Consider the following 142,511-nt stretch of genomic DNA (forward strand, 5'->3'; position numbering starts at 1 on the left):
GATCTTTATCACAGTTCAGCTGTTAATGCCACTGACATTAAAATAAAAAAAATATTTGACTAATCAAGATATGTTTCTTTGAAGTAACACCGATGGTCTTTCCAATACCAAAATAGCTGTCACAGAAGACTGTTATATGAGAGACAAATTGTAAAAGTAAATTCAGAAAAAATAATGACTAGTCCCTTTCCCATTTCAGAAAACATCCTCGCGTTGTAATTATGGTTCCAAATGCAAAAAGAAACACATATGTTTGGAAAATTGTTTGTTTCTTTTGTTAATTGACGTTACTTAAAAAACGCCGAGACAAAATACTCGCAAATATTTACCTTTTCAACTTGATTTTCTTGGAATATTTTGTCTTGAACTTAACATCACAGGTTTATCACTCTCAACCAGAAGTTGTTAAGGAGTATGACAGGGAGTTCCAATTTCACAGGATGAGAGATCATTAATTATTCCGTCCTTTTATGGAACTGTTACAGGAAAGACATTTTTCTCGTATACAAGAGAAAAAGGTTGTTTTTTACTTTAAAATTCAGTTTGAAACTCATAAACCTCTACCAGGAATGGGAAAAAGGTCTATTCTTTTCAACTATTCGAGAAACAATATCTTCTTAAATGAAATGTAGTGAACAGCAGACACCTGATGTTAAGTTTTTGCACTCGGATACATGAAAAAATGCACATCCCTTGTTACGTAAAGGAATAAAATATAAAGTATTTTGCCCTTTTGTTTGTAATAAGCTAGTTCCCAAGCTAGATTAGATATTGCCATTGAAGGAGATATCAGACTTTTAACACATTGATAAAATTTGAAGTTTATACTGAAGTTTCATCCTGATACGTGAAACAGCTGAGAAGGACTCATATACCGGTAGATCGGTTATATCGCGCAACCCTAATATATATTTTACTATTTTCACATGCATTGGCATTGGCTAGTGATACGCTCGCAAAATGGTATATTCCCTGTTTTTTTTATTGGTATATATAACCCTGATATACACTCGATGTCTGAACGTTTTTCTATACATCCAGATAATGTACACACAATTGTGAAATGGTGTCACTGAATACAGTTGTATCAGTTTTCAAGTTTTGAAGATGGAAACAAAATCTTTAGTCAGTTATCCACACACACTCGTTACGGTTTTTTTTCCTATTGGGATAGACGTAATACGTGACTTGAATGTCGGATGACGCAGAGAGATGTTGCGAGCGGATACTTTTACGAAAGGGGCACAATGTCCCTCTACACCGTTCCATTGTGACCACATCCAAGCTTGTGGTAAGTTGTGCAATCATTTTCTGTTGAGAAATATTTCTGCTTCTGCAAATTGTTCTAATAATCTCTGTTTGCGGCAACTTGTCACCAACATGAAACCAAATTTAACATATGCTAGCTGGTACTTACAGACTAACGCTTATAAAATGTCGCCGAAATGTATATACTTTTGATAGTAACGAATAAACCCATTTAAATTGAAAGAGAGTCCCAGTGAGATGGGAGATTCAGAATCAGGGTAGATGTAGACTTGCTGCATTTAGAGCTTAAGCATTGTAGAAAGGGCTTGGAAGAAAATAATGTGCTTCGGAGATTGACATAGATTACTGCACTCACTGCAATTTACAGATTTTGAAATCAGCCGGAATTGGGTTGTAAAATCCGTATGCTGTAATGCAGACATGCGATGGTCGTAACACGTGGCTTGAATATCGGCTGATTACTGTCTCACAGATCATCGAAGGATTTGTAGTCGTGGACGTGAACAACGTATCCCGCCCCCACATAAAAGGTGTTGGATATTATCAGCAGAGGGACACACTGACCTGTTACACCGCTTCATCGTGTGAACACATTCGAACAAAGCCGGCGGTGAGTGTAGCTGTTGCTTTCTTCTGTCAAAGGTTAAACTTTCAATTTCTGCAAACTATTTTGTTAATCTTTTCGTAATTCACATTGTCTGCAATGTGAGTTCTATTTTTTTCTATTTCAGACAATATTAAGTGTTCATCGGCATATTATGCATTTTTCGTTGCAGGTGTTTAAAATTTGTGTGTGTACACAGACGGGTTGTAATCTAGAGCGAGTCCTAACTGATAAGATTGGGAAGGTTCGGGTTTAACGTTTCTTCGCTTGTGCAAACAATTATCAGTGCTTTTTTTTATGTGCGTTAGATGTGTCACGATATCCTCGTCCCTTTGTTGAGGCCTGTGGGGTAGCCAAGTGGTTAAAGCCTTCGCTCGTCACGCCGAGGACCTGGGTTCGATTCCGCACATGAGCACAATGCATGAAGCGTATTTTCTGGTGTATCCCCGTGATATTGCTGGAATATTTGTTAAAGCGCGTAAAACTTTTAAATACATTCAGTTCAATTCAACTTAATCCAACTCACTCACCATCCCGTTCTCTCTCTCTCTCTCTCTCTCTCTCTCTCTCTCTCTCTCTCTCTCTCTCTCTCTCTCTGCCTTATCAGCCTGTCTCAATTTTGCATTCAGCGTATACAGTGGAGAGACAAGTTATGCGCTATACCTCTCACGATACTGTTTCAGTGTAAGTAAATAAATATACTACAATCTAAACATTCAGGTAATCCTGAGCGTATCATTTCAATGAGGGTTAGAAATGTTTACGGTTTCGTCTGTTCCTCTTTATTCCATACTCGTGGAGATCCTGGGTGAACTGGTCTTCAGTAAACCATGCTTGTCGCGGGTCTCTTGTCGTAAGAGACAACAAAATGCATCGGGTGTATATTAACATGCTGCAGGCTTGTCGCGGGTCGCTTGTCGTAAGGGACAACAAAATGCATCGGGTGTATATTAACATGCTGCAGGCTTGTCGCGGGTCGCTTGTCGTAAGGGACAACAAAATGCATCGGGTGTATATTAACATGCTGCGTACCACTCCATAAATACCATCTTTACCAGGCCCCGATTTCTCGAAACAATCTTAGGTTTTCACTTAAATCTCAAACTCAGTTTCACAATTTCAAACACCTGAATTTTTAACTCACCTGCACGTTTTTGACTAAAAAAAAGTCCAAACCACTAAAGAAATCTGTCCATCAAACTCAGAATGTCTACTAAGTTTGCGTTTGATACCGAATTCCGTTCATTCAGTCAAAACTCAGACTTCAGTCTGTTTCGAGAAATCGGTGTCTCATTCCTTTAGGTGCCTCTTTCGGCAAACGTGTGTTGCCGAAAATCAATGCTAACTCGGGACTTCATGAGTAAATCGTATGGTCACGATACCAGGCCCCGATTTCTCGAATCAATCTTAAGTATGAGTTTTGACTTACGTTTGAGTTTTTACTCAAATTTGAGAAAGCGCATTTCACAGAATGAACTGAAATCGACATAAAACTCAAACCATAGGGGACAATTTGAGTTCGGTGGATAGATTACTTAAGTTTTTTCAGCTTTTATGTTTCATAAATGCAGCTGAGTTACAATTCAGCTGTTTCAAATTGTGAAACTCAACTTGAGATTTGAGTAAAAACTTAAGTTTGTTTCTAGAAATCGGGGCCAGGTGCTCACGAGACCGTGAACGTGTTCCACCCCAGCGGTGGCACCCGTCAAAGAAGAGTCAAATTTGCCCATTGGAACGTTGAAATGCCCCATGTTGTCCTACAGCCTTGTGGACAGTTTTTGTCACTTTCAGGCGCCTAACAAACCATAGTTCATGTAATCCCGATAGGTTACAAAGCTTCATCTTTAGATAATATTTAGGGCTTGACCAATCATTTTAGTAACAATCATGTGGAATGTTGATTTTTTTTATGATGGTAGCTCCTTCCCTGGCCCCGAATCTTTATCCATAGTTGTAAAAGAGAGCCAGGTGAGGCAGTCTCTCCTTAATGTCGAGTTTAACACGGTCGTTTCAAAGTTCTTTGAAGTCTTGAGAGCCACATGATGTTAATTTTGCTTGTCTCAAATACTTTCTGATATATAGACCTTTATGGGTGGTATTACGGATTATGGATATTTTAGACATTGGTAAGATGGTACATATGCTTGACCCAGCAATATATCAGGAGCTTATAAATCCAGAACGATGAGGAATGAGAATGTCTTCAGAGTGAAGCCACACGTTGTCTGCAACCATCAATGGTTTGGGCAGATGTCTTCCTCACTTAAAATACTGATCGTATACGTGCTATTATTTGATATGTCAAGTTCCCCCGGTGAAAACGTTAATGTAATGATGTTTGCATATAATAGCTATGATACCTGAGATCTAGTCAGTGGAAACAATTACAAACGTTTCATGCATGGAAATGAGACTACGGATGACAGCTGGCTGGAACATGATGGGTCAACTCCAATTCTTGTGCTTTCCGACATTAACACCATTCACATTATCTACCCATAAATACATTCTACATGTTCCTCCTCTGTTTGGGGCCAGGATTTGTCATTCGACAGCATCCAAAATGATTTTTTTAAAAATAAGTGCACGTATACATGGGCTAAACTACATTCAGTAGGTGTAAATGCTATTAGCGCTAACAAAAGTCCCGTGGTATTTACAAACTTTGTAACTGGGTGCAGGGGTGGGCTGTTGTAAAATTGATTAAGGTAGGTCTTTAAAATACTTTTGAAAGTGCAGAGGTTTTCTTTGTATTTCGAGTCAACAGTTCATTTCACAGTGCTGCTGCATTGAAGGAAAAATATCTTCTCCCAAGCCATCCAAGCTTTGGTATTGGCACATAGAGGAGACACAGATCTGCAGATGAACACGTTGCAACCGTTGAAACTGCTAGTTTGATATGTTGTTGCAGTAATCCACATTACACCAAGGAGCGCACAAGCGCATGGTCTGCATTATTGTCTGACTTATGTCAGTTTCCAGTTAGAGTTGACGGTCACATAGGACACCTTTTTCATTTTGTTTGAAAACTGAATGTCCGATTTCTCCACACCGACCTTCTGCTAGCAAAGCCTCTGTCTTGCTGTCTTTTAGCTTGAGCATATTTTAGTTCATCCATTGCTTTATGTCATCAATGCAGATCTCCATGTTGAGAAGATTCGACTGAGAGTACAGGGTAAGAAACATCTTCATCAGTTGCTTGTCATCTGCATACACGTGATGACCTACCATCAACTACGTATATGGCCTTAACCTCATCCAATGAGCAAATGGAATTTTACATAGCAAATCAAATTTATTCAACCACGTTTTTCTTAAATTGAAAATATACTGGACGAAATAAGTTACGTATATTGGCTTTTCATGATTGGTATGTTATCAGTGTGTCAATGAGTAGATGGGTCATTATGAATAATTTCAAAATTTACATGTATCCCTATAAATGATTGTCCAATATATAACTATAAATATCATTTCACTTAACATTCTGTGGTCTGATACGATTTTACGTAATCGTTGGTTTCCTGTCATTTCTGTACATTTAATAATATGGTGCATGGAGTGGACATTTCATATAGCGATAATGATCTCACGGTCCCCAGTTCTGTATATACCCCATGCCGCCATGGTTTGTTGATCTGGAGGTTGAACATAGGATAGTTGCGGTAGTGTCATTCCCCGACCATGCTACCAGAATTACGGGGATAACATGTATGCAGAAATTGCACAACATCGTTGACCTTGTCGATGAGATGTGTTCAACCGATCAATGTGATGCCATTTTCGTTATATAGCTTTGCCATTAAGACTAAATGTAATGTCAAATACCGAAAAATAAACAACGACGCCATCCTCACACGGATACGGCATAAAGAGGGAAAAAAGGAAGCCCAATTACATTTTTTTTTGACAGCTACTAAGGATGATTCGTGTCCACACCTGTCATTGCAGTCTTACTGACAGACCCAGATGAGATTTCAACATGACAGACCGATTCGAGCCATGGGCATGGGTGGTGGTTGCGGCGTCGCTTTGTGCCCTTTTTCTCAACACGAGTCTGTCCAGTATCGCTGGCGTCATGCACGTGGCGCTTCTCGAGAGGTTTCAAGATGACGTCACACTGACGTCATGGGTTGGCTCCCTCTTCTCCTGCATGTTTGCCCTTTCAGGTAATTATACAGCAAGCTAGAAGTATTACATAAACACTGCACACTTAATATTTTCATTGTTAGGTGTGTTGTCATGGTGAAGAACACATGAGGTATAACAAAATCGTATCTAGTAAGAATGTACATGATACAACACAACCTGTGTGAATCGGGACAGTCCAGTTGGTTAGCCTTGCTTACTGGTGATTCTTGGTTTGATACTAGTGCCACACTTGTGGTCGCAGCTTGAAATCTGTCACCGTTGTGAATAGGAAATGGTGTAAGGTATAAGAAATCCCTTCAGAACCAGCAAAATATAACACTGACAAGTCTAAATATTCAGTAATATGTATTGACATAAGACCAAGACACAAAGATTCACAATAGAGGTTTCTAGTGCAGTGCAACTCAGTCAAATCCGAAGTAACGGGTCAGAAATATAATATCAAGTCACCAAAGTCTTGGTTTTCAGTGAGACACAGTTCTGCTGAATCTTTCATAGCGATTGATCGAAAGTGTAGGTCAGGCTTGACGATGAGGCAGACAGATGCAGATAGGCCGAATGATGACACAACTCCTGTATTACTCTGAGTATAAATCCGTGTGTGAGGTAACAACCAGCCTTACATGTACACAGTCACTTACGTTTGAGCATTCCAGCAAAGTATCGAATCTTCGCGATCGGCAACATTAAAAAAACACCAAAGGAAGGCAACTCTAAGGCGCTACCTCAAAGACGTGCCGCTAAAATACTATTACGGATTGTGAACCAATAGTAACTATCACTTAATCAATAATAATACAAATTACAGAAAACACATTCTCGTAACACCATATACCTTACAGGTTTAGTAGTAGATGTGAATACTCTAAGTTGTTCACTGGTCACGAGGGTACCTCTATCCATGGGCCCCGAGGGATCAGTGAACAACGCATTTATCTTTCAGAACATCTCAATGGTAAGTTTGAATTGCTTGAAGCATTGAAGCATATGTGAATCAAACGATTCGAATCTTGCATCCTGCTGTTTTTTTCCCTGCAACGGCAGGTATTGTCTTGGTTAACTCGGGGAGATGTAATTCCTGTGCCTCATGTTCTCAGGGACTGCATTTGAACGTTTTGTCAAAGTTTATTTTTTGAAAAGAGAGTCAAGTGTTTTCGAAGCCATCGCTAGATTTTGCAGACACAAGAAAAACAGATTTAAGAAATACAGTTCGTTCTACCACCATGTATAGTGTAATAAAGCACACTTTCGCCCTGAGCTATTATAGTTAAAGCACGAGGACGCTCGAGTGCTTTAACGTTATAATAGTTCAGGGCGAAAGTGTGCTTTATCACACTATACATGGTGGTAGAGCTAACTGTATTTCTTTTCTAAGATGCTGTATTCAATAACTTCTAAGCCTAATTTCGATTAATCTATGGCAGAAAACAAACGCCGGTGTCTGTGACCTAAATTAAGAATCCTCGCACAGGGCTAACTGACGCGCTGTTCTTTTGACGTGTCAGCCCCCTGTGTTAAAACAACGTTTACTAGAAATACAAATGAACAGTTTGATGATGGTTTATGTTCGGGTTAAAAATCTTCTCTAGATCATTTTAATTACATCCGTGATTCTCTTAAACCATACAAGGCAATATGATCTCCTCATTTCTACTACCAACGAAAGTTTAGATCAGTACATTCAGAGGAAGTTGACAAGTCAAGCGACATTCCACGATTGCATTATGGGAATGTAAACATTGCCAAAATTACCATGTCTCTGTAAGATTTTGAGTCCAACTATGAGACATTTTATCCGTCGGAAAACATAAACGTAATGTTTCCACAGTGATGTTGGCTGCGTGGTGCAACTGCAAACCAACCAAAACGGGATGCGACGAAGCAGTTTACTGTGGGAGGTTGTACGAGGCGATGGCAACTGACGTCCATCGTCACGTCGGTTACATTGTGACGTAATGCAAAAAAGTTCGATTACGAGAGGGCAGACTGGAATGGCGCAGTGACGTCAACACATTGTGACGTAATGCAAAAAGTGCACATTATCGTCTGATAACGTATTGTCGGCGCCTTTGATCTTTCGCGCAAAGCATCTTAGAATTAGAGTTATCTCCCGTCCATATATTTCCATTCGCAAAACATTGGTAATTTCCGTGCATCATGTGTCATTTAATGCTATTCGAGATGAAAAAGTAACTACCACGAAGTACCGAATGAGTTGTATTGCAATGTACGTCGCTTCTACACGGGGTACATTGAAAATAAGATAGGAGAGCGCTCACCCAGTCAGACAGCGAGGTAAGATAATGTACAATCTCGTGTTAAATCAGTTCGCTCACAGACAAGCATTTCAGTCTTTTTGTAGTAATAGACGTTTGTGTGACACAGGTTGTGTAAGGTGAGGATAGTAGAAACACATTTCATGATTCCTTCTCATGCTTCTCATGTCCACAATTGCACCTGCTTTTCATCTTGGGAAAATATTAAAATACGCCTCTACTTTCACTTTATAATTCAGGTCCTGTGGCCAGCTTCATCATCAACAGATGGAACTGTCGGTGTTGTGTCATAGTTAGTGGTGTGCTTGGCCTCGTAGGGTTTGCTTCCAGTAGCCTCGCTGATGACATACGCTGGCTCTTCCTCACATACGCCCTGATGGCGGGTAAGTACGAGCAGGGGTCAAGGGTATGGGGTCGAAATTTGAAGTCAGCGTCGCCCTACATGAATATTTTTCCTCACATACGACTTGACGGCGGGTGGGAATGGACATCCATGGGGGTAGGATCTGTGTTGTGCTTGTGGTATGAGCACAACGCGTTCCTGTATAGTACTTACTAATTTTTAACCTGTGATATTTGATGATGTTATTGTTTTTTTTTATACTTTTCCCTTTTTCAAGATTTGTTTTTTCAACATAACATCGATCGCAAAACGTAGATATGGTTTGTGAAAGATATGCAACTGAAGATTTGAAATTAGTTTTCATTGATATAACAAGCCCAAAGTTACAGATTCCAGTCTCGATCAATGAGAAACAAGTGTTGCCGATCTATTCGCAAATGATACGTGAAACACACGATGCTGTTCTGTCTGTGAATGAAATACAACGACATGACTCTATTTTTAATTATCGTAAATGAATTTCCAGGACTTGGCCAAGGATTGTGCTACACTGGGTGCCTCGTGCTGCTCGGTTTTTATTTCAAGACGCGGACAAGTCTAGCCACGGGGATAGGGATAGTTGGCTGTGGCATTGGCAACTTTCTTCTCCCCCCTCTAACACAGCACCTGGTGGATGGGTATGGACTTAAAGGGGCTTTCCTTCTTCTGGGAGCAGTGGCCTTTCAGTCTTGTGTCTGTGGTTTTCTCATGAGACCATCCCAACATGAGCGTCAAAGACACTTGATACATCAAGAAGAGGGTGAAACCAACCAAGAAAACCTAGCCTCGAGATGCCAATCCTGCTTCAACAAAATCCGCTCATGCTCTATACCACACTTCCTAAACATGTCCTTTTTCTTGTATCTGTTAAGCGTTATGGCTTTTACAATTGGAAACTCGACCTTGAAGCTGTACTTCCCTGATTTTGTGATGAAACAAGGAGCGACCTTCCAACACGCTTCATCACTAGTCTCAGTTATCGGTGTCGGCAGCATCGTGTCCAGGATCTGCCTCGGATTTGCTGCAACAGACCCCAAGATTGGACCATCGCTTCTATACTCTGGGGTGAATGGTCTGGCTGGTGTTCTTGTGTTCTTCATACACCCCTTAACTCGAACGTCTTGGTTGAGGATCGTATTTTCGTTTTGTTATGGAGTATATAATGGTGGCATCTGGACTCTATTTAATCCTATAACATATGCCGTTGTAGGAGTACATCAACTAGCATCTGCCATGGGTTGGGTGATGTTTACGTGCGGGATGGGGTACCTCATCGGAGGACCCATAGCCGGTACGTACAGAGTGTACATCAATTTTTGAATTCATTTATGGTAGAGTATTGTTGATATTGTTCACTTGGAGGTTATCATCTATGGTTACATGGTGTGTAATTATAATCGTATCCCCAATTATGTACAATAGCACATTTACATAATACTATTCGAATTGCACAGTAGGGCATCCAAGTCATGGGATCGTGAGCGTTCAGCATGTGTGCTTTAAACCAAAAACAACGAACACATGAAAGTTGACATTACATTACACAGTTGAGATTGTTTACACCCTACCATCCTCGATTTCTCCAGGGTATGCGTTAACTCTCCACTATACCCTGGATGCTTCTGCAGCTCAGCCCGATAATTTGTTACCTCCCTTGGCTGTTTTGTTTTGTTTTCTAAGATTTGTTGCTGGTTTATTTTCTTTTACTTTTTTTGTTTTTTTTTGTTTTTTTTTTGTGTGTGTTTGTTTTTTTGGGGGGGTTTGGGGGGTTTGTTTTTTTAAAAATACATTTCTTTATGTTTCGGACCTATGGATTTATGAATTTGTCTGTATGATTTCTCCCAAATCTGAGTCGCATTGCAAACACTCCTTCCTACCTGCGACCCTTATCATTGTCGACACTGGCAACCGCGGTTGAAACGGCGGCTTAGCTGATTGGCTACTGTGAAAATACAGAGCAAGCAAAGGGAGGTAATAAAATTATCGGCCGCGCAGGTTCATCCAGGGTATGGAGGAGATTCATCCGAACGTATGCCCTGGAGATGTCGAGGCTGACACCTTACCCACTGTTTCAGGAATGCTGTATGAGGCCACGGGAGATTATGAAACAGCATTCATGTTTTCAGGTGAGAATTTCAATGTGTTAAAAACCAACGACGTTTCATCACTTCATTGATCTCGGCGTTTTGACCGATCGCCACCATTCTGCTTCATACTGACTTTACATTATCTACGTCATCTGAAGTGTGAGGGTCATAATTTCTCACTGGATAGACACAGTATTGAATTTGAGTGTTTCGTCAACTTCTCTTCCCAATGACAATACATCAGTCGGTGACAATACATTGTCACGCTAACTTCATAACGTATCAAAGCTGATTCAATACCGACAATGAAATTGACTCGAGGTGAGTTGTTTATCGGCCCTAAATTGAACAGTACTCTTCGTCAACATATCCCTCGTTATTATATGATTTTGGCATGATGGCTAGCTTGACACAACACAATACTCAATGTGCAGCTATCTTCTCCCTAGTTAGCTACGTTAGCTTTGATACCCGTCGCTTAAGTTCAGTCAGTCAAAAATTTCCACGCACCCTCCACATTTCACGACCCGTGAAGGTCCGGGGTAGAATAGGCCTTCAGCAACCCATGCTTGTCGCAAGAGGCAACTATGTTTGTCGCAAGAGGCAACTATGCTTGTCGTAAGAGGCGACTAACGCGATCGAGTGGTCAGGCTTGCTGACTTGGTTGACACACGTCATCGGTTCCCAATTGCGCAGATCGATGCTCATGTCGTTGATAACTGTTCTGTTTACGATTATTTCAGCTCTGTTAACTGACTTAGTAATGTAACTTCTTTTGCTTCAGCCTCGTCATTTCTCCTGGCTTCCATATTAGGTTTACTGATGAACTGTGCAAGGTCAGAACCTCCGGATGTGGAGACAACGCTGCCTACAACCCTACCGGAAAGCGAGGCCTTGACATCGTGAATAAACCTGATGATTATGTTAGAGACCTTGCCTATTTAGTTATTTAGTTAATTAGTGTCGTGTCCTGCCTTGCTAGGCCGAGTCCATTCACTCTAACGTTACTACCTTCCAGATCAGTGAGTGAGTGAGTGAGTACTGTTCTGAGCCGCTTTAGCAATATGCCAGCAATATCACGGCTGGGGACACCGGTTATGGGCTTCACATGATGTACGCATGTGGGGATGAGTTCATATGGTGAGACATGTATGTATAACATGGAACATTGCTCAAAATGTCGTCAGTCTAAACGCAGACTGTAGGTTGGACTTTTTTTTAAAAAATTGATAAGAGAAAGTGACGCGGGAGGAACACATTTTTTTCTTTAAGAAATACAGCTTGGGAAGTTTATGACGTGTTAATGAGTTGTAGATTCAGTCACACTCGTTCCTACAGACGCTCATTCTTATATAGTGGACAAACTGATGATTGGGAAACGGCCAAGTCAAAACATTTTTTTTAATGGCAATAAAAAATAAAAGTGAAGCGCCGATGCCCGAGAAAGATTTCACTTTTTTATTTAGACTAATGCGCCGTTTCGGTCGAATAAGGTTTGTCCTTTTGTGGTTCAACAGCTATCAGTTTTAAATATGCCACTTACTGAAACTATATTAACATCTCCCTCCCCTTTCAAACTACCCCTTTGATTTGTATATTTCTGGCTTCCACACTTTTATAAGCTTACCGCCTAGGTACGTAACATATTGCAGATAATGTTCTAGCTATACTGCCCCTCCACCATATACACACCACTTCTACCAAATACGAATTATGCCGGAAAGGCCCGTTAAGCCTCCAGAACATCATAATCAGCGTCATCTCTTCATGTTACGTTCCCGCGCCTAGGTTTTCGAATTCCCTTAGCGCTAAGATAGTCGTAACTTAATGTATGGCACTTACGACTATCTTAGCGCTACGAGAGCTTCGAAAATGTACGCCCTGCTTGCCAATGGTACAAGATTCTGTGTCGAAACGTCGCACTCACGAAACAAAATCTGTAAAAGTAAAGCGTGTTTATATTGTACTTCGACACAATGTAAAATGTGAACTGTCGGTGAAAGAAGTGGGCGTTGAGGAAGCCTGGTGGTTAAAGTGTTCGCTCATCACACCGAACAACAAGGTTCGATTCCCTACAAGGGTACACTGTGTGCTGCCCATTTTGGGTATCCCATCCACACACACACACACTGTGATATTGATGGCATATTCATAAAGGACCGCAAAAATCACACTCACTCACTCACTCACTCAAAGCCTGCAACACCATAGTGATTTAAAGTTAATCCCAGTTGAAACCAAATTGTTCAAGTTCTATCAAACAACTATGTTTTACATAAATTTCCATATTCCTCATGCATAGCAAAACATTATTCATGTACGACTATCGCCACATTCACCATCGATCCTATGCAATATGCAGGTGGAATTTAAGTAGTAAATCAAATATCCATGAATGAATTTAGTCAACCATATGTATTAATTATTTATCTTTCATTGAAAATAGAACTAAAGTATGGGTAGTGAACTGTCGCATGTCAGTTAATACTCAGTGGTATGATAGGATGTTACGCCAATACCAATTCGTTATTTTGCTGTTCAGTCTATGTGTTTAACAGCTGTTGCAACATACATACACACCAGGCACATGAACTCAAGTGTACATGGAGGGAATATTTCATACACTGTGTATAGGACACTTTGAAAGACTACAGATCAGTACATGCCTGGGATGAATTTTGCGGTAAGTCAGTGAATGTAGCTCACTTTAATCACTATTATAGCAATAACACTATAATAGTCCAACCTGCTTCATGTTGACCACGATATTTTATGGATGAAAACCCCCTGGATGCCGAGTTTTTTTTCAGGAGCACATTTTCCTGATGTTTGAAAAGTTGTCGTTGTGGGAGAATTGCACTCGCATGTTTCTGAATCTGTACGACTATAAAATTACACAGACATGTAGAACATTAATTTTTCTATCCTTTAAATATATGTGCTACTGCCTCGGTGGGTTGAGAAATAGAAACTTCTAATTTTGTTAAGCGTTAAGAACTCCGCTTTTCATCTTGCATTGATAAAAGCACTGTACTACGAGTTTTCATTTGTCATTTTTATGGAAAGTGTGAGCTAAGAAAATATAGTCTGATATCTGAACGACATAAGAATATATAACCTTATACGCTCAATATTACACATGACCTGCAATAAATGTCAAAAATGGGTTTTCTTCAGTGACGTCAAACGTCAACAGAGATTTCATTTACGTATAAAAATAAGGGGGCATAACTCCGCCATGCTTTACATTAGGTCAATGTAACTCGGATCCCATGGAGAGAATTTGTTGTGAATATGGACATTTTCGTTATGTTTTGTTCACCATGGACTAAACTATTCCAATACAAAGTTCCCCTATGTGAGAGGATACCTTTTGGTAGTTTCACAATTTGTAAGAAAAGATGCAAGTGTACAACATGAGAACGCATGTAATAGCGATTCGGATTTTTATATCCGATACATAAGTTAGTTCTTCGATTCCCATATTTTCTCGTTGGTGCAGATGTATTTTGACTAATTTTGCATCATTATTAACGGAGTAAGGGGGCACGGAAAATAATACAACATTTTAGCTGACGTTGTGGTATGTTTTGTGCATTTTGTGACGCCGTATACAGAGGACATTGGTTTACTTATTAGTACAAATCTCACCTAATTTCCAGTGACTGTGTAATAGGTCCCTGCTTCTATGTCAGAATTCAACACTCTTTAAACAAAACATGAAATGAATGGTTTCACTGAAATAGTGGGCTGAATATGTCAACAATTAGACTGCGTACCTTATTTTGAGCAACACCTGCACCTGTTTGATTATGTAACTATTGTTATTGTTTATGATTATGTAACTATTTCTCCTCTTTAGTATGCAATGGTGGGTGAAAAACGATCGCTTGAATGCAGTTATTAGAATATAGGTGTAAGGTTTGTCCAAATTAAGATGTGACCGGGTTTATACATCTTTAAGCAATTTCCTTTTAAATGTTGTTTACGCTTGATTTCCTGACATCACAGTATGTTTTAATCGAATTTGAATTGATAATAGTATCGAAAACAACGACAATGAACAATAAAACGTTTCTGACAAACGCTCACCTGACTAATCAATATTCATAATTATTTTGTCTATAAAGCGACACAAACAAATTCAATGAACAAGACAATTTCTTTGAATATGTGTGCCTATACATTTCACGAAATGTATAAATCACTTTCATTAATATTATCAGTTTTACATATGACGTTAAATAAGCTCGCTGATTATTAAGCTGTTCTTATGAAACTGCAGTATTTGTCCCAACGTACTGTATATTGTACATCACAGGAACTAAAGGACATGTTGTAGTAACTGCTACATGTGATCTTCTAACATTTGTGTAAAGGCTTATAACATGACATACGATACTAAATGTGTCAGTTTCCTATGGAATCCGAGAAGGGACATTGTCGCGTTGTCGCAACAAGCAAAATGAGGCAAAAATTAACCAAAGGGCGACAATGCGACATTGCGACATTTCGCCTGTTTGTCGCATTGTCGCGATGTCGCGTGTCGCGTTTCGAATAACATTTTCTCTGTCCCTCCAAAGTGCGACACGCGACATAGCCACACTTTTCAACGTGAAAATATGTCGCGTTGTCGCATTGTCGCCCTATCTATGATATGTAAGAATTCACTAAAACGTGACACGCGACAATGCGACAACGCGACATTTCATCAAAATGTCGCGATGTCGCATTGTCGCGTGTCGCGCTTTATTAAAATATTGACCATAGTATGCATTTAACAAATTGACTGAAACGCGACACGCGACACGCGACAATGCGAAAAAATGTATGTCGCATTGTCGCGTTGTCGCGTTGTGGCCCTTTTTGTTACCGGTGCGCATGTGTAGACAGTCAATTAATCTACGCGTGCGCAGAAAATGTTATATTCTATTCCAGACTTCACTGTTCTTTCGTTACCTCCAGTGGTTTTTAAAATGAAGTAGTGCTCGAAATGGCAATGGGCCCTCTCTTCTTGAACTTAATGCAAATCTTTCTTTATTGTTTTGCATACTGCAAATGTATTTAGCCAGTCAAGTGTGTTCTAGCAGCAAAACGAATTAGTAGCGCAACTATTCATTGTAATCACGGCGCACTGTACCCCTGTCATTCAAGGCGGGGCAATTTGCGGAGCAGAGTTAGTCTCTTAGTCACACCAGATAGTTATTATCATACGTTCGAATACCAGCACCATACACATCAATCACTTTGGAGATTTCGACGACAGGTTGTGATTACTGGTTGTGAAAAACTAAAATATTGTTAAAATTCAAGCCACATCGGCAAATTCATCAGGTTATGTCCTCGAATGGTCACTATGTTCCATAATGTGGCTCCTGACAGTTTCGTGGTACAGTCCTGTCCAACGATGATGAATTTGTCTGAGATCTGCCTCTGTTCAGCCAGCAGTGGATGGATACCAGGTAGAATGAGATATCACTTAACCATCCGTCACCTCAATGACAGTTTAGGTCGGCTTTGAACGTGATAACGGGAAAACGCCTTACGAATGGACTGTTAGCAGTAGGATATTAGAAACACTGACATCACTTGGTAGAGTTGCGTACACTTGTAGTGCCAGAAACCAGCTTTCCCTCCCTCACTCCTCTCACTCTTCTCGCCGCTCCACTCCACTCACCCAAGGTTTATTGGTATAAATAGGACGGTATTTCATTACAATGATGTATTGTGATGCCCGTTTTCATTTCTGTTTGAATCCTATATTATTAATCCTGCACATAGCCTGATTCACAATATGCCTCATAATTTTTTTCATACGGATACTATATCCAGCGATACACATGTACTTGTATCGTTTCAAACCTACGGCTGCAATATCAAAAAAAAATTCAGCAAAAGGGTGAGTCTGAATAGAACCATTCCGTTAAGCAACGACACTCAACCACTCTGGACTTCACGGCTAGATGTACGTTTATTTATTATTGTTCTGATTTCGACCCCTGGCTCTCTGAACCCTTTAATAATATCGAAAAAAATCATGCCTCTCATATTTATTTTTTTTACATTCCGCCGTAACTAATACAATTTTGATGAAATGTCGTATTCACGCATTGCCGCCCTTCGCACTTGGTTAAAATATTGACCACAGCATGTATAATAAGATATTAACTAAAACGCGACACGCGACAGTGCGACAACGCGACATTTTGACGAAATGTCGCATTGTCGCGTTTTGTTAAAATATTGACTACAGTATGTATTATAAAATATTAACTAAAACGCGACGCGCGACAATGCGACAACGCGACATTTCGTCAAAATGTCCCGTTGTCGCATTGTCGCGTGTCGCGTTTTAGTCATTAGGCTACAATGCATACATTGGTCAAAATTTTAACAAAGCGCGACGCGCGACAATGCGACAATGCGACATTTCAGACAGGGCGATTGTGTTTACTATTGTTCAACCGACCTTCACCTCAAAGAAATTGTCCAATGTGTACGACAATGTTGATGTTGGCTTTAGCCTAATCTGAGATAATAGTGGATGGTATCAAGAAGGAAACGGGAAATGTCCTGCAGAATTCAAGACTGTGCGTGATATATTTAGTATTTTATTGAACTTCAAAGTGATTGATGAAGGAGAAGTGCATATATGCCTCCATGCCGGCTAATCTTTTCCCACACGTTTCGGGGTTATCGCACCATCAGGTGAATTGACAGCTGAGACTCACACTCCAGCGACGACTTAGCATATAACGTGCTGACTCTGGGTAGGACAGCAGTCTAAGTACACTTAGCCTCAGTACTTTTCGTTACACTCCACTACTGAGTCCAACAAAACCTTATGGGAGGTCGTGTCAGGTAACCTTTGAGACTGACCAATAAGAACACAGCTTACCAAATCGCGAAAGTGCACATTCGCACATGCCTTTTGAACTTTTTATCTCGAAAAGGTTCGAACCCGAACGATTCCGAATGCATCTTAGCGTAGGCCCGCTTCTGGGTGATGTACACGGCATACGTACAACCATGACAACGGTGAGTAAACAGTCGCTGAAAATGCGGCTTTTTGACTGTGGAGAGATCTGTCAGTGACCTGAATATTTTGAAAGTCCCTCCGATCCCTACATAATAACCGTTGTCTGATTGGTTAAATCTATTTAAATCTCGCGTTTGATTGGACAGTCACTGGTCGCTCAGAGGTTACCTGACGGGACTAGGGTTTGTTAGACAAAGTGGTGGAGTGTAACGAATAACACTGAGACTAAGTTTACTTAGACTGGGTAGGAGAGTGAGCTGAGACTATGACGTCAACCCTATGACGTCATTACTGCGCTATAACGTCACAATGTCATGACAACAGTTCAGTCTTACGAGTCTTACGTGTGTGTGTTGGTCATTTTCAGTGTCAATGCCTCCCTCAACTGAGTTTGGTCCTTGTTGTGGAAGATGTTGCAGTAATCGGCAGCTTCCAGTAATGACAAGAGCAATTCACATTCCAACGTGTATGGAATTTCTCGTACAAATGAAGCTGCTTTGAGTTCATCGTTTGTACCATTGAATGATTTGTTGATTAAGAAGTTGAACATTACTGTCTTTCACCGTCATTGCTTCCAGAATGTCCAGGGACAAAAACATATGTATCTAGACACTTAGAAACTTCTCCTGATGCTCTTATCTGTCAGATGTGTTCAACAGATCACCCTTATGTCAGGTTTAAATATTGTTTGTCATTAGGTCTAGATATAGCGTATGATGTCATATACCGATGTAAATTATGACATGAAGACGACATGAAGTGGGAGTGGGGTATACAGAAATCCCCTTAGTTAATTGTGGAAAGTGTCTCGGAACTATGTTTGGGGTGTGTGTGTGGTGTGTGTGTGTGGTGTGTGTGTATGGAGTGTGTGTGTGTGTGTGTGTGTGTGTGTGTGTGTGTGTGTGTGTGTGTGTGTGTGTGTGTGTGTGTGTGTGTGTGTGTGTGTGTGTGTGTGTGTGTGTGTGTGTGAGGGTGGGGGATGGGGGGTACTGAGGATGTTTCATGTCCCGTATCATATCTGTCATTGCAGTGTTACTGACAGTCCCAGATGGGCCAACAACATGTCCGACCGAATCGAGCCATGGGCATGGGTGGTGGTTGTAGCGTCGCTTTGTGCGCTATTCCTCAACACGAGCCTATCCTATATTGCAGGCGTCATGCACGTGGCGCTACTCGAGAGGTTTCAAGATGACGTCACAGTGACGTCATGGGTTGGCTCTCTCTACTCGTGCATGTTTGCTCTTTCAGGTAATTTTACAGCATGGTAGAAGTATTACTTAAAACAGGAAGGGTACTCGGCAAAGTGAAACAAAACAGAATTAGTACTGATGTTTGAAAAAATGCGCATCTTGAAATTCGGACTCGCTATATAAGTGTTAAAATGTATTCCCATAATGAGACATTTGTTTTTCGAAATAAACAGGCCAGAGTTACTCCCTCAAATTATGAAGTAACTGATGTCAGTTGATTTAGGCTTGTCTTCCGTCTAGTGCCAAAAGAAACGATACCAGCAGTGAAGTAAATCGTGTGTTGAAATATGTGGAAACAGACAAACGAATTATGAATTATAAAGGTATGGTGAATGCATCAACCTAGGTTGGCCTTGAGTATTCATACTGTATTAATTCATACCTTTAACCCCACCAAATGTGTGTGTTATGTTAATAAACGTACTAAATCGCCATCACTAAACAACTTTCACACAATGGCGTATTCAGTGACACGAATATGTGGAATATATTATCAATGAATCTTTCGTTGATTCCGGTATGGTATGTGCATACATGTAACATGGAAGTACTCAGAAATATTCTGACAATTGCTTGTTTTATCTTATTGCTTTTCATTTTATTTAATTGAAACCGACTGAAATAGACTGAAATGAGTAGTACCGTTCACGTTTTCCGTGAGCTGGTTTTCCAGTCATGGCGTCACGCTTGTAATGCCTTGTGTTGAATGTGCGAAACCACTGAAATAGAACTTCTTTTATTACCCCAGTTTATGAGTGAGTGAGTGAGTTTAGTTTTACGCCGCACTCAGCAATATTACAGCTATATGGCGGCGGTCTGTAAATAATCGAGTCTGGACCAGACAATCCAGTGATCAACAACACGAGCATCGATCTGCGCAATGGGGAACCGATGACATGTGTCAACCAAGTCAGCGAGCCTGACCACCCGATCCCGTTAGTCGCCTCTTACAACAAGCATAGTCGCCTTTTATGGCAAGCATGGGATGCTGAAGGCCTATTGTACCCCGGGACCTTCACCTGCTTGGATACTACTCAAATGCATATATTATAACCAATGGGCATGTGTATGCAGCTGCTGGGCGGGTTGTGAGAGCCCTATATGTATGATTCTCGGTCAGTGACCATAACTTAAACGTGCTCAACCTCTACGCTCTGCAGGGATTTCGCTCACAGTATGTCAAAGGCATAGTGGTATCTCCAGCAAAAGTCATATATCATTATTTACGTACCATCTTTTTAATATTCATAAATCTACTTTTTTCAATCATCAGATCGTGTGATGAGCAAAGTATTTTAAACTTACTCTATTGTTTTTATCGTGATACTTAACAGATAATGCTCAGTACAGATGTATGTCATAAAGGATGTGTTGTCATCACATTTCGTATACAAGGAAAGTTTTTCAAGCCAGTTCTGTTGGTATATATCTCTCAATCGTTGTGTAAATAAACGGTTACCAAGAAACGTTGAGGGAACCTCTACATATTACTCAGGCCACATGTGATTAATGCCTGTTGTAAATAAATAGCTTTTTTAACATTCTTTATCCTGTCTGTGTGCCCATTTCTCTCACATAAAATCATCATTTAATGGTAAACGACAAGAGGACATCTGTGAAAAGTCTTAGCCAATATTTGTTTACTTTAAATTGCGAATTTATAATAAGAGGAAACCTACCACACTCATCATAAATCATAAGACTAGGTGTGTTCCTCTTTACCCCAAGAAACTTCTTACATGCTAGTAAAGGAACTATTTCTATTTGGTCAAAATATTGAGATGCCCAGACTTCAGCCCCATATAACATTAACATCAAATATTCTGAAAAAGGATGCTAATTTCAAATATCCAAGTATTTTAATTTTTTTCAGTAAACCTATTAACGCTTGAATTGATGAGTACTTTGTATGGGTTGACCAGGGAAGACGATTAGTATAATATTTACCCAGGAATTTATATGAAGTTGTTCATTCAATCTGGTTGCCTTTATAATATCATTTTTCGTGTCGAGACAGTTTATTTCCTTTCTTGAAAGTAATTACTTCTGTTTTACTCATATTCAAATTCAGCTTAGACTGTTCGCATCAATCATTTGCTTCTGGAGACCAGAAATAAGAGCAATGGCATCTGCAAACAATAAGTTGTAACACACCTGTGTGTAACTGAATACCATTTCTTTAGTTTGCATCGCTAGTTCATTGAGAAAGAAGGAGAATAAACAAGGATTGAGTACAGCCTTGTCTAATACCAATTTGTACATTAAATGTATTTTTTTTATTCAAAACACTCACCTTCACATAATCATATTTTGATAAGTTTGACGTTTTACTACTTAGACCACTTGCTTTAAATAAATTATAGCTTATGTCTTTGGACAAAATCAGAAACTTTAGAAAAATCAACAAATAATACATGTATGAAGACTTTACCACCCTGTATATTAAGATATGTTTGTACAACACCCTGCAGTATGAACATGGTATCAAAAGTTGTATACCCTTGTCTAAAGCCAGCCCTCAATGAATACAAGCTCAAGGTATGTTAAAAATCATCAGAATACTTGACAAACTCTGCAATTATCTTGTTTATGCCTGGAGATTTATTGAGTTAGAGGTTGTCTATTATTTCTTCTCTTGATATTGGAGAATCAAGAATCTCTTGCGTAAGTTCATGATTTGGATCTGGAACAAACTGTGATGGGTTGTTACGATTGTCATTATCGTGACTGTCATCATCATCAGCTGCAAACAAAGTTCTAAAATGTTTTAACCAGTTGCTGGTAGGGCTATTATTTTCCCCATCTTTCTTTTATTCAAACATGTTAATTCATACCATTTCTTTTTAGAATTATCGATGTATAGTGTTTTGCTTTCGTTTATGATAATCAGTGCGTTTCTTTTTTCAAACAGCATTGTATCTATTTCCAGAAATATTATACTGATCTAATGATTGCTTGTCGTCTTGTTTTCGAAAATTGTCCAATGCTCTGCCGTTTGCATTCATAATCATGCCAGTTATTAACATCATATTTCACGTCACTACTACTATTTTTCATATCTGATTCTGATCTGACAAAGAGCCTCTACAGTCGATATTTGTATTGATTAACGTAAAGGAGCTATCTACATATTGCTCTAATATTTCCTGAACTGGATCTGGTAAAATATTCTACCGGAAGTTTCTAATTTATCATTGTCCCAAACAAACTTGAAACATTTGATACAGACAATTTTATCCTACACATATATCAATCACTGGTCCGTTCAAAACTCGATTATGGCTTCATCGTATATGGTGGAGCCTGCAAAAGCAACCTTAAACTTCTTGATTCTGTCCAATATCAAGGCTTAAGACTTTGTCTTGGGTCTTTTAGAACTTCACCTATTGATAGTCTCTACGTTGAGGCCGATGAACCATCTCTTACACAACGTCGTATAAAAGTATCCTTACACTACATTACTAAATTATACTCTAATGAATCTAACCCTGCATATAACTGTGTGTTCAATGCACTTTATGAGGATTTGTACGACAAGAAGTCTTCTCTCGGTCCGCCTCTAGGGCACAGAATTAAACCCTTTCTTTCTTCTCCTCTTTGGCAGTTGGTTAGGCCCCAAGTCGACCTAACATTAACTTCGTTTAAAAAATCAGAAACTAATGAATTACAATATAAACAAGAATATTAATATCATCAATTTAAAACTAAATATAGCAGTTACAAACCCTTATTTACAGATGGGTCCATGGACAATGGTGCAGTAGCTTGTGCCACTGTCATTTGATCGAAAACAATGTCTTCTAGAATTCCAGAAAACAGCTCTATTTTCACTGCAGAAGCAAACGCCATATTAACTGCTCTTAAATATATCCAGAAACACTCTAAACATAAACAGTATAATCTACTCATACTCTCTTTCTTGCCTTCAGGCTATTAAAAATTTATCATGTAAACATCCACTTTTAACTAGAATTATTGAAATGTATAATGATCTTGCTACTGGCCAATACGACATCGTCTTTTGTTGCTTACCCAGCCGCGTAGGCATTTCAGGGAATACATTGGCTGACCTTGCTGCCAAGGCAGCACTCAACAAATCTGTGACTCCACTTCTTATTCCTTACTCAGACTATAAAACTGCTATTGGATCTTATATCTGTGATCTAATGCAAAGGAAGTGGAACATCCAAGAGGGTATCAATAAATTACATGCAATAAAACCTTACATTGGTTATATACCCATTTGGGTTGTCAGTCCAGATTTGAAGAGGTTATTTTACGACGATGTCGTATTGGCCACACTAGATATACTCATGCGTACCTGTTAAAAGGTGAGGATCTTCCATTTTGTATCCCTTGTGATGAGAGAGCCACAGTCAAGCATATTCTGCTTGACTGTGTTGAATTCTCCATCACAAGGGGTAAGTATTTTACAGTTAAAACAATGATGCAGAAGAAGCGGAACACTCAAGTAGGTATAAATAAATTACACGAAATAAAACCGTATATTGGTTACACCTACTTGGGCTGTCAGTCCAGATTTGAAGAGGTCATATTACGACGATGTCGTATTGGTCATACAAGGTATACACATGCATACCTGTTGAAAGGTGAAGATGCTCCGTTTTGCATCCCTAGTGATGAGAGAACCACGGTCAAGCATATCCTGCTTGACTGTGTTGAATTCTCCATCATAAGGGATAAATACTTCAATGTAAAAACACTTTCGGATCTTTTTAACACAGTAAGTTCTCATTTAATTATTGGATTTTTAAAGGAAATTGATTTCTTAGTTGAATTATAATTGATATGTTCTGTAGATAGTTGTCTTTTAATGGTTGGTGGTATAGATTAGGAACAGTGATTATTAGTGGCTGTACCCTCAAAGGGGGTTGAAGTCTTGTAAAATTATTGTCCTCCTGAGAGGGTACGTAAGTCCCATACTTTTGAAAGTAAGTTTATACTTGCCAGGATTTTTCAGCGTAGTATTTTTGTTATTTTAGTTTGGCTAAAATTTCGTATAATCGCCAGCGGCTGAGGGGATGGTGTAAATCCAACTAGGGTCCATGCAGGTAGCAAAGGTACTGTAAGTCCCCATGGTCCCTAGTGTGGTGATCTACCTTCTGTTGTTGGCGATCTATAGCCTGTTTTTATACTGTATTGTCCATATAACGATATCAGTTTTAATTTTCCACACTAGTTTTAATGCTAATTGTGATATTCTAGGTGTTCAATTGCCTTTCGTTGACAGGTTTTATAATAAACACATAGTCCTTTTCATTTTGCTGAATGTTTCCGTCACGATATGGCTGATGTGACGTTAAATATTAACTCACTCACTCACTCACAGACAATTTTACCTACTAAGGGTTCAGGAACGCGAAGCGCTCGTAATTAAAGAGTGACTGGGAGATGTGCTAATTTTGATCGGGATGATATCGAAAAAGTATTTTACATAGTCAATTAGAGGTATGGAGGAAATAAAGTAATCTTCAACACTTGCACCGTGATAAAAGCAAAATTACCAAATCAGACCCATATCGCCATTCATCATATACATATTGGAAATAGAACACAAATCAAGTAAATTTCTACCAAAGGTGTTTATCACTCTGTCGGTGGAAAAGCTGTTAAGGTTATATTAGTCTAACAAGAAATCCCAACAAGATTTATCCCGTTGTTTGTAAATTTGTGCCAATTCTGGCATTAAAATCTTCACCACAGAGTACATAAACGTTTGGTAAATTCGACAACAGTGACTCTTGAAACAATATTATTCCATTTCTACATTCTGTAGATAACTTCCGCTCTCTCTGGGAGTGTTCCGGACTCGTAGCGGGGGTGCGGGGCTGCGTCCCTTCGTCTCCATGAGGATTAGTGGTTTAGCGGTAAACTGAACACTTTTCAGTATTGTTAATCAGCTCACTCACAAAGCCCTTTAGCCTTTAGCGTGCAATAAGACTTTTGTTTGACACAGATCGTTTTGGAGTCCGATGGAAGCAAATTTCATGACTATTTCTCCAGATTCTGCCTACAACTTGACCTGCTGTTTCTCTGACAGAAAGATATTAAAATATATTTATTGCTTCTCTCTATATTTCAGCCCCCGTGGCCAGCTTCATCATCAACAGGTGGAACTGTCGGTGTTGTGTCATAGTTAGTGGTGTGCTTGGCCTCGTAGGGTTTGCTTCCAGTAGCCTCGCTGATGACATACGCTGGCTCTTCCTCACATACGCCCTGATGACGGGTAGGTCAGGACGCCCATGTTGGTAGGAGTCACGGTGTGCGTAGTGATCGTGGTATAGGAATAACACATTCATGTATGATCAGTTTCTAAATTGTTTCTCAGTTCATCCTTTCAACATATTTTTATTGATTTAGACATTTTTGTCTTCGGAGAGTCTCCGATTAAGCGTAAATATAGCTTGAAGAAGTTATGCAACTGAAATTTCATATAAGCTGTCGGTGAATACAAATTGCTTGTACTGCAAAAATTTACAACCTGAAGGAGAAGCATGTTCTCGAATTGTACATGATACGTGAAATGGAACGATGTTGATCAATCTCGTTTTAAATATACATAATTTCTCTTCTGTTTCCTCATTAGCTTTTTTATTCGTATTTTATGAATCTCTTAAATCCAGTGCTCTCTACCTTTTTCATAGTATATTTCAATCGTATTTCCAGGACTTGGCCAAGGATTGTGCTACACTGGGTGCCTCGTGCTGCTCGGCTTTTACTTCAAGACGCGGACAAGTCTAGCCACCGGGATAGGAATAGCTGGCTGTGGACTCGGTAACTTTCTTATGCCCCCTCTAACACAGCACCTGGTGGACGGATATGGACTCAAGGGGACCTTCCTCCTTCTGGGAGCAGTGGCCTTTCAGTCTTGTGTCTGTGGTTTTCTCATGAGACCATCCCAACACGAGCGTCAGAGACACTTGAGGCGTCAAGAAGAGGGAAAAGCCAACCAGGAAAACCTAGCCTCGAGATGCCAATCCTGCTTCAACCAAATCCGCTCATGCTCAATACCACACTTCATAAAAACATCCTTTACCATGTACCTGCTAAGCGTTATGACTTTCACCGTTGGATGCTCGACCTTGAAGTTATACTTTCCTGATTTTGTGATGAAACAAGGAGCGACCTTCCAACACGCTTCATCACTAGTCTCAGTTACCGGTGTCGGCAGCATCGTGTCCAGGATCTGCCTCGGATTTGCTGCAACAGACCCCAAGATTGGACCATCGCTTCTATACTCTGGGGCCAATGGTGTGACTAGTGTTCTTGTGTTCTTCATACACCCCTTAACTCAAACGTCTGGGTTGAGGGTCGTATTTTCGTTTTGTCATGGAGTATATAATGGCGGCATATGGACTCTATTTAATGCTATAACATATGCCATTGTAGGAGTACATCACCTAGCATCTGCCATGGGTTGGGTGATGTTTACGTGCGGGATGGGGTACCTCATCGGAGGACCCATAGCCGGTAAGTACAGAGCGTAGATCAGTTTTTAATTCATTTATTGTAGAGTATTGTTGATATTGTTCACTTGGAGGTCATCATTTATGGTTACATTATGTACAATAGCACATCTACATGGCACTGTTCGAATTGCACAGTAGGGGTGGTGGAGCGTCCAGCATGTGTGCTCTAAACCAAAAACAACGAACCCATGAAAGTTGACATTACATTACACAGTTGAGATTGTTTACACCCTACCATCCTCGATTTCTCCAGGGTATGCGTTACGACAAGTCTCTACTATACCCCGGTTGCTTCTGCAGCTCAGCCCGATAGATTTGTTAGCTCCCTTGACTGTTATATTTTTTTTTCTATTTTATCCAATCAGATGTCTACGCTGGGAAGTTAAACGAAGCAATCATAACTTACTTTCGCTTTATATATTATATAACCGTCATAGCCGGTAAGTAGAGAGTGTAGATCAGTGTCTAAGCTCATTAATAATATTGTTTAAGTAGAATATATTATTTATGGTGATAGAGATTAGTCTACTCTTCATCCACTGTTTCAGGAATGCTGCTTGAGGCGACGGGAGATTATCACGCCGCATTCATGTTTTCAGGTTAGAATTTCGAAAACTATGTTGACTTCTCCATATCAACACTACATTCATCTCGACCTTTTGGAAGGCTTGTCTCCCTGTCGCCACTATTCTACTACATTTTGACATTACATTCTCTCCATTGACCTGAACTGTGTAGTTAGAGCAGCATCCCTCTGCATAGCACACAATAGTGATATTGTGGGGTTTTTGCCAGCTCCTCTACCGGGGTGGTGGGGTAGCCCAGTGGTTAAAGCGTTCGCTCGTCACGCCGAAGACCCGGGTTCGATTCCCTACATGGGTACAATGCGTGAAGCCCATTTTCTGGTGTCCCCCGCCGTGATATTGCTGGAGTATTGCTAAAAGCGGCGTAAAACTTAACTCACTCACTCATCTGTCCTACCAACCTAAACAATATTTGCACCATAATGGTTTGTCTCTTTTCCTTCAGCCTCGTCTTTTCTTCTGGCCTCAATATTTGGCTTACTGATGATCTGTGCTAGGACAGAACCTCCGGACGTGGAGACAACACTTACTACAACCCTACCGGAAAGCGAGGCCTTGGAATCTTAAATACAACTGACGGCCGTGTTAGAGAACTTGGTCTCCTGTTGGTTAATCAGTGTCCAGTTAATCTGGACACTGTACATTCTAGACGATTTCTGGACACTGTTCATTATGGACGATTCCCGTTGGTCAGGCATGTGAGGCACACGCCAGCGCAGCGATGACGTAACACCACTGCCACAGGCTAATTTACATATCACGTGACCGGACTTTTCTCTTGTTTGTAAACTAATGCGCACATTCAGTAATATGCTGAGACTGGGCATAAGGCAAGCGATTCGACGAGGTTTTCATAATGTTTTACACTGTTGCGTAAATATTGTTCTGCTACCACGCCAGTAAGGTTTGACAATACATATTTACATTTCAAACCGACTGCTTGTTTTGCTATCCATTAGGCTTCGATGACAGCACGTTGAGTCGTACAACCCATGTAAACAAAGGATCTCTCTCAGAGGGGGTGTAATGTAAGTAATGTAAGATTACACATTGAAATACGTATTAGGTTACGTAAGCCCCAAACTTTCATTTGTTAATAGTTTAACGTGTATTTTTAATGTATGACTAGATGTACTTAAATTGCTGACAGCTAAAGGGATGGTGTAAATCCACCTAGGGTCTATGCAGAAGGCAAGTGTACTGTATGTCCCCATGGTCCCTGGTATGGTGATCGTCCTTCAGTTGTTGGCGATCTGTAGCCAGTGTTTTACTTTGTATTGTAATTCTTTAATTACTCTGTTTTAGTTTTACATGCCAGTTTCATATTCATATCTGTGATACTTTAATGTTTTCTACTGTCGTTGACAGGTTTTCCTTTCAGAATGTTTTCATCTTCAGAATATTTTCATCTCTATTGTTCAAATTGCTACTAACGCACTCACACACTATTCAATTTTGTTTCGTATGCAATCAACTCTTGTTTTAATTAACATCCGCTAAATATGAATTAAAGACAAAGAGAAACTCGTGATAGCATGTGTGGTTTGGCATTGTAGATATGACTTAATATGGATTCATAATGTATATAGTGAACATTTAATATGGTTGAAACAGAAATCAGAGACAGAGGCGTGACGGTGACAGCTGATGTTAACTTCATCCTGCTGGGTAACCTATTACCTGAGCACCGATATTATGGTCATATATTGATATCCAATATTACATCTGTCATATCAGCAAGGTGTTGATATGTTATTGAATGTTTATTTGATTTATAGTTCCTATAACATGCAAGGCAAATGTGTCTATACCTGTGTGTTTCTCTGACTCTTTGAAGGTGTGTGTGTGGCTGTGTGCGTGTGCGTGTGCGTGTGCGCAATTTATTTAATTGAGTGGGTTGTCTGGTTGGGAAGAGTATGTGTTTCTTGTCGTTTCTTTGAATCTGCGTGTGCGTGCGTGCGTGTACGTGCCTGCGTACGTGGGTGGGTGTTTCATTTTGTTGGTGCCGTGATGTGGATTGCTTTGTTTATGTTAGAGCATTCGTAGAGGTGATCAAAGGATCAATGGAAAATATATTCATCAGGCTTTTCAGGGGATGTGCCATACTGACAGTGACGACGTACCGCATCATATTGTGTTAACACTAATATCATGACATGACACTTTGATGCATAATTCACACACTGTATGGTGCCCTACACGAACAATGCGGCCTCACAGCATTGTGTCAGTTTTTCCAGAGGCATGAATAAAGTCACGGGAGAGATCGATAAATTGTTCAGGTCAGCGAAACCAAAGTTGTTCTACCTACAGACGTTTCCTTTCAACAATCATCATACAGACCCTATCAATATCCAAAGTCAGTAAAGCATTCCACGAACGCCTGTAGTGTAGAATTGACAAAGGGATCATGGCTGAAAAACCGTGACTAAAGAATTTGAATAAAGTCATTGTGAGAACACTGTGATGATTAAACGAAGGAAGAGTGGGTAAAAACCGCGACTAAAACATTTTAATAACATCATTGAGACAAAAGAATATGACAAAAGGATTGAAACAAAGGGGTCATGGGCAAAGAACAGTTGCCGAACAACCGTGACCAAAGAATTTGAACAAACATAATTATGAGAAAAGAATGATGACTAGATGATTGCGACAAAGGGATCTTGAGCAAAGAACAGTGCCAGATTACTAAAGACTTTGAACAAAAGTAAAGAAAAACGTGAGTACAAAACCAAGTCAAAGAATCGTGACGAAAGAGTTACGGTCGTGGAATCATCGCGTGAAAGAGTTCTATGGTAAGAATATTATGGTAAATTGTTCTAGCTCCGATGAAAAGCACATCCTCGATATCTCCAGGGTACTCGTTACCATGGATGCATCTATGACTTAGCCCGATAATTTTATTACCTCCCTTTGCTGGCTCCGCATTTTCACAGTAGCCAGTCGGCTAAGGCGCCGTCACAATCGAACTTGCAATTGGAGGTAATGAATTCATCGGGCCGAGTCGTAGATGTATCCAGGGAGATTTATCCACCTGGAGATATTGAGGATGATGAAGAGATGATTCCAGCCAGAAAACACCAATACCCACTATACTTGTTGTCATGTCATTATCTGTATGGAGTATAACGGTGAATGAAATATACTCTTCCCAAAAGAAACGCATATGTGTATTTTCACAAATTTAAGCTGCTAACTTTACATCGGTACAACATATGTCATTCTGGATCACGATAAAAAAGAGCCACTGTTCAATAAATGAATCCCATTTGGGTGTTGTCTTCAATATCTGTTGTGGCCACCATGAGCCCCGCAACCGCTCTGAATAAACTGAAATAAGAATTTGAATTCGACATTGTGGAATTCTGGTCCATTCCTCCTGCGGTGGTTGTGACAGTTGACCTTACGTCCAGGGCGACGGGTGAGGTACATAGAGGTGGGGACTACGCCTAAATGCCGCGACTACTGCACATGGACGTGTCTAATGAAACGGCACGGACTGACATCTGTAGACATATATTTGTCGTGAGAGACGAGAGGATCGGGTGTTGAGGCTCGTTGAAACATATAATCGTATCTCAACTGCGTAGATCGATGCTCGTGCTGTTGATCACTGGATTATCTGGTCCAGACTCGATTATTCACAGACCGGCGCTATGTAGGTGGATTGTGGCTGCGTGCTCTGTAGAACTAACTCACTCACTCATCACACCATCTCGCCTCTTCCACCGAATCTGTCGACTTGTCGAATAACATTTTGGCGAAAAACGTCTTTGTAAACGGTGGTAGGTACGCTGCACATGTCCCGTCCCACCTACTCAGAGTATAATGGAGACATGTGTTGGTCGTAGAACGTGACATGAATTTCGGATGAACGCTGGCGGAGAAACAATCATCCTGCCCTTCACATTTAGAATGCTGAGTGAGTGGATACTTTCATCAGGAGACCATGCTCTACCGCGACACCGATTGTGAACACATCCTAAGAAACCAAGTGGTGAGTTCTGATCTAAGAGTTCTTTTACTCAAGGTTTCTGTTTCTGCAAACCATTCTCTTAATCTTTGTTGTGCAGCCACATGCCAGCAACGTGCGAGATTTTAGTCCTAATGGGAATCTAAATCTGCAGCAAAACGATTGTTCTATTTCAGACAAAATGAACAAGTACAACGGCAAATGACGCATTTTTCTGCTCACCTTAACGGGTTTAGTGTCTATTTAACAATGCACACAAAGGATAAAGATCTGGACCGAGTCTTAGTTTAAAGAAAACGTTGTGGATAATTTCATAGTTTTAAGTATAGCATTTCTTTATTATGAATGTTACATGTCATGTGATCACGAGGCCATCAAGAGTAAGCATAAGCTCATGTCAGTTAACAGTTTCAATTACAACATTCGCTTTTATTTTGTAAACACACTTAGTGGTGAATTTTCTATTGACTACACTCGCAAGGAGTCAATTCACTGCATTGTCGGGTCCATATTTATTCATTAATATTCTACATCCCATAACTGGAAGGAAAACTATTCGCTGTGCTATATCTACTTCCATGCTTGTATATTCTAATTCTATTCTAAGTACGAATTAAGTAGGGTAGCCTAGTGGTTAAAACATTGGCTCCTCACGCCGAAGACTCGGGTCCAATTCCCCACATGGTACAATGTGTGAAGTCTATTTCTGGTGTCCCTTTAGTGATATTGCTGGAATGCTGCTAAAAGTGGCGCAAAACCTCACTCACTCACACACTCACTCACTCCCTCACTCATTCACTCACTCACTCACACCTCCAGTCTATACATGTTGATCGAGGCTCCGTTCTACGTTTGCTGTTCAAAATCAAACCACGCAGTCAATTCAAACAGTTCGTTTATCCTGTATTTCAAATAGTATTGGTAAAGGGGGTCTTAAACCGTACTGGCAACTTTCCCCAATCCTCCCTCCTTCACTCACTCACTCACTCGCCTTTTCAGACGAAAATCCACGAACCGTTGCCCCTAGTGACATGTGGCCCATTTCTCGTCCCACCGTAGCTGGTGTGTCGGGTTTTCTTTGAGTGTGTGTATTTCATTTTATTACTGCAGGGATGCTTTTTTTATATTGTATTATTCGTAGAGGTGAGAGAGGCAAACACTATGAGGTCATAACAACGTATGTCCGTCTCTTTAAATAATAACAAATTTTGAGTGAGTGAGTGAGTGAGTTGAGTCTTACGCCGCACCCAGCAATAATCCAGCTATATGGCGGCGGTCTGTAAATAATCGAGTCTGGACTAGACAAGTTGTCAACCAAGTCAGAGAGTGACCACACGATTCCGTTAGTCGCTTCTTACGACAAGTAACAAATTTCGACAGATAGATGAATCATTGGAATATATCTTCAGCAGGCTTTTAATTTATTATATTGTATTTATTCTAACTTCATAACATGACACTTTGATGCATAATTCACTCTCAATGGACAACTGGTGCTTGTGACACACGGATTGTTCATTGAAGGATTGTTCTATTTCCGATAAAATAATATATGCAACGGCCAGTGACGCGTTTTTCGTCTCAACCTAACAGGTGTGTTGTCTGTTTAACAGTGCACACAAACGGGTAAAGATCTGGACCGAGTCAGAGCTGAAATGATTGGATGGTTTCGTAGATTTTAGTACAACGTTGCTTTATAGCATGTGATCTATGTGAGTTTAACGATGTGCAAAACTAGATGAAACTCTGGAGCGAGCCTGAACTGAAATGAGAGGTTGATTTCAGAGATTCAAACGTAACGCTGATTTGTTTCAAAGTCAATGTTTCATCTGTGGATAACAACAGTACTTCTTTTTTGTGAAAACCACGACGTTTTGGGGCGTATGCTTCATCAGGTGATGAAGCAGCATGAAGCAGCATGAAGTAGCATGAAGCAGCATGAAGCAGCATGAAGTAGCATGAAGCGGCATGAAGCAGCATGAAGTAGCATGAAGCAGCATGAAGCGGCATGAAGTAGCATGAAGCGGCATGAAGCAGCATGAAGCGGCATGAAGCAGCATGAAGCGGCATGAAGCAGCATGAAGCGGCATGAAACAGCTTGAAGCAGCACATGCTCCGAAACGTCGTGTTATTCAGAATAAAGAAGTTGACATCCATAAATCTTGGTTTTCCTTTCTTCTGCATACCACTTCTAAGATGTAATGTACTGTCACGACCGCAAATTCAGTTATTTACAGACTGCGGTCACATAGTTTTAAAACTATGGCAACTCTCTCCCTCGTCGTGAGAAAAACACCAAATATATTGAATATACCCTCAATCAGTTACAACCTGCAAAACATGGGGAAAAGATGTATTTTGAGTAGAAGTAAATATTCTCGGCCATGGGCCAAGATGTTTTTCGCCCATGGGTTAGATTTTTAAACACCGCTTTCAATTACGGAAAATAAGTCAATATGTTTCATGCTACTTATACACATACGTTCATTCATTTACAACCTCCAAAGCATTAATCTGGACGAAATTAGACATTCCCGCCCATGGACCACTGTTCTTTTCATCCTCAGCACATATTCATAACAACTACATGTTTACTTTTGTCAAATCCCTTGTGTGAGAGAGTGGCCGCAGTGCGAAGAATTTCTGGACTCTAGTGAGTACGGAATTAAATTGTGACGTGTTTTTACATATATTTTACATATTTATCATACACAGCAGATGCTTAAAAGACCTACTACAATAGCAGCACACACCGTCCAAACAACAGATGGATTGTGAACAAAAGGTGACCCAAATATCTACTGACGAATTTATTCATTTGTAAGCATTCATTAAAATCCCCGTTGACATTTTTTCTTCTGTAGCAAACATAACAATGCATCTCAGCAGTGTACAACCTGATATCACCTATCACTGTGTGGTTTGATAGGATTTTAGCCAATCGCAATTCGTTATGTTAATCACTCATAAACTGCTGCAATAGACAGAGACGTCAAGACAACCCCGTTTACGTGCAGTGAATATTTTATATACAGGTATGTAGGTCATTTTCACAGGCCAAAGCTCATATCTCCTACACATCTTGGACCACCATTGCGGTAAGTCAGTTAATAGTGCCACTTTCCTTTATACGCCACTCAAGCAGTGGAACGATTTTTTTAATGAATTAGATTTCGTTGTCCTTCCTACTATTTTTAAGAACAGAAAAAGTAGCTTCCATGTAACATAATGCACAATTATGAGATTGCATTTTTTCAAACTATACAAAGAAATACAGCCTTTAATCCATAGACCTGTATGGAGGGAAGAGTATCGATAGTTCGATACTGGCTACCTCAAACAGGAAGGCGTTACCTAAAAATACCAATCATTGCCACCTCTCGTGTTTGGAACCTAGGGGGTGGATGTTCGAGGTTAAACACTTGTATGTCATCATTACCAATCACTGCCATCAATGGTGTTTGGAACCACGGGGGTTTGATGCTTTAAGTTAAACACTGTCATAGTAATGAATCAAAATGAATCCAAATCCATTCGAACTGATACTTTCTGTGTGAGAATCTGAAAACCTCAACGTGGGGTTCCCCTGGAATGCAAACCGGCGGTTGAACCTCCTTCACCACCAACACCAATATAAGAAACTGCATTGGCTGACTGCTTGGGTTTTGTGTGTAAACGCCTTACTCAGCATCATTCCAGCTACATGTAAATAATCGAGTCTAGACCAGATAATCCAATGATCAACAACATAAACATAGATCTACTCAGTTAGGATACGATGACATGTGTCAAAACGCCAGCCCTTTTCGCCCAAGCCCGTTGGTCGTCTCCTACGACTGATGTTGTTAAAGACAGGAACTATTTAGGTATACCATGGAGGTGAGGAAACAGAAGCCCCGATCAGTTAACATGGAAATATGTGTACCAGTCTTGTGTCTTTTGGATAAACTACATTCTAAATCACTGTCATCTACTGTGGGTGTGGGTCAGTCACCGACATGTGTCTAACTTGTACGGAATCCCTTGTACAAAACCATATGGAAGTTGCAGAGACATATTCATGTCATACAAAGGCTGCCATCAATTGTACGGCAAATTACCTATGACTGAGGAGGGAGATGTACACTCACGTTCTCAGATTTGTGAGTAATTCAGTGATTAATTTCCAACTTGTACAGAGTTTCTTGTACAAATTCTACACTAAGCTGCAAAGATACTTTGATATCTCACAAAGACTGTCATTTATTTTACAACAAAATGGTTTCTTGACATGAAGGTTGAGTTTGTCATCCGATCTGACTGAGTAAGGATATGTGTACCCTCATTTGGGTTGGCTTCTTTGGGATTTGGTCAGCGTATTCTTCCAGACTGGATGGAATCTCTTCTTCAGCTTTTACAGTAAGCGGCAGTGATCTCTTGAGTTCATACAAAGGCTATCGTTTGTACAACCATATGGTCTTCCAGCCTGTGAGTGTTCTGAGAATGTACTTGATATGCATATAGAAAAATGTACATTCTCAATATCTGCTAATGTTAGATGTATTCACCGAATCTCTGTGTACCTTCCCATGTCTCAGGACAGTCGTTATGGTAGTATATTTAGAATGATTCGTGTCTAATGCGTCCACCTCTCATTATAGTTGAAACGAAAGACCCAGATGAGATTCCAGCATGTCCGACCGACGTGAGCCATGGGCATGGGTGGTGGTTGTAGCGTCACTTTGTGCGCTATTTCTGAACACGAGCCTCTCCTATGTTGCTGGCGTCATGCACGTGGCGCTCCTCGAGACGTTTCAAGATGACGTCACACTGACGTCATGGATCGGCTCTCTCTACTCCTGCATGTTTGCCCTTTCAGGTATTTTCACAGTAGAAGTATTGACTTAACGCTACACAAAGAATATTGCATTTGCCAGCTGTACTGTTCAAGGATGAAGAAGGTTTCGAAACAATCCATACGATATAAGTAAACCGTATTAAGTAAGGTTAAATATGGTCTTACAATATATATTTGGCTTAGGACAATCAGTTTCTTTAGCCATGATTATGACTCCAGACTTGCCAATGCCACACCTGTAGTCTTAGTAACGCGATCTCCACACGTGTTTCGTTCAGCCCACATTCGTAAGCTTACACGTAAAGTAACATAACAGAATGCCGTTTAATGCTGCATTGAAACAGCGCACTCATGAACAAGCCTTAAAGTGTTTTGATAGAAATTGGTAGCCGTTTGTCTGGCAGAAACGGATTTTGTTGAAGCCGAGGGACACCATTAGATGGTTCTTTGTCGTGCTTCCCTTCTCACGGATCGGGTGGTCAGGTTCACTGCCCTCATCGGTTCCTAATTGCGCAGAACGATGCTCAGGATGTTCACCACTGTATTGTCTGGTCCAGACTCTATTGTTCACAGACCGTCGTCATTTATAGGGTGAATATTGCTAACTGTGGCGTAAAAATACATTCACTCACACCCACTTCCCTTCACAACTTCATCTGGTGTTTCTCTGTTAACCAATTTTGAATTATTTTCAGCCCCCGTTGCCAGCTTCATCATCAACAGATGGAACTGTCGGTGTTGTGTCATAGTTAGTGGTGTGCTTGGCCTCGTAGGGTTTGCTTCCAGTAGCCTCGCTCATGATATACGCTGGCTCTTCCTCACATACGCCCTGATGGCGGGTAAGTACGAACAAGACAAGGGTGTGGGGTATGGGGTTTAATGTAACCGTACTTTTACATAAATGCTTATTTGTCAAATTATTACTGTTTTAAGCTGATTTAGAAGCAGGTCATGATTTATCATTTGATATATAGTGAACAACAAAAGAAACGCAACTTTTTCGGCCACGTTCATAAATAGAATATATCAACATGAACTTTTACTTTTATGAGATTTCCTTTTTTCATTTCCTATTCCCATATTTTATCTTTTATCAACATATCTTTTATCTTTTAACAAACAAACAAACATACACAAACACACACACAGAGTCAGAAAGAAGCATCTAGTCACCACATTATATTATAAATCAAGTAACATATTGTTATTATCATGGCATTATTCCCTTTAAGTTTTATTCTCTTTCTGTGTATTTGAATTTGTATTTCTAGGACTTGGCCAAGGGTTGTGTCTCACTGGGTGTTTGGTGCTGCTCGGCTTTTACTTCAAGAAGCAGACAAGTCTAGCCACGGGGATAGGAATAGCTGGGTGTGGACTTGGTAACTTCCTCCTTCCCCCTCTCACACAGCATCTGGTGGACGGGTATGGACTCAAGGGAGCCTTTCTGCTTCTTGGAGCATTGGCCTTTCAGTCTTGTGTCTGTGGTTTTCTCATGAGACCATCCCAGCATGAACGCCAAAGTCACGAGAGCAAAAAAGCAGATGGAAAAACCAGTCAGGAGAACCTAGCCTCAAGATGCCAATCCTGCTTCAACAAAATCCGCTCATGCTCTATACCACCCTTCCTAGACATGTCCTTTTCCTTGTATCTGTTAAGCGTTATAGTTTTCACAACTGGACTCTCTATCCAGAAGCTCTACCTGCCCGACTTCTTCATGAAACAAGGCTCTACCTTCCAAGACGCTTCTTCACTTGTATCATTTATTGGTATCGGTGGAATTCTGTCCAGGATTTGCCTCGGATTCGCTGCAACGGATCCCTCAATTGGACCATTGCTTCTTTACATAGGGGTCAATGGTCTGACAAGTGTTCTTGTGTACTTCCTATACTCATTAACTCGAACTCCTGTGTTAAAGATAGTATTTTCGTTTTGTTACGGACTTTATAATGGTGGCACCTGGTCCCTGTTAAACCCAATAACATATAACACCGTGGGAGTACAACATCTAGCATCAGCCATGGGCTTGGTGATGTTTACAAGCGGAGGTGGCTTCCTCGTAGGAGGGCCCATTGCAGGTAAGTCAGAGACTGGAATAGTTTTGGGTTTAATTCTCTAATTTGGAGCACTGTTGAATGATATAGATAATGACAGTTTGTCGTATCACCGAAATGGGCGACATTAGGAGTTGCACCTTAATTCTTTCAGAGCATTGCTGAATGACATAGATCAATGACAGTTTGCCGTATCACCGAAATGGGCGACATTAGGAGTTGCACCTTAATTCTTTCAGAGCATTGCTGAATGATATAGACCAGTGGGGGTTTGTCGTTTCCCCAAATAGGCGCCATTGCGAGTTGGACATGATGATTTAAGCAGAAACATGCTGAGCATTGTCGTTTGCACGAAGCGCACACCCTATACGTAATGTTATGGCTATTCAAAGCACTAAGTACCTGTATGTGTTTTAAGAAAGACAGGGATGGGGGTCTAGGTCTTGCTGGGGGTCGGGGTCTTGAAAGACATTTATCAGTCATTGAATGGATCAGTTGCATCGTCCCGCCATTTGTTCTCGCAACTGTACCTGTGACCATCGACAACATTCCTCCACAAGCCCCTTATTTGATTTTCACAACATTGGTTACAAAATGAGGAAATGACGACCTTACAGCAAATATGATGAAAAGTACGGCAGAGTCAAATCCGCGGTCTTCACCACTTTGGCTTGACTATGAATTATGCATGGTCGGATGCATCTGCGACCAAATGATTTCCTGTTCATTTATTAACCTCTTTGTGTAATTAAAGAATGTCTGTGATGATGACTCGTGTAAATATTGTTCCAGAGCACAAGATGTCACTCTGGGCGGAATGGTAAAATACATGTATTTCGTGCAAATATGTTACGTGTTTATGAGGTTTCCGGAATTCTGGGGTCCACTGTGGAGTGCTACTCGTGAATTTGGATTATAACCCATTCTTCTCAATTTCAAACCAATGTATTCTTTTCATGATCATGGTTTGTCAGTTCCATACATGTACCCATTGCTAGCACCTATGGAATACACGTCATTACAATCTGTAAGAACGTTAGGCTTTTCTCTCCAAGTAAGTGGAAATGTCATGCTAGAAAACGAAAACCGTCTAACCACTCTCACTTTTTCAGGAATGCTGCTTGAGGCGACTGGACATTATCACACTACATTCATGTTTTCAGGTGAGAAATTCAAGGTATCAAAGTAAACAGGCTTTGTTGATGATGTTCCACATTGGATAAGGCAAATATACTCTTTATATTAGGGGGACCTGAACTTTCAATTTGTATAGGAATTATAATCGTTCAAAAACTGTTCAAAGACACATCTTATGAATGCACCACCGTTTCTCTTCGTCACCACCTCTAAACACTACACACGCATAGCCCCATGCACGTGTTTGACTTTGGGGGTGTTTAAGAAGGTCAATAATTTACTGTGGACCATTAATTTTGACAATCATCTTGTATCACACCGTTGTTAGTGTTTGATTCTGGTCATAATATCTGTTTGAGAATGAAAATCGTACACCATGGGAATTTCACGTCATACGCTAATCATCTTTCAAGAACGATTACTGTAGGAAGTAGAGATGCACTCTCAAATTACCCATTATTATAACATCAACATCGACTGACTCCGGTAGATACACCCACGCATTAATTAAGGACCACCCTATTTAGAAGATACAATGAGGTGCTGTGAAAACGTTAGGGCACTGCCATCAATGTGCTCCACCTATAGTTATTAAGTCGCTTTGTCCATTGACAGTTTTGCAAATACCATAACCTTTTCGGTTCTTTATGGCAGAATATGTTGATGAAAATGCGATGAGATAATCCCCTGCCGAAAATTATCAAATCAAACTTAAAAAGGAATAAAGTGTGAAAAGTGAATGCCATACGGACGGACGAGCGCTGTCTAATACTATATCCCTCGCTTCGCGTTAAAGTGAGTGGGTGAGAGAGTTTAGTTTTACGCCGCACTCAGCACTATTCCAGCTATATGACGGCGGTCTAAATATAATCGAGTCTGGACCAGACAATACAGGGATCAACAGCATGAGCTCGTAAATTAGAACCGATGAGATGGGTCAACTAAGTCAGCAAGCCTGACCACCCGATCCCGTTAGTCGCCTCTCACGACAAGCATAGTCGCCTTTTATGGCAAGCATGGGTTGCTGAAGGCCTATTCTACCCGGATCTTTACGGGTCTTCGCGTTAAAGGCGCAGCTGGCCATAAAAATATGGTGCTTAATTTATGCACGGGTGTATATATCCCATTTTTTTCAATCATCAATTGAAAACGAAGTTTTGAAGAGTATACATTGTATGTGAGTACAGTACGTGAGCTATACGGTTGCTCTGCCCAGCCGCACATTCCATGCTTGTGTACGCATACTATTAGTACGTATGATTAATCCTGAAACTCTGTTCACTTTTGTGGTCACGTCCTCGCATCCGACTGACCCCGCATCTGTGCCGTGAAATAACTTAAATACTGTTCACGCTGTGTTTAAAATTAACTCACTTCTAGCATCTTGTCAATATCTACATCGAATATTCTATCTGAACGTTCCACTTATCTCGAGTCTCTATCTCGAATGTTATTCTCTGTCTACATCAGCTCTGGCACCAACCTGCTACCAATTTTGGAAAGCCCATTTTTTGTATTCCCCAATATTTCTGGAATATTGATAGACGTAAAGCTAAAACTCACTCACTCACTCACTCACCTTCTCACTCACACACTCACTCATAATGATTTGTTTCGATTCAGGCTCCTGTTTTCTCCTGGCCTCCATATTTGGTTTACTGATGATCTGTGTGAGGTCCGAACCTCCAGACCGAGGCACACCACTTGCTACAACCCTACCGGAAAGCGAGGCCATGGAAGCTTAAATACGGTCGATATTTGTGTCAGCGTACTGAACCCGTTGTTAATCAGTGCACGGTGCAACCTTGCCAGTCGGAGTCTTCACAATCTGGAACCCTGCCTTCAGGACGACCCTCTTTAGCGGGGCATGTATGTATGTCTGGGACATTACACAGTCTCTCGTCAATCCGGACACTGGCAGATACGGAAACCTTACCTTCTGGACGACACACTTTGATATTGGATGCTTGCTTATTCGGGAATCCGGGTAAAACGTTGAGGGCGAATGTGTGTTTTCAAATTACAACTAAATAATCCGGACATTTGTTAATACGGGCAATTTAAATGTTAACGCTGCCGTGGGATACAACAGGACAATACACTGTATAATCTTGATACTTGTACATGTTACAGTGGAAATCCTTGATGATTCCCATTACTGGTGTTCCAAGATATATTAAGTCACCTCAATAATCCGGACATTTTCTAATTCTGACAAATTCAGTGGTGGTTCCACCATATATTTGTGTAAATAATTGAACTAACAGACTCCTCTGCGTATTTGTATATGGAGGTGCCTGGATTGAGTATGCCTGTGTTAAAAAAAACACACTTCGTGTGCAGGCCCTCCCAGAGTTGTCCAACCCCTTAGTACACAGTAGACAACCAAAAGAACCCTCGAATCCGTTGGTAAATGACCACATGGTTGGCACATGAATACGCGCCAGCACCTACTTGCGGATACAGCAACGTGCAGTAAACCTGGACAGTGTACTGTGACTATGTGTCCCAGTCCATCCAGCACTGAACCGTTGCCCCGTAAGGATGAGAAAACCACAAGAACTTGGTAAGCCTGTTGGCCGGACCAGTCGTATGATCCCCAGGGAGTTGAGATTAATAAAACGATAAGCCGTTTGAGATGACTTCCAATGATCGAGTGAAAACCAAAGCGTCTATGAGCAGCTCAGCTGGATAGTGATGCTGTGACGATATAATTAGAATATGTGTTTATGTAAACTGTGGCGATAAATTATATTACTTTTTGAATAAAGAATATGTAAAACGATGAAAACAAGGTATACCCTTACAAACGAAAAGCCGAACAACCCCCCCCCCCTCCACACACACACACACAAAAACAAAAAACAAAAAAAAACAAAAAAAAACAACACCAAAAAAAAAAAAAATAAATAAAAACAGAAAGAAAGAACGCGGAACAGATAATCCAATAATCCAAATGTAATGTTTTTGATTCGATGATGTTTGTTAACTGGTGTGATTCAGAAACGCAAAAGTTAAAGTTATAAACTGTTATCGGTTTATAGAATCATTTCTATATGGATACAAGAAATACTGAATACTGACTTGGCTGATACATTTCAGCGTATCCCTAGATAGATATTCATACTGTTGATCACTGGATTGTCTGGTCCAGACATGATTATTTACAGACTGCCGCAATATAACTGGAATATTACTGAGTGTGGCGTAAAAACTAAACTCACTCACTCACCATATATCTGACTCTGAGAATGTGAATGTGGGATGATGCTCAACCTAAACTATAGCTAAATACCACCAGAATTTGTACTTAACTGCGAAAGTGTAATACCAAATGTGCAACACTTAGCTCATTCGATTCTGTTTTATGAGTTTATGTGAGATAGTTTAGCATATTTAGCTCTGCTTGTTACATCAGGTTATTTACTGAGAAATATGATTTGAGTGTAATTAGTTTACATTAGTCTTTCTACCCTTTACACGGAAACTAATTCAGTCATGAAAACATGTTTTACTGTTAAAGTGTATTATATGAAGGTTAAGATGGTTGTCAAGGATCTGTGCTGACTTCCTATCAGGTGGGTATCTAGATGGAAGCAGCACCCTGGGACAGCTGGTATTGGCACCGGCTGCTTCGACCTGCTCCTGCTCCAGTTGTTACAACTGTGTAGCTCTTCAGCCATTTGTTTGAACACACATTTCATTAATTCATTTGTGTTACAGGTGCAGGAATTGGTATGTCTTCGGCAGTTTGGCTAGTTTTCTGAAGTTGCAAAAAATGACATTTCTATTGCAGTGGAAACGGTTATCAGTTATTGACCATACATAAACGCGCGCGATACGTTTCTGAATCCAAGAAACTGATTGGTCCACAGAAGAATTGTTTGGTCAATAAAACAATAATTGTTCAAATTGTGGTCAATTGTTTCATTACATCATATTAATATGTCACAGGAATACAAATATCAATCCCTTTTTTCAATAAGGTTACTCCTGCCCAAGGAGTTTTGCGTTATAATCTCTCTGTCTGGTTGAAAATGCTTCCATCCAGTTTGTCTCTTGACTAGTTATTGGGCAACACCACGTTTGGTGCTGTATGGCAGGGTAGTTCTCCAGTCAGTACTGTGGTTATACACCCCATTAGCAACCAAGGAAATAAAAGTAAATGTAATAACACAGGATATTTCACTGCAGTGAACATTAAGCTCTACTACACCGAATTAGAATCATTCGTTTAACAAGCAGTATTCAGGGAGATGTACGTGCAGATGTGGATGGTTGTATTGTGTAAGATTGTTGTAGGGTTTAAATGTACAACCCCCCAGTTATAAAAACTCGCAATATTTTGCGCTGTCCTTTTTAACATAATGACTTTAATTTTGTTTAATGTGACCACAGATACTTTTACTTTTATGCGGATTTGCGGCTGGTTTGTTTAGTTTCTTGTAGTTTCCAGGTTCTGCTACACTAAATAAACTTCATTGAGTTAGTGGATGTCATAAGTAAACTTCAGTTCTGATGGAAGCATATGACAGCCGTGACTGAATGATATTCTGCAAGATATTTATGTTTTTGTAAATCTAGTAATTACAAACTGACCTCAATTCACAATATCTAGTGCTGACGTTTTCACACGATGCCTAGGTAGGTGACATTTTGTGCGGGACCGGGGTGGGTGTCTGCAACTGCCTGTACTTGGAAAAGGAATTGTTTAACCTAGGCAAATGTTTTCGGTCTACAGTAGGTCTAAGTCCATACTGTGTATATATGCACACGCAATGACTTGAACCGCCCTGTTTTCTTATCAAAGAACATATAACGTTGATTGATAAATTGATAAGAAGGTGGGAGAATATTCAGTCGTTTTTGTATCTATTCCGACAATAAGGCAAGACTACGTGTACATGTAGCAGCTGCTGGGGAGTTATTTTTCACAGAAATAGTTTATAGATGTAATTTTGGTGTTGAGCAACATTGACGGGGCGATTTGTTTGCAAAAGTTACAACCCTGCAAATTAACTCCCTTTGATTGTACCAGTAGCCGCTGTAGTCGACTTTCCGTGAAACGTTAGTATCACTCTAAACTGATGAATGCAAACAGAAATGATCAGTGATAGGTAATTATAAATTTTGACAAACATAAGCATAGTTTGTGTTTGTGTAGTTACGTTATCAATCCCACAATCGTTCCTTAAATTTTAGTAGAGATGTTTTATCGTAATTGTACTCCTACAATTATAGAATCGTACGCCCTCCCCAAAAAGCTGCATTCGAGTCTGTTTAATATCGCATTTAACCCTTCAATCTAGACTGCTAGTCTAACACAGGGCCACAGTTTGTTAACTGATCGTAATGTGTAGCTGTGAAGAATACTTTTGTTCAAGTTGTGTAAATAATTAAATCCAGACGTTTAAAAGACCTATATTGTCGTGAAATATATTATTCTTTATTCGGTCCTATTTTTGTTTATATTTTTCTATCATTTCTTCAGCAAAAGGTAAATACTAGTATTAAATAGAATATTCCATGTATTGCTTGAAATTCCATGTATCTTGCATTGAGTGAGAGGGGAAATCCGATATATCATTTTCACTTTCTGTTTACCCGGACTCCATCTCTGTAGGAATTAAGATTTTTTTATGGATATCAACTTCTTTATATGAACACAACGTTTCGGAGTTAATGCTTACTCCTTCATCAGGTGACCCGATGAAGGAGTAAGCATTAACTCCGAAACGTTGTGTTCTCATATAAAGAAGTTGATATCCATTAAACAAAATCTTAATTTTTGTGTATTTCACTTCTAAATGCCCGTCAAAGACTTCCATCTCTGTACCTTGTTTCAAGGGTTTCTTTATTATGATACGTGCCCTCTGTTGCATTATTACATAGTTGGTAGTAGTACATCATGACTTTACTACAATAATGCGGTAATCGATAAACCATATATGCAAACTGCGTAAGTGTTGGCAGATCTTCAAATCTGGTTGTTGTCTTTACACTATTATACAAAATACCATCCTCGTGGATTCATTTACGCGATTCATGCAGGAAGTGATAAGTGAGCTAATATACACTCAAATGTTGTCTATGACATATAGATTTTAATGAGGCCCCATTGAGGTCGATCGTCATGATCCAGAAATTGGCCGCAATATCTTTACATGCTGAATCATGGACTGTGTAGAGAAGATGTTAACATGGTCGTCATATTATATAGCAAGGCTAAGGATGGGGGCCGTTGAGTGAGTGAGTGAGTGAGTGAGTGAGTGAGTTTAGTTTTACGCCGCACTCAGCAATATCCCAGCTACATGGCGGTGGTCTGTAGATAACCGAGACAATCCAGTGATCAACAGTATGAGCATCGACCTGCTCATTTGGGAACCGATTACATGTGTCAACCAAGTCAGCGAGCCTGACCACCCGATCCCGTTAGTCGCCTCTTACGACAAGGCGGCCGTTGATGTTTAATTAGCACTCAGGTGAAATATTTGCAACGACAGGTACGGATTTATGAGATCTAATCTACATTGCGTCCATCGATCAAATGGAAATAAAGGTAAAGTTATCTTGAATCTATTGATCACAAGGAGAATCAGTGATTATTACAAACAATGTGAGATAAGGCGGTTATTTACACATACAGACATACTTGGACAAGGACAATTTAAAGCACACGTATGTATTTATTTCATATGTATTTCTGTATATTACCATGTGTATTTCTGTATATTACCGTGTGAATGTCTGTATATTACTTTGTGTATGTCTGTATATTACCATGTGTTACGTCTGTGTATGTATTGATTGTATTATCGCCTAATGAGCCTTTACAATAGTGAAGTCTTACTTTCCTATCACACACGGGTTGAGAGAGAAAAATAACCTCATTCTATATATATCGGCTCATAGTGCATATTTTTAAAGTTACGTACTCCTCACATAAATAAATAAATAAATAAATAAATAAATAAATAAATAAATAAATAAATAAATAAATAAATAAATAAATAAATAAATAAACATAATTCAAATCACAAGTTCCTCCTTACCCGTTGACGTATCATGCACTCACCGTAAAGTTTATAGTGTAATACAATACATGTATGTATTCAACTAAGACAATAACGAACATTTCACTGTGGTTTCCAGCGTTGTTTATATGTCCATCTGTCAATGCACGGACAGAATTTAAATATAGTTTTGTTAGGTTCTACAGTGGAATAAATGAATTCTCTTCATACCAACCTCAGAACGTTGCACTGGGTAAATTAACATTGCAGTTTTAATAGGCTACACGTGCTAGCGATGAGACGTGTCTCACTCTGAGCGTGCGTGTTTGAATCCCGACTGAGGCTAAATCCCCCCCACCCACCAAGTACTAGAAGCTGAGAAAATATAATCCTAAATTTGACATATGTTCCATTTGAAAATGTTAAAACGTGTGTTTGTCACACCGAAGACCAAGGTTCAGTCCTCCACATGGGTACATTGTGTGAAATCCAAACTCACTCACTCGCTCATTCACTCACTCCCAAAAATAAGTCGTGTGTAGATTTGAAATACTTGTCATTAACAACAGAATTCTGCTAAATGGGAAAACAAAGCATTCTGTGCGCTTTATTTTGTTTCTGTATATATGAGTGAAACGAGAATATTCTATGTCCGCTTCAATCACTTTCATCGTATTTCTTCACTTCCGTCAAATAAGGAGTATGTAGATTCACAACAATATGCATGTGTGGATTTAAAACATTTGTATTTTAGAGATGAAACGAAATAAAGAAACAAATTCATGATTTGAAACAACTTTTGATGAATTTTGACATTTTCAAGACGTATGAAATGTATGATAAACTGGTCAGCTACTGCTGAATAATAATGATAACAATAGTCATTTGTGGATGTAAGTTCTTTCTAATACACAAGAGAATCCAATCAAGTAGAAAAACAACATATTTAACTGATCGCGTTACATTCTTGTGCACAACAAACAGCATTCACAACTTTTATGTCTGCCTCAATCACTTCAATTACATAAATAATTCACACTTACACGTCTACACAGTGTCATGTTTATTTTATTGTTTATTTCAAGGCGTCATAGATAAGTGACTTCTTGGTGTCAGTCATGTTGATATCTGCCCCACTTTTCACCTTCATGTTGACTGTGTAATTACCTGGCGAACCAACACCAAACATGGGATGGAGAGACTCGCTAAACTCAACATCCACCTTGGCTAAAACAATCTCTCTGTCCAGGTCGATGAAGGCGAGTCTCCCCCTCCCCACATCCAGCACAACGCCATAGTGGAGGGTGGCCTGTGTGCCGGGTATGTCAGACATTGTGTTAGTGTAACATTTCCCCCCTTCCCCCTGCTGACACACCCAGGTACAAAGACTTACCTGGTGTGTGGTACAGCCCACTACACTGACACACCATGACCGGCCCTGTCGAAAAACACACCACGAACTGTCCACGTGACTCTCCTCCGCCACGCCCATCTCCAGGACAAGCCACCCCAAGCCTCCACGCACGACACCCACTCTAGACTGTGTCTCCCAGTATCGTGGAATGTGGGAGGCTGGGGTGACAACAGAGCGGGGTGGCGGAAGGGGGATAGGGGTGGAGGCACACGTACCCCAGTATTCCCGTAACCTGCCGCTGTGTCTGCGTTGTCTGGAGGCCGGCGAGTTCGCCAGCTGACCGTCTGTAGTTACGTGGCATCTGTCAGTGTTGGCTCGAGCAGCGTCCAGTTGTAGTCGAGGACCTAGAAATATACATTTTGTTTACAATTTAACAAATTTCCCGACTTCAGACAACAACTTAGTCATGTTATTGGCAACCTCGTTTCGATGTTTACAAAACAGCGGATTGAATATCGGCGCCATTTTTTTATCTGTGTAGGAATTGTATTAACACCGTCACTAAAATACACATACATGTATTTATTCTGTGAAATTATGTGTATGCGTATTGTTATTACTTTTCGTACACTTTTGTAATGACTGACACTGAAATAAACACTCCATAAAACATTTTGTCAGAAATTGTCACTTGAGCTGGTTTACTGTCAGCAGTCAGAAATAGACATTTTCTAAACAATAGAAATAGACATTTTCTAAATAACAGAAAATAAAAAGCAGTTGTTGGAAGATATTTTAACAGATATTCTAAGCTAACAAAGATAATAAAACAAATTTGTGGTGTTTTAGGCCCCTGTGTTAGACATTATACAACGGAACAGTCAACCAGTAAAAAAGGTAGTGTGTGTCCGCATTAGTTTGCACATTCATATGTCTCCCTAAAAACTAGAAATACAAGTTGTCAACACCGGTACAAACTCTCAGTCCCTCCCGTGGCTTGTACGTTTATCATCAGCTCTATACCACGGCACATTGTCTTAACCGGATTTTATTTCTTCAGTCCCAAAGAATGCCGGTTTAGGCAGCTTTCGCTGTATAGTGTGGGAACAAATTCCAACCTAGGAGTCCCTAGGATAGACAGAACTCTCTTGGGTCGGGATAAAAGAAGTATAACTATTCAACCGGAGCGAATACAGATGTGGTTGTGTAAACACGTCAGTGGCCAGTTGTAGAGACTCTCATATTACATAAGATGTCCTCCGTGACACCCTGGCTAACATTCTGTGGTCTCCTCGGCTAAACCCGAGTGGAATGTTCATGGTCGTATCTCCAGTCGGAAACATATTTTCATGGAAACCAATCAGGAAACACATGAAAGGACAAGTGGCCTTTGCTTGAAGACCAAACCTTACCAAAAGGCGGACATCACTACACCTTTCGCTATAGTGAGTGTTTAAAAGACGGACATGACCACACCTAGAGCTATAATGAGTGTACAAAGGCAGATATCTCCATACCTAGCACTATAATGAATGTTCAAAGAGTGGTCACCATTACGACATCTAATAAAACGGCCTGCGGTTTAATTATCAGATTTTAAGACAAAATCCAGTACCACAGCCCGTAGTCAGAAGATGAAAAGCCTGAATACACCCAGTACTATGTCCTTTGTTCGGAAGGTGAGAATCACTAAAACACGAACGCTATCGGACTCTACTGGAACACAATGTCCACACTGAGTTAGAGTTTCAGCGGCACCTCGTGTTTAAACGTCCGGTAAGAGCGTTTCAAACAGTAATCTAACCACAACGACATTACTTTGACATCAACGACATCAGCATCGCCAAGCACTAAACTGATTATACTCACACTGCAGAGTCATCGTAGCCCCTGTTTCTGTTTCCAGACTGTACGTTTTAGTCCCCGCTTCTTCAAAGTATTTCCAAGCTTCAACAACAAAAATAGCTGTGCTCAAACACATTAAAACATAATCAATACCTTCGATGGCTGGAACTTTCTTTGTTTCAAAGTGAGAGGCACAACAAAATATCTGCCATGACAAATCTGGATCCCTTTAATCTCAATACAGTCACATTTCAACATTCATTCACGTAAACTTCTCCCCATTACAATCGGATATTGATAATGTATTAGATATTTGCCCATGAAGTGTACACCTGTCACAGAATCATATCAGCATTAAAAGACAAGAATATGTTAAAAATATATTAATCACCGAGACATCCTTTGGACATACATTTTATGAGGCCTTTATCTGCCCATTCCAATCTATTTCAGTTAAGACCATAAAGGAGTTAGAGGTGTGTTCTTCTGATAATACGGCACAACAAATAAAGGGGCATATACAGAAACAATATTTTCCATTGCTACTTTTTCCAAAACATTCTAAAGTTGTTCTCACCAAACTGTGGTAATGGTGCTGGATCGGTAGCAACCTCCGGAAGTTTCAGCTTGAAACAAAAGAATATATTTAAATGTCGCACCTCAAGATTCACAAAGCAGTAGGCTTGTTTCACTTCTAATATACACGCTCGATACGTACACAGGTGTTAATGTTTATTGAGTAAGTGAATCTAGTTTTACGCCGCACTCAGCAATAGTTCAGCTATATGGTGACGGTCTGTAAACAATCGAGACAATGCAGTGATCAACAGGATGAGCATCGACCTGCGCAACTGGGAACCGATGACATGTGTCAACCAAGTCAGCGAGTCTGACCACCCGATCCCGTTAGTTGCCTCTTACGACAAGTATAGTCGCCTTTTATGGCAATCATGGGTTGCTGAAGGCCTCTTCTACCCCGGACCTTCACCGGTCTATTAATGTTTATTACCTCGGAGAGTACGTGACGTATGTAAGCAAGCTTACTTAGAAGTTACTTACATGCTTGAGTGTGCTCGCCATGTCCATCCGAGTGATGTCATCTGTCTGTATACCCCTGTCTGTAAATTAACCCACAGCTGTTACAAATCCGTCCAGTTATGTTTATTAGAAAAGAACAAAACGAGCATCAGCGCACCATTTTAAAGCCACATTAAATAAATGGTCAAGAGAAACATCTACAAGCTATCAATTTTTCTGACAAAGTCTAAACAGAAATACTTGACACTATATTAGGAAATGCTCAACAAATCAAAGATATATATATATATATATATATATATATATATATATATATATATATATATATATATATATATATATATCTCCTGTGAGAGAAGTAAGTACCGTTCAATGTGTGTTCACATAGGAGCTCTTTATACTCCCGACACCAACACACAGACTATAGGGTAGGTGGGAGAGCCAAGGAGAAGGAAGAGACTGGTACGGGTAGGAGATACAGCCCACTACGGAGAGGAGCATGGGAGGAGAGAGGGACTAGGGTGGGTAGGGGAGAAACATGTACGGGTTGGAGGAAGCCAGTTATGTGTAGGTAAGAGGAGAGGCGGGTACGGGTAGAAGGGAGAGTCGGAGATGAGAGTGGTTTGAGGGAGGGCATCGAGGAGACTGGTGTGTGCGAGTACAAACGGGTACGGGTACGGGTACGGGTAGGATTTAGACAAAGGGATGACGTAGACGAGGACGGGGGTTTGGGTGCGAGTTGAAAGAAGAAGCAGGGCGTTGTAGAGAGAGAGAAACACAGATATGAAGAGTGAGAGACCGGTACGACTAGATGGGAAAGTCGTACAGGCAGGTACGAGCTGGACTGTGAACAACGGTATGAAGGAGAGGTGGGTAAAAGTAAGAGGGAGGTTTGTGAACGAGAGAAGGAGAGGCGGATACAGGTCGGAGCTGAGAACAGAAGGAAGTGGAAGTGGGAATCGGGTACACAACATAGTGTCTCCTTCCATGCCATGTCCCTTGTCCTACCTATAACAATACTATCCTGTTTCCCACATTTAGTGCCAATTTCAACTGGTGACTATCTATCGACCCGCAACTCCTGGATCTGCAAACCCGACTACACACGGACGCTTAATGTAGAGATCTGTCTCACTGATCCCTTGGTCAGTTACGCATTTAAGATAACAAGTTCTGCATGTCATGTGACGACGATAACGCCCACTTCATGCTCTACAATCGACGGCAATGTACACCTCAATGTCGTCTGCTGTCAGATCTTCCAGTTTGATCCTTAGAAAGAGACGGAATCTGTCTAACCCAAATATTTGGCACTAATTTCACTGATTCACTGTCATAGCGTCAGGTAGAGTAGTCCTCGTTTGTAAGTTCAAACTTACATGCATCATGCACAACACACAACGAGGAGTGGGGTCTGATGTGTGAGTGACAATGAAGGGTTTACTTGTTTGCCATGACGTCTGATTGGCAAAACTTAAATCAAGGTCCACATAGACATTACATACACTATGATACTCACGTGTGTATTTCGCTGATTTACACTGCAAATATATCTTTTTGCAGACACCTTAATCGGAACATGTGTCGACGGTGCAATACACACCCCCATCCGGAGGTTCGCCTTCCTTCTTATACAGGGTGATATGTCGGTGTCACGTGATGGTGATAAAGACTGTAACATGAAACCTAAACACAAAGCCCATGGACTGTAAGGAGACAGCCGACCTGCACATCTGTACATCTGTAGGGTCGGTGGGGTAGCCTAGCAGTCGTTCGTCACGCCGAACACTTGGGTTCGATTCTTCACATCGGTACAATACTCGAAGCCCATATCCGGTGTCCCCCTTTTTGAGCGTAAACTTCTATTCTGGCGTGCCTTTATTTACTGTTTGCTTTTAAAAATAATAGTCGATTTGGTAAAGAGACAATGAATGCAGAGCACATTTTGATCATTTTAACTATCAACTTCACAATATTTTGCTATACTTAAACAAACAAGCAGGAATGTACTAGATAGATATTATATGACTAGTTTGTGATTTAATTATTCTTGAACTGTTGCGATAAACGTTTACTGCAAACATTGTCTAGAAGTCATGTTGTAGACCTTGCGCTTTCATTTAACGTATGTTGCCAACTTGTAACAGTTAACAATCACCTTTCATCACTAATCACATCAAGTTGTTATTTGAAAGTAACAGACGCCAATGTTTGAGACAATAAGAACACTGTCTTTGTTCCCAGCTTGAACATAATTTCAAAATAAACCTTAGTCATTCGATTCTTCGTGTAACGAGTGTTATTAAGTAATAACCATTAACAATTCACGATTACTAAGTTTTTTGAAAGGTAATCTCTATTCTCTGATTACACGATGCCATTTATTTAACCTCTATTCTCAATTTGAGAAACTCAGAACAACTTCCTAGGTGATCCATATTTCAAAACGGAACTCGTGGAATCTCAAAACAGTTCTGATTAACTAATTGTTTTGTTCATCTTGTAAACTGTATATCGTATGTTTCTGTAACGGAGGTTTTTTTTCCAATGCATAGCAGTCACCGTTGCAAGGAATTGTGTAATGTTTAATGAATTTGTGTTTGGTATGTATGAATATCTTGGTAAACCACTGTTTGCAGCAAATGGCAAAGGTTCATAAAATATTCCTTTTGTAAGCATGGGGTAGTGAAGAACGTTTAATTCTTAACCATCATTTTTACATAACAAAACATGTTCGGACGTTGACGTATATTTCTGTTCGTTGTCTTTCGCTTTAAGAAACACTAAACATGGTTATAAACTTAGGAGATAAACATATTGTGTTGAAAATCAGATGTATATAATGAAATTTTTATAATAGCTCTAAATTTAATTAAAAACCGGACGCGTTTATTGGCTTCGGTACCAGTCTCGTTTGTTGTCCCTAGTCTCCCACTGTCCTCTCTCATTTATGCACCAGTTGTTATACAACAATATGTTGTTGTTATAGTTAACCCGCTGTTTGTCTTGTTGTATTCACTCTTAACTTGATAACGACGTAAGAACCTACATCGACCCATGCAATAAATAAGAAGCTGTCATAAATACAGTTGCATGTTTCATTTTTGAGTCACCCACTTTTACAATGCCAATCAAACAATGCTTCACTGTGTTGTGCAATAAAATACACGGAGAAACGTTAAGAGTCACGTATTTTTTAAAACTTCTTATGTATTCTCTTATTGATATTCATTATATTCATGTATGTTTCAGTTATGTTTCAGAAAAGTGAACAGTTTGTGAATGTTGTTTCTTCAGTAACCTGTTTCTGCCAGTCAGATTAAGGACAGCACTGGCACAAACATAACAAAGCTGTGTTGCCTGTGGCAGACACTGGCGACCAAAATGTACGTGTACAGTTTTATTGAGAAAGTGCTCTAACTGATATTCATTGCACAATAAAGCATGGAAAGAAAAATCAGGACTTGTCACATGTGGCTGGCGCTTATGAGTTATGATTTATAGCATTAACGGCAAGACTGATGCACACTATAATGGGAATTTGAAAACTTGAAATGTCCAGATACTTATACTGCCACACACACAGTCTTTGCTTGTGTAGCAGGGCGTTGGGTAATCCCACAGATGACATCCTTACCTTGTCCCAGCACGGGACTCGAAAATTTTGTGGCCGCTACACTTGCAGGCCTTGTCAGCTAACGGGATCGAACGGTCAGGACTCAGGCTCGCTGGATTGATTGATGCATGCCTCCCCGGCTGGGTAAAACGATGCTTATGTTGTCAGTCACTGGGTGTACTGATCCAACCTTGATTATTTACACACCGACGTCACAGAGATTAAATATTGCGGAGTGCAACGTTAAAACACAAAATGATGAATTAAATTTTATTTTTCATTATGACTTGAAGTGAAAGGTGACAAGGCGTCAAAGGTGAAACATAATGGTAGAATCAGTGGGACTGGACATTGCCCTGATTTTCATATTGCGATATATTGGAATAGTTTAAGTATAATATTACTGCATCCGATGTTTGATAATTGACAAAATGATTCATCATTTCCAGAAACGTAAAGGCGATAAAACGTCATCTGCTAATAGAAGTAAAAGTATTATTGCATAACTTGATAAAAATCAGTTTGCGGGTGTACCTAACACGCTATATGAACTGATAATGCAATGTATATTAGGCAAAAGGAAAAAATGTTCCCACCAGGTAAAAGATTTTGCTGCCTTTTTTAAAACCAGGTAGCAAGTACTTGCTACTTCAGGTAAAGGTTAATTTCGAACACTGCATGCTCGCTCATTATTCACACGAAAACACAAGTTTGGAGGCAGAGCGGCACAGCATATGATCAGATGACCATTCAAGCTGAAGTCACATGTTGGGGTGGATCCTTCATCATTTGAGGGTGTTGTTTCTGTGATTGTAAAACTGGCCTCATCACTGTTCCAGGGACACTCGACCCGTGAAGGCCCTGGGTAGAATAGGCCTTCAGCAACCCATGCTTGCCATAAAAAGCGACTATGCTTGTCATAAGAGGCGACTAACGGTGGTCAGGCTCGCTGACTTGGTTGACACATGTCATCGGTTCCCGATTGCGCAGGTCGATGCTCATACTGTTGATCACTGCATTGTCTGGCACAGACTCGATTATTTACAAACCACCGCCATATAGCTGGAATATTGCTGAGTGCGGCGTAAAACTAAACTCACTCACTCACTCTAGTCACACTCTGTGGACAGAGGTTTTAGACCTTGATCTCGGACATTGCTCTTTGTGCCTCATTTCCATAACCATGGACGATATTGACACAGACCACGTCGTGCTCGAGCTGTTGTTCAGCATCCCCCATACTATGCCAGAGACACTACCATGGCCAGCCAGAACACCACACATGAATCTTATAGACCATTTCTGTGTGACGTTTTAGGGCGTAAGGTGAGAGCAAGGGATTCTCCAGTTCAGAACCTTCAGGGATTGACCTATGCATTGCATGATGGGTGGCAGCAGATCCCCCAACAGAGAGTCAGACGTCTGGTGACAGCATGAGACGGCGTGTAGAAAATGTTATCCAAGTCCAAGGTGGTTACACCAGACACTGAGTTAGCCAGTCATTGTAAACCTCACTAGCGTGTTCGACATTAATGAAATGTGATAGTGTTGATATACGTATTTCACCTTATTTTACGGTGATTTTAGTGAGGTTTAGTTTGCTACAAATAAACCCGAAATTAGTGGTCGAATTCGGTCTTGTGTTTTCAATTTCTGACAACCCTTACACGAGGCAACATGAACAGTAAATGTGTTTTATAAGCACCATTTTTATGAGGTTGAAAATTAATTCAGTGTTACTTAGTGAAAAAGTGGGTGGGGCGACACTTATGGTGAATACGTATGGTGAATAAGGTGAATACATGATCATGCGGTAATTTCGCAAAGTACAGTTTGTGCCTAATAGCAGGGGCCATCCTCTCTATTAATTGTTTCCGCCAATCTACCTTTACTTGTGGGTTCATATAGGATGCATTTTCCTACTGCATATACTATTTGTCAAAACTCACGCATCCTGCGTATGTCAGACACGTGCGTTTTACTTCAATGCCATGCACTCACTCATTACCACTGTAAACTCACGCATAATTGAAAATGTTTATAAACTAACATCGAATAACACATACATGTATATAGACTTGCAACTAATCTCTGAAATAAACACATTTTACTGAGAAAGGTTCACAGTAAAAAGATTACAGTATAATGAAAAGGAGCCCTGAGACATTCTTCATTTCCTGGACATCTTGACTTGAACCTATATAGATACATCGCCCACGGTGCTTCCTGGTGTTAGGCGTATCATTAGAGTTGCCTCCCTTCCCGAGTGCAAGTGCGTGCGCATATGACAACAAACATGGACGAAAAAGGCTGAAAGTTCCTGTTTTGCATGATCAACATTAATTGAGGGTAATGATCAGATATCGAAACGACAATGTTACGAGTCAGGCACACAGATATCTTTCTTACAATGCAAAATACATTTGCCCAAACTGAACACGATTAGAAAGGCAGATTTGTTCTCACGTCCCGTGTTGTTGACACATTTTTCATGGCCTACAAAAAATAGAACGCAGTCATTTTTACACCCATCTATTGAGATCGGCAATTTGTTTTTTAATATCCAAGGCAACGAAGCACTGTTGACCGATGGCCCTATTTATGACCAATGCCTTCACAAACGCGTTTGCTGTGAATGTTTAACTTTGACCTTGCGAGCTGCCGTCGCAAGATTAATCTCCCAAAATAAGCATTTCGTTGGGTGTTGACATCTTAGTTATATTGCACAACATGCTGACAGTCTACACATCTGTAAGACTGATCAGTCCATATCCCGCTTAACGTTTTAGTTGCTCACTGGGTCGAGTTCAATTATGAACAACCGCCGGAAAATCAAAGGGATGAGGAGGCCTCAGGCTCAGGGTCTTTCCGCAATTCGGGAACGACCAAAACATGGTTTGGCATTTCTGCTTTGTTTTATATTTTGTTTATTACTTTATACGTCATTTGTATGCCCTTCATTGTAATCATGTCTGTGAGCATCTCAAATATCACTTCAGGTTTTCATGATTATGCACTAGAAACTTTCAGGTGTTTGTAAGTAGGGCGCGCTGTTCATGCAGATCATAGATTTCCATAATTGTTACCTATGTACCTAATTACTGAATAACTATGATTATTGGAGAATGCAAAATACCAAAAATGTTTCAAAGAATCGTTGTATTTTACAACATTGGTGATGCATTTATGCATGGTTTATGTATACTTGAGCAATCAGAAGTATCCCATGAATATAAACGTAGCTCCAGTGCATTAGTTTATGTACGGTACTTTGTATTCATATCAGTAAGCATTGATAAACATTGGTGTTCCAATCGATTGAAATAATCAAAGTTGGTTGCAGGACAAAAAAATGACCAATCCATCAGTCGCATATTCTTATAGTCAAACACAAACGATTTTGGAACTACTGATTTTGTCTTTAAAACATGTGACCATGGAACATATCATTGAAGTTGACATGGCCTGAAAATGTGTTTAATTGCTAGAATACTAACTACAGTAATTTAAAAGTCATGACTGAATATTTCTTAAAGGGTCATGTTACAACAGCCTGAATAGGAAAATCTGGAAAATGACTCTAGCCAAATGTTTTCAGTGTTAGATCAGTTGTAACGTAGCAGTCATCAATTATGAGATTTTAACTATTTCCCATCCCTATTGTTAATTCTTCCCATCGATCACATCTCCAATTATCAATCTTTGTAGCCAGCCCTATTTGTAAGTTGTATATCATGTTAATTATTTGCGCCATTTAAAAATAATAGAAATTAGTGACTATTTTGACAAGTCTGTAGAACTGATCAGCTTCAGAGTTGTGACCACCCAAAACCATTAGAGGATATAGAAGCATTACTCATCCTGTGTGTCAACTGCAGTTACATCCATTTCTGCATGCTTGGAAGGTATTTTGAAGGTAATATTTTCAGGATCTGAATGAAAGATTGGCTGTTAAGTGTTAATATGACTAATGTATTGCCATTATAAGATCATGCCTAACTTCAGGTTGAGATGGTTATGCTTTAACTAATGACATTGTTTCAGGGATCAGAATTAAGTTTTTTTCAAGTGAGCCTCATGGGCACTGTCATGATAATTTAAGTAAAAGCCATTTCAATTTCAGGTGTGCCATAAATTCATGGTCTATTAAACTGAACTTCAAAATATTTCACAATTTGAAGTGAATCTTATAGTGGATATTGTTATAGTTAAAAATTAAATCATGAGTAATAAAACAGTGCTAGGTATGTATTTTTGTTTATTTACTGACCTCAAACGTTGAAAAGACATTGATGATTAGCTGGCTGTCTGATCTGTACACTTTATCATTAGTTATTGTTTATAATGTCACTTTAAGTCAGGAAAGATAATAATGGTGAAAACTTACTTTAATGCACTTTGGCAAATAAATCATGTGTGCCATAAGAGCATACTGGTAAGAATTTAACCATGTCATTTCAATTTTGCCTGTGCCACAGGTGCAGCATTCTCTTCCCACAGACTTTACTCCTGTCTGTCTTCCTACGTAACCTCTGTTCTAATACGACCCTTTCATGGTGTGAGTGTTCAAGACTCATGATTGGAGGCATTCAGATTTAGTTGTGCAATCAGCGACGTTGTTTCAAGAGTGATCATTTGCAAGATCTCAGTAATTTCCGAATGCATCTGGAAAACTTGCCACTACCAGTTTTTGTTTCTACAAACACATCCTGGCGAGTGATCCCTACACTCTCTATTGCCAGTTTCTGATTTTCAGTTAAACATGAAATACCGAATCTTTCCTTTGCACGTTGATGAACCAACTCCATGTGGGCACTATATTGGAGCAAAGTCTATTTAACGCATGTTCTGATTGGATAGAAACAAGGGAGATAATTCCTGTTGCGATTTTTTGTCGCAAGGGGATATCTCAGTGACCGGGAAATATGGCCGTATTAGAACAGAGGTTACGTAGGAAGATATGAAAGGAGTAACCTCTGTGGGAAGAGAATGTAGGTGCAGTGGCACTAATAATTTCAATCCCTGTTGCTTGTTCAAATACTATCCTGTTGCTCTGACTAAACTACAGGTAAGCTTATTATGTTAATATTTTCAGATTGTAGGCTTCTAATTATTTGTTTGATTGGCATTATTAGAAGTTGATGAGCATTAAGAAAGAAAGTAAGATTCTTTATGGATAACAACTTCTTTATTACATATGATGCGACGTTTCAGTATGGAACCATATACAGTTGTCAAGCAAGACTTTCTTTCTCAGGCTTCTGATTGTTTTTCATGTTGTAAAGAGATCTTATGGAAATATTGTGGGAAATTCAGGGTATTACGTGACGCATAAATGTGCGTCTAGCAAGTGTAAATGTAGAGAAAAGTCAGCCAAAAACTTCACTGTGCTCATGCAAAGGTATGCAGAATCTTATTCACTGTACCAACAAGTACAAGTATGACTTTGCAAAGTGTTTGGTTGTTTTTTACACAGCATGCATCATTTCTTCAATGGGTCAATGTAAACAATGATTCATTCAAGACTAAATAATTATCAAAACATACAGTTCTCTTCACTGTTACCTCACAGGATGCTCGCATTACTTACAGAGACAACTAAAAAATAATGATTGCAGACCCCCATGTCAGTAACTTTTTTGATGGGCATTTTAGAAGTTGAGTGGATGAAGAACGATGACAATATTTATGGATGTATAACTTCTTTTATTCTGGGAAGTTGATGATTCTAATATAGCCTTTTTAGAATCTAGGGTGTACTATGTCCACTGTTTCAATTTCAGTTGGTGATCATATAGATCAATGCTTGTGACATCAATCACTGGATTGTCTTGTCTTGACTTAGATATTGCTACAGTCTAGCGGTAAACGACATGAAACAAACGTTTTACATGAGCACATGCATATGATAAAGAGCCAATGCTTTAGCTTTCAGACAATTTATCCTGTTGATTTGTATTGCAGTTTACATAATATGTACTCTGTCGTCTTTGTCATTGACCAGTAGAGTGAAGTCCCTGTCCAGTAACATCAGATCTGTCATGTAATCAGTCCTGTAAGCTCACTGAATTATCTCTGTGACAACATTAACTTGTGGAAAAGATGAGCTAAGAGCCAAGTTCTGGCGTGTAGACTCAACAGTTTGAGCACAGATTGCTTGACCTTCGCAATATGATATCATAACATCATGAGTAATATGTTTTTTGTCATTCATTCCAGAGGCTGTTAACAGCAAAAGCATGAATCTCAGCCGTCCGATCTTTCCATCTGACCTCCCAAACTGGCAGGAGGTCAAGGTCCTTGTGAACGAACTGAAAGAGAACTGTTTATCAGAGGCCTTTGATGCTGAAGACATTGTGCGACACGTGCAGCTTATATATGTCACGAACCATGATACAGGTCTGTATGATGGCGGACTTCCCAACTCGTCAAACAGCTTGCTGAACCAGACCAGGTCCAAAAGAGACAAACGCAGCAAGATTGACCAGTCGTATTTATGGTTTGGTGTTTGGAAATTTTTAAGGAAGGCAACAGAAGAAGAAAATGACAAGTTTCTATACACAGTGATTCCTGGTATCTGTGATTTAGTCCTGGAGTCAGAGGGTTTGGTGCCGTCAGATTTCACATTCAGCGAACAACAGAAATGTGAGTTTGTCAGTTATTCTATGCGCTGTTCATTTCGTCTGTGTGTGTTAGTGTTGTATCCGTGGATAAATCTAGGAATGTTTTTGGGTAGGCCAATGCCCTTCTTGATTGGAGGGTCCAAGTACCCTACCAGGTTAATTTCAGGTGGGACTCTTTTAGATTTGGGTGTTTGAAGTTGTCACCTAAATGTATTTACTTAATTTGTATGTTAATAAACTGTTTATTAAAACAGTAATTCTTTTTTGAAACACGATCATTAACAATCATGAACAAAACACAGAAACTGAAAGTTGCAGAAACTGGAACATTATAAAAAACAGACGCTTTCATCGGCTCAACTTACTACAAAAAACAATCAAGAGTATTTTTGCATGTGGATTAAAACTAGTTCACTTTGTACTCTTTTGCATGAATGATTGCATAATTTATTTAGGCTGCACATGTATTATTCTGTTGCAGCATTTTCAAATATTTTCTTGCCAGAGCAGGGATGGAAAATTCCCATCGTCCAATTCCGGGACAAGTCAGTTTTTATTTCGGGCAATCAGATAATGGTACCCTACTTGTCCCTAGGCTATTAGATAATTTCCACTAATGGTTTCAAACTACAAGTAATCTTGGATTTCATTTCATGTCTGCTCATAATGAAGCTTTTAAAGTTCGTAATAATAATAAAGTAGAGCTAGTAGAGAGTGAAATTATCACTCTTTGATAAATAGTCCAGTAACATCACACATTTTGTCATAAGATCAGGGCAAGTGAAGAATTAGTCAGGACAAGTTACTTTCTTGAAGTCACTTGCCCTATGGCAAGTGGCTTTTCAAAATATTGAACCCCTGCCAGAGAGTGCAAACTGCAACACAAAGACCTTTCAGCAGCAATTCCTATTTGATGGGGCATCCTAGGTTTATCCCTGTGTATCTACAGACATTGTTGGGATCTTACCTATCTCAATATTTGCTTGAATAATCATTGTAAATTGGCAGACTGTACTGGCCAGGGGAAGTGAGTTGAGTCAGAATTTAGCAATATTCCAGAAATATCACAGTGTGGGACACCAGATCTTGACTGCTCACACTGCACTCCTGTGGGGAAATTGAACCAGTGCCTTCGGCGTTCCAAGTGAATCCTTCCACTTCTAGGCTACCCAAGTCCTACAGGATCCTGTGAATATTACAAGGGGTTTATGAAGGATTTCAAACTGTGGGTTGGCAGGAAATTGCCAAATTGTGCTGGTGCAAAATATTTTATTCTTACAAGAAGATATGAAACTCACAAAATGTTCAGCCAAACCACAGGACTGGTTAGATGCGAAACTTTCATTTTCCTGGGGTATTATTTTTTGTGGGCCAAGGGTACTTAAAATCATGAATGTCAGTGGTTTGAAGTAAAATGTTTGGGTTCTAAACAACTTCCACAGCTTGAAACTAGTTGCACAAGACTGCATATGGTCTAAAACTTTTTGTTACAAACTGATATGGAATGTTGCAACATGAAAGTTATGGAGCATCAGTTATTTTCCTGGAGTCATCTATTTGAGGATCCCTGGGACTCACATTCATAACTTTGTAGGGTTCCTGGACTAGAGAATGGGGTCCCAGACACTTAGATATTATTACTATGTTGTAATTCAGTTACTGTTATTGTAATAGCCGCCTAACCCGCTCAGCCACCACGACTTCCACTTGTCGGCTGACTTTGTGTGCTGGCAGTTAGGTACCTGACTCTGAGGGTGCGGGTTCGAATCCCAGATGGGACTCAACCAAAAAAGTACTAGAATATGTACTTTACTGAGAAAATGAAATCGCAAATATGACAAACTTTGTTATTGTATTGTGTATCATGATCATCACATTGTCACAGAAAATAAATTGCCAATGATATCGTAACCCTGCAAACAATAATAATAAGGGCATTTGTAATACGTTGAATTCCACATCAGTGAGGGGCATGCTCAAAGCACTACAATATGATTATTGCTATGCCAGATAACCCAAGCTGCCCATGAGGGCTTGAGGGTTAATAGTCACATGACTTATCCCACTGGGTACCCACTTTCTGCTGAGTGAAAAGAGGCAATTTTGAAAAACCTCTCTTGCCTTAAGGTGAGACCACATGTACTTGATTGTAGGGCATCACTGAAGCCCTAGAAACTCTCAAGAGTCATGCAGCTAAACATAGTCACCCATCCGAGCACTGTCCACACCCAGCATTGCTTAACTTAACCTGTGCAGAGGGTCCTATGCATAGGGCCACATGTCACCACACATGGCAGACTCTGTGATAACATATTGTTATTGATCGAATATTTTACAAAAATTTTGACTTTTCTGAGTCCTTGTAGCCGCACCAATCAATTTTGTTGCGTTCAGTGTGAATTTTTATGTGTATGAGACACAGGAATTTGTGCCCTGGAGCATTTAGCTGTGTAGTTTATTTATCATGAACATAGCACTTACATTTGATGCAAAAATGTTATGAGATACGTTTAAATTTTGTGTGGCTGATTCTGATTTCAAAACTGTACCTCTATATCTAGCCTTTGTACTGTTTTATGAAATACTGAACAGAATTATTTCTTTACTGAAGATATCCATAGGCACTGAACCCAAAATAGGGAATAAGTAGGTAAATCCATTTCCATGTTGCACCAGACCAGATCATGATGACTGTTGTTCCAATGGAAATAGATGTTAAAAGAGCGAAAACGTCACATCAACTATGACATTAGAAGTAGATCAAATGGCTGCACATTTAAGGAAGTGAAAGAACTGACAGTGTTGTGTTTGTGTGTTTCAGGTAGCACTAGTGTTCTCTCTAAAAGATGCGCGGCAGCCATCTTGGCCTGCTCTTTCCTGTGCCTGTTCCCAGAGAGAGAGAGGAGTCGATGGGCCAAGCTCAATGTCATCAACTTCACCAACTTCTTTAAACACCTCCCAATGTAAGTTGTGTCTCATCACCTTTGGTTGTCGTGGCCCCAAGTTGATAGTGAATTGGTCGCATGTGTGATTAACATTTGAGAAATGCAACAAAATAATATGAAAAAATGAAACACTTAGCCTTTGGTGAGAAAGGTAAAACTTCAATTTGATTTTATTCCAGTTTTCATGAGAAATAATGACAACTTCTATTTATTTAAGAATTTATTAATAATGACTGCCAAGTTTTAGCAATGATTGTCTAGAGTCTAAAGAACTGTTTACGAGATGTTTAATTTTTCCTTATCCTGACTCATGCTTATTATGCTTATCTTCTCCTCCCTCTATGCAAAGATAGTGGAACACTTGAAATCCTTTGAGGTTCCCTTCTAATTGAAGTAGACATACAATACACTCACCTACTGGAAGTCTCCTATTCCCAATATTATGGTCCATGACCAGCCATGCTTGTCACTCTCTCCTTCATCCCTCGACGAAGAAGGTTGGAGGCACTTTGGGTCCCAATACAGTGATGAATTTGTGCTTATAATTTGTTCCTATAATCTAAATTGTACATATTCGTTTTTTGGATTGTAATTACTATCGTCATTATGTAAAATTATTGTTGAAATTTATAAATTTTCATGTGTTTTGGATACCTCTTCTTCAACTTAGACTTGGTATAAGTTGCTGAAATCATGTAAACTGTGATTGTTGGCTGTTGATCCGCATATATTATGTCCTTCATACAAACCGATTTGTTCCACTGCTCACTGTGAACTTTGCAAGAATTTGCATTCTGTTTATATACTGTTCACAGGCGTATGAAGGATAAACAACAAATGCTCTCATGTCATGTCAAAATTGGTTGATTCTGCATCTTGTAACCATATATTGATAACAGCTGACATTCATAATTTTAATGATGTCATAAGATGCGTAACAAGGACATCAACACAGTGATGTTTTCGCCAGCTGCGCTGACATCTACCATCCTGGGAACTTTGTCTACAGCCTTTCAGATGGCGACTAAGTATCAGTATCATCCCAGCCTTCAGCACCTGTAAATTCCCACTTCATCTTATGGAGCCCTTTTTGAAAGCGCCTGAAGTAGATGAGTCATCAATGAGACTCGCAATAGATCCTACAAAGTGGAGGGGAAGCGACTGGCTCAACTGGATACAACCACTCAGCGTACCTTCTTCAGAGTCGCCTGGTCCAGGGCCATCAACAAGGCTCTCATCTCCACGTTCAGCAACCTACAGAATTATGAAGACAGGATGATTCTCTCTGCACTCACCACCCAGAAGGATCAACCATTCATTTCAGAGCATCTAGCCTCGATGCCCGTGGGATTGAATCCACTATGCCCACAAGGTCTACTATCAGCATCGTCTTGGGATGACAGCACCCATGTATCGAGCTCCCTGGTCAGCATCCACAATATTGGATGGCAGAATTGAGAACATCACTGAATCAGTCACTCAGGACTCCAGAGAAGTAATGATGATAAATTCGATTGACACTTTGACTACTGTCCGCAAGCAGTCTTCTCAGTGTTACTCCAACAAGTCAGAGTTCTCCAAGGTCCAGAGAATGAGACAAGAAGTACAATGCTCATTTCAGCAAGGGCTCTTTTCGTCACTCCAGAGGAAACAGGCGCTTCCATGGAGCAGGACATCCTGCCAGTGGCCCTAAAGGAGGAAACTGATGAAGATAGGTTCAGAACAATGGGAGTCATCCAACCCCAGTCATTCCCTTACAACCTTCACAAGTGGGTGGACTTCTACACCTCTGCTGGAAGGATTGGGGACTTCTCAACGGCGATTACATCATGAGCATCCTACAAGACAGCTACAAGATCCCACTTCAGGCAGCACCACCGCTCCCAAGAGACACAGTGTTCTTTGGGTGCACCAGGGATCAATGAGACAACTAGCAGACGCCATATCATCTCTGCTAGAGAAAGGTTCAGTCAAAAAACTATGCCTGGATCAACTAACACAAGGATTCTACTCCCCAATCTTTCTGGTACCCAAGAAAAACTCAGAGGAAAAGTTTCAAGTAACATACAACATGAAGGTGTTAAACAAGGATTATCTACTGAAACCAAAGAGGTTCAGAATGATCCATCTACCACAATTGCGGCATCTCATCAATCCAACGGATTATCTACCTAGCATTGATCTGCAAGATGTCTGCCTGCACATTCCCATACATCCAGACTCCATTTCTCAGTTCAACGGCTAGCACTATCAATGAACATTTTCACCATTTGGAATATCTAAGGCTCTGTGGCTGGGACTTCACAGTGTCTTTTACTGAGACGACGGAATTCAAGCGCATCATAAAACAAGTCAACTCAGTCTACTGTTAGACTTAACAATGAGGTTGCTAACTCAACTCAGATGGCTTGTGAATCTACTGAAATTGAGAATTAGAGCCACAGCAAGATCTGTAGTTCCTGAGGATTCGATTCACTGCATCATCGTTCCCGATGATCTGTGGGTCAATATTCAAGCCATCTTAGAACAAGCTGTACTCTCTTCATTACCACTACAGTACATCAGCACAGGATTTGACCAGATCGGGGCGCCTTCAATGTGCCCATCATCATGGTTCCTGTTTAGCACCTCAACACCTTGGATCTGATTGCTCTGTCGGACAACTTGAGACCATAATTATCTACTAAGGTGGACTCACCAATTGAATGTCTATGCTGGGACTACAGCAACCATCTCTACGTAGATGCATGGCTACAAGGTTAGGGTGCTCACCTGACCAATGGAACCTGGATGATGAAAGGTGTAATCAACACAACACATCTCTGGCCAACAGCATTGAGGAACACACTACTGGTGGTTCATACAGAGAACTCCACAATGGTGTTCTACATATACCAGCAATGATCAACACGATGTCACACACTGCTACAGCTGACCTTTCAACTCTTCGACATCGTCAATGACTTGAACCTCTACATAAAGGCATGTTACATCCCAGGTGCACACAACACCATGGTCCACGCACTGTCATGCCCTCTACAACCTTCTCCAACAGAATGGATGCTACATTGACAGGCATTTTGACTCATTAGTCAGACATTTGGATCTCCGCAAATAGACCAATTTGCCACAAGGTTCAACAAGCAGATACCAACATTTGTATCCATTTCTGTTTGCATGGGCAACAGATACTTTCAGCATCTTGAGGGAAGGACTGACTGCTTACACATTCTCCTCTCCAGTACTACTACCAAAAGTCACCAGGAAGATAAAACAGATCACTTGAATTATTGACACAGAAAACTCTGTTTCTACTTGCCCTGGCACAGATGTCAGAAATACATGCTCTGGACTTCAGTAGCACACAATTTGACTCCAGTCAGCATGAGATGGTATGTCTAGGACTGAGATGGGATTTTATCGCCAAAAATCAACTGCCTGGACAACTGGACAGACAGTTCCACATCCCTGCATTATCCACAGTCGTTGTGCCACATGATACACAGGATTTAGCATTATGCCCAGTCAGAGCGTTGAAAATATATCTCCAAAATACTACAACAAGGAGACAACGTTTCAAGCGCCTATTCATCCCATTATCTACTGAGACACCTATGCAAGTATCCCGCAACACTATCTCAGTATGGATGAGAGCTGTTATACTGAGGGCCTACAAAGCAGCAAGACTCACACTTCCACGAGTTTCCAATCCACACTTGTTGTCACACAACAACTAACGGTTCCACAGAGGTGCTGAGGCTCTCCCACGCTTTTTTACGTGACTTGTTGAGACCAAGATGCTCTGTGGAGTGTATTGGTTGCGAGTCCATGCGCATGTCTTGAACAGTGATTATGACCTGGTAGCCATAATGAAGATACTTGTACATGAGGCAGGGTCATGGCTGGTCTTGATTGGAAATCTTGACATACAGCTGAATGAGACACCAGCAGGACACCAGCTGATCTATGTATTATCATGATTCAGGAAAAGGAAAACTATGTAATTTTCAGAATAAAATTGATATTTTGTACTTATCCGGACTCATGGTGTCATGCTCTCCCCACCGCCCCTCTCAGGCACATTGAATTCCCAGTAATTCTCGTGTCAGGCTTATGAGATCCAGAGAGTGGCAAGCATGGCGGGTCATGTGACCGTATTGGCAGGAAAGGGAGGCTTCCGATGGATGAGTGAATCTGCTTCAATGAGAAGAGGACTTCAGGGGATTTCCAATGTTCCATTATCTTCACATAGATGGAGGAGCTAAGCATAATAAGCATGATTCAGGATAAGTTTAAAATATCAATTGTATTCAGAAAATTACATTTAATAGTAATCTCTAAGAGAGCCAACTTACTAAATATGACAATATGTGGACAATAACTGAAATTCTTTGTGGCAACCAACAAAACTACTATTTTGCATAGTAGGTCTTAACTTTAAGTTAGTAATAAAAAGTCAAAATATTAACTTGGAACCTTGTGTAGAACTGGTAACCTTGTGGTGACAGGAAGATCTGATTAAATGGCGAGTCATGTCGACTTGATCACATGGGTTGGTGCTCATGCTGTCAACCACTGGTTTACATGGTCCAGACCTGCTTGGTTACAGGAGAACTGCTGGCAGTTGCAGGGATCAGAATAGTGCTAATTTATAGAAATATTGACAAGGCATGGATGAAATATTTTCAATGTGCTCTGGCAGTACAGATAAATTATTTAAATAATGTCCACCATGATTTATTTATTGGAAATGCTGTATATCTGTCCATTTCAAATTATACAAAACATTGTTACACCCCCATCAAACTGTTTATCGCTGGCACTCTTAATCTCACAGCTTAATATGGGTCTAGCCATTTTGAATACCAGTCAACATGACAGTAAATCATTTTTTGGATGATAGCATAGTTTATGGGTCATGCCATCATGACAGTTTTCAGGAAATGCATCTCTCATGTTTGCATGATGTTTATTGATTTAATAAATAAACTAAAATGGCATATTGCTTAAATGATGTTTAAAGTTTTTTGAATCATCAAAATGAATTATGATAACCTTTGAACCCCACTTATCCTTTGCTGTGGATTGTTTCTTGAGTATCGCTTTCGATCACTTGACAAGTATGTTAGACGTTTTTAACACATAAACTGTTTTGTTTGAGTTTTAATTTTTTCCTAATCATGCTAATTAGGAGTGTCTTGATAAGACCCTTTTAATTTTAAACACCCATGTGCTTTAAACATGTAGAATGGCAAATACCGTAATGCTAGTCTAACATTTGGTTTCATCAATTCTGAGGGCATGTAAAATATAATTTTGAATTATTTCAGGTCATCGCAAAATGCTAAGATGCGGTGCATCTTGAACTACTTTGAAAGAGTGACAGAGCCAGGTGTAGCATTGTCGGGAAGTATTACCTACGCCAGACAGGTACAGTCAGTTTTACTGTTGTGATTACTTTGAACTTTTAGTCTGTCTTATTTGTCTGGAGTTTTCTCACTTAGCTGTGTTGTGATCCACTCGTCAAGGGTTTATATGTAGGTTAGTCTATTGTTATTATTCTTGGTCTGTTCTGATGGTGTAAGGTTGTGAAGGGTTGCCTCCGTTAACTGACCACAATCCACTGGTTAAGGGTTTATATCCAAGTATTGTTTCGATTGCGATACTTGGTGTGTTCTGATAATGTAAAGTTGTCATTTTTACACTTTGATATCAAATAATACAAATGAGTTTTAAAAACTAATAAAACAATGTATGGCCATTTTGACTTTTTTGTGTTGCCATTTTGACTTTTTGGTATGGCCATTTTGACTTTTTGGTATGGCCATTTTGACTAGGGGTTATGGCCATTTTGACTAGGGTTTGTAGCCATTGTGACTAGGGTTTGTGGCCATTGTGACTAGAGTCAGTGTGGCCATTTTGACAGGGGTCAGTGTGACCATTTTGTCATGTGGCCATTTTGACTGGGGTCAGTATGGCCATTTTGTCATGTGGCTATTTTGAGTAGGGTCACTGTGGCCATTTTGACCTGTTCCCCATCACCTTTGCTAGGACCCCATGATAATGATTTTACATTAACAATAACTTCATACCAGTTTTCAATCTTGATATGTCAGCACAAACACATTTTGAGTTTCAGTATGCAAAGTTTTGATGGCCAGTGTTAATTTCACCTTCCCAGAAAACCCAAACTGGGAACATGGCCATGTCTGTTTTAGGTCACTGACATGATTGACAACACTTATTGTCTGGTATCACAGACTGAATGCTGTTTATTTGTTAAGTATACTGGACAAATACTTAGGGATATATTTAAACTTTGAAATTATGAATAATGATCTGTTTATTCATTGACACACCGATAAAATATCAGTCATAAAACACCAAAATCCATAACTTATTTTATCTAGCATATATGCTTACTTCACAGTGACAGTGTTTCTGACTCACACTCGGAGCACGTTTAGTATCCTAGATTGGAAGGTAATGCCTATGGCTTAATGTACAGAGTCTGTGGCCCAGGAGCAAGCTGTTGATGGTTCAATCTTGGCTGCCTTCATGCTCACAATTGTTAAGTTTTGGTACTTCTTGTTACCCAGTGTGGTTCTTGAGATTTTGACAGGAACTGCTCATCTCTGAGTCAAGCACACATCTGGACAATTATACATAGTGACTTTCACCAAGATAAAGACACAAAGGTACACAGGCGTACACTTACAGGCACAAAGAAACTCCCCTCCCATCCCTCCCTCCCTCCCTCCCTCCCTCTCTCTCTCTCTCTCAAATAGATTTCACCCCACTTCATCTAGACTTGAAATGTGCATCACACAACAGTGCACAGCTACTATTTCATTTGTCAGTAACTTCTAACAATAGGGTCACTTGTCAGCAGCCCATGCTTGTTGTAGGAAGGGACTAACGGGATTGGGTGGTTGGACTCGCTGACTTGGTTTTCTACATTCGTGTCAGCTTATCCCAGTAGTGTAGATCGAAGATCAATATGTGGATCACTGTATTTTCTGTACCAGACTGGTTTATTTACAGGACCCATGAAGGTTCAGGGTAGAATAGTCATTCAGCAACCCGTGATTGCCATACATTAGACTATGCTTGTTGTGAGAGGTGACTAATGTGATCAAGTGTTCACACTCGCTGACTTGGTTGGAATGTCATTGGTTCCCAACTGCTCAGGTCGATGCTCATGCTGTTGATTACTGAAATGTCTGGTCCTGATGCTATTACTTACAGACCACCGCCAAATAGCTGGAACATTGCTGATTATGGCGAAAAACTAAACTCACTCGCTGACTTATTCACAGATCGCTGGTATATGGCTGGAACATTGCAAAGTGCAAACCAACAAACAGAAACAAACAAACAAACACAGTTATGAGGTGGACCTTCTTACATGCATGGTAATTTGTAAGCTGTTGTATGATGTAGCTTGTTTGTGAGTTGACAACTTTTAATGTTGTTTTGTGCAGGTGATAGACACCGAAATGCTGCTGACAATGGAAGACGTTATGTCATCAGATGCTGAGCTCTGCTCAATGTTCATCCACACTGACGGCTTCATTGAAGATATGGGTAGTGAAGCAATTGAGGTATCTGTTCACATGCAGTCCTAACATCAATATAACTGTGGTCTATGATGTATGTACCATGGCCTGTACTAATGTTGGAATTATGAAACATACTGCAGTGATTGTACTGTGAGCGAGAAAATACTGAGACTCTGTTGATTAATGACATATGTCTACTAATGTTAAAATTATGAAACCTGTCTCACTGAGCACACACCATGCGACCAGCTTGAAATTGTGTGTGCAACGCTGTATGTTTGTATTTACATAATGAAACATGATAAACAAGCTGTGGACAGTGACCAAAGTACCATGGGCCGATGGCCTGCATGTACCCTTTTTTGCAAATAAAGATTCAAACCACATCAATATATAGATATATGCAAAATGGAAACCATGATGGCATGAATTTACAGTTTGAACGGCCGTGTTTAGTCCTGTGAAAGGGTGGTGAGGTAGCAAGTGGTAAACGTTCGTCCAAAATTTGATTCGGCCCAGGTTCGATTATCCACATGGGTAGCTTATTTCTTTTATTTGCTGGAATATTGCTAACAATGGTCTCCAACTCACTGACTTCAATCTGAGAGCAGTTAAATGGATATACAAGAAAGTTTCAGTAATGGACAGCTCAAAATTGTCATGTAGGATGAAAGTCATAATTTTTTAGGTATAATTGTGCTTGCATCTGAAGGAATAGATGTCAGGTACATGACATACAAACATCTGTTTTTTTTTCAGGTTGATTTTGCTAACAGGTCCATAGGAGGTGGAGCGCTTGGTCGAGGTCGTGTACAGGTATGTTTATTTACTCTTGAAGGTCCAGGTGAGATTTGGCGACCAACAGGATCGGATGATCAGGCTAGCTGACACGTCATCGTATTCCAGTCGCATCAAAATTGTATCCCAAAGGAGTACATTATGTGAAGCCCATCCTCTGCATTCCTCTCCATGATGTTGCGGGAATAGTGTTAAAAGCGGTGTAAAACTAAACTTAACAATTCACTCACCTCGACTGTGTCAACATTTTAATTATGGTGTCATTTCTAACCTAATATGTCAATAATGTTAAAATATGTCAAAAATGAAATTGTGAACTAGTTTATCAAGATATGCATGCAATATCATACATATCACAAATACAGTGGAAACCGCCTAAGTAGAAACCGCTTAACTAAACATATTGGATAAGTAAACACTATTCTTTGGTCCCGGCAAACTTCTTCATTAATCATCACTATTTGAGTCCTGTGAACTAAAATTGGATAAGTAAACAATACTGCTTAAGTAAACATTTTTACATGGTCCCTGCAAGTAAATTACTGACCAAACGAGACCTGATAACTAAATTAGCGATCACCACATAATCAGACATGAGGGACATGTGTCAGTCACCAGGTAAGTAAACCTCCCACTTACAGCTTGCTCTGGCGTAAGCAGTTTACAATACACTGACAACTGGGTTTTGAATACAATTATAAGGTAACGGATACAATTATTGGGTTACGGATACATGTATTGGGTAATGGATTCAAATATTGGGTAACAGAAACTCTAAGTCTGCAATTGATGTATTTTTCTTCAGATTCAGTGAAATATGATATGCTCATGAAAATATATATTTTGTAATCTGTTTTGTTATTGTTGACAGTGTTTATTAAACCAGTGATATAAATATGTGAGCATTGACTCTTATCCTTCATGGTTTGAATATATTTACATTTTGCATATTTTGAAATAAATAAATAACAACCAAATTCAACGAAAGACACTCCTTTTTAAAAAAAATTACGAAATATTTGATTCTATTGATCACGGATTACGAATTGAATTCATAAAGGGACAAAGTGCCATTCACTGAAGGTACAGGTAAATAATAACACTGTTGTGTTCAGTCACACAGCATGCATGGTATTGCCAGCACATTACAAACACTGTTCAGATGATATGCATTGCAGTGTTTTTCCTCAGAATCAGTATGTTGGGTTTAAAAAAAACTTGAAGTTTTGTGATTATCTCTATGGTTCAATGACCCGTGAAGGTCCCGGGGTGGAACAGGCCTTCAGCAACCCATGTTTGCCATAAAGGGCGACTATGTTTGTCGTAAGAGGCGACTAGTGGGATGAACCTCACTGACTTGGTTGACACGTGTCATCGCTTTCCATTTGTGCACATCAATGCTCATGTTGTTGATCACTGGATTGTCTGGTCCAGACTCAATTATTTACAAACTGTTGCCATATAGCTGGAACATTGCTGAGTGCCGAGTGTCACTCACTCACTCTATGGTTGAAATTGAAATGATGAATCACTTGAGAATGTAGTAAATATATCAGACAACTGTATTAATGAACTCTTTATCATGTTAGTGCTTACATGCATCATGTGATGTATTATCTGTTTAAATATTACTCATCAAATTTTGTTATGTCCTAAAAGCAAATAAACGACTGATAAAAAAAAAAATATGTATACACTTTCATTCCCTCTCATGTTTCCACTTTTAATTGACAAAACAGCATCCTCTGCTTGCAATAACTTTTATGAAAAAGAAAAATATACAATCCTATAAAATCAAATCTGAATTTTGTATGTAGAAAATAGACTGTGCATGTACAATTAGAGCCACTCACTGTCAAATACCGGAGCTCCCAGTATATGGCAAAATGTATTGGAATCCTGGTACCATACTTGTAATATATTGCAATACAATTTATTTGCCAAAACACATCCGAGTTGTTTGGAGAGATGTTTGCTCTTATGCATTTACAGTGCTACTGAACAGACTCTGTTTGTAGTAAATATCAATTGTGTATTGTTTCTTGTTCTCCATAGCATCTTATTACGGAGTTCTGATATACTATATGAATTATTCTTTTTAGCTTAGTGTCATGTTACGTCATGTCTTATCACTCCACCCTGCACTCCACTCTGTCATGTCATGTCATGTTATGTCACTCCACCCTGTTTTATTTAAAGTCATGTCATGTCACTCCTCTCCTCTCCATCATGTCATGTCATGACACTTTGCTCCACTCCATTCCATTCTGTCATGTCATGTTATATCATGTGACACCACCCTATTCCATTTAGTGTCATGTCATGTCACTCCGCTCCATCATGTCATATCATGTCTTGTCACTCCACTCCACTCCACTCCACTCCATTTAATGTCATGTCATGTCTTATTTTGTCGTGTAGGAGGAGATCCGGTTCTGTACATGTCCAGAGCTGATAGCATCCATGCTGTTCATGGAAAACATGCAGGACAACGAGGCCATCTTGATCAGTGGCTTTGAGCAGTTCTCCCAACACAGTGGCTACGCCTCTGGACTTGAGTACGTCGGTGATTACAGGGACGATACAGAGGTGAGATGCCCACATATAATCCTCTTATTTTTGTCTCTAGGCATATTGTGCTTTTCATAGGATACCGACAAGTTACCTCCCTTTAGTTGTCCTTTTATGTCAGCTTGTACTCATATGAGCACAAAACGAACTGATGGAGTAGCCAAGGGTTTAAAGTACTCACTTGTCACGCTGAATATTGCTACAAGCTACATAAAACTAAACACACTCACTCATTCTGTTGGTGAACTTGTGAAACCAGCCTCAAGCAGACTTTTCTCTGTTGTCAGACATTAAGTTACCTCTCTATGTTATGCTAAGACACACAACTATATTATTCTCTGAAAATGTTCAAGGCAGTTGTGCTGATAATACTTTCCCCTCCTTTCGCAGGTAGATGAGTGGGGCAACAGGAAAAGGGTGCTATGTGCAATAGATGCAACTCCCTTCAAGCACAAGAAGTTCCGTCAGTACAAGGAGAGCTGTGTGTTGAGGGAGTTGAACAAGGCTCTCGTCGGCTTCTGTGATGTTGCCGACCTGGACACGTCGTCTCGACTCAGTATGTCATCATCGCATGGTCTAAACACATCTACAGATGAGGAATATCACACTGCAGTCCAGAGCCCTACAGAAGAAGGTAGGAGAAATCGGACATCTAATCAGCATGAACATTTGGAGGGAAATGTATATGGATCCATGGAGAGTCTGGATTAAAAATGATGATTAGGGACTGCTAATAAGTTATGACTGGATGGGGGATGGTTCCTGGGAGATATTATTATCATAGGGTATATATATGGCACACATATTCAGTCAACTAGTACGTGCTCAAGGCGTTGCTATTTTGTCCCCTTGACCATTGGATGATTGAGACGTTTTGACTTGTAAATGTAGTTCATTTCATAATATATTTGTTAATTTAGGACATTTTTTGTTGGTTGCTTTCACTGTAAATTCTTTTGATAGGTTTTATGTACAATACATCCAGTTAATGTATTGTTTCATTTTAAGAAATGTAACACAGTTTGCCATGTTTACTGGAAACAAATAGTTTTAGGGTCGAATGTTTAAGATCAACAAGTGGTCAGTTATGTCTTCTCTTCTTTCAGATGGAGGGAAAAGGCGCTTGTCTAATTTTGTGGTCACATTACTGTCACAAGCTATGCACCAGGCAGTGAAGGAATCGGTGGACAAACACAAGTCCAGAGAAGAAACCAAAGACTCTGACCAGTCAAAATCCAGTAGTGGCAGTGTCAGCCAGTCGGATATAAGCATTCCTGAAGTGAACCAGTCAGAAGGTGTCTATGATCCTGGCAGGTCCTGTGATAGAAACCATAACCAGTTTTCCCGAACTACCCCATCCCAGCATCCCAATGGAAGCAGCGATCTGTTGGAGGTAGACTATGCTGACTGGCTGTCCAATTTCCGGAGGCGGAGCTCCAATTTGAGTGACGTGTCCCGGAGAAGTAGTTCGAGTACAAAACATAGTTCCGACTTGAGTTCAGATTTAGAAGAAATTTATGAGTCATACTTGAAGAATGAAAAGAAACGTCATGGCACTATTGAAGAGGAGACAGCCCAGCCTGGGATATCAGATTTTGCTACAAAGTTGGTGGCCTGTTTGATGCAAGAAGGCACATCCACAGCAGCTCAGATGATGCCAGGTATGTTCTGTTCCTCTTCTTTTCCCTTTGTGGTTAAAACTCGCTCGCTCGCTCCCTCACTCACTCACTCACTCCCTCACTCCCTCACTCACTCAATCACTCGCTTTCACTCAATCACTCACTTCACACTTCATTTAATTTACATACTTCATACTCACACACTCCACAATCACACACTCACGCACTACACACTTCACATACTTCACACTCACTTCAAACTTCACATACTTCATACTTCTCCCTCACACAATCCACAATCACATACTCTCTTTACACATGCTCACATTCTCACTCACTCACTCATACCTCTTGTTTCAGGGATGCAGATGTTCAGCCATCTTTCTCCTCCTGATAATGCTGTGAAGCCATGTGCTGTACACCCTGATCCTTCTGTAGACACTGAAGCTGACGGCATGCCTGCATCAGTGTCAGACAGTGAAGAAGACACAACACAACCTCAACCACACCTTCAACACTATGCCCAATCCCTACTGGATGCAACTCTCCCTGCCGCCTTCCAGGATGTGGTCCAACTTGCCTTATCTCCCCAACCTAGCCCAGTACCTTCCCATCAAGATCTTCCAACTGACCGTATGTACGAGTGGTATGCTGACCAGATCGTACAGCAGGTCTTACTCCATGTGTCTCAGGAACTGGCTGGGGAGGAGCTGCCCAACTCTCCTGCTCACGACAACCCGCCCACGGACACCATTGCTGCTCAGTCTGCTGATGCCTCCTCCTCAAGCTCATCTCACAACAATTCCTCAGCATCTTTCTCCTCCAACTGCTCCTTGTCACTGTCAGGCAGGAGGGCCTCTGAAGACTCCTCTTCTGACAGGAGAACCTCTGAGGGTTGTACTTTTGACAGGAGGACCCCGGATAGGAAATCCTCTGACGGACGTACATCTGACAGGAGGCTTTCTGAAGGCTGTCCTAATGATAAGAGGTGCTCTGAAGGTCAACATGAAGACGATCCTCCTGATGGTTATGTTTCTGGAAGTAAGTCATCTGATGGTTGCCCAGTGGAAATCAGGCCCTCTGAAAGTTGTATATCTGGTTCTGTGATAGAGGTACAAAACATTCAGTCATTGTCCTGTGATACTCGGTCCTCCACCCCAAAACCGGACCATGGTGAGGAAACAAACTCCGGCATTCCAAGTAAACTAGACAAGATTATTCCAAATGACTTTGAGATCAAGGTTGATTATCATGCAGCTGCTGCAATAATTGTTGACCATGTGTTCCAAACCCTTCCCACCCACCTCGAATCTCTAGCAGCTACAAGTACAGGCAACCACAGCATCAATGGGAGGAACACAAGCATTCGTAGTCTTAGCACCAGGGGATCTTTCAAAGGATTGAGTGATACTTTGTCAAGTGTGAGTGATGGGAAGGATTCCATGAAAGTAGTCAAACCCGAGGAATCTGAGAAAATGTCTCGTGCTGGTCTGCCAAATGTCGGGGTTCTTACAAAGAAACTGAGTCGTGAGATGTTAACTAATGCATTCCTGAACGTTGAGGACCGAAGACACATCAAGAGCTATGAACGTCGCAGCAGTGAGCCCTGTCATATAAGTGTTGAACTTTCCCTTCAAGCTTACAATTCCAATCAACTGGTATCCAGGGACGAGGACAGGAGGAGAAAGATCTCTCGGACTGACGATGATCTGGAAAGGGTGAGAGGAGAGTCATCACGTAGAGGTTCCTGGAGCAGTTTTCCAACGTCTCGCAGAAGGAGTTCCTGTGGGTTCAAAGATCCAATCTTGTCCAAGTTTGCAGAGGAGTTGATGAAGGCCGACACCACAGTTCCACCACTGTTGTTCATGGGAACTCAGACAAGCACCAGCACAACAGGGTCTAGGCGGAGCAGCTTGAGTGGCTTCAGGGACACAACTCTGGCTAATCTGGAAAATGAGCTGCTCAATAGCAGCTTCTGCCAGCCAGCCAGTCCTCGTCATAGTATTAGGTCCAAGGGGTCCCGCAAGGGTCGAGACAAATTGGCTCATTCGGAAAGTTCAGAAACAGAATATTGGTTTCCTCTTCCTAAGAAGGTTGGGACTGAATGTCAAGAAGAGCTTTACCGGTCAGGGTATTATCACAGCGTTGATGAGATTGAAGACTTCGCAGACATGTTTGCAAATGACATCCTTAACCAGGCTGTGAACATCATCTACAGAGATGCCTGTATTGACATGGAACGAGAGGAGCTCGCTGGGTCACAGTGTGTTAACTCTTATGCAGAGGAGCTGGCTACAGCTGTGATACGTTCAGCACTAGAAAGTTTACAAGGGATGTCTTTTGACGAAGCCTCCAGCATCATCTCCAGCTCTTCCAAGGTTATGGGGGACAGTTCGGCTGATAATCCTGACTTCACTGACGCCCTGGATGTCCCGTTTGCTCATGTGGAGCAGTTTGCTGACACTCTGTCTGGACAGCTCATGAAGGAAGCCATGGACGTTCTGCAGAAGCATGCCAAATGCAAGGTAAGTTGGTTTAGTCAAGGTTCTCAAGGAAATTTTGTAGTATTAACAGTTATAACATTGAGCCTAAACTTTTTATTATCCCCTCAGCATGTGATGCGGGGGAATATTGTTGACGCCTCATCCGTCCTTCTGTAATCGTTTTGTTCCAGAGCATAATTTAGAAACTGTTTAAATAATTTTAGACTTGATAGATATAATAATCTCAACCTATGGTTGTGCCTTTTGCTATTTACAGATTTTTGGCATTTTTATTTTTTTTGTTTTTCCATGGAACATTTTGGTGTTAGTCTAATGGTGGGGTGGGCTTCGTTTCCGGAGCAGAACTCAAAAACCGTTCAATATTTTTCTGCAGAACTTGGTAGATATATCAGTCAGAACCCAAAGTGGTGCCTTTTGCTGTGTACAGGTTTTTGTGATTTATTATTTTCTTGGTTTCCATGGAAACGTTTCGGACAAAGTCTCAAAAGTGAGAGGTGTGTTTCATTTCCAGAGCAGAGTTCAAAAACCGTTCTATATTTTTCTGGAAAATTTGGTAGATATATCAATTGGAACCTAAAGTCGTGCCTTTTGGTATTAACAGGTTTTTGTGATTTATTATTTTCTCGGTTTCCATGGCAATGTTTCGGACTTAGTCTCAAGAGTGAGAGGTGTGTTTAGTTTCCAGAGCAGAACTCAAAAACTTCTTAATATTTGTCAGTGTAACTTCGTAGATATGTGTGGCAGACCCCAAAGTGGTGCCTTTTGGTATTTACAGGCATTTGTCATTTCTTATTTTATGAGTTTCCATGGAAACGTTTCTGACCTTTCAATATTTTTCTGCTAACCCTGGTAGATATATCAATTGGAACCTAAAGTGGCACCTTTTGCTACTTACAGGTTTTCGTGATTTATTATCATGATTGTTTTCTTGATTTCCATGGACATGTTTCGGACTTAGTCTCAAAATGGAGGGATGGGCTTTGTTTCCGGAACGCAACTCGAAAACCATTTGATATCTTTCAACAGATCTTGGCAGATATATGAGACAGATCTTAAAATGGTGACTTTGCTGATTACAGATATATGGCATTTATGTTTATCATGATTTCCATGGAAACAATTCAAACTTAGTTTACAAAATGATGATTTGTCCTTTCAATGGTGGCGGGGGAGGATATGTCATCTTCTGATGACTCTTGTTCTTTTTTTTCTGGACTACCAGTTGTCAGAATTTCAGTTCTTTTGTGCCTGACTTGACGGCATGCAGGTGGAAAAGGGCACTGATTTACTGAGGGAGTGTAATCCCAAATATAACATACTTTACACTGTCCATCCATCCGTTTGTCCGTCATTTTGTTTCCGGAGCAGAACTTGAAAACTATTCAAGATCTTACACTAAACATGACAGATATTTGAGGCAGACCACAGAGTGGTGCCTTTTGCTATTTACAATGTTTTGGCATTTTTATTTTTCCTGGTTCCATTGAAACAATTCTGACATGACTTAGTCTCAAAATGGAGGGATGGGCTTCGTTTCCGGAACATAAATCAAAAACTATGTAATATATTACAGCAAAACTTGGCAGATATTTGAGGCAGACCACAAAGTGGTGCCTTTCTCTATTTACAATGTTTTTGCATTTTTATTTCTCCTGGTTTCCATTGAAACAATTCTGACTTAGTCTCAAAATGGAGGGATAGGCTTCATTTCCAGAGGACAACTCGAAAACCATTTGATATCTTTCAACAGATCTTGGCAGATATATCTTGAAGTGGTGTCTTTTGCTGTTTACAGATATATGGCATTTATAGTTTTCATGACTTCCATGGAAACGATTCAAACTTAATCTTAGAAAACATCAAGTAACTCTCAGATGATTTGTCCTTTCAAATATGTGGGGTCTGGAGGGATATGTCATCTTCTGATGACTCTTGTTGAAATATACATTTATCATCATGATCACTGCCAACCAGGAAAAAGGTGACTTATCCGCCAGAAGTCACTAGCTGACAAAAGGAATTGCTTCTACAACTTACCATGAATACCTGCAAAACTGTTTAAGAGGCGTTAAGAAATATTTACTCACTTCGGCAATGATATACATGACAATGCAGTGGTGACAACAAGAAAGTAACTCTACCAACATATGGATACCTTTCTGTTCATGCCAGAATTTTAGAACAAATAATGTTCCCAACTAAACTGAACTGTCAAGGAGGGTGGAAAAATCATCAACCATCTAGAAAAAGAAATGTCCTTTGCAACAATGTGGCAGCCTGTGACACTTGAACTGAATTAAATGTAAGGTCACTGGTTGCAGAGTCGGCTTAAATCCCGAGGGCTGCCAATCTCTACGGGCAACTGGGGCTGTGGGGCATTTGGTGGCGACCCTCAACTCAAGTCTCTCCTCCAGTGGATGGCAGCTAGCCTTGTCAAGGCTCCGGGGCTGCACTACTACACCTTTAACGATGGGCGCTTGATACAGGTGAGACAAAAAATTGTTGATTAAAACAGCAGCAAAAATAAAGTTTTATCTTGCTGTCAATTGTGTTAATGATGCAGATCAGTCATGTAAAACTCACAAGAGGCAACAGATGATCAGGCTTGGTAATTCAAGTGCATTCGTACTCAGTTGGCGTGAATTGTTGCTCTCTATAATGGTGCTGTAGCTGTTGACTGATTAATCGGAAGGGATGCCATGATACATCGATGCATCGGTACTTTTCTAAGATGCTACAATTATCGATACATTCAGAACTGTATCAATATTAGTTTTTGAAAGTGTATCATAGAAAGTATGCTTCCTATTGTTTTGTTTGTTATATCAAGATGTAAACAACTGGTGCAGTGTAATGACTTGCAAAACAACATGCTGACATATAAGTCTGAACAGGAGGAAGTCTTGATCATATCGATTGCAGTATTGATTGGTGCCAGTTCTGTTTTCGCATACATTATGTTCACAGGGTGTAATCTGTTTTTCATGCCCTGGTGCTATGCCTTGAAAATATGTATTATGCATTTTGCTGTATGATATGTAGGAAGAAACACACACAACTTCAATTTCTGTCAGTTTGGACCATTTAAGATGATTTTCTAGCTTTATGAAAAAGGGTTTGTGTCAGTGTTTTCCATTTGCATCTATTCACAGTTTGATGAGATCGTGGCCGTCATCCAGTCACTGGGTTGGACAGTTGGGCGACTGATGTCAGAGGTGAAAGGTTACTGCAATATGATCAGTGAGGAGATGGAGAAGCGTGGTGATGGGGACGGCTATCCGTCTATAACCCTGTTTGAATATATTGTCTCAAACATATACATGTGAATCACTGCCCATGAGAAACACAATACCCTGTCTTTTCTCCATGATTTTGTACTGGGCGGCAAAGCAATGCAACCTCACAGTTTTTACGTTTTTTATACCAGATTTGTAACCAGACTGCTAATGTCAACTCAAGTATGTTGGTATTTGATCATTGATCAAATTCGTGATGTTACAGCTAGTTCCTGATCAAAGAGTAAATAGTTTATTTTTAACTGAAATTTGTGTACATGTGGTGGAATGATGATCTGTTTACACACATTGTTTACTCAATTTGTTTACTCAAATCGTTTACTCAATTGCCAAACATTCTCTAAAATTATTGGGGACACAAATGCATATGTACTTCTGCTGTAAAACCAAATTGAGATTTGTCTCGTATTAAGACGCATTCTGTAGCCCAGTGGTTGATGTTCTTTCCTGCTGCCATGGGTTTGAATCCCATTGTTGGTTCATTGTGCCCCTGCTATGATTGTTGTGCTGTCAAACCAGGCACTTTACGGAGTCCGATGATTTCGTATCAGTCTGTGATGAGCCTTTCTTGTCTCCAAAGACATTAAACAGAGCACCTGGATTGATGGTGTGTTGCTCGTTTGTTTAACGTAATTGTAGACATATTTTGTTCTTGCTTACCTTGTAACCACTCCAAGGTGCTCTAATGGTTGTTCACAACAAAAATATAATTTGTTTAATGCAAACATTCTGCGCCAAAATATTTTGGGTCTGCTACACCTGATTTGTCTTTCAACATCATTTTAGGTAGAATTTTTACCTTGAAGATAGAATCTGTCAAGATCCGTGTTAGAATTGATCTTCAACAAGCCATGCTTGTCATAAGAGGCGACAGTCGAGATCGAGTGGTCAGACTCACTGACTTGTTTGACACATTATTGTATCCCAATTGCATAGGTTATGCTCATGATGTTGATCACTGGATTGTCTGGTCCAGGCTTGAATATTTACAGACTGACGCCATATAGCTGGAAAAATGCTGAATGAGGCATTAAACAACCACACATAAGGATAGACAATAGCTGAGCTTACTAGATGTATGCTTAAAATAATTCTTACGTTGGCAAGTGTATGTCGCTTGATTAATTAATACAGCTGCATTGGAAATACTTCTCTTCCCGACTGCCCAGGATGTGTTATTTTCAACATGAACTGCCAGAATCTCAAATTCACCTGCCAGACAGTCGCGTTGAAATATAGATATGTATACAGTGATCGAAATAACAGCCTGCCCGACTGCCCGTGGCTGGTAAATTGTGAATTGGGCTGCCTGGAAATTCTCTCCACCAGCCTGATTGTCTTGCTGAATTTTCTGAGGTTGACCTACTTTCAGTTCATTCTCAGGACGATCATTCTTTTTAATTGCCATGTCATATTTTGACTTAAGAAAGATGAATGAAAGCTACGAGTATATTCCTTAATTATACATAGACAACTCCTCACAAATCAAAGAGAGAGAGTGTTAATTACTTGTTTATTCTTGTTACAAATGGCGGCATTTTGTAAGTTATTGCAAAAAAGTATGTTAACAACGTGGACAGGCAACTTTCAAGATGGGCAGGCAATATTTATGGGCCACCAGCGCAGCTGTCAGGATGAGTTGAAAAATTATTTCAGTCACTGTATGTATATGAAGATATTCACCTTATTTCAGGATTATAAATCATTATTAATTCACTCATCAAAACGAATGATGAATTCCAACTGGCTGATAAACTTTGTGTCTTGTCAAACTTAAATTATTTCCAGGCAGGTAAGTTTGGATCAGAGCTGGCAAGTAATACCAGCCCTGTGGTCTAGCGGAAATATTTGGGAGTTTCATACCAGGAACATAATCTCGAAAGGGTTTTGAAGTGTCTGACATAGTAATGCAGGGGTTTTCCTCGACACACAAATTTGGGGGTCCAGATGACCCTAGTTATTAGTTTTAGGGGTCCTTGAAGATAACTGAGGGTCCTGTGAAGTAAACAGTGTAGAGGATTGCATTTTTTATAATTTGTTTTGAGCCTTGAATGAATATTGATGGAGTGCTGGATGAAATAATGCTTGAACTAGCTCTGGACGAAACAACCAAACACTTAGCAAATCCATAGATCTGTTGTGGGTACAATGAGTATTACGCTGCATCTCTCTGGAAGCAGTGAATAACTTCTGTTTTTCACATTTGTACATCGCATTAGACCATGGTGATGACCTAGCTTTACACCAGTGCCACTACTCTTGATTGTATTCAATTACCCTTTTTTCTGGAATCAGTAAAGACATTGTGTGCTTTACACATTGTTATGCTCAAAGTAATTATGAAGGGTGTTTTATCTTTGACACAGCTATGTAGACTCTTTATAATTGTACATCAGAATGACTGTATCTCAACCTCTCTGTATGTCTTCAATGACTGGAAGTAGAGCAATGCAATCATTGCCAACAAAACATATATACAAAATATTTTTTTTTTGTCTAGTAGGATAGATTTTTTTATCTTTAGCAAAATTTTGTCTGGTAATGAAACATCGCAGTATTTTCAACATGTTGAATGAACTTTGTAACATGACAAAGTGCCCTGTGGCAGAATCACTGACTAGGAGCACATGGTAGGAAAGTGTGTTTAGCCTTGGTTAGAAGATTTTGTTTTCACTGGTTCAGAGACAAGTTAAATGTAAGTGTCAACTCTCTGCAACCTTTCTTATTAGGAATCTGCAGTTGGACCTAGGTAGAAGAGTCTTTTGGGAAATGAATTGAAAGTCCATGTTTAGAGTTTTACCCCTTCCAGTTTTATCTGCTTGTGGATCAGGAGAAATTCTTAGGGAAAGATTGATAATTGTTGTTTAAACGTTCGGATACCCAGCCAGTGTCTCTTTGTTTGTGACTAGTGGTGTGTTGACATTAATGTATGAATATGATACTTCCCGTGAATAGAGTTTGGAAATAGTTCTACAGCAACCATTTTGGTTCCCCAAGGGTGGTTAGATGGTAGAAAACATGCGAGAGGGTGAAAATTATCTTGCTTTCATGCCTATTGGATATATTTTGTTTTCCCATCCAGTGTTTTGACATCCAGGCTCAATCATGTGGACACTGCCTTATCATAGTTGTGATATCCGTGATATTATTGTCATGCCCCATACATGGCCTAGAACAAGATTTCCCAGTGCCTCCATCAGCTGTGGCAGAACCTACCTTACCTGTAGATTTAGAAGTTTGGGAACTTCTTTGTTGACACTGTTCAACTTATTTAGTTTGGTCAACACTAGGACTGGGACAAGTCCAGATTTTCTACCCAGGTACCCCACTCCACATTACCCTACCCTACCTGTTAGTCATGACATTAAATTTGTAAGAATTGGCAATATGTTCTTCAGCTCAGAGGCTACGATTTGGGTATTTTTTTCAGTATCTTAAACATGTATTATATTCAGAACAGTTTACTGTACAATTATGTCTATGCCTTCAAAGACAGAGCAACCTTTTACTCAATTAAGGATAACATATTACATTGTTTAACATAATTAGTTACAGTGATCATAACGGGTTCGGATATTGAGACAGGCACCTGGGTCCAACTCTGCCCACCCGTCCTGGGTATCTGGATTACTCGGCCCAGCCCTAGTCAACATTCAGATAATAATTCTGCAGAATACTGTGTTCCTGATGTGCGCTTCACTCTCAAACATTTCTAATGTCTGTTATTAAGCAGTTTCCTGCCATCTGTTACACCTCAACAACAGGACCTCAGTCTGCAGTTTTTGTTACTTACTAGTTTAAGTATTTATTCAGAACATGTTACATTAGAGATCATTTGGTGTTTATGTATATTTAGGGAACACTCAGCACAAGTTTTATAAAAATATCCCCCCAAACATTGAGGATCCGTAAGTGTTCTTGGTCAGACAAAAATGTCAAATCTTAGCTTGCGTACCAGTGGATAGCTGAAATAACTGAGGTATATGGAGAGGTTCTAGTTCAAGACATGCACTTTGCAACTACCAGTCTTTCTTATTGTTTCTTACATTACAGATCAAGTATAAATAACAAATACTAAATTCGAACTTTGTTATTGTTGTACAATGAATGGAAAATGGCAAATTTGAGTTTTGCGTGACGAGAGTACCCTTTATTTGGCTACTCATAGGAAAATTAGGATACCAATTAAGATAAACACAAGCAAGTACGGAACTCAATGACGCCCAAAGTTATTTGTAGTTCTGACTGTGTATAAGTTGGTTTTGTAGAGAAACAAGTCATGGTAAGGCTGAAAATGTTGCCAGTGTGACTGAAAATCTTTACACCCTCAATTATAGAGAAAATCAGAGTTGATGACACCTGCCGTAGGTAGGGTAGAAACAAGCTGTTACCAGTCAAAATGAATATTTCCTCCAAACTAATATTGTTGCTGGTGTAAGTAAATACATATTATTCTAGTTAGATCTGATACCATTGTAGCAAAAAGTATACATGTACTGTAATTTTCTGTGCCCCCAAGATTCCTACAAATATCCCAGACATCACACTCTCCAACATCCCACCAAGTTCTTAGTAGTATAAGTGATTGAGTGTGAGAGTTTTGTATCACACTGCACTCAACAATATTCCAGCTGTTGCGGCCTTAGTTTAGTCATGTCAAAGACACAGGTTTGTACAAGTGATCATTGATATCAGTGTGCATGGAGAAAGGCCGCAACAAGATGATACATACTTCTGATTGTAAATGATACTTAACTGTGACAAGGGTAGGAACTATCCCGGTGGGTTATTATTGTTGTTTTGTTTGTTTTATTAAGAATAGCATTGTAGCTACCTATTCTATCAAGGGGGGTAACTCTTGACACCATCCTTCATAGAGCAACTATTTCCCGTATCACACAACCAATGCTAAGGCTTGAGAGTCGGGCCTTGTTTAGGAAAAATGAATCAGAAGACATGCACATCTGTGTAACATCATTCACATCAGTGTAACATCATGCATTAAGTAATGTATCATCACACATCAGTTTAATATCACACTCACATTAGTGTAGTTTGAAACTGTAACATCATGCATTAAGTAATGTATCATCACACATCACTTTAACGTTACACTCACATCGGTGTAGTTTGAAACTTAAACATCATGCATTAACTAATGTACCATCACACATCAGTTTAACATCACACTCACATCAGTGTAGTTTGAAACTGTAACATCATGCATTAAGTAATGTATCATCACACATCAGTTTAACATCACACTCACATCAGTGTAGTTTGAAACTGTAACATCATGCATTAAGTAATGTATCATCACACATCAGTTTAACATCACACTCACATCAGTGTAGTTTGAAACTGTAACATCATGCATTAAGTAATGTATCATCACACATCAGTTTAACATCACACTCACATCAGTGTAGTTTGAAACTGTAACATCATGCATTAAGTAATGTATCATCACACATCAGTTTAACATCACACTCACATCAGTGTAGTTTGAAACTGTAACATCATGCATTAAGTAATATATTATCACACATCAGTTTAACATCACACTCACGTCAGTGTAGTTTGAAACTGTAGCATCATGCATTAAGTAATGTATCATCACACATCAGTTTAACATTACACTCACATCAGTGTAGTTAGAAACTGTAACATGCTCACATGAATGTAACATCAAATTGAATGAAAACATCACATTCATGTCAATGTGTCACACTTGAATTGATGTTGCATTGAACTCTGTTCCCATTTTGAAGAAGACAGATCTTCTTTCCTTCCATCAGCTTTATTGATGAGTAGATTTTTCTATATATACTACTGCTTGACAAGTATCAGATAAGCCATGACCTGACAAATGACCCCAATTTGCATATATGGGAATGCACTCCACAACATTCCACTTGAAACAAGAGGGAAACAGGTTGTCATCCAAATATTGTAAAGTTCAATTTCCTTGTGTGAACTGTGTCATGATGGTGTTTTGCTGAACCAAATCGCTCTACAAGACGTGTGAGACAGTAACAATGATGATTTCACTCCATGGTCAGCATGTATTGCACATGCTTAATTACCAATCTACCTGTAGCAAGCATATGTATTCATCCAGGTTACTTGCCCTGTCTGCTTGTCATAAAAACGTGTTCACTGCACTGGCTCATCTAGTACTTGTCTAACAGTAAACTGAGGAATGCCACTGAGGTCATCTCACCTGAGGGCATTCCCAAGGTCATCTGAACTGAAAGATGTTCCCAAGGTCATCTGAACTGAGGTGGGGGTCCCCAAGGTCCAATTTCTATACTGAGTGGGTCCCTGAAGTCTTCTTAACAGAATGGGTCCCCAAAGTCACGTCTAAACTGAGTGGGTCCCCGAGGTCTTCTAAACTGATTGGGTCCCAAGGTCTTATGAACTGAGGGATCTCCTAAATTTTGCCAAGTCAGGGGAAAAGGAAACGTATCCTGAATCACCCTATGCCATGCTATAGACCATACCGCATGTTGTCACACCAGTACTGACCACTTTGTGGTCCTAATAAACCAGTTGCCATGCATATATGGTACACCTTCACTTAGAATATTTTTGTTGTGTTACCGTGGTCACAGAATTTTATTTACAGTTTGAATGTGATCACATATGCCTTGCATCTACATATTGCTTCTATTTTGTATTGATTTTATTATAGTCATCTTTTCCTGTGTTTATTTTGTGTTTTAGATTGTATAGTTTTGTCAGCTGTGCATTTTAATTAACCTGTGTATCCATGCCTTATCTTTGCCTCCCAGTGTATACTTTGAGAATGTGAAATACATATAAAGGACCCTTATATTCGAGAAAACGCCCCTTTGACATGAACTTCATATAACCAGATTTAAGTTTCATATCATTTCGTCTTAATCCTGCAACCCAGAATGTGGAGAGTTATGTCCCTTTTATGTGCCAGGATTTTATGTTAGTGGGTTCACTATCCAGATACAGCCTTAGTGTTTGGAATCAATCAAGAAATACGAGGAGCCTCTACCTGCAACTGAAATACTGTTCAAAGAAACATTGAGTCAAACTTTCTCTCACTTTTGGTTTGAATGGAAACAAGGAGTCTTCACAGGCTACCTGTGACTTAAGTGCTTCTCAAAAAGACATTAAGTCCATTTCACTGCCTCTCAGTTGTTGTTTGAATGGAAACAAGGAATGTCTGCCTTACTGCATTGTCACTACTTGACAACCAATATTGTTGGTCCACTTGAAGGTCAGGGCAAGAATCAGTCCACAGCAACACATGCTTCTCCATAGCCATGACTAATAGGACTGGGTGATTAGACTCGCTGACTTGATTGACACCTGTTCTTGTGTCCCAGTTGTGTTTGAATATGTTGCCAGAGAATCTTTCAATGTAAGTGGCAGGATTGTGTTGTCAGGTGCTGATTGAGAGTAACCTCCCTTCCTTTATATTACGAAAGACAGAATTTTTTCAGTCATCATAGTTGGTTCCAGATGGTGTTGGTGGAGGAGAGAGAGAGAAGGGGTGAACACCAGTCTCCCCCTCTGACCCCCCTTTTTTTCCTGAAAGTTTATTAAGTGACCATTGATAACAGGGGAAACGAAGTGTGCACTCCCTCTTTCGCACCCCAACTTTCTCCAAAAGCTGTATCTGGCCCTGGTCATCTACCTTTTTCACATTTATGTGATCACTGAACGTTTGGGGATAAAAGCAGAACTTTTCATCCAGTAGAATACAAAGACACTGCTTTGCCAGTTTTTACCCCACTTTGAATTATTGAGGGATGTGGATGAGAAAACAAATTTTCAAAATAGATTCGGCACTTATGACTTTCAGAGAAACATGACATTAGGAAATACAATAATATTATTGAATAAATATCAAAGGGAAATGCATTGACTAATCACTTATCCTAGTATTGCTGTACATGCTTAATTATTATTGACAACAATTCCAAGCATGAAAAAGTCTGTTTGGTCACAAATTGGTGATTTGAGACATCTCTGTGTGTGATTGAATTAACCAAATATATCAGTGTAATGGTTTTTTGCTTCCATTTGTTAAATTGACAGGCCCAGTACCTGGTGTTAATCAATTTGCAGAATTGTTGTGATATTTCAAACATTGAACTTTGGTGACATTTCTTGAAAATGTTTCAAGCAGAAGCAATATTAATTTGATTGGAGCATCAATATATTCATTGATGAATGTGTTCAATTTTTTAAAAGTATGTGTGTTTTCCATGCTTACACACATTTCTTTAGGTAACTGATTAATATTGTAAGTCATCTAACTTTCTTATGTATTTCACTTTATGAGGGCTTGTTAATAATAATGCATGCATGTTCATAATGCACCAAATCCAGACCCTAAGGCTTGCACAAAGTGCTACATTATCATACCATTGATGAATTGGTGTGTACTCCATGTTCAGCAGTTTCTATTATCCCTTGCCATTACTGGCACATTGCTGAAAGTGGCATAAAATCATACTCAATCAATTACTCATTTTCCGCTCCCTTGGGAGCATATTGTGTCCGTGTTATCGAGGCGATGGAAACATTCAGGTGATAAGGATTATTCCAATATGTTGTGCATCTGTTAGCCCTGCCAGGATCTGCTTGTCATGGGTTTGAATCCCACATGCAGTTATGATCCTTGGTTGCCCTGTACCATACCATTGATTATTATGTAAGCATATTTTTCAGGCTACCTGATTGGTCAAGAGGTGGTCACATGACCATCGACAGAAAAGCATATTGACTCCAACCCAGGTCCGACCAAAACTCATATTGACTTGAGAGCACTATGATGTCAAGCTATGACGTCATTCTGTGATGTCAAGCTATGACGTCATTCTATTGTCTACAGGTGACAGCATTGTTGACATAACCTTATTGGTTTGTAGTGAAAATAAAATTAATTTTCTTGACAAAATGGACATGTTTTGGTTTTTGGAAGTTTTTTTGGTGGGGGAGTTGCATAATAAGACAATTATAGACTGAATTTGATCAATACCTGTTTTTATGAACCCGCCAAAAGCAGTACCTTGGACCTCGTCCACAGTCAATATTACTTTTCCTAGATCCATTAAAACAGGTATTTACCTCATCATCTGTCTATTATTGTATATTGATCTTTACTCAACATTTAGCAGTAGCTGGATTTTGACATAGATCATAGATTGATAATCGTTAACTACGTATCAGCCAATGATCAATCAATATCTTAGTCGTAACTTTGAGCCAAATTACCTGAAGGACATGAATATGTTTTACATCAATGGTTAGATGTGATGTGTTTGTGCATGGATTATTAACAAAACAGCATCCTGGATATGATTTGGAAGCAGGCAATGAATAAAGTCCTCATTTGTATACTGTGTGAGAGAATTAAAACTCTATTCTATCAGAAAATTAAATGCACAATATTATCAACAACAAAATTTTCATATTGATGGTAATTGATAAGTTTTCCTATTGACGATATTCCAATTATCGATTATTTAAATCAGCCCTATTTAGCTGACAGGCCATTGTTAGAAATTTTATCAATTGTACACTCATTAAATAATGAAATTATATTCCCTCTCCCAAACCAAGATGTGTGTTGTGTTCTGTTGCTCTGTTGATTGTGTGAGTGTGTATGTGTGTGTGTATATATCTTTATATATGTGCTATTTTTGCCTACTGAGTGTATTTTTGGACTGCCCACAACATGGTATGTTTTTTCCCGGAACAGTAAACACCTAATGTCTATTTTATCATGATGTATAAAATTATGTGAATAAACTTTCCTTCAGTGGTGTTGGTGTTCTGTGAGTTTTGCAAGTGCAGATGGAAGTTTATCTTACCTCGCACATGAATGTCGCTTTCTGATTGGCTAAGCGCTTTTCTATTATTTCCAATGTACATCGCTTACAGCCGATGTATTATTTTCAATGTACACCGCGGGAATTCGGAACTCTTCTGGTGCTTCATGGTAGTACGTCTTTGTCTCGAATAACATTGAATCATGCATCAAGCACGGAAAATACCGATGTTTTCCGATTGAAAATGTATGGAAGGGAGATAACTCTAAATCTGTTTACCTTGTATCGTCTGCAAAGTGGCGATTCGCCTCGCATTCGACAGAAGTGCTTCAAACAATTTAAAATTAAAACTCAGGTGTTCGGTAAGATAAATACATTGTTCACTGGTCCCTCGGGAGCCATGGGCTCATGTACCTCGCGGTTTGTTTGTTGACCAGTGGACAACTTAGAGTATTCAAGGTACAGTATTTATCTGAATGTTGGGTGGTTCAAAGGCAAGACAATTTGCTGTGTGGGGCTCAACATTTCAACCAGCGTACAGATTGAAGGTTGTTGAGTGTCACTTGAGTACATGTTCCAGGAATACTAAGACACTGCATACAATGCATAGGATACACAATACATATAATACTGAGTACATACAATACACAGTAAATAAAATACACAATGATACGGAATGCATATAGTACACAGTACATACAATACACAATGCGTATAAAACACAGTACATGCACAGTACATATACACAATACATACAACAAACAATACATATAATATTGCATACAATACACAGTAAGTATAATGTGCAATCATTACAGTATATGTATAACACAATAAGTATAATGCACAGTACATGGACTACACAGTACACAATCCGTGCACAATGTGAACAATAGACACTGCATACAATGCATAATCCATATAACACACAATGTGTATACACATTTTTGCAATGAACAATTTATACAGGTCATAGTACATATAGGACACAGCACATACAAGAGGCACTATCTACAATACACAACACACAAATAATGTACGATGTGGAGCACACACAGTGCAATACTCAACACACACAATCTCAAATACAAAGTCCGATGCTGAACAATCAGCCAGTTCAAAGAGACTAACCTCTCATTCACTGTCGTCATGAGGATCCAGGGTAGAATGGATCTTGAGCAACCCACGCTTGCCACAAAAGGCGACTATGTTTGTCATAGGATGGCGGCTATCGGGATCGGGTGGTCAGGCTTTCTGACTTTGTTCACTTGTCACCGGTTCCCAGTTGGGCAGATCGATGCTTATGGCGTTTATCACTAGATTGTCTAGTCCAGACTCGGTTATCTACAGACCGCCGTCATATAGCAGGAATATTGCTGAGTGCGGCGTAAAACTAAACTCACCCGTTGACTGTGTTATGGGGACAAAGAAGCTTACCAGAGGTCAAGACAAGAATGTTTTGCCCTATTTGCTTGTGTATGTTTTACACCACACTCGGCAATATCGCATATATACTACCGACAAAAAATAAGGAACTGATGAAATGACAGTTAATGTGAAATTGCTCTTAATGTCCACTAAATCAAAACTGGGCATGAAGTTCAATATCTGTTGTGTCCACCATGTTGGGCAACACATTCACGACTCCTTGATGGTATACTGTTGATTAATTTCCGGATGGTTGCCCGTGGTATCACCCGACAGTCCCCCTTAAGAGTTGCACCAAGCTGGTCCAGGTTGACGGGTGCGGGGTTCCTGGCGTACAGCCATCGACCGAGAATGTCCCATAGATGTACAACTTTCGATAGGTCTGGGGACTTTGAAGGACAGTCCAATGTCTGTATGCCCTTCGTCGGTGATAAGCTGTGGCAATTTGGGTCCTATGTGGTCTGGCATTATCATCTTGGAATTCAAAATTCCTGCCTATGATTCAAACCAGTGGGGCCTCGACAGGACGCAGTATTTCGTCAACGTATCGCTGACCAGTCAAGGATCCATTAACGATGACCAGATCTGATCGCCTGTCATGTGTAACCCACTCCACACCATTACACTACCACCACCATGTCGATCGTGGTCAATAATTGCCGCTATGGCATACCGTGCACCGTTACGGCGCCAACAACATGTTCTGCCGTCTGTGAATCTGAGGCAAAACCTTGACTCATCTGAGAACATAGTGTAACGCCAATGGCGCAAAGCCCGTCCCTGATGCTGCCTAACCCATGCCAATGTTTGGCGCCTATGGTGAGCTATAAGGGTCACACCCATGAAAGTCCGCCTTCCTTTCAGACTGGTTTGATAGAGACGGTTATTAACGGTTGAGTGTGAAATTCGTCGCTCAGTGACTGTACGGAATTCCCTATTGATGGCAGGTGCTGGGCCAATAATGTAATGAGACAATCCTTTCGTGTTATCGTTAATTTTGGTCTACCACACCCAGGTCTCATTGCAAACCCAACTGTTTGACGGTATTTGTCCCACTTTTAGATTTACCCAACATTCGAGCGACTTGGCACAGTGATGCCACTACCCTCCCCCCATCACCCCCATCATCCCCACAATTCCCTATTTTGTTTGTTTATTGATACTGCCTCGGAGGTATTTTTCGGCATGTGGTAAACTCTGTTGCATTAGTGATTGGGAGTTTTCCGGTACGTTTACAGAGGTGAAATTATGTGCGTGCGTGCGTGCATCACGTGTTGGTAATGCATGATGTGAAATGTCATGGGTTGTTGCGTTCGGGTACAACGCTACGGTAACGCACCTCGACGTTTGCTGTATTCAGTCTCTTAGTTCCCTTACTTTTTGTTGATAGTATGGAGACTTCTTTGTAAATAACTGAGTGTGGACTATGCAGTTCGGGTACAACGCTACGGTAACGCACCTCGACGTTTGCTGTATTCAGTCTCTTAGTTCCCTTACTTTTTGTTGATAGTATGGCGACTTCTGTGTAAATAACTGAGTGTGGACTATGCAACACAGTGATTGACATCATGAACATGCATCCTAGTAGTTAATCTAAGTAGAAATCTAGTAGTTAAAACCGTCCACCGCGTAGACTATTGACTCAAAAAGCGATGTAAAACCCGCTGACTCAGACCATCGTAAACATTGTTCTGGTGAAATCGGCTTTCACAAGGGCTAGCGTTTAGCAGATAATCAAATAAGATCAGCTCTTGAACCTCGGAAACTGTTCATTTAAATAATGTGAATGAGTTTATCAATTTTCCAGCAATATCAGGGAACACCAGAAATGGGCTTCACACATTGTACATGTGGGGAATTAAACCCGGGTCTTTGCAAAGTAACAGCTTCAACCAAAAGGCTATCCAACAGCCCATCATAAAAATAGGCACCTACTAACGTCGAAACTGCAATCACCGAGTTCATCGTCCTAACTTCTGAAATATATAATCAAGTTTAAGCCTACTAGTCACGCCTGTGTATATGGGACAACTAACTCATGACCTTTACCTCGGTGCTAGCACAAGCAGCAAACCGTGCCCCAATTAGCCGATTGCATCCTAGTGATGTTCCTGATTTTTCCAAGTTGGTTTTCAATACCTTCCTCAGCAAACATTCAGAGGCACATCTTAATGAATAACCTGGCATTTTGAAATTTCTGTTTTTGTCCACCTTAAAATATAATGAGTTGTCGTCTGCCGTCGTCAAATGCTACCATTTCAAAACGCAAGACTCCACAGTCAGTATTTGCACGTTCAGTTTCTGATTTTGCCAATGCCCCTTTATCTTCCTCAGCAAACATTTAGAAGCACACCTTAATGAATAAGCTGGCATTTGGAAATTTCTGTTTTTGCTCACCTTAAAATGTGTATGCAATGAGCGGTCGTCTGCCGTCGTTCCGTGTTACCCTGCTGGCGCAAGGTTCCTTAGTCAGTATCTGGTTTTTGTTTTACCTGTAGCTCAGGGTTGATTAGTTGCTGCGTCTAATACTGAATTATGGCTTCTTTGTCTAATCTCTCTCTCTCCTTTCCATCTTCGATGGGCTTGGGCGTTTTTCAGTATCCCGAAAGGGAGCGTTCATGTTCGTCAAACCATAATCTTTAATGTCAGACGTCACCTGTCACCCGAACAGGGGTTAAGGTAAGGTTTAACGTGATGAAATCGACATATATCTACAGTAAAAACACGGTACATCGATATATGGTCAAATAGGTCATAACGCTATACGGCTGTGTCTCAGTGTCCTGTTTGATGTTTCATGCAATTGAGAAGTGAATGTTATTACGTTCTCCATTTAACAGCACTCCCATACCACGTTTTTATCATGTATATCCTTCTGAAAATAAGCTAGTTCTGCTGTTTACTGCTCATAATAATACCGTTATTTACAACCTTACTTAATATATATCTTTAGCTTTGATAAAAACGTATGGAATATGTTGTATACAGCTGATCTTGTGTTCACATCTCTGTGCAATTATACCTCTGTCTTCGTTTCGTCACGTTTATGGCGCTTAATGTCATTTCGTGTCATTTCTTGAATCCATCTGACATGTATGCGCATAAGGGTGGCCCCCTTACCGAATAAACAACCTTTAATTCAGCAAAGCTCGAGGTTTATCACAGAGACCTCTGTCCATCAGTCTCGATCAGACAAGCAGCTGAGATTGAGCTATACTTCTCGTAAGTTAACATGAACCAAAGAGAAACGAAGCTCTAAGACGATCGAAACTCTCATACATGATCATAAACCAGAGGTAATTGTAGCGTTAGGACGATTGTAACTTCCCATACGAGCCCTGAGGTAATCATAACTCCCATACATTAACATAAACCATTGAGAATTGTCCAGATAACACCATACACTAACCTAAGTCAGAGAGAATTGTCCAGATAAGACGATACCAACTCCCATACATTAACATAAACCAGAGGGAAATGTAGCTTTAAGACAACCGTAACTCCCCATACTTTAACATAGACCAAGGAGAAAATGAGGGCTAGGACTATCATAACTCCCACACATTTACAAATACTAAAGAATATTATAGTCCCTACACCAATTTATTTGCATTACTAAACGATTTGATGAAACAGTTCAAACTAAATAATATATAACAATTCCCTTAAAAAGGTCACGAAAAGTGTTTTAATTACAGTGTTTTAATTACAGTGTTTTAATTACAGTGCACATACGATGATATGATTTTATATCATTTCATTTTGTCTATTTCTTTCCGTCTCTTTTGTCTAGTTCTTGTGTGTTCTATTTGTATTATATTTGTACTGGTGACGTGTTCACAAAAGAAAAGCTTTACTTCCTTACCAAAACAGATTCTTTCATGAATGAAAATATGTTTAAACCATAAACTAAAGGAAACTGGAACGTTTAGACAAGTGTAACTCCCGTACTTTTACATGTAATTACGACAATCGTTATGTGATGATAATCGTAACTCCCATGCTTTAACATATTCTCACGACAGTATTAAGATAATCATGCTTAAACACGCAGAGTACGAGGACACGCAGTCTCTAAGGTCACAGTGTATGACCAGTGGAGCCCCATTTCCGTCGATTTCCGGACACACTGGGCCTATTCATTGTCGTTATAATTACTATACTTAAGATGCAATGCTTTGCCTGTCAGAAACGTTCAGCAAAGGACGTCAGCGTGATTAGAACTTGTCATCTCCTTCAGGGCATGTAGACGTGTAGGTATGTTGACATGAAGGCATGTGTTAGCAGAAGGTTCCTGCAAATATCAATCAAGCCACCGAGCAACACTTTGTTAGCCTTTGTCTCCAATATTTTGTGTATCAGTATATAATCTAATTATTGTCAGGATTTCACTCGGACTATATTTCTAAGGTACAAAATGCCCTAATGACAAGACAATTAGTACAATGGTCCTCTCTGTACAACAGTCGAATGGCAATGTCTCCAGGTCTCTGACGACAATGCCACCATTCAGTCAGGACACTAAAGACAATGATTTAGTTCACACAGATTAGTAATGACAATGTGACCATTCACACAGGTCTGTAGTGATAATGTCACCATTCACACTGGTCTGTAGTGACAATGTCACTATCCACGCAGGTCTGTAGGGATAATGTTACCATTCATACAGGTCTGTAATGACAGTGTCACCATTCACACAGGTCTCTAATGACAGTGTCACCATTCTCACGGGTCTGTAATGACAAGGTCTCCTTTCAGGAGACAGGTCTCTAATGACAATGTTTAGTTCACACTGGCCCCTAATGATAATGTCACCATTTACACTGATCTCTAATGACAATGTCAGCATTTACAGAGATCCCTAATGAAACTGTCACCATTCACACAGGCCTCTAATGAAACTGTCACCATTTACACAGGTCTCTAATGATAATGTCACCATTTACACAGGTCTCTAATGAAAATGTCGCCAATTACACAGGATTTTAGTGTTCTAATCTAAACAGGACACCAACGTGTCGGTTTATACGAGTTACAATGTCTTTGATGTTGTATAAACAAGGCATAAGTCCAACTCTGAAATTCAGTATAATAATAAAAACAAAACAGGTTGGTGATTTTTGTTCATATATTTTGTCCCAACAAACTGGAAGATATCCCAAAACTTCAAAAACCTAACTGCAAGTCTATGAATATGTCCAACCGAACGACTGACCAGAAAACATCACCTTATTTTTATCTTGACATGAGGTGATCAGTGCGTGCAAGGCATTAAGCTCTTCCGACACAGCAAACACCTCTGTCCTGCTTATCATTATCAAAACATACGGATAAACTCGTACAATGTTCCCTAGCTATCATCACACACTCCAGCCAGCAACTCCGTCACGCACATCCACATCAATCTACCTTAGAAACAATGGCGATCCTCTCCAGCCGGATATTTGTGCGAGACTTCCTTTATTGCTCTATCCAAACATGCTGGCAGGTTTCCTCCTGTGATGATGGCACGTCGCCAATCGAGACAATATTGTTCTCAATGAATCAGCTGCGGCTTTGGCCAATTCTGGTCATGGTTGTTGAACTCCTTGAAGGATTATTCCGACATCAGACGAAAGGATTTGCCGTTCATTTACTGGCTTGTAATAACAAGCGCGGATGTTTAAAGCGGTAAGTGTTACGAGAAGTCAGTTTGGACATAATGACCTCTTGATGGTTTGACAAGAAGGTCCGGATGCTTGCATGGAGGAGGCGAAACAGGTTTGACGGTGACAAAAATTAATTGAACTGGACAAGTGGTCTCGGGTATTTTCAAAACTGGACAGTAGAAAAGTCACTTTTCTAACTTGGTAAAGCACCGGTTCTGATGCTTCTCATTTTGGTGTGAGTCCCATCTGGGATTAGAACACACACTCTCAGACGAAAACATCAAACGGCCTGCAATGTCAAAGACCTAACCCACTCAGCCATTGCAGCTTGCACAAGAGGGAAGTCAGACACTAGTGGTGCAGACTGCGTAAGCTATGTATCTATGACAACTGGCACGGTTGCCATGGTCGAGTAAGTTAAACTTTAAGCCGCAATTATCAATATTCCAGCTATATGGGGGCCCATGGCCCAGTGTGAATACACGGTGCCTTTCAGAAAGTGGTCAAATGTGATACATTTAGTGGTCAAATGTGATACCTTTAGTGGTCAAATGTGAAACCTTCAGTGGTCAAATGTGATACTTTTTCAGCACGGATTACTTTTCAGCACGCGAAACAGTAAGGCCAATTACAGTATGTTACACCTGGCCATGTTCAAGAAGACACTGTGTATTAAACGGAAAGCGGGCAAGGCAACCAAGTTTTACATGGTCTGTTCTCGATCTTTTCAGAGCTCGACACCAGGATAGTAGGACAGCGCGTGTTGCTCAGCTGCCTCAGACTTGCTCAGGTTCAGGGCTCAAACAAGAAAAGGACAGTGAGTCTCCCAAGCAGCGTTGCTGGAGACGGGCACGGTCCTTTCATACCTCTCCATAGCGACAGTCAGACAGCTGGTTACGAAAGTTGTTAGTCTGTCTTCATATTCTCAGAGATAGACACTTGGTTAGCCAAAGGTCTTGATTAGGCTCATTCCTTTCATAATTTGACACAGGAGCAGCTGGTTAGCTGAACGGCTTCAAAAGGCCGGGTTCGATCCTAATAAAGGAAGTCGGGTCTTTGTACCTTCAGTTCCGGTCGCACACCACTGTAACTCTTCTTGGCGAAGTCGACCTGATTTTCTGTCGTTGTCCACTATGAAGCAACACTGAAATCGACGCAGAACACGCGCGATATTTTCTTCACGTCCCAGATCTGAAATTGATCAGCACAGAATTTGTATTCCAGGTTTGCAGACAGGTATCCCTCTGGCTCAAGAAGACTTATATTTTGCATATAACTTAGAACCTTGAGATGTTTTCAAGATTAGATGTCCCATATTTTTAGAACATGTCGAACAAGCGTTCTTGAAAAATGTGAATAAAAGCGCACGGATCACAACTTGTGAAAACCAGACATTTTTGTACCAGCATCAGCCACCATCAAATATGCATCATTGTAAGGGCAGTTCATGTCACGTACAGGTGTTCGTTGGTAATTTTTTTATGGTAATTTGATTTATGCATAATTATTTTCAATGAAAGGAAACGGATTTGTAAACAATCGTAGGCTTAGACAGATCAATTTGATCATTTTGACAGATCAACTCATCGTCCTGTTTCTTTTCGTCGGGCAGTTAATGAAAAACCTCAGGCTTCTGCAAATGATAATGCCCTGAAAAATAGCGTTACCTTTATAATATTTCCTTAAGAACTTTCGTTTAAGAACAAATTCCCACCGAATTAGTGTACAGAACCTGATGTGTGGCTGGAATTGTAGGGTATCACCCAATCCTGTGATTATAATAATGTCAGAAGTACAGTAAATACTAGTAGCTGTACGACTATCTGTAGATAAGATAACTTACTGTCAGTTTACAATTTACATCGGCACGTTTGACGTCGGTGTGAAATGTTCTTGGTGTCAGGTTTTGGTTATTCAGAGGTGTGAGGAAAGTAGTATGATGCTGCTGCCCTGGAACTGACGCTTGAGGCATGGCGGGCGTTGATTGTGAAGCATCCCCTAACGAATTATTATTGAGCTAAACGCTGAATAATTTGTTTAATAGTGTCTGGGGTGTCAGTTTTAGTTGAGGCAGCTGTCTGGTACCAAATATACCTTTAAACACGTGAACGCAGTATAAATGTTGTTATTTGCAGTAATACCGCTCATACTTCTTAAGGTAGTGTTACTGAAAACTGATACCCACTGACGTCACCTGGTGTACGGTACCGCGACATAAACGTCAAGGTCATTTCAGGTCACGTCAAAAACGACATTCAGCCCAGTCAATCAGAAAGTCGCTTGAAAGATCGCGGAAGTGGAAGTAGGAATGTATTTTATACTCATGAAAGTCCCAAAAGTATTGCTCAGAAACGAAACCAGAATATATTAATGAAAAGTCCAACTCCAGTCCAGAATGATTGCCCAAGTTTACAGTGCCTCAGGTCTAGGTTGAACTGTTTTGGGCTTCATCTGAATGCTATTATTATTATTATTATTATTATTATTATTATTAAGTCTCCGATATATTTTTGCAATATGCCTGTCAACGGATGGATGTAGTCATCGGCTCGTGGTGAATTAGCTCATGATTTTGATGAACATTACGTTGACGAAGACAAATGAATACGTTGATGAAGGCGAAGGCACAGTTTAGTTGTTCAAACTTCTTTAGTTCGTTTCACAAGACATGACAAACAAGTATACATGAATGAGGTGAGCGGACTTCCACCTCAACCCCCATAATCCTGCTCGCCGTCGTCCATACAAAGACAGTCGGAATGCCGGTCTCCACACTCACATCTCACCTAACACTATAGATGTGAGCATTCATATATATAGTTTTTAACAACAATAGACAGGCAAAGATTCAACAATGGACAGATAGAGAAACAATAGCACTTCCTTCTATAATTGGTGTGATGACAGACACAGGCAAGACGGATGACCAATAAAGGCCATAAATGTCATATACAGTAATTAATGGAAGTGACAAAGAGGAACAAGATAGCTGACAAAACAATGTACTCTGCTGTAGTGATAAAGATCAAGATTGCAGATTGAATAATAATAACTAAATATCATATAGCCTGACTACATAGTTTTTGATCTGTAGAAATATTTGGACATGGCTGTCATGAAGTAGACACTATAACACGCCGATGCTTCTGGGAGAAGATGCCACACCGACCGGAAAATGTAGACATGGGGCATTCCAAACGCCCGTCACCGACTGGAAGTACTGTTGTACAATCTTGGTCACCCCTCAGATACCCCAAACTGTTTTGATTTGTTCAGTTTTAAAATGTTGAATCGATAATTTTGTCAAAATATTTCTCCAGGATGTGGAACAGAATCCACCATTTTGAAACTACAAGTGTCAAAGCGGTACTGGCAAATGGCTGCCTGTAAGTAATCAAATCTGACCAGACAATCCCAGTGATCAACATCAGGAGCACCTACGTAGAGTTCCAGAAACTCCATTGTGAGGTGAAGGATACTCTTGGATCTCGTGTCGTCATACCAATCATGAAATATCGCGGCGTTTTGAACTTGTCTTCTATAACTCTACTCACCAATATTCGAATTAAATGACGGTGGTCTGTAAGTAATCAAGTCTGGACCAGGCAATCCCAGTGATCAACATCATGAGCACCTAAGTAGGTGAGCCTTACCACCTTATCGAGTTGGTCTCTTGGATTGCTGAAGACCACATTCGACCCGCACCTTCACGCGCATGAAACGAAAATCAAAGTGAACTTTTCATGACGTATTGACTGATGCAGATAACAAGATTATCTAATGAACGTAGAATAATCTTATTAATATACCACGAAGAACGTACGAACAACCCCTGGCAATGATATATTTCTTACTGTGTAGACTGTTGACATGTGGTAATGACCCCACAAGAACAGATCTAGCTAATCTCACTCCTTGTCATTGGATATGACACCGCTACAACATTTACATGTCTTCATGGTAGTGTCATCTTCAGACACATGGTAGAGGTACAGTGATCAGTACTGTTTGAGGCGGTTAATTCACTCATTTCACATTTGGTTGTATCACAGAGAACGATGGTGGTGACGGTGTGAGTGAGTGAGTGAATGAGTGAGTATAGATTTGTTGCACCCAGCAATATTCCAGCTATATGGAGGCTCTCTGTAAATAACTGACTCTAGACCAGACAATTAAGTGATCAAGAGCATGATCATCGATCTGCGCTAATGAGAACCGATGACCTGTCAACCAAACCTGACCACTCGATCATGTTAGTCATCTATTACGACAAGCATAGTCGGCTTTTGTGGCAAGCGTGGGTTGCCTATTCTACCCCGGATCTTCATGATTTTTATGATCCTGTATGAGAACGGTGATGGTGACGATATTTCTTATCATAAATGAGAACGGTGATGGTGACAATGTCTATGATCCTGTATGAGAACGGTGATGGTGACGATGTTTCTTATCCTAAATGAGAACGGTGATGGTGACAATGTCTATGATCCTGTATGAGAACGGTGATGGTGACGATGTTTCTTATCCTAAATGAGAACGGTGATGGTGACGATGTTTCTTATCCTAAATGAGAACGGTGATGGTGACAATGTCTATTATCCTGTATGAGAACGGTGATGGCGACGATGTTTATTATCCAGTATGAGAACGGTGATGGTGACAATGTTTATTATCCTGTATGAGAACGGTGATGGTGACAATGTCTATTATCCTGAATGAGAACGGTGATGGCGACGATGTTTATTATCCTGTATTGGAATGGTGATGGCGACGATGTCTATGATTCTGTATGAGACCGGTGATGGCGACGATGTTTATTATCCAGTATGAGAACGGTGATGGTGACAATGTCTATTATCCTGTATGAGAACGGTGATGGCGATGATGTTTATTATCCTGTATTGGAATGGTGATGGCGACGATGTCTATGATTCTGTATGAGACCGGTGATGGCGACGATGTATAGTATCCTGTAGGAGACCGGTGATGACGACAATGTTTCTTATCCTGAATGAGACCGGTAATGACGATGATGTTTTTTATCCTGAAAGGGAACGGTGATGACGACGATGTTTATTATCCTGTATGATACCGATGATGGCGACGATGTTTATTATCCTGTATGAGAACTGTCACGGTGACGATGTCTATTATCCTGTATGAGACCGATGATGGCGACGATGTTTATTATCCTGTATGAGAACTGTCATGGTGACGATGTTTATTATCCTGTATGAGACCGGTGATGACGACAATGTTTCTTATCCTGAATGAGACCAGTGATGACGATGATGTTTCTTATCCTGAATGAGAACGGTGATGACGACGATGTCTACAATCGTGTATGAAAATGGTCATGGTGACTGTGGGATTAGTGCTGTGTGAGACAGGTGATGGTGATGTGTGGGTGTAGTGATGTGTGGATGGTGATGTGTGGGTTGACAGTGTGTAGGGTGCTGTGTAGGGTGCTTTGTAGGGTGCTGTGTAGGGTGACGGTGTTCAGGGTGCTGTGTAGGGTGACGGTGTTCAGGGTGACGGTGTTCAGGGTGACGGTGTTCAGGGTGGTGTGCGAAAGAGGTGATGATGATGCATATACAAGGGCCACGTCCTCACATCCTTACTCTCGACTAGACGTTAAATGTCTGTGGAGTCGTGGTATCTCTTAACAAATCCCTTTGCTGAGAAATTTACCTTCATCAAGCATGCATTGCACTGTGCCTCCATCAGTAGCACGATGATCGTCTGATTGCCCGGCAATGATGAACATCCCAATCACTTGCACATATCCTGTACACACAGTGTTTCACTAGGCAGAAGATAAGCCATCACAGCTCCACTCTATTGCCTGTTTCCTTACAAGGGGGCTCCTCAATAAATGGCTTTCGAGGTATAACCCTAAGAATGAGGATCACCCTAGCATCACTAAAAGACCTCCATCATTTACGTAACCTGTGTAGCCAATTTGGTGGCAGTGTAGTATTTACGTTTGAGCCCGGTTTATTTTCAACAGCTGATTACATTCGCTGAGTGTTGTAACAACGGAAATTCTACATGTAGAAGATAGGTTAACTATTTTGTCACTTCAGTTTAAGTCAAATAATTGGTATTACTGTCCGTATTAGGACAGTAGATTTGTAGTAAAGTTTCAAGTTCACTGGCTTCTACTCATATTCTATTCTTCGTAGACAGACTAAATTGTGCCGATACAAACATCTTTCCCCCATTCGTTAAATTTTTAGAAGGAAACATACCTTTAGTTGAAACGTATTTGCAAACAATAGTGACAGTTTTATGACTTTAAAATTGTTAAGGTGTAATTGAGGTGTGTGAAAAATATGACATTTCGCCGATCTGTTCTGATCCGCCATTAAAATGCTACACGCCATTGTTTGAGTGTTTCTAGTTATTTCTTCAAAAACATCTTTCATATACATCTGTGATTCATATGAGGGGAATATACTATCAGGTGAAATGTGTTTGCAAGTAATAGTGATAGTTTCATAATCTAAAACAAAATGTTAGGGTGTATTTGAGGTGTTTGAAAAATATGACATATCGCCGATCTGATCTGATTCGCCATTGATGCTTGAGGGTTATATTTCCATAACTTCTTTCTTTCTTGTTGATCTTATTATTTGACAAAACTGGAAAGGTGTTTTAGAATGCTTTGTGACAGTTTTACACTTTATTTCTGAGGGCAGTGTGACAGTGTCAGTTAACATTTTGTTAATGTCCATTCCATTCCCCACATGCAATACGATAACTGAATTAATTATTAATGTAAACAAAAATGTCTGAAAGTAGATTTTTTAAAAGGACAGCTGATGTTAACTAGTGTTGTCGCGATACTTTTGCGTTCTTTAACATGTTTAGGGAAGGAAGGCTATTTGAATTTTTTTTACATATAAGTCTACAAATGGTTTTTATTTTGAACCATATTTTAAAATCTGTGACAATGGTTTCAGAATATCAACGTTTTTCACAGGCTTCTGTTTGAAATGGTAGATTTTATGTTACAAAAGAGGTGTTAACGAGTTTTATATTCCAACCTGTTCAGATCAGAGAGATGTGTATCCTGTTATAGTGCCATAAATACCCCAACGTTACGAATTGTGTCGCAAACATAATGACATTTGTACATTGCAAACATTTATAGCTGCCATAGAAACCTCAACATTACGAGTTGTGTCCCAGAATCACGTCAGTATTTTGCGGGCATATATTGCTGCGTATGACTATTTCGTTGCACCACTGTCTGTCTTCTCAAAGCCATCGATTGCTAGATTAATTAAAGACCATACTCACAGAGCTGAAAATACTGCTGTACGCACAGATCGCATTTGGGCTTGCGTCCCTCTTCACTAAACTCACATGTCAGTTGCAGATTTTTGCTCTGGAAAAAGTGGTGTATTTTGGCATAATATTTAAATTCTGAGACATGAGACTAAACATTTTCTTGAGATGAAACACGACCTTCAAAGGGACATTATCACGTGGGGTCGTCGCGTTTCACTGATGTGGTGTTTTTCAAGAATATCTCCATTAAGATTGATATGAAAACATCAAATTGAAACCCTTGAGCTGGCATAACATTTATCTATAATTATCACTTTTTGTTTTTTGATCAAAGACCAGATGTATTGAATAGGAGCGAACTGACACAAGGAAATAGGCTAAGAATAGCACCAGTAGTGGTATTCAACATTGCTGTGACACTTCGTCAACGGGTAATTTCACACACGGGTATTTATATCCGATCCCCCGACTAGGTTATTTCTCGCCTTGCATCTTTAGAGTTGAGGCTTATCAAATATGATTCAACACAAAAGGTCTGCTTTATCCATGAATGCACATGTGGATACATGTATTATGAACATCTGAAAATAGTTATTGTCTACGGCGGTCTCTTCTGAGATCAAATGAACTGAAATCTATTTCTTTGTAGTGAAGCGGATACATGGATCACACATTTAAAATCTACCATCAGTATCACCCCTGCTTATACAATGCTAGTTTGTGACACCATGCTACAATGAGCGTTAACACCATATTCAGATAGAGAACACCGACACCAAGCGGACCACACCATGTGTTATCCCGTGAATGACGAGAGCACCATCCTTAAATGTTTCTTGGTATGACGGAATCTGGGATCGAACCATCCTTCAAACACTCTACCCATTTAACCACAGAGGCGTCGATCATTGGAGGTATGAACTGGTATGTCTTCAACATAAGCCACTTAAATGCGATCCACTTGGATGCAGTTGGCTGACTCAAATTAATGTTCAGGTTGACATCGCAGAATAAAACTGCGTCGATTTATTGTGAATGAGTGAAGACAGTGAAAGCCGTATCCATTTCGTGCCCTGTTGGACACAATGACACGAGGAATCAAGATGTACGGACCACAGGGCAGGCAAGTTCTCGAAAGTCATTTACTGACAACCCCGAGAAGTTAAATTTGCCCCCCCCCCCCCCAAGAACTCAACAATTTCAATCAAGTGGTGAAAGCTTTCGCTGGTCCGGCCAGGTTTGGTTCCCCAAGTAGATGCAATATGTAATGCCTGATTTTCCCGGGGCTATTGCCGAGTGACCATGATAAGATTCCCGTCATGGGTAGAGAATGTCAAGCTTATATCCGGTGTTCCCCGCCTTGACATTGGTGGAATGTTGCTAAAAGTGACAAAACTAAACTCACTCACTCTGGTGAACACAGATAAAAATCGCCATTCAAATAATTTAACTCCCCTTCTCATTCATGTTTGTATCCAACACCCAACATTTGCTGCTGCCTCCGCGACTCCAATGAACGTCGTGTGGGGTCTTAACTTCGTACATGTCAGTTAATTATTTCCGTTTTGGTAAAAGTGCATTTTTGGTTTGTGACATGACTGTTTTCCATAAACATATTTATTCGAGAACAAACAAATAAGCATTTTGTCGAGATGAAACATTTTCAAAGATGAACTGTAAACCAAAAGTTACTGTGTTCTGTAATCTGATTGGTTGAAAAACATGATCAAATGGTATTAGACGCCGTCGGTTCCAAATGCATTCCCGTGCTTCAAATACTCATTAACACCCAGAAATTACCCAACACATGATGTTTATCTCCTAATTACATTGCATAACAAATGCCTTCTTTAGAAATTATTTCCATCTACGTTGGCTTGAAAAAACAAACAAATTGAAATCATATGACATTTTTACGGAAGTGTATTAGGGCCACAGTGAAATTTTTTTTTAGTCTCGTTATCTCCTACGCAGGAGATACTAAGTCCTACGTAGGACATAATAAGTCCTACGTAGGAGATAGTATCACCTACGTAGGCCTTACTATCACCTACGTAGGACTTACTATCTCCTACGTAGGACTTACTATCTCCTACGTAGGACTTACTATCACCTACATAGGACTTATTATGTCCTACGTAGGACTAAATATCTTATACGTAGGAGATAATAACTCCTGCGTAGGAGATAGTAAGTCCTACGTAGGAGATAGTGACACCAAAAATTATTTTCACCGTGGCCCTAATACGCTTCCGTACATTTTGCCCTGATCATTTGGTTTGTTTTCTTATTTATCAAAGACTAAATATCGTGAATAGGTCGATAGGAACTGGAAACAGGAAATAGGCTAGGTCTGGGTCCCACTAGATAACACTTTGCCAACGTGCAGGTTAGAAAGAAGTTCTTACAAGAAATTATAACACTCGTGAAATACTCATACACACAGAAACAGTAAAGGGACAAATCTGATTGTAACGTAAGATATCGATGAGGAGCACCATAATGTGTTCTCCACTATGTTCAATGAACTGAATCCTAAAAAGCTAGAACTTTGGCACTTTTTCATTTACGTTACATGTGTTATATTTGGGATTACACTTTCAGTAACGTACGTATTCTCGTAATTATTTTAATACCATCCCTGGTAGATGCCACACTGTCAGAGTCTCATCACCAGCACACAAAGTCAGTGATCTAACCCACTGTGCCACTGCGACTTCCATAAAAAGTGCTACCTTTTTTTTTTTTAAGTGTTATTTTTCTTTCACATTTTATTTGCGTGAGCTGCTGTTTGAATTCATCGCTAGTTTTGGTATATGTTTGTTTCTGGCTCTGTTTAAAGGCAATATATAATTATTCAAATAAACTCAACTTACTCAAGATAATTACCACATTCCGAGTGCACTGACTAAACACACGATCAGTAAAATCGGAAATAGATCGCGCTTGATAAACTTCCCGAATCTTAAGATAAATATACCTGCAGCTGAGTACGATTAGAGTGTTATAATTCGCTTGTCGTACAACAATTCCAACGGTACACCTTTATCATGGAAACAGATAAGCATTTGGTTAACACCGGCTGGTTCTAAAGTGTGATTACAGGTTGATACTGTCATTGTGATCATGGAGGGTCCTGTCTAAATTGTGTTCGATATTTGCGAGTACATCACATAGAAAATACTTATATCCCTCTATTGATATCTTAAAAAGGCTAATTCCTCTAACGTTACGATTAAAGGGAATTCGAGAGATGAAAGAACTTTATAGGGTCTTCTTCAGCCAGCTAACATGCCGCATTGTCAGTTTGTAAAAATGTAAACAACGTGTTCTGAAAATCAATACAATAGTCTGTGTAGTTGGCAGAAAGCTGGCGCTTTTGTGTTTTCAATGTGTAATGTTAAAATCAGATGTTGAAATATAATTCCCAAATAGAGTTGTGATACATTAACATCAAGCGAAATTCGATTGTTCCGGGGCTTTAAAATTAAATGTTTCCCCCCAATTTTGTCACTGTAAAGTGGACAGTAAACTGAGATAAATCGGCAATCTTACAAAAAATACTGATTTTGACTTCCGTTTGTCGGGTACAAACATATGGCATGAATATGCACGAATTTTGAAAATCTCTCACCAATGTTGTTGAACGTTCATGAATTCCTAACAAAATATTTCAATCACTCCGTCGAAGGTTGATCGTTCCATGTTTCAGTTCCTCAGTGCAAAATGGAATCACCTAATCACCACAAGACGATATACATTTGTCTTGTCTTTGGGGCACGATGACCTACTTCACAGCAATATCAATGACGTGTCCCTACTACTTCACAGCAATATCAATGACGTGTCCCTACTACTTCACAGCAATATCAATGACGTGTCCCTACTGGCAGACAAATTTAATTGGACCTGCAACCAGACTTGCATCTTCCCCGGGACAATATCTAAGATATGCAGCGCTTGCCACCCACAGGTTAAGAAGTAAAGGATGATATAACTACTTTGTCATAGATTAGACACTTCACCTCACCTCTTCTGATTTACTCCTGAAAGTGTACAATGGACCTGAAATCCTAAAGATGTAAATTGGAACCTGGTTCAGATGGAATTGTCAGAATATCCAACATGGATGTATGCATGTTTGTACTGTGTTTTAATGTCGTGTCGAAGCCCCTTTCACTCTAATACAAGTTTTGTTGTTCTGCCTTGTCGCAGTGTGTCGCCATCAGCAGTTTATGGGAAAGTCCGGGATGTGAGAGTTTGGACGGCTAACACAGAAACACTGACTCGGCGAATCAAGCTGGAGGCCACCTATTGAGTGTTTCCAATTAACTACACACACCCTGTAGGCTTATTGGGACGCAGAAGGACAGCCGGCGCTCTAACACACTTTCTACCTTGTGGTTTTAGAAACATTTCATGTGTCGTAATGCCTATTTTACAAGACACTGTTATTGTACGTACACTGATATCGTGTCGAACGAACTCTAATGACATGATCTGAAATTGTCCACTGAGGGACCGGGAATCATTTATTCCGTGTATTAGAGAATTTATCTGTATTCACACAGGAGTAAATCATTTACAGAACATTGTGTGTGTGCTAAAGGAAAAGTAAATGTACATGAAATAAAAGTTATTGCAAAAGGTTAAAAAGTAACCCTAAATACACACGAAGCTAAGCGCGGTACGGCGTGTCGTCACTCCACATCAGCAAGTCAATCACATTCCATTGACCCATCTGAGGAATCGATTCCAGATGGCCACTTTGACCATTCCATGCTTAAGTCCAAACATCTTCAGGACCAAGATGAATGTAGCACTGAGGATCCCGACGATCACGTTTGTTGAAACGTACCTGACAGGCACGTCTTGTCTGGTCGAGACAGCATCTACGGAAGAGGAGACAACATTAGTATGTTTTCACTGGGCAGTTCAGACGGCAGGTCAAGGGTGTACAGACGGTGAACAGTATGTTGATGCGTGCTTTATTCAACGCTGACAGTTTGGTGGCGAGGGCGTTATTGTTTGAGGAAGCATCACATCTCATGGTTTGACACAACTTTTCAATGCCAGTGACAATTTGACAGGTCTGCGATTGAGGCCAAGGGATGAAATCAATTTCATTAAAAGACTTTGCATCACCTTTCAGCAAAGTCCCTCGTGTTGTGAGAGATTTCCTGAGACAGCAGAATCTTCCGCCATACCTCTGTCCAGCTGTTTCTCCAGATCTGTCCTGTATCAAAAACGCTGAGGATGAAATGGGGAAAGGTGTACGTCAAGCCCAGAATCGTCCATTAATGTTCCGGAACACGTGTTGCTTCAGGCATGGAACAGCATTTTCAAAACTTTCTCATTTACTGAGAAATCCACTTTCATCAAGCGTTTCTTAATCCGTGCGTGCGTCAGGAGACCGTTGATTGTCTGATTGCCAGGCAGTGGTGAATATACCAATTAAGTCCACACATGCTGTACATACAGTGTTTCAAAAGGTAGTAAGAGCATTAGGTGCCTGACTCTGAGGGTGTGGGTTCGAATCCCGGATGGGACTCAACCCCAACGTACTAGAATATGTACTTTACTAAGAAAGTGTAACACCTGACCGACAATGTTTAAAATGCATGACACATTGCATTTGTAACAACTTCTTTTTGTTTTCACAGGACATTTAAGAGATGATTCTTCCTCTTTCATCAGGTGAGTGCGATTATCCGAAATCTGAAGATAGGCGTCAGCTGTTTTTGGTCTAAATGTGTACAAAGTATATCTCACAGGCTGGCATATATTGTTTATATAATATTATCAGATTAATGATGTGATCATTACAAACATGAATTTATATATTAATGTGTAAAACACAATCTGAGCTTCAGTACCACATGTATGTATGTATGTATGTATGTATGTATGTATGTATGTATGTATGTATGTATGTATGTATGTATGTATGTATGTATGTATGTATGTATGTATGTATGTATGTATGTATGTATGTATGTATGCATGTATGTATGTATGCAGGTTGGTAGGTAGGTAGGTAGGTAGGTAGGTAGGTAGGTAGGTAGGTAGGTAGGTAGGTAGGTAGGTAGGTAGGTAGGTAGGTAGGTACAACAAGCCCTGAACGAAGAGACAAACTTTGAAGGGCAGTTAGAAGTGGAATGCGTAAGAAAAGGTTATGGTGATGTATGTGGTGACCTGTGGTTATCTACATATGAGCCTTCAAATGGTTTTATTTTGAAACGTTAAAATGCTTGACAATGGTTACATAATATGAAAGGTTTTCACAGACTTTTCAAGATGGAACAAAGTCCACCATGTGATAAAAAAGAGGGGTTTTCATATTCCAACCGTATACCGTTCTTATGGCATGAATACCCCAACATTACGAATTGTGTCCCCAAATTGTATTTCGCGAACATATATTACTGCATATGACTATTTCGGTGCACCACTGTCTGTCTTCTCAGTGCCATCGATTACTAGATTACTAAACGAGTGAGTGAGTGAGTTAGTTTTACGCCACACTCAGCAATATTCCAGCTATATGGCGGTGGTCTGTGAATAAGCGAGTCTGGACCGGACAATCCAGTGATCAACAACATGAACATCTGTGCAATTGGAAACCAATGACATGTGTCAACCAAGTCAGATTGTCTGACCATCCGATCCCGTTAGTCGCCTCTTACGACAAGCACAGTCACCTTTTATGTCAAGCATGGGTTGCTGAAGGCCTATTCTACCCCAGGACCTTCAAGGGTGATTACTAAACGAAAGGGCTGAAATATTTTTGAGCATATGGAACCCTGTCTTCACTAAACTCACATGTCACTTGCAGATTTCTGGAAAAAGTGGTATAAAAATTATAATTGGCATAATATTTCCATTCTAGGACATGAGACTGAACATTTTCATGAGATGAAACACGACCTTCAAAGGGACATTATCACGTGGGGACGTCGCGTCACATTAATGTGTTTTTCAAGAATATCTCCATTAAGATTGATATGAAAACATCAAATCTAAACCCTTGAGCTGGCATAGCATTTATCTATAATTATCACTTTTTGTTTTGTGATCAAAGACCAGATGTATTGAATAGGAGCAAACTGACACAAGGAAACAGGCTAAGAATAGCACCAGTAGTGCGTATTCAACATTGCTGTGGAACTCCATCACGTCATCCGGTAATTTCATACAAGGGTATTTTTATCCGATCCCAAGACTAGGTTATTTCTCGCCTTGCATCTTTAGAGTTGAGGCTTATCAAATATGATTCAACACAAAAGGTCTGCTTTATCCATGAATGCACATCTAAATGTGGATATTTATGATCATCTGAAAACTGAGATTGTATACGGCTGTCTCTTATGAGATCAAATGAACTGAAATCTATTTCTTTGTTGTCAAGTGGATACATGGATCACACATTTATTATCTGCCATGAGTACCATATTTGCTTCTATAATGCTAGCCTGTGATACCATGCTACAATGAACGCTGACACCCTATTCAGACAGGGAACCCTTGAATGCCGAAAGCCTGGCACCATCCTTAAAAGTCGTTTAGTATGACGGAATCAGGGGTCGACCTACCGACCAAACACTCTATTCATTTAACAACAGATACGCTGATCAGTGGAGTTATACTTTGGTATGTCTTCAGTATAAAGCACGTAAATGTGATCCACATGTATGCAGTTGGCACAAAATAATGGCCGACTCAAATTAAATTGTTTATATAAACGTGTGTTCATGAGACACGGCTGCCCATTTATTATGAAAAGTGATAGTCGCGCGAATGAGTGAAGATAGTGAAACGTATGTTCACTTCGGACCATGTTGGGCAAAATGACATAAGGGATCAGGATGAATGGAATGACTTTAGGGAAGGTGCAAGTACATGAACGTCATTTACTGGCAACTCTGAGATGTTAAATTTTGTGGAAGGTAAACATGCGTACCTGTGAATCCGAACCCCGTCCAGAACTCAGCATAATCAGTCATGTGGTGACAGGTTTGGCTCGTCAGGCCCGGTAAAGGCCCAGGTTCGGTTACCCATATAGATGCAGCGTGTAATGCCAGTTCTGTGTTTCCCTCGGTCAGTTGCCCAGCCGAGTAGTCAAAATATTCACTTGTCACGCTAAAGTCCCACATCAGATTGCCCTCATGGGTAGAAAATGTAAAGCTTATTTCCGGTGTCCCCCGCCGTGATATTGATGGAATGTTGCTAAAAGTGACAGACTACTAAACTCACTCTGGTGTCCCGCATTATGAATACAAGATTACTGTGCAATCGCCATACAAATAACTTCACTCCGTTGCTCATTCACACTTGTATCTAACATTTGCTACTGAATTCATGACTCCTATCAACGTTGTGTGGGGTTTGCATGAAATTCGTACATGTCAGTTAATTCTTCTTGCTTTGGAAAATAGTGCTTTTTTGGGTTTCTGACATGTCTATTTAACATAAACACGTTATTAGAAAGAAATTCTTAAAACAAATGATAGCATTCGTGAATTACAGTACAAGGACAAATTAGCTTTCCCGTGTAGAACTGATTCCAACACCTGCTGATGCCCAACACCTGCTGTGATGTAAAATGTCGATGATGAGCACCCCGTTGTGTTGTCGACATAAATGAACTGAATCCTAAAAGCTCGAACACTGACACAGCGTCAGTTACATTACATACTCTAGTAATTCTGTTAGCTTTAATACCATCTCTGGTGGATAACACACTGTCAGAGTCTCCTCATCAGCACACAAAATCAGCGATCTAACCCACTATGCCACCGCGGCTTCCACAGAAGTTGTTACCTTGTTTTTCAAGTGTTGTCGATTGGCTTATTTTCTTTCATATTTTATTTGGTGAGCAGATGTTTGAAAGCATCGCTATTTCCAGCTTTCATAGTTATGTTGTATGTTTATTACTAGCATAGCTTAAACTCAGATTACTCAAAATAGTTATCATATTCCGATTGCAACGATTAAAGAAACGATCGGTAAAATCGGAAACAGATAGCGCTTAAGGAACTTCCCGAATCTTAAGATAAATCTGCACAAAGCTGATTCGAGTGTTATCATCAGGGTGTCGTGCGACGCTTGCAAAGGTAGGCCGTTATTATGGAAACAGATATTAAGCATTTGGTTAACACTGGATGGTTCTAAAGTGTGATTACAGGTTGATACTGTCGTTGTGATCATGAAGTCTACTGTCTAAATTGCGCTCGATATCTGCCAGTACGTCACACAGAAAATCCTGGTATCTGTGTATTGACATCTTCCACAAATGTTACGAATAAATGAAATTCGAGAGAATTTTACAGGACCTTCTTCAGCTAACTAACATGCCGCACTGTCAGTTTATAAAAATTAAACGTGTTCTGAAAATCAATACATTAGTCTGTGTAGTTGGCAGAAAGCTGGCGTTTTAGTGTTTTCAACTTGTGTTAAACTCTTAAATTCAGATGTTGAGATAAAATTCATAAATGGAGGGACTACTGTTTTTTAAGTGTTTGGAACCACTTATACATTCATCAGATTCAGACAACGGTTAACCACTTTCGAGAACATGCCATTTAGGGTTATCAGGTAACATTTGCAATTTTTTGCATTTCCACCATAATGTAGTTGTGAAGGAAACCAAGCTGAATATGTGCCAAAAAGAAATGAAAATCCCGGTATGATACTTTTGTAAGCTTTCACAACCTCAATTTGTCAAAATCTGTGATTAAAAAATATCCCTTTCCCGTTTGCCCTTTTGTGAAATTTTCAAGGGTGTGATAAGGACTTTTGCATCAGTTAACAATGATGCGTTTTTCTTGCAGCTAAAGATCTGTGTCCATGAAGAAATATCGTATTAGACCACACTGGGCAATGATACTCTTACAGCTGAGTCATTCTCAAGCTTCGTGCATATTTCTTGTCCACAAAAAACGTGTTTCCTTGTTTCCTTGGAATGTTGTTGAATTTGATTGTAGCATTCCGAACATATAAGACATAAATTATGCAAACTTAACAGCATTTCTTTTTTCATACTTTACCCCCTTTTTTAGACATTCAATGAAACTGCTTCACTAAAGTTACGAAATTGGAAACGTCATTTTGAAAAGAAAAATCCAAAGCTGAAGCATACACATGTATATATAGGTTATCACGTGTGTTCGGGGATGGTTAATATCCTGCATTAGGTATAAACATTGTATTTAGCGAGCCTTGGCGAGCTAAATTCATAGTGTTTATTCCTAATGCAGGATATTAACCATCCCCAAACACACTCGCGTGATAACCTGTTTATCATACAATGTCATTCTTGAATTATAATTTTTTTTTTTAAAAAACCCAAAAAAACGAATTCATTTGTCGCAGATCATGAAACTAAATTTCGCGGGATGTGCATGCATATCTATGACGTCACAAATATGTGCGTAGTAATACGTGACGTCACAAGATCGTTGACGCAAGTTTGTACCGATCACCCATTTGAGTACGTTGCGTCATCTAGTTCCCAGTAAGCTTTAATGTTAAAGAGAGCATTGCTGTCAACAAATCATAGCTTACGTTTGAAAAATAACAACAACAACAACAACAATAACAACAACAACAACAAAACTCGTGTGGAATTTCAGAAAATTTCAATTATCCTTTTGAACACCGTATCCACTTGAATGTTCGCGTGACACTGTGCACCTGGATTCCTGTGCCGTCCTGTCGCTAACAGTAACACTGACAGTCGGTCGGGAACCTGCCCTTGGTATCTCCGCAAGCCTATGGATTTCTATCTTCGCTTCATAATCTGGTCCATCTGTCATAACCAGGCACGAATGTTCTGGGATCCAAGGACTGACAGAACCGTAACCAAGGCCGCCAATCCGGGCACGATCACCGATCCTTGACGCCATGTTTGTTTACACTGTGAAAGTAGTCCCTAAAACCTGCATGTGACCTGTCGTATTTGCATAGGTAACCGTATATGACCCCAACGGATACCGAAAATATCCGTTGACCTTATCCTGCCGAGAACACTATCCACTGTGTGATAAATTATTATATATAGATATACAATTAATATGGCTAATGGGTTTTGCATGTTTATATTTTTTGCTTAAAAAGGGCCAACAAGCCAGAACATTCTTTTCATTTCTGATTTGCAAACAAATTTAAAATGAGAATATGAATTATACCATTTTACTTGAAGCTGTTTTGCCAGATGTTTGCAATAGAAAAAAGTTTACTTAGATCAGGTAAAGACTGCATGTTACCAGTGACATTGTGACTGCCTTTAATGTCACCCCCGTGACAGCACTCACTCTCTAAGCCACGCGCTTCTTTGTCACAACCTTTTCACTGCCCTTTCCTTGTTGTGAGAAAAAGCATACTTATACATTATTGAAATTATTCATTTGAAACATGTTTATGTTATATAATATTCCAAAACATTTGATATCTGATATTTGATATTTAATTGAAAATTTCAGTACATACAAGATTCAACTAGACACATGTCACTACCACAAAATATGTCCTTACCATAACAAAACCTATGATAGCGCAAGTGACTGTAGCAGTAGTGACAAACACTAACAATGTCAGTTTTAAAACAACAGGTCCCAAAAGTTTACAGACCATCATGATTTCAAATGATTTCCCCTACTGTTTAAGGTACTTGGCGTTGTTTGTCTTCACAAAAGTAATATGTTTCATCTGCAGCCTATCGGATAGGACATGCAAAAAGCTCAGAGATCATATTATACTCTCTTTTTGTGCGACCAAATTAAGAAAATAAGGTTTCTTTTTTATGTCTGTGCATGACAGCCATGTCTCTTTCTGTCATTGCTTGAAACCAGAACGTAGAAGTAGTACAGGAGTAGTCAGTTTTGCAATTGTTTTGCGGTGTTACGGAGGTGACATCAAAACTTATGACAAACTTTGACTTCATTTTTACAAGCTGCCTTTCCATACAAACAAGCTCAAACCATGGCAAGCATGTAGCTGTAATATCATTAATTATGGTATGTTAAATGATAAAACATAAAGAAGATAAGTTGTGTCACATAAACACTGTGGACATTTGGTTGGTTTTAGGGCTTTAGAATTAGATATATTTTTTTTCCAATTCTGTTACTGAAAAGTGTGGAATACGCTGAGGTGGGTCGTTTACCACAAAAAATATTGATTCTGGAGGTAGCTGGAGACTACCAGTAGCAAATGTTATATTTGATATTACACTTTGTCAGTAAAGTACTAAATCGTTGGAGCCGTGCCTCTTCACATTTACCAGAGGGGAACAAAGTCCGCAGTCTAGACTATCACTTGTAAATATCCCCACTACTTCCACATGTGTTGTACCTACAGTGTTTCAATAAGTTATAGGAGATAACCCTCAAAGATCCAGCCCAGCGCGTGGTGTGTAAAAATGTTACTGTTTCCTTACAAGAGAGACACGTCTGCAAATGGTTTTAACCATAGAATGAGGATCACTCTAACATAACTGAAGGTCTCACACGACTTGTTACTATCCACAAACACGGGATTGTAAAGCAGTAATGACTTTGTATGTATTGCATAAACACGTGTAAACACGTCTTCTGAATGCCATCTAGTTACAAGCATGTAATGAAAAGGTGTATATTCTTGTGAAGTAAGAAAGTGTAAACACGTCTTCTGAATGCCATCTAGTTACATGCATGTAATGAAAGGTGTCTATATTCTTGTGAAGTAAGAAAGTGTAAACACGTCTTCTGAATGCCATCTAGTTACATGCATGTAATGAAAAGGTGTATATTCTTGTGAAGTAAGAAAGTGTAAACACGTCTTCTGAATGCCATCTAGTTACATGCATGTAATGAAAAGGTGTATATTCTTGTGAAGTAAGAAAGTTTCATTTGTGTGGTTTAAATGTATATGTTTGATCACTTCTTTGGGATGAATGACATTATGTGACTGGATTGTCTGGTCCTGTTTCCATAATTTTTGATCACCATTGCAGAGGTGCTTGGATACCGTTTGGGCTTCATAGCACTTACTCGACAGTCCCACATCCTTGCTTTGGAAAACGTGGTTTTCATTTTACAAGAATTATTTGGGGGCGCGGTGGGCGAGCTGTCTCAGGCGCCAGGCTACTGATCCAGCGAGCATGGAGGTGCCGGGTTCGAGCCCATCTGTGACCGGGTGTAAAAAACCTTGGAGTCAAGATTGTTTGCAGACTCTTTCAGTGTTGTCACAACCCTTAGTGTACAGTACACCTAAAAGAACCCACGAATCCTTTGGTAGATGACCAGATGGTGGCTACATGAATACGTGCAAACACCTTGTTGTGGGTACAGCAACCTGCAGTATACATGGACAAAGTACTGGGACTATGTGTCCCAGTCCACCCAGCTGTGGGTACCTTATAAGGATGAGAAAGCCACATTAACTCGGTGCACCTGGTAAGGCTGCAAGAGTTGTATGATCCCCAGGGAGTTGAGATTGAAATTACGATGTGCCGTCGTGAAGCACATCCAATGATCGAGGGAAAAAAGCGCCATTCAGCAGTTGAATTGGCTGGATATCGGCGCTATACAAATATCTAGTAGTATCTAGTTGTATTTGTTTTCTCATAATACCTCCATTCTTGGACATAAGAATAAACATTTTCTTCAAATAAAACACGCCTTCACACAGGAATCTTCACATGTGGGCGTCACGTCACTTCAATGTGGTGTTTTTCAAGAATATCTCCATTAAGGTTGATAGAAAACATCAAATCTATACCTTTGAGCTGGTGTAACATTTATCTATAATTATGACTCTTTGTTCAGTGATCAAAGACCAGATGTAATGAACAGAACCAAACAGTGCCGTTACCGCACAGGAGACGTCAAAGGGACGCCACGTTATGACGGGCTTTCCCCCGCCTCCTACAGTGACGTTGAAATGGATAACGCCAGGAGGATTTCAGTTTTTAGTTGCTGTAGATATGTTTACACGCCGTGATTTACATTCCATTTGTCATATTTGTGTCACGTTGTGTGTATCGAAGTCTTATTCGCTATGGTAACTTGATGTGACGTCAACCACCACGTGACTACCTGTTACACCAGTTTGTGATCCACCTTGTTCTTGTCTGTGTCAAGTAGTAATGTCGTAAAGAGCCCCAACCCCCTATTTTTAGGTTGTTGCCCTATATCCCTAAGATATACACAATTGCAAATAGCATATGTGGAAATAATCCACATTGGACTAGCTGGGCGATTAGTGGAGTGCGTAATAGGATATCCATAAAAGCATGTTTGCTCGTAAAGTCGGTCAAAACGTACAAAAAATACGAATAGATACTGAAAACAATAGATCAGACTGTCGATGACAATCAGCTCGCTCAGCCAGGTGTGACGACGGATAGGCGATTCACCTAGTATGAAATCCACGTGGTGCCAACAGGCACAAGGGGTCATCTCAACTATATTTTATGTTTTTTCATGTGTGCATGTTTCATCTTTTCATTACCATCTTACTTGTCTTCCTTTCATAAAGTTTATATTGAGATATGTAAATGAGTATGATACCCACTGAAAAGTTTAAGTCAGCCGTTGTATAAAATGCTTCAAAGTTTATAGGCGGCAAAATCACCTCAGATCGACAGGTCTGGATACAATTCATAAATTGCAATTGTCATGACACGCCGTTTATCTCCTCAGAAGAAGTCTCCTAAAGGGATATCTTATCTTAACTGATATTTCCATCCCCCAGCCCGACCCCCCATCCATCGTCTGCTTCACCCGTCCTGGTTTTACTTCTGAGACAACCCCTCCTACCTGTTGCTTTTTTTATAGTAATAGTGGGGCTCCATGATAGCTACATCTTTAGTAGTTTCAGGATGAAAGTTATAATTTCCGTCGGTTATCGTTTATAATGAAGCGTAGTTTAATTTCAAAATTAAGGAATGTCCTTTGTAATACAATATATCATCGCAAACTAATTTGCATAAAGCCATTGTCTGTCTCAAATAAGCCACATTGCTCAGTTCTACTCTGATCTGTCCTCGGTGAAGTCCTTTTTCTGCGTTTCCTACCTCCCTGCCACTGAGGCTGTAGTTAGACCCAGAATAACAGATTTTTCACACTTTTACATATTAACTACATAAATTGTAGGTGTAAATGCCACAAAAACATGTTGTTTTTCTATTTCCGACATAACGTGTGAATCTGATGTATTCGAAATGATATGAAATCAGTCGCTGGATGTTATAAGTAGAAATGAGACACAACCTGTGAATAGTCCTTGTTGTCGTTCAGTTAAATGTGCTTTGAAATGTGGCGACAAAAGCCACTTAATGTCAAAAGGAATTGTCTGAATGTTATGAAAGGTCTATGTAATAATCTGTAGAAATGCAACATCAACTGTCTGGTTGAATAAAGCGTTACGTTTGGTAGATACTGGTTAGGCCAAAAGGGTAGAGCCTTATGCTGGAGGAAATGAAAGGAGCAGTGTACGTCCAGTCAGTGTCTGAGTGGAGTAGCCATGTTAAACTGCAATGAGGCATGGTGTTTGGTCTGCCCTTTAAAATTCGTTTAAAATGGAAAAGCCAACACAAGAGCATATACGAGCACCCACGCAGGCACATACCCCTATATACAGATACTTTGTCATACAGAATCCACGTTGGTCCCTCAGCAGACCGATTCTTGGCAGTCCTCATATGGTAATATGAGTCTTTGCATATTTAAAATGCTAGTGGTATTTGACCAAATATGATCTTAATGATTGTTTTGCTAATTTTTATAAAATTGTGGTGAAATGAATTAAATTTTGTCATTAAAATGAATTAAATAAATGCCGTCACCGAAATAAGATACTGTGAAGTACATGTAGTTACCGATATTAAAATGACAATATTTGTGGTCAGTTTTCTTTTAAACGTCTTTCAAAGCTGTACATGTATTCCTGCTTCTAATTGTCCCTATTAATGCTACAGTGAACGTTGACATCCTATTCAGACAGAGACTTTATGTTATCCCATGAATGCCGAGAGCCAGGAAGTGTACCATCCTTTATTGTCTTTCGGTATGACGGAATCAGGGATCGCAGCATCTACCAAACACTCTATCCACAAAACCACTATGTCGCTGATCAGTGCACTAATGCTTTGGTATGTCTTCACTATAAACCACGAAATGGCGATCCATCTGCATACAGTTGGGGATAATGGAGATTCAAATGATATGGTTAATTTGAAATGAGCGTTCATTGTCATATTGTGGGCCTAAACCGCCACCGGATTATTGCAAAAGGTGCTAGTCACCCGAATGAGCGAAACTAGTGAAACCCTTACCCACTGCTTACCATGATGGCCAAATAACTTGTGGGATCGATATGAACGGAATGACTACGCGTCTATTTACGGGTTTTAAAATAATTTATGGACAACCCCGAAAAGTTAAATTTGTTGGACGAGAAACCGGCATACCTTACTCCTTCCGGATCACAGCAATTTCCGTCAGCCGGTGAAAGCTCAAGCTCGTCTGGTCCGGCAAACGTCCATTTTCGGTTCCTCAAGTAGATGCAATGTAAAATGCCAATTCTGATTTTCTTTTTTGAGTGGGAGGTGGTCGTTTAAGCGTTCACTCGTTACGCCAAAGCTTAGATTCTGTAAATGGGATTCTGGTGTTGATATTGCTGGAATATTGCTAAAAATTACGTAAAGCTAAAGTCACTCACTCTGGTTTCCCCGTCGTGATATTGACTGAATATTGTAAAAAATAGTTTCACTTCCCCAGTCTTTCACATTTCTATCCATCATCCAACATTTGCTACTCCATTCATACACTCGCATTATGGAGTCTCCATGGACTTAATATATGTCAGTCAATTATTCTCGGGAAAAAGCTGGGTTTTTATCCTGGCAAATTACATGTTTATTTTACATACATGTAAGCGTATTCAGTCCAGAACAAAATGAAGTAGACATGTTATCGAGATGAAACACGACTTTCAAAAAGGAATTATAACATAAACTCTTTTAGTGATTATTTCCAGCTACATTGATATGAAAATATCAAGTTGAAATCATTGAGCTGGTATAACATTTTACCATGATTTTAACTTTTTACTTATTCATTAAAGACCAAAAACAGTGGACAGATCGAAAGGAAGTGGAAACAGGAAATAGGATAGGTAAATGTCACACTTGGATATATTTAGCCAACGTGCAGGGTAGAATAAAGTACTTTAAACACATGACAACAATCAACCTGACTGCAACAAAATAAATAAATAAATAAATAAATTTTAAAAAACCCAAATGAAACAGAATCACGGTATGATTACCGTTTGAAATATATAAATTGTATATATTCTCTGCATCCACAATCAGCAAAGGGTACAGTTCCTAAAAACAGTAACGACCAACACCCGGAAGTAAAATGTCTAGATCTGCAAGGGCGTGAACACGAGTTCCCCGTTACACACATTTAAAGCTGCAGGAATAACGCTTTACTGTGATATTGCTATCTGCTTATTCATCAAATACCAAATACTGTAAATAGGGAACTGGAAACATGAAATACGCTAGGTAGGTCCGGGTCACACACCATTAAATTTTGCCAGCGATCACACTAGAACGGACAAAAACAGTAAAGGGATAAATTAATTTTACCCATGTTAAACAGATTACAACTGAGTACACAACACTGGTTGAAAGGTACGATTTCGATGTTAGGAGCTGTGATTTCCATGTTGTGTTGTCAATTAAATAAATTAGATAAACTGAATGACAAAAGCCAGGACACTGACACAGTTACAGTTATGTTACATAAATTTATATTCAATTTGGGATTACACTTTCAGTGACGCACATATTCTAGCTAGTACGTTTGCTAGGTTGAATACCATCTCTGGTCGATCCCACACTCTCAGAGTCTATTCACCAGCACGCAAAGGCAGCGATCTGACCCACTAAACTCCCACAAAAGCTGTTGCCTTCTTATTTAAATGTTGTCGATTGGTTTATCTTCTTGCATATTTTATTGGCGTGAGCAGCTGTTTGAATACGTCGCCAATTCTAGTAATACAGTTAGTGATTTGCCGTGACAAAGGTATAAGAAATCCTCTTGAACCAGCGAAAAATAACATAGACAAGTCTAAAATATTCAATAATACATTGAGGACACCGCGAGGAAGTTAAAATGATTCACAATAAAGGTTTCAAGTTCAATGCAATTGAGTCAAATCAGTAATGGGTCACAAATATAAAATCAACTCACCAAAATCATGGTTTTAATGAGAAACAGTTCTAGTAAATGCTACTCAGCGAGCGGTCTTGAATGTAGGTGAGAAGTTGACGAAGAGGCAGGCGGTGGTAGGTAGGCCGCATGATGACACAGCTCCAGTTCGAGGACTGTGCCACCATACCGCCATTAATTCCAAACTTTCTCGTTCGGCCTCGTGTTTACCAACAGTCAAAACATATATATATATATATATATATATATATATATATATATATATATATATATATATATATATATATATATATATATATATATATATATATATATATATATATATATATATATATATGCAAAAGAGCCCTTAAAGAAAGGCCACTCTAAAGCGCTACCTTAAAAGGAGTGCCACTAAAATACTATTTTATATATATATATATATATATATATATATATATATATATATATATATATATATATATATATATATATATATATATATATATATATATATATATGCAAAAGAGCCCTTAAAGAAAGGCCACTCTAAAGCGCTACCTTAAAAGGAGTGCCACTAAAATACTATTAAGATAAGAAATGTGACCCGTAATAACTATCACTTAATCAATAATAATACAAATTACAGAAAATACACATCTAGTTTCATAGTTATCATGTATGTTTGTTACTGGGTTTGTATAGAGCCACCATACAGTTATTCAAAGCAACTCAAATAATTACTGCATTCCGATGATTATACACAAAATTCATTTCAGTCACATTTGAATACTGAATTTGACAAGACTTTAAGGATGGGTGGGGTCGAAAAATGAACATTTCCTTAGAGCACTAATCAGAGAAAAAATATGAAATGTCAACTGAAACGTCTCAAAGTCAAGTCAGTAGTGGGAAAGTCCACCGTCAGTCTCAATACACGCCAGAACACGCCTGCGGACTGATGACGTCAAACGTCTGATGACGTTGGGAGTGATGCGTTGCCATTCCTCGAGAAGATATCGTTCCAAGTCCTGAACGTTAACTGGAGGCACAGGGCGACGTCGGATTTGCCGATCGAGGTGGGTATATATAAGTGTCCGATGGGATTCATGTCCAGTGAACATGCGGGTTATGGCAACGCTTGTATGTTGGCGTTGTTTAGGAAGACCTGTGCCAATCTTGCTGTGTGTGGATTCCACGAAGTTGTTGCTTGAGAAAGGGCACCACAACAGGTCGTAAGATGTCATCACGATGACGTTGCTCATTCAGGTTTCCACGAATTACGACAGGCCTTGTCTTGACGTCACCACATATGCCACCCCAAACCATTAACCCTCCACCTCCAAACGGCCGGACTTGATGAACACAGGCGCCAAACGTTCACCAACTCTTCGGTAAACAAGCTGTCGTCCATCGTTTCTGAAGATGAGGACAGAACACGTGCCCAGTCACGACGTTGCCAGCGTCGGACTCGCCTGGCCCACATCTGTCTGTCGTGCCGATGTCGAGGCGTAAGCAGCGGTCTGCAGTAGGGATGACGGGGCCGGATACCATACTGCCATAGTCTCCTGTAGACAGTCTGTCGACTGATCCGGTGACCCAGTGCTGTAGCCGCCGGGGATGTCGCTGTTGCGGCGCGGTTCCTCAGGTGAATTACCCGCATGTAACGATCTTCACCGAGTGTGGTTACTTGGGGTCTCCCACTCCTGGGCCTGTCTGACGTGTGACCTGTCTGTCGTAGCCGCTGCATCAATCTGGTGATGGTGATGCGGGCGCAGCCCAACCTTCTGGCGACGTCGACGTGTGTCGCTCCTTGCAGGATCATTCCAACGGCTCTCTCTATGGCTGTCAAACGTGGCATGTCTTGTGTTCTTTTTGTTGCTGTGATATCAGCGGGTAGACCCATCCGTTTTATACAGTTTTTATGCACGTGCAGAACATGATAAAGCGAGAAACGTCACTTTCACTAAATTTACATTTTCCCCGGAAGTGGTAAAGTGTTCCCGGTATTTTTCATCAAATACGTTTTGTTTGGGATGTGCAACACAGACTGGCACCTTTTTGTACAAAAAATCACTTAGTTATAATCTAATCTGAAAAAAATTTGGTATCGTTTCTTTTGGACACTAGTTTACTTGTATTCGTCTATTGATGTCTTAAAAGGCAAATTTCCCTAACGCTACGAATAAATGAAATTCGAGAGATATAAGAATTTTACAGGACCTTCTTCAGCTAACTAAAATGCCACACTGTCAGTTTATAAAAATGTTGACAGCACGTTTTGAAAATAAAATAGTCTGTGTATCTGACAGAAATCTGGTGCTTTAGTATGATGTTAAACTCAGATGTTGGAATGGAGCGTCTACTACTTTTACAGTGTTTGGGTTCCATGTTGATCTTGCTACTGGCCAATACGACATCCTCTTTTGTTGGTTACCCAGCCATGTTGGAATCTCTGGTAACACTTTGGCTAACCTTGCTGCTAAGGCAGCTCTCGACAAATCTGTGACTCCACTTCTTATTCCATATACTGATTATAAAGCCACCATTAGATCTTATACAGAAGGATAAGACGCAAGATGCAATAACACTTATGCTGGTTATACCGTCCGTTCAGATTTAAGGTCATCATACGACGATGTCGTAGTGGCCACACCATATACCCATGAATACTTGTTAGCTGAGGATCCTCCCTTTTGCATCCCTTGTGATGAAAGGCATCACAGTCAAGCATATGCTGCTTGACTGAGTTGAAATGTCGTAGTGGCCACACCAGATGCATATACTCATGAATACTTGTTAGCTGAGGATCCTCCCTTTTGCATCCCTTGTGATGAAAGCATATGCTGCTTGACTGAGTTGAATATTCTATCACAAGGGATAAATATTTCAAATCACGAACTATGACGGATCGTTCTAATCATGTCAGTTCTCATCTAATTACTGCGTTTATAAAGAATTAGATTTTTAAAATGATTTGTAAATATATGAATGATATTTTAAGCCTGGTAGTATAAATTAACAAGTGGTATTGTTAATGGCTGTATCCTCGAAGGGGGTTAGAGTATCGTAAGACTATTGTCCTCCTGAGAAGGTATGTAAGTCCTAAAACTTTCAGTTTAGTTTTTGTTTATCAGATTTTAAACGTTGTATATGATTTCTTTTAAAATCAGACTAAACTTTCCTTTTCGCCAGCGGCTGATGGGATTGTGTTAATCAGACCAGGGCTCCTACAGGTAGCAAAGTTACTGAAAGTCCCCATGGACCCTGGTATGGTGATCTGCCTTCAGGTGTTAGCGATCTATAGCCGCATTTTTTATATTGTATCGTCCTCTATAGTTATAGTGATAATCATGGTTGTTCTGCTGTCCTTCGTTGACAGATTTTGTTACTATTTACCATTCAGTATTATGCATAATATTAATAGTTCTCGTCCCGATATGCTAAATTTGAAGTCTCTCACTCATTCACTCATTCACTTACTCACTCACTTACTGGACCCACTTTACTGTCCTTTACATTCAGCGGTTAATGATGACTTTAGAAAACAGTGGACCCGTGAAGCTCCGGGGTAGAATAGGCCTTCATCAAACCATGCTTTACATAAAAGGCTATGCTTGTCGTAAGAGGCAACTAACGGTATCGGGTGGACAGGCTCGCAGACTTGGTTGACACATATCATCGGTTCCCAATTCGATGATCGATGCTCATTTTGTTGATAACTGGACTGTGTGGTCCAGACTCGATTAATTACAGACTAACGCCATACAGCTGGAATATTGCTGAGTGCGGCGTAAAACTCAACTCTCTCACTCGTGGAGCAGCCCATTTTGGGTTATTAGCTAATATTTAGTTTCCAGATTTCGGCCACAATGCTGTTGTAAAAGAAACCAAGTTGGATCCTTCCATAAAAAAAGAAGAAAAAAACCCAACTGTATAGCACTATCATAACGCTTATAATTTGTCCAACTTAATTAAGATATTAAATTAAAATATCCTTATTCTGTCTTGCCCTTTAGTGAAGATGATAAGGGTCTTTGCATCTGCTAACAGTGAAGTGGTTTTCTTCGTGCTGAAGGTCTGTATCCATGAAATGGTGTCCATACTGGGCAGTGTTACTCTCATAGATGTTTCATCCTCACATTTCATGTACACAAATCAAACCGACACGGGTTTGGTCTGAATTGGGCAACTGGGCAGTGTTACTGTCATAGATGTTTCATCCTCATATTTCATGTACGCAAATCAAACCGACACGGGTTTGGTCTGAATTGGGCAACTGGGCAGTGTTACTCTCATAGATGTTTCATCCTCATATTTCATGTACGCAAATCAAACCGACATGGGTTTGGTCTGAATTGGGCAACTGGGCAGTGTTACTCTCATAGATGTTTCATCCTCATATTTCATGTACGCAAATCAAACCGACATGGGTTTGGTCTGAATTGCACTTTTTAGCTAAAAAACGCTTTTTAGAAAAAACTTATTTCATTTAGCACTTATTATTACGGCCTTGAACATTTCCCAAAAAGGCCAGGTAGAAAAGGGGAATTTTAAAAACTAAGTTTGACACATTTAAAGCTTTGAAAATCTATAAAACGTACCATGCATGTATTTAGCACGGATTCAGCTTGGATTCTTTCACAACAGCATTAAGGCGGAAATGCAGAAACCTTAACTGTTAACTGATAACCCAAAATGGCATGTTCCCGGAAGTCATCAACCGTTGTCTGAATCTAGTGATTCTGCTGAAGTCTAAAGACTTTGAAAACAGTAGACCGTTCTTTTGCGAATTTTCTTCCACATTTTAACATTGCAAGTTGAAAACACCAAAGCGTAAGTTTTTTATCAACTACAGAGACTATTTTATTGCTTTTCAAAACAAGTTGTCACCATTTTCACAAACTGACAATGCAGCATGTTAGTTAGCTGAGGAAGGTACTGTAACCTCATTATCGCTCGAATGAGAGTCATTTCATTCGTGCATATTTCATGTAGGCAAGACAAAGTGACATGGGTAATGTCTTAATTGCACTTCTCAACTTAAAACTGCTTTTTAAAGAGATATATTTCATCCAACGCCTTTGTTCAGATAATTTCAAATGTATCAGACTCATATCTAACCCTGCTTCCGTTGACACAAATGTAAATAGGATGGATCACAAACTGGTGACACAGGAAGTCACCTGATGGCAGACGTCCCATCTAGTCACTAAACGCTTTTCAACAAGAGAAATGGTGAACATACAACATGACAACTAAAAACTGAAGTCCTCCTGGCTTCATCCATTTCCCCGCCGCTGTTGGAGGCAGGAACAGCATTGGGTTGATAACGTTTTGGCGTCTCTCAGACGTGTCCTGAGCGGTAACTACATGCCTATAAAGATGGTATCAGCGGTAGAGGGGCGTTATTAGCCAACGCCAACTCGATTCAGTTCAACCAGAGGCATTATTGTTTCATGTCTAAATATCAGTATTTTATGCATTTGTTGGCATCTGCTGATGGTAAAATGTAATGTATGTGTTGTAATGTCATTGTCCAAATATTTCTAAAGACTACAAACTACGTAGCCAAGTTATCTGGGACTTATTTGTTATTACTTAACATGCATACCTAATCCTTTTCACTAGCGTCTTGCTCATTGTTTTGTCAGCCACATTGCGCCATACTGGTACTGTCAGGAAGTGCTATTGGTTCTCTATTTGTCCATTGTTGACCCTTCGCCTCCCCATTGTTGTCAAAAACTCTATATTTGCGATACATCTATACATTGTCATGCAGTACAGTATTCCCACTGTCTGTGTACTGACGATCACTGGGTAAATATGAAGGAACTCATTCACTTCTGTCTTGTACCACAACATCGACTTTGTTCTATCTACCTTTCCAAATGGAAGTGAGTGATTTGAACTTCGAAGGTGGCATGTTAAGATTTACATTTGATATATGACACCTTTTACAATAACTCCCACCCACGACAAAGATTCCTAGCCAAGGCACACACAGAAAGTGCGGGAGACCGTTTGGTTGTGTCAGAATGATCCTTGTCTTAAGGTTAATCCCCGAAAGCCATTTGCTGAATAGTCTCTCTTGTAAGGAAACAAACAGTATCATAACTTAAACAGACTCGCCTACTGAAACTATATAGGTACAGATATGTGGAAGTAATGGGAATATTCACCACTCCAGCAATCAGAAAATTAACGTCCCAATCACGAACGCACAGATAAGGACATGTTTGCTGAAAGTTAATTTTTCATCAAGCATAGTGCTATAAATATTTTTTCTTCACAAAGGATTAAATCATGGGTCCAAGATGAGATTTCGAGGCGGCGATGTCTGTGTTTTGTGCGTGTACCTGTATGATTGTGTGGGGGCGTGTTTGTTTGTATGTAAGGGCGTACGGATATTTGTGTTTACATGTTTGTACGTTTATCCTTGTATCTATGTAAGTTTCCTCACTGAAAATATGGAAACTATGGAGTGTTAAGATACGTTTTCCATGTATTTTTAAATATTATTCTTTGACGCATTTTACTTCTGTGTGAATCCACCGAAACTGTAGCAGACACGAAATAAATGATTTCCTGTCCTTCAGGAGACATTTTCAAATCCTGTCATGCCAGGTCGTTCGATCCCAGTACTGTGCACGCACGTACGGGGAATCCTGGAAAAGGGGCAATGTGACACTATGAGCTGTTTCTAAAAACACAAGGTAAATCTGTTACCATATAAATTACTTATTCTGAATGTAGTGTGTCGGGGCACAGGCGTGTAACATAAATATGCACCAACTTTGAGATTGGCTACACTGATGAACGTTCAGGAATTCCTATGGACATATTAAAGTCACTCTATGGGATGCTGAACATTCCGCATGTACAAATGGAATCAACCAAATACAGTCATGCAGACAAAGACAGACGCATATATCCGCATGCACGTATACACACAAACACGCAAACATGCACACACACACACACACACACACACACACTCAAACACGCACGCACACACATTCACACAGATGCAGGCACAGGGATACTCACACGTACACGTTCACAAAAAATAAACACACGCACACGCACACGCACACGCACACGCACACGCAAACACATACCTTCAAATATCTCATTTTGGCTCCATGATGGCATCCTTACTCTCAACATGGACACCGATTACCTGTGAAGACGGGGTATCTTTATCCGTTTGTTGAGTAATTCACCTTCCTCAAGCATGTCACAAGGGCTGTCTGATTGCCTGGCAGTGGTGAATATCCCAAAGACATCTACACATCTTATACATACAGTGTTTCAACAGGTAGAAGATAAACACTCACAGATCCACTACGGCGTGTATGTTGCAGTAATGATATTACCTGTTTCCTTACTTCAGACTCTTCAGCAAATGGCTTCCGGCGTTTAACCTTAAGACTGAGAATCACTCTAACACAACTAAAAGGTCTCCACCACTGACTATCTGTGTGCGTTTTGGCTAGGTAAATTTGTCCTGGGCGGGAGCTGTTGTAAAAGGTGTGATAAAGATCCAAATATAGCATAGCGTATCAATATATTTGTTTTTCCGAAGTTTAAATCACACCATAAGGTAAGGTAGATAAAACATAAGTCTATGTTGTGGTACAAGGGAGGTGTTGACCAGTTCTTTCATATTTTATCCAGTGCATTTGTTTTAAGGCAGATAAATATACTATCCCAAAAAAAGAAACGCATCTGTTGCGAAAAAGTTGTATTTTCAAACAAGTATACCTCGTCCACAAACAGACTTTTGTGCAAAAAGTTTAGACCAGTTTAGAAGAAGGTAATGTCTATACAACCAAGTGAATACTTTCAGATAATGGACACGCTGATGGTGACGACGAAACACGACCCCGACGTCGGGTTTCCCGGCTCTCATACCAATCTCTTTCAACCTGTTCCGTACAGGATACTCTCTGAAGTCCAGACACCCTGGCCGCTGTGCTCTCACCCGTGGCAGTACGATCACGCAACTGTACTACCCTCACGTACCCATCTTGGGCTGCAGTGGTTACACGAAGTCTGCCTGTACGGGGATGGTCATTTGTTATACCTGTTTGGTTGCAACGAGCTGCAAGCCATGATATCTTGCTCAGACTAACATTGAGACACCTGGCAAGTAAGATTGGTAATCTCCGGCATGCATTCTTTTCATGGCGAACATTCTGAACATAATCTGGCAATTATCTTTGCCTTCACAATTTCAACTGGAAGGCGGTTCCTGGTACGTTGTGGCGATGCCTTTTTAATCCTTGTACGAAATTTCATCAAAATCAACATTTTCAAATAAAATCGATTTCATTGCTTGTGCAATTGTGTAAAATCATGTTATCAACGCGTTTGTTTCACCTATGAGTTTCTTTTTGGGGACAGTATATTTCTATCCAGTTATATTGCTACAAATATCCCAACATTACGAATTGTGTCTTGTTATTACTCACAAACACACGATTGTCAAACAGTAATGACTTTGTATGCTGTATTAATATGTGGGTAACATATCAAAATACTGAGGGTAACATATGTAAAAACTACGCTGTCTTGTTGCCACATTGCCCGTCCTCTGAATACGTGATTCAGGTACATGGTTTCATCACGTTTGAGGTGAATGACAGTATTTCAGTGGACTGCCTAGTCCCGATTCCACTATTTTTTTTATCGCTCTTGCAGATTTCAAAAATGCTGCGTGCTTGGATGCCGTCTGGACTTGCGTCCTTCTTTACTGAACTTGCATGACAGTTGCACATTCTTGCTTTACAAAAAGTAGTTTTTATTTTAAAATATTTTTGCATCATACCTCCACTCTCGGACATGAGATTAAACATTTTCTTCAGATGAAACACGACCTTCATAGAGGAATGATCACATGGGGGTCGTCGCGCCACATTGACGTGGTATTTTTCAAGAATACCTCCGTCAAGATTTATATGAAAACATCAAATTGAAACCCTTGAGCTGGCATAACATTTAACTATAATTATCACTTTTTTGTCTTGTGATCAAAGTCCAATCGTTCTGAACAGAAGCGAACTGAAACAAGGAAACAGGCTAAGAATAGCACCAGTAGTGCGTATTCGACATTGTCGTGGCACTGCATCGCGTCAACAATAATTTCATGCAAGGATATTTTTATCCGAATTCCTAACAAGGTTATTCCTCGCCTTGCATCTTTAGATTTGAGGTTTATCAAGTATAGTTCAACACAAAAGGTCTGCTTTATTCATGAATGTACATCTTAATGTGAACATTTGTGGCAATCTGAAAACAGTAATTGTATAAGGCAGTCTCTTCTCCTGAGATCGGCTCAACTGAAATCTATTTCTTTGCTGTGGAGCGGATACATGATGCACATCACTACATGCCATCAGATCACATGTACCATCACTACATGCCATCAGATCACATGTACCATCACTACACGCCATCAGATCACATGCACCATCACTACATGCCATCAGATCACATGTACCATCACTACATGCCATCAGATCACATGTACCATCACTACATGTCATCAGATCACATGTACCATCACTACATGCCATCAGATCACATGTACCATCACTACATGCCATCAGATCACATGTACCATCACTACATGCCATCAGATCACAGGAGACTGATATATAGCTTTGAAACAATATGCCCCTCGTTTAACTGAATCGAGTAGCTGTTAGCTAATAACGCCCCTCTTCCGCTGATACCATCTTTATAGGCATGAAGTTTCCGCACAGGAGACGTCTGAGAGACGCCAAAACGTTATCAACCCCGGACTGTCCCCGCCTCCTACAGTGGCGGGGAAATGGATGAAGCCAGGAGGACTTCAGTTTTTAGTTGTCATGCTGTGTGTTCACCATTTCTCTTGCTACTAACTACCATCAGGTGACTTCCTGTCTCACCAGTTTGTGATCCATCCTATTCACATTTGTGTCAACGGAAGCTGGGTTAGATTTAAGTCTGATACATTCGAAATTATCTGAAAACAGGCGTTGGATGAAATATATCTCTTATATAAAGCAGTTTTAAGTTGAGAAGTGCAATTAAGACATTACCCATTTCACTTTGTCTTGCCTACATGAAATGAGTGCGAATTTTATGAGAAAAAAGAATTTTACAGAACTTTCCTCAGCTAACTAACGTGCTGCATTGTCAGTTTGTAAAATTGTTGACAACTTGTTCTGAAAATCAATAAAATAGTCTCTGTAGTTGATAAAAAACTGACGCTTTGGTGTTTTCAACTTGCAATGTTAAAATGTGGAAGAAAATTCGCAAAAGAACGGTCTACTGTTTTTAAAGTGTTTAGACTTCAGCAGAATCACTAGATTCAGACAACGGTTGATGACTTCCGGGAACATGCCATTTGGGGTTATCAGTTAACAGTTAAGGTTTCTGCATTTCCGCCTTAATGCTGTTGTGAAAGAATCCGAGCTGAATCCGTGCTAAATACATGCATGGTACTTTTTATAGATTTTCAAAGCTTTAAATGTGTCAAACTTAGTTTTTAAAATTTCCCTTATCTACCTGGCCTTTTTGGGAAATGTTCAAGGCCGTAATAATAAGTGTTAAATGAAATAAGTTTTTTTCTAAAAAGCGTTTTTTAGCTAAAAAGTGCTTTGTGATTTAAATATCCCTGTAATATGCCTTTTCTGTCTTGCGCTTTTGTGACATGTTCAAGGTCATGATAACTCTTTTCCCTGCTAAATGAATTAATGTCGTTTAAGACCCCACTGGGACGTGCACTAGTTAAACTCTTATAACTTCATGGAACTGACGGCCATACCAGTCTGCTTGCTATCCTAAGCGTAGAAACGTTTAACATCTGTATCTACTGTTGAACGCTCGTGAATTCGTACAGAGATTCTAAGTTATTCCTTCGAGTAGCTACATTTTTGTTTCCGACCTTCAGTACAAAAGGAATCGACCAAGCGGCAAAACATGATACAAATATCCTGTCTTTGAGAAGTGATGACATAATTCAAAACAACGTCACTGATGAGTGAGTGAGTGAGTCTATTTTTACGCCACACTTAGCGATATCCCAGCTATACGGCGACGGTCTGTAAATAATCGAGTCTGGACCAGACAATCCAGTGATCAACAGCATGAGCATCGATCGGCACAATTGGGAACCGACAACATGTGTCAACCAAGTCAGCGAGTCTGACCACCCGATCCCGTTAGTCGCCTCTTACCACAAGCATAGTCACCTTTTATGGCAAGCATGGTTTGATGAAGGCCTATTCTACCCCGGGACCTTCACGGGTCTCTTTCAATATAGACAAGCATAACGTCACTGATGTAAGTCTGTAGGTTTAGAATCTACTGACTTTCAAAATAAAGACGCAATGCATTGAAACTCTAACGAAACTTACACATACCCCCATCTGCATAAACGAACGCTGCAGCATCAAGGGGAGTTAAGGTGATAAGCAACAACGGCATTGTAAAATGTTACTCTCTGATGGAATGGTAAACCGAAGTCATGCACGAGTACTTGCCACCCACACGTAAAAAGCGAAAGACGACACATCTACTTTGTCTTTGATGACACACCTCACATCACTTTCACTGTATTTCTGGACAACGGAAGCGTGACGCTAAAGATGTAGATTGAACTATCTGGGATGTGAGAGTTTGGATGGCTAACATAGAGGCCACCTACAGGATGTTCCCAATTAACTGCGCACCTATGGACTTGTGTGTGTGTGTGCGTGTGCGTGAGGTGGGGGTTTGAGCTTCTCAATTCAAACGAGTTGGTATGAAAAGATTTCAAAATGTACGCTGGAGGACGTTTGGGTGGATTCATACAGGGTTAAACGCTTCACAAAATGTAATATAAACACATGGGAAAAGGTCTCGCAACATCATATATTTGGCAAAGTACCAACAGAGGAACCTATCTAAACCTCTGTTTAATTTACTACCTGGAAAGTGGATACACGTGCCCTTAAGGAATAATTATTTTAATAAACTGTTGTTTATATACGAAACCAAATGTACCTCGTTATCTTTTGCGTGTGCTGATACTTATGGTCGTATGATGTGAACACGTGTCGTATGATGTGAACACGTGGAGTCATTTTCATATTCTGTCAGTATCTGTCTTTGATTTGGTCGAAGATGCTTGGTCTGTTGTTGGTTGAGAATTTGTTTCAGTATGTCATGATATTGTACAGGAAGATCTGATTTTCTGAGTGGGGATATTCTGTTGTGCTAATGCACTGTTTCTTCAGACTCAAAGCCAAGCTCGACCATGAGTCATGAAGCAAAGAAATAGGCTTTTGTCCTCAAAGAGGATCTTTACCTGACAGACAAGCAGACTGACATTATATATACTTTGCAGCTGGTGCGTACATATGCAAAATTAAAACATGATGAATTTATATCTTAAAAGTGAAGTTGAGCTTCACACTCAGCTATTGGTGCTGTTTCGTGATAGGTGGATAGCAACGATTTCATCTTCATCAACACACTCTTGGTAGATGACCTGCATGTCTGGTGTCCTCAGTGACATGAAAGCTTTCACGCATACCAATAACTTGTCATCTTTGAGCAGTTGCCGTTTGAAATGCCACATATTTGCTAGTCAACGACGAAATCAATCGATTTACCAAGTTGTAAATCTGTAAGAACAGTTTACTGAAACCATATGCTTGTCTCATGACATGTACACCTATTGCATGCGATTCTCATCTTTGATGCCCCATACATATGTAACTTAAATGTATGGGGTATCAAAATGTCAAAATACAGACACAATCAAGGTGTAGATGTGTTTGGATGATGGGTTTTAAAAGGTGTTGCAGTATTATTTTCCATGGGTACGCTTTACATTTACTTTATATTTAGATTACGAATGACAGTAATGAGTTAGGCATATTAAGAATCTGTCTCGAATTGTGATCGTAATGGTGCAGCAAATCTGAAAACACACAAAACGTATTTGGTTTCAAAGAAGGCTTGCTTGAAGTTTAATGTAATTCATAAGCCAGCAAAACCTGTCGTCTTGAAAACATGTCCATTTATCGTTGGTGGTCTTGGTGCTTGTGGCTATTCTCTGCAGGACATTGTGCCTGTGTGTCGTCAAATGTTAGAGGCTTGTGAGTGAATATGTATTGTGTTTGCGCTCCTCTGGGGTGCTAAGCGAACGCATTGACCACTGGGCTACCCAACCGTCTCAAAAAGCCTGTTATAGTTTGATAGATTAAATAACCTCTTAATAACTGGAAATATGGGAACACCGAAAAAATAAACGTGGCCAGGTCATTTATACAACTTTTTGTGTGCTTAATGGACACATTAAACGACGTGTTATAACATATAGTATTCGTTGAGTTCGAGTGAATTGTAAAAACAGCGAAAAACAAGGATGTTTAAACACCTGCACCATGTTTGATCCAAATTCCCAAATACAGCAGTCAAATGCATGTGGAAGACAGATATATGACCTCACCACGATCAAGTTTATTTATGTCTATAAAATTTTAGGGTGTTCCCAATTTTTTTGCTATAGTTTATCTTATGAAGATATGTGATCTGTCTCCAGTACAAACGTCCCGGCTTGAATATTGATCTTCAGTAACTCATGCTTGTCGTAAGGAGCGACTAACGGGATCGGGTGGTCAGCTCGCTGACTTGGTTGTCATCGGTTAACAATTGCGCAGATCGATGCTCATGCTGTTGATCACATGCTTGCTATAAAAGGCGACTATATAAGATTGTCGTAAGAGGCGACTAAAGGGATCACGTAGTCAGGTTCGCTGACTTGGTTATCACGTGTCATCGGTTCCCAGTTGCGCAGATCGATGCTCATGCTGTTGATTACTGGACCGTCTGGTACAGACTCGATTATTTACGGACCACCACCATGCAGCTGGAATACTGCTGAGTGCTGTGTAAAACAACCACCCAATCTACCAACTGAGCTAACCCACTCATTTTGGAAATTGTGTTCATAAAATGAGTCCAGTTCAAACAGATAGGCAAGTAATTGTGCCTGTAAGAGAAGAAGATTTTTGTTAAAAAGGCGTGCTTTGTATGTGTTTGGATTTCAAATGAAGGACATTGTACAATCAAGAGATTATATATAAAAATATGGATTTCATTCACGATTATGCGTCTGGCACATAATACGCTCAGTAAAGTGAGCTCCAGTCCCATGTGCCAAGTCACACTGATGACCGCAGATTTGACACGAGTACAGCATCAACAACTACTGAGAGACTTACACCAAACACGTAAGGTGGAGATGGGTACAAACCTTGAGACAACAGCGTAGTCGATGAACTTCTCAGTGTTCCCAGATGAAAGCTGGTGAGTCTCAATGCGTCTTAATTGAAATATGACAAGACTGAGCTTGAAGATGTGACGATGCTAACTTATGTGTGAATCAGGGAGATTGAGATTGTGAAAGACGCGTGGAACATGATGACTTGACTCTCCTGTTTTGTCTGAGACGTCACGCCTTTAAAGCATTGTGTAAATACTATATGCCCTCGTCGTCACATGACATGGTTAGGTTATGCAGTCGCACAATTCTTTGGAAATGCCATGTTGAAGGGCGAGAACTGTACAGCACTGCGTGTTTCATCTTGGAATTTTGAAGCCCTGATTAATTGAAAGGGCGTTAACGAGGGAGGCATATTTCATATTTAACAATGGCTGCCTCTTTACATTAAAGATAGAATCTAATAGAGTTCGGCCTATTGCTCTCAGAACGCTAATATTGGGCACGCAGACAAAAATGCAAAAAAGCTCGAAACTGATTCAGTTTGTGGGGACAAATCGGAGCTTGAAGTTGGGCGCTTTTATATTTCTCTGACGTCACAATGGGCGATGTAATGTCATAACAGTAAGTACAAGTGGTACTTAAATTAATCAGAGACATTTGATTTTTGTGCTGCTTAAGTGTAAAGTATATACCAACTATTAGGTCACGGTATTCCAGTGTAACCGGTAGCATGCATCTTCTACACTGTGAGTCACAGTCACATAGACATTTCTGAAAGAAACATTGCATTACTGAATATACACTCCCGGGCAAAAGAAAGTCATCAACGATGTCACTTGACTGCCGATTACGACGTTAGACAAGGAACAAGCAAAACAAAACAAACAGTGAGCTCTGACTTCACCTCTATTCACCTGGGACATGAAAGATTCGTTAACGTCGTAGGCCGCCCACTGCTTTGGCTGAACAAGGCCATGCGATGCATGAGGAGTGGAACAGGCTTAGTCTAACCGATATTGAAAGACTCCTATCACCCTATTGCACCTATCACCCTTCGGAATAGTAACATGTCCTTCCATCTTTCTCCACTACCTATCAACCGGTTGACAAGGGTTTCAATTTTATAGTTACCATAAAACAATCACTATCATTTCTGACAGTTGTGAAAACTTTACTATCTCCACATACCGCTAGTTTATTTTACAAGCATGGATAATATGAACTAAGCATGTCGGTCATCTTGAGAGTAAAGTACTACCATGTTCAAATCATGTTTGTTGGGTTTCTGAACGCAGTTATCTGAATTGCATGTTACTGTAGTTATATAATCGCAAACATACACATCTAAACATCTAAATGTTCAATCCTGAAAGGGTGACTTTCCAACAAAAAGGACCGCGATTGAAACATTTTAGGTGAATTTTTAAGTTACAGTCTTATTAAAACAATTATCAAATCATGTTACTAATACGATTTTAGTACGAACAGTACGAATTAGACTGCGTCTGATGTGTAACAGTTACTACATTCTTTCAAACATCGATTCAACATATAAACTACACATGTATATTTAACAAAGGAACTTTGCACAACAGCGTACTCATTTATTTAATGAAAGGATTACTTAACTGTTGATTATAATCAAAAGTTGATAAAACAAGTTCTAATATTATATATACAATATGAAGAAGGTTCTCTAAAACACAGGGGGAAATATCACACACATCAGCCACTTTTGTTGAACATTCATTTTATTTCATATTAGTTCAGTCGACTCATGATGACTGCACGCAAGGTAAATGGAATACTGAAAACTAGGAAATATGACACGATTCATGGAATGTTTCTAAAAACACAAGGTAGAAAGTGTGTTGAAGCGCCGGTTGTCCTTCTGCGTCCCAACAAGCCTACAGGGACTGTGTAGTTAATTGGAAACACTCAATAGGTTGCCTCCAACCTGATACGCTGAGTCAGTGTTTCTGTGTTAGCCATCCAAACTCTCACATCCCGGCGTTTCCCATTAACTGCTGATGGCGACACACTGCGACAAGGCAGAACAACAAAACTTGACATTTGAGTGAAAAGAAGGACTTTGACATGGCATTAAAATACCGTCACAAACATGCGTACATCACTGTTGGATATTCTGCCAATTCCATCTGAACCATGCTCCAATTTACATCCTTAGCATCACAGTTCCGTTGTACACTTTCAGGGAGGTTCCTGTGAAAGACAATGGAATTGTATCGTCCTTCATTTCTTGACCTGTAGGTGACAAGCACGTGACATGTGTTGCCTGCCTTAGCGTTTGCTTCAGAGAGCGATACTGTTTAACGCCGTTGTTACTTATCTTACTAACTGTCCTTGACGCTGCAGCATTCGTTGATACAGATGAGGTATGTGTAAGTTTCTTTGAAGGTCCAATGCAATTTAAATGCATTGGTATGATGACAGGTTTCTACCTACAGGAGAAACAAAACAAGAGAAGAACAACAAGAGAAGAAAAGAGATCAGATGGTGAGATGTTATATATGGGTCTACTTGTTGTTTGGCATCTTTTGCAATATTCCAGTTGACATCGTTTGTAATTAAGGGAAAATGTGAGTAAATGATGGTTTGAATGCATTTCAAAAGCATGTAAAATCAGTAAAATTATTACATCTAATTCTATTGTTTGAAAAAAAGGTTTGAAGAGAGTGCGTAATCATATTAGATCAATTCAAATGTTAGTGCATTTTGTACTTATGTGTTAAAATATTGTGTCATTACAAGGGGAAATACATTTTCGCAGTAATCTAATATTTCTGTAGTTAAGAACACATTTGTGGGGATAAATAATTGTACACAAAAGTTTGTCTGGAATTGATTTAACATTTTGCCTCATAAACGTAAAAATATATGTGTAATGAAGTCTACAGTATGCACATGGTGTAAGTCAGTTTAAGTGAACTTATCCTCGGTACTTTTCGTTACGCTCCACTACTGAGTCCATCAAAACCTTTGAGATTAACAAATCAGAATACACCTTACCAAATCGCGAAAGTGGACATTCGCACATACCTTTTGAACTTTTTATCTCGAAAAGATTCATACTCGAACGATTCCGAATGCTGTTTAGCATACGCTCGCTTCTGGGTGATCCACACGGCGTACGTACAACCATGACAATGTTGAGTAAACAGTCACTGAAAATAATGTTTTCGGCAATATTCAAGGATGTCATCTTGCGGAAATATTAGCTATTGGTAACCATGTCAACAGAAACCCCAAAGCATATATTCTGCAGGTCAAATAACTGTGTTATATGCGGATTTTTGTTTGTGGAGAGATCTGTGTCGGTGATCTGAATATTTTGAAAGTCCCTCCGATCCCTAAATAGTAGCCGTTGTCTGATTGGTTAAATCTATTCAGCCGTCTCGTGTTTGATTGGACGGCCATTGGTCGCTAAAAGGTTACCTGTCGCGACTGTCTACTACGTTTTGTTAGACTCAGTGGTGGAGTGTAACGAAATGCACTGAGACTAAGTTTACTTAGACTGGGTGTAAGTACACATAAAAACACGCTCTTTGCACTTCGGAAATCCGCACATACCTGAAACAGCTGTGCCCATTGTCTGTATCTTCACATTGCGTAAAACCTTTGTCACACTGTGTATATCTTCACATTACGTAAAACCTTTGTCACACTGTGTATATCTTCACATTACGTAAAACCTTTGGCACACTGTGTATATCTTCACATTACGTAAAACCTTTGGCACACTGTGTATATCTTCACATTACGTAAAACCTTTGGCACACTGTGTATATCTTCGCATTACGATGATCATCTTTGATCGTAAAGCTTTGCACATGTATGGTGTATCAAAATGTCAAATAATCACATGAACAGACACAATCATCATGTAAATATGGGTGATGGGTGTTGAAAT

At 39.9% G+C, this 142,511-nt stretch overlaps 5 protein-coding genes across 6 annotated transcripts; 4 read left to right on the plus strand and 1 right to left on the minus strand.

The window, feature by feature from the left end:
• Positions 1-1,257: 1,257 nt before the first annotated feature.
• LOC137282524 (monocarboxylate transporter 12-like) lies at positions 1,258-11,699 on the plus strand. 2 transcript variants are annotated; one of them, XM_067814280.1, is made up of 8 exons: positions 1,258-1,291; positions 1,742-1,879; positions 5,013-5,048; positions 5,825-6,042; positions 8,541-8,684; positions 9,171-9,974; positions 10,759-10,809; positions 11,555-11,699. In XM_067814280.1, exons 4-8 carry the CDS (start codon positions 5,856-5,858, stop codon positions 11,674-11,676), a joined length of 1,308 nt encoding a protein of 435 aa, XP_067670381.1. In that variant the 5' UTR covers positions 1,258-1,291; positions 1,742-1,879; positions 5,013-5,048; positions 5,825-5,855; the 3' UTR covers positions 11,677-11,699. The 2 variants fall into 2 exon arrangements, with proteins under 2 accessions (XP_067670381.1, XP_067670382.1); XM_067814281.1 differs by lacking the exon at positions 5,013-5,048 and having other exon boundaries at positions 1,268-1,291.
• A 1,613-nt stretch (positions 11,700-13,312) lies between these two features.
• Positions 13,313-28,065, plus strand: LOC137282525 (monocarboxylate transporter 12-like). The gene is made up of 6 exons (XM_067814283.1): positions 13,313-13,453; positions 18,840-19,057; positions 25,163-25,306; positions 25,747-26,550; positions 27,098-27,148; positions 27,579-28,065. The coding sequence occupies exons 2-6, from the start codon at positions 18,871-18,873 to the stop codon at positions 27,698-27,700; spliced, it is 1,308 nt and encodes a 435-aa protein (XP_067670384.1). The 5' UTR covers positions 13,313-13,453; positions 18,840-18,870; the 3' UTR covers positions 27,701-28,065.
• Positions 28,066-35,780: 7,715 nt separating this feature from the next.
• LOC137282784 (monocarboxylate transporter 12-like) lies at positions 35,781-40,879 on the plus strand. Its single transcript, XM_067814574.1, has 5 exons — positions 35,781-35,967; positions 36,642-36,785; positions 37,218-38,021; positions 39,110-39,160; positions 40,758-40,879. Exons 1-5 carry the CDS (start codon positions 35,781-35,783, stop codon positions 40,877-40,879), a joined length of 1,308 nt encoding a protein of 435 aa, XP_067670675.1.
• Positions 40,880-46,876: 5,997 nt separating this feature from the next.
• On the minus strand, positions 46,877-50,458 carry LOC137281604 (uncharacterized). Its single transcript, XM_067812941.1, has 4 exons — positions 50,406-50,458; positions 49,924-49,972; positions 49,371-49,448; positions 46,877-47,905 (listed from the first exon to the last, which is right to left on the minus strand). Exons 1-4 carry the CDS (start codon positions 50,430-50,432, stop codon positions 47,223-47,225), a joined length of 837 nt encoding a protein of 278 aa, XP_067669042.1. The 5' UTR covers positions 50,433-50,458; the 3' UTR covers positions 46,877-47,222.
• A 5,812-nt stretch (positions 50,459-56,270) lies between these two features.
• Positions 56,271-82,519, plus strand: LOC137281601 (serine-rich adhesin for platelets-like). Its single transcript, XM_067812938.1, has 12 exons — positions 56,271-56,349; positions 60,220-60,645; positions 63,445-63,586; positions 68,899-68,998; positions 71,053-71,172; positions 71,890-71,946; positions 74,350-74,517; positions 74,890-75,133; positions 75,606-76,160; positions 76,479-78,643; positions 80,944-81,108; positions 81,775-82,519. The coding sequence occupies exons 2-12, from the start codon at positions 60,240-60,242 to the stop codon at positions 81,946-81,948; spliced, it is 4,296 nt and encodes a 1,431-aa protein (XP_067669039.1). The 5' UTR covers positions 56,271-56,349; positions 60,220-60,239; the 3' UTR covers positions 81,949-82,519.
• Positions 82,520-142,511: the final 59,992 nt, after the last annotated feature.

This window comes from Haliotis asinina, chromosome 4, assembly GCF_037392515.1.
Source record: "Haliotis asinina isolate JCU_RB_2024 chromosome 4, JCU_Hal_asi_v2, whole genome shotgun sequence".
NCBI lineage: Eukaryota > Metazoa > Mollusca > Gastropoda > Lepetellida > Haliotidae > Haliotis > Haliotis asinina.

What these genes read in the sequence shown, in the direction of transcription:
- LOC137282525 (XM_067814283.1), top strand. Translation starts at nt 18,871, where the DNA reads ATGTCCGACCGAATCGAGCCATGGGCATGGGTGGTGGTTGTAGCGTCG. An exon ending in GTGCATGTTTGCTCTTTCAG is followed by an intron (nt 19,058 to 25,162) that starts GTAATTTTACAG and finishes TCTATATTTCAG; the next exon opens with CCCCCGTGGCCAGCTTCATC. An exon ending in CGCCGCATTCATGTTTTCAG is followed by an intron (nt 27,149 to 27,578) that starts GTTAGAATTTCG and finishes CTTTTCCTTCAG; the next exon opens with CCTCGTCTTTTCTTCTGGCC.
- LOC137281604 (XM_067812941.1), bottom strand. Translation starts at nt 50,432, where the DNA reads ATGGACATGGCGAGCACACTCAAGCAT. An exon ending in TGGCGAGCACACTCAAGCAT is followed by an intron (nt 49,973 to 50,405) that starts GTAAGTAACTTC and finishes TTTTGTTTCAAG; the next exon opens with CTGAAACTTCCGGAGGTTGC. An exon ending in AGCACCATTACCACAGTTTG is followed by an intron (nt 49,449 to 49,923) that starts GTGAGAACAACT and finishes TTGTTGTTGAAG; the next exon opens with CTTGGAAATACTTTGAAGAA.
- LOC137282784 (XM_067814574.1), top strand. Translation starts at nt 35,781, where the DNA reads ATGTCCGACCGACGTGAGCCATGGGCATGGGTGGTGGTTGTAGCGTCA. An exon ending in CTGCATGTTTGCCCTTTCAG is followed by an intron (nt 35,968 to 36,641) that starts GTATTTTCACAG and finishes AATTATTTTCAG; the next exon opens with CCCCCGTTGCCAGCTTCATC. An exon ending in CACATACGCCCTGATGGCGG is followed by an intron (nt 36,786 to 37,217) that starts GTAAGTACGAAC and finishes TTGTATTTCTAG; the next exon opens with GACTTGGCCAAGGGTTGTGT.
- LOC137281601 (XM_067812938.1), top strand. Translation starts at nt 60,240, where the DNA reads ATGAATCTCAGCCGTCCGATCTTTCCATCTGACCTCCCAAACTGGCAG. An exon ending in ATTCAGCGAACAACAGAAAT is followed by an intron (nt 60,646 to 63,444) that starts GTGAGTTTGTCA and finishes TGTGTGTTTCAG; the next exon opens with GTAGCACTAGTGTTCTCTCT. An exon ending in TTGGTCGAGGTCGTGTACAG is followed by an intron (nt 71,947 to 74,349) that starts GTATGTTTATTT and finishes TTTGTCGTGTAG; the next exon opens with GAGGAGATCCGGTTCTGTAC.
- LOC137282524 (XM_067814280.1), top strand. Translation starts at nt 5,856, where the DNA reads ATGACAGACCGATTCGAGCCATGGGCATGGGTGGTGGTTGCGGCGTCG. An exon ending in CACATACGCCCTGATGGCGG is followed by an intron (nt 8,685 to 9,170) that starts GTAAGTACGAGC and finishes ATGAATTTCCAG; the next exon opens with GACTTGGCCAAGGATTGTGC. An exon ending in AACAGCATTCATGTTTTCAG is followed by an intron (nt 10,810 to 11,554) that starts GTGAGAATTTCA and finishes CTTTTGCTTCAG; the next exon opens with CCTCGTCATTTCTCCTGGCT.